This window comes from Equus caballus, chromosome 7 (genome assembly GCF_041296265.1).
Source record: "Equus caballus isolate H_3958 breed thoroughbred chromosome 7, TB-T2T, whole genome shotgun sequence".
Lineage (NCBI taxonomy): Eukaryota > Metazoa > Chordata > Mammalia > Perissodactyla > Equidae > Equus > Equus caballus.
Window position 1 is genome coordinate 52,544,447 of NC_091690.1, and position 131,467 is coordinate 52,675,913.

General features: G+C 40.5%; 3 protein-coding genes and 2 long non-coding RNA genes across 22 annotated transcripts; 3 read left to right on the forward strand and 2 right to left on the reverse strand.

Moving 5' to 3' along the window:
* The first annotated feature begins 2,607 nt into the window (after positions 1–2,607).
* On the forward strand, positions 2,608–59,766 carry LOC100059134 (zinc finger protein 426). Of its 8 annotated transcripts, XR_011440631.1 has the most exons (10): positions 3,348–3,512; positions 4,278–4,376; positions 9,639–9,721; positions 10,309–10,397; positions 11,229–11,313; positions 11,930–12,056; positions 24,414–24,496; positions 25,205–27,018; positions 57,371–57,419; positions 59,433–59,766. XR_011440631.1 is itself a non-coding variant. In XM_014741904.3 (8 exons), the coding sequence occupies exons 5-8, from the start codon at positions 11,284–11,286 to the stop codon at positions 26,558–26,560; spliced, it is 1,596 nt and encodes a 531-aa protein (XP_014597390.1). In that variant the 5' UTR covers positions 2,608–3,028; positions 4,278–4,376; positions 9,639–9,721; positions 10,309–10,397; positions 11,229–11,283; the 3' UTR covers positions 26,561–30,972. The 8 variants fall into 8 exon arrangements, 3 of the variants coding, with proteins under 3 accessions (XP_014597390.1, XP_070129234.1, XP_070129236.1); XR_011440627.1 differs by lacking the exons at positions 3,348–3,512; positions 59,433–59,766 and adding an exon at positions 2,608–3,028 and having other exon boundaries at positions 57,371–57,532; XR_011440629.1 differs by lacking the exons at positions 3,348–3,512; positions 57,371–57,419; positions 59,433–59,766 and adding exons at positions 2,608–3,028; positions 32,405–34,300 and having other exon boundaries at positions 9,624–9,721.
* Positions 59,767–60,210: 444 nt separating this feature from the next.
* Positions 60,211–70,668, reverse strand: LOC106783435 (uncharacterized). Of its 2 annotated transcripts, none has more exons than XR_011440637.1 (3): positions 69,244–70,668; positions 66,153–66,780; positions 60,211–60,689 (listed from the first exon to the last, which is right to left on the reverse strand). It is a non-coding gene; the product is annotated as an uncharacterized lncRNA (long non-coding RNA). The 2 variants fall into 2 exon arrangements; XR_002809230.2 differs by having other exon boundaries at positions 60,223–60,689; positions 66,630–66,780; positions 69,244–69,381.
* Positions 70,669–70,808: 140 nt separating this feature from the next.
* LOC100059326 (zinc finger protein 266) lies at positions 70,809–93,019 on the forward strand. Of its 4 annotated transcripts, none has more exons than XM_014741856.3 (6): positions 70,809–71,430; positions 86,287–86,360; positions 86,971–87,097; positions 87,690–87,770; positions 88,286–88,368; positions 88,861–93,019. In XM_014741856.3, exons 1-6 carry the CDS (start codon positions 70,809–70,811, stop codon positions 90,979–90,981), a joined length of 3,108 nt encoding a protein of 1,035 aa, XP_014597342.2. In that variant the 3' UTR covers positions 90,982–93,019. The 4 variants fall into 4 exon arrangements, with proteins under 4 accessions (XP_014597342.2, XP_014597343.2, XP_023501242.2 ...); XM_014741857.3 differs by having other exon boundaries at positions 70,811–71,430; positions 86,916–87,097; XM_023645474.2 differs by having other exon boundaries at positions 70,815–71,446.
* A 2,523-nt stretch (positions 93,020–95,542) lies between these two features.
* Positions 95,543–115,411, forward strand: LOC138925018 (uncharacterized). The gene is made up of 3 exons (XR_011440638.1): positions 95,543–95,639; positions 113,861–113,920; positions 114,509–115,411. It is a non-coding gene; the product is annotated as an uncharacterized lncRNA (long non-coding RNA).
* Positions 115,412–116,118: 707 nt separating this feature from the next.
* On the reverse strand, positions 116,119–121,369 carry LOC106783440 (zinc finger protein 266-like). 7 transcript variants are annotated; one of them, XR_011440635.1, is made up of 4 exons: positions 120,965–121,333; positions 119,802–119,884; positions 118,981–119,338; positions 116,119–117,765 (listed from the first exon to the last, which is right to left on the reverse strand). XR_011440635.1 is itself a non-coding variant. In XM_070273136.1 (4 exons), the coding sequence occupies exons 1-4, from the start codon at positions 120,850–120,852 to the stop codon at positions 117,686–117,688; spliced, it is 558 nt and encodes a 185-aa protein (XP_070129237.1). In that variant the 5' UTR covers positions 120,853–121,351; the 3' UTR covers positions 116,929–117,685. The 7 variants fall into 7 exon arrangements, 2 of the variants coding, with proteins under 2 accessions (XP_070129237.1, XP_070129238.1); XR_011440634.1 differs by having other exon boundaries at positions 120,839–121,328; XR_011440633.1 differs by having other exon boundaries at positions 116,135–117,765; positions 118,905–119,338; positions 120,965–121,369.
* Positions 121,370–131,467: the final 10,098 nt, after the last annotated feature.

A 131,467-nucleotide genomic window follows, 5' to 3' on the forward strand; every position in this document is an offset into this window, starting at 1 on the left:
CGTAAAGACAGACAATAACAAGTGTTAGCGAGGATGTGGGGAAATTGGAACCCTCATCCATTGATGGTGGGATTGTAGATGATGCAGCCACTTTGGAAAACAGTCTGGCAGTTCTTCTCAACGTTAAACATATAGTTGCTATAGGTCCCAGCAATTCCACTCCTAGTATATCCCTGTGATAGTTAATGTTAGGTGCCAGCTTGACTGCATCACAGAATGTCTAGGTATCTGGGAATACTTTCTTTTTGGGCGTGACCATCAGGGTGTTTGGAAGGAGAGTAGCATTTGAATCAATAGACTGAGTGAGGCATATTGTCCTCCCCAATGTGGGTGGGCATTATCCCATGCGATTTAGGGTCTGAATAAAACAAAAATGTGGAGGAAAGTTGAATTCTCTTTCTCTGCCTCACTCTTGAGCTGGGATAATGTTCCCATTCTTTTGGTGCCCCTGGTTCTCAGGCCATGAGACATGGTCTGGAGTCTATGCCATTGGCTGTCTGGCTTTCAGGCCTTTGAACTGCACCACTGGGTTTCCTGGTCTCCAGCTTGGGGACAGCAGATAATGGGACTTTTCAGCCTCCATAGTCACATGAGTCAGTTCCTTATAATAAAATTCATTATATATATACATTTATGAATTTCATTATATTATTTTTATGTGTATATATGATCTGTCTGATCTTACAATACGGTCCAGGGCCATATGTCTTTTTCTCTGGAGAACCCTGACTGATAGAATACCCAAAGGAAATGAAAATATGTCTGCACAGAAGGATACACAGGAATTTTCATGGCAGCGTTACTCATAGTATCCATAAAGTGGAAACAACCGAAATGCGCATCAACTGATGAAGAGATAAATAAAATGCGGTATATCCATACAATGGAATATCATTCAGCAACAGAAAGGAATGACATATGGTACAAGATATATGAACCTTGAAAAACATACTAAGCAAAAAGAAACTATTGACAAAAGATTGTATGACTTCATTTACATGAAATGTTTTGAAAACACAAATCTAGATATAGAGAAAGTAAATTCACGAGAGCTTAGATGTTAAGGAAGTAGGAAAATGGGGCATGACAGTCAAACAGTAATTCTGGAGTAATGAAAAGTTTGGAAAATTGTGATGGTTGCATAACTCTGAACATCCTGAAAGACATTGAATGCTATAGTTTTAAATGGGTAAATTGTATGGCATGTGAATTACTTTTCAATTTATTTGTTCCAAAACACAAAAGAGAAAATCATGATAGCAGCTACATCACCAGGAGCAGAAAATATTTGTCTCTGAAGCACATAGAGCAGTAGGATGCAAGAAACATTAGATACCATTATATTTTAACCACTACATATTAAAACTTAATGTAAAACTATTGTAACCAAAAGAATGTGCTATGGGCATAAGTAAATACTACTGGCACAGAAGAGTCTAGAAACTGACACGGTATATATAGGCATTTGTTTAATAAGTGTGGAATTTCAAATCAGTAGGTCAAGGATAGTTTATCAAAAATGATACTATAACAATTGACCATCTTACTGCAGGAAAAAAATAAGGGCATCCACTACCGTACCACACCACATGCCAAAATACACTCTGAAGATTAAAGATTAAAATGCCATTAAAAATAAAAACTTTTAGAAGAAAATTAGGAAATCTGTAATGTAGAATTTGAAGAGAATTTTTAAGGCAAGGCAGTAAACCCAGAAATTATTTTCTGAAAAACACTTTCATGGCTACATAAAAATTAAATGTTTTGTGCAGCAACAGTTGAAATATTGACGGAGCAAAATAGCTATCAATTCAATAGATATAAAAACACACTTAATAATGCACATGAACAATTCTCGGTAAAATGTGCTAGTAAATGAGGATTTTAAAAGACCTTTGTTAACGTCACAGAGGCCACCCACTGAAACCCACAGCAAACTTATGATTTACCCGAGAAATTTTAGAACCATTCCTGAGTTAAGGATGTCTAGTATCAGCGCTATTTCACAATTTAGTACGGGAGGCCCTGGATCGTGGTAAGGTAGGAAAAATAAACGATAGAAATACATATTTGAAGAAGAAAAAAGTAAAACTTACAGAAAAATGTCATTACACTGAAAACAAAGGAATGATTAGAGTTTAGTGCAGCGTGCAACATAAGTGAAAATAAATAAGGGGAAATAAAGTTCCAATACAAGATGGATCGAAGGGCGGAGACAGACTATCTCATGCATTCTCAGGTCTATCATTACTGGAGAATCCTTGTCAGGGGGATCCAGGAAGCTGGAGAGGCAGGAAGAAAACCTTTAGATGAGTACCCGGCGGCTTGAGTCCCCAACCACACCTAATCACTTCCGACATCAGAACTGAGCCCTGGGTCTGGTCCCACCTCCAACCCCGCCTACGGTTATGGACCCCGCCCCCAGCCCGTAGCCCCGCCCACAGGCCGGCCTCCGTCCTCCACCTGGGCTGCTGGGCCTGTTTCCGCCCCCAGCCCCGCGCGGAGCGACCCCAGGGCCCATCGGCGCCCACGCGGGGAGAACTACAATTGCTCTGCCGGAAATGGACCGACGTGATTGGCAGCCCGAGCCCTGGGGCCCCGCCCCCTACTTCCGAGGCAGGAAGCGGAAGTGGCGTCACTGGTTCGCGCGGTCTTTTTGTTTCGGGACTCCACGCCTCGTGCAGCAGTCACGTAGGTCCTCGTGCTGTGGCTCCGTCCTCGGTGCGGCCCGTGAAGGGAGGGCCCTGGGCGCACGGAGGGCGTTAAAGGACAGGTGCGGCCCGGGACCCGAGGGGCTCCGTAGAGAGGCCGGGCCTCCGCTCGTCCGCCCGGCCGCTGGGCCCCGCGCTGAGTCGGGGCGGGAAGGGCGCCGTGCGGGGCGTTGGCGTCCCCTCCGCTTCCCTGGTCAGAGCCTCCGCGTCACCTTCGAGACTTTTCCCCAGAAGGAGAAGCAGCTCCGCTGTGCGAGTTCCGTTGCTGAGGCCCCGCGCCCTCCGGTTCTCAGGACCTGCGCCCCCGCCGTGTGGCTGTGAGTCCGGGGGAAAGTGGTTCGGGGGCCTCTGCTGCTTTTCCTGGGCGAGAGAACATGTCACCGGGGAATTTGGCCTTGTCTTGGCGCGTTCTGTATTTCTGAATATTACGGAAAATAAGATAGTTTCTTAGGTCTCTTAACCTAAATATAAACCGCCAAAAGAGAATCAGAGAGGCATTTATTTGGGGATCGTAGAATTGCAATTCCGGGAGCACGGATTCAGGTAGAAACCCTAACAGTGTCCCCAGGGGAGTTAATGGGGCTTTTAAAGAGAGGAGGTTTGCATTACAAAGAATGCTAATTGCCTTGGCTAAAGGTAATTGATCGGTGAGGCCGGTTAGTGGGAGGCAAAGCCCCTCACTGGGAGGAGCTGCAGGTTTCTTCCGGTGACTCAGTTGGAAAGTTCCTGTTCTGCTCCATGAAGACTTGCGTAAGACCCATTTCCTTAATGGCTCCCAGCGCCGTTTTAAAGCCCTTAGACGTAAGTGACTTTGTTTTTTTTCACATTTCATGTTCCTCTGTAAATATATAAACGTATGTAGACCACAAGTCTTACTTTTAAAAAAAAGCAAGAATACCCAGCTGTCTCATCATCTGAAGTTCCTAGGCCGGTCCATTTGCACAGAACTTCAGAACGAGGGCCTGTAGGAGAAAAAGATGGAGGCTTTGTAACGCCAGTTTTATAATATTTGAGTTTACTATTAACAGGATTTTGGACCCAGTGTATTTTCCCCCATAGTTTTCTTTTGTGAAATCTTAAACCTACAGAATACTTGGACATCCAGTAGAGTGAATGTTCACTGTATTAGATTCACCCGTTTTTAGCATTTTGTATGTTTGATGCCTTTGTAGATAAATAAATACATTGTATGGTGAACTTTTTTAGAGTGTTAAAAGTAAATTGCATTCATGATACTTGTCCTTTAAGTACTTGGTAATGCATCTCCTAAAGGTAAGGACATTGTCCTCCTAGAACCACAATACTGTTATTGCACCCAAGAAAGTTAAAGATAATGATGTCATCTCATATCTACTCTGTGTAAAAACTAAACTTCTCCACGTTGTTCCCAAATATGTTTTTGGATCTAGGAACCTATCAAGATTTATATATGCCAATTGTTTGTATCTTAAAGTCTTTTTAGTATTAGATCAGTGATTGTTTGTCTCATTATATTGAGTTTTAGAAAAGTCACAAGTGTTCTTTGGAAAGTCACATATGTTGATGTTTCTGATTTTATTTTCACAGTGTGCTTGAATGTTTCCTCCATTTCCTGTATTTCCTGCCAGCTGGTAATTGGGTCCAGAGCAGAGATTGGCAAACTTTTTGTCTGAAAAGTTCCAGGTGGTAAGTACTTGATGTTTTGCAGGCCATAAGGTGTGAGAATTTCTCAGCTCTGCCTTTGTAGTGGGCAAGCAGCCATAGACCTAAGGAAGCAAATGGGCACAGCTGTGTTCCCACAAAGCTTTATTTACCCAAACAGGCCTGTGACCAAAGTGTGCCAACTCCTGGTGTAGAGGCTTCAGATCATTTCAAAATATTTTGTAGTTGATGTGTACATGAAATGGCATTCCACGGGGAAGACAGACGTGTATGCCAGCCCTCAGTGATGCCAGCTTTGATCACTTGCTTAAGGTGATCAGCAGAGCGCTCTGTTTTAAAGGTAGACTTTTCCTTGTGAATCAGAAAGTCATCTGTGGGTGGTATTGTGATACTCAGTATGTTTCCATCAAGCTTGCTAATAATTGTCTTAGCATCTGTTAATCATCTGCAGTGAGTAAGCTTCTGTATTTGTTGTCTCACCCTTGTGGAGATATATCTTCAGGTAAGCTTCTCAGCTTGGATTTCTAGGTCAAAGGGGAAATATACTTCTGTTGGATATTACCCTTTTCTTCTATAGGTCTTGTGCCATTTGGTTGTTTCTGAATCAACTTTTTAAAAACATCTAAAAATTATGGGGAAATATCAGAACAAATTTTGCTTTTAACGTCAAGGCACTTGTTTTCAAAAAGAATATCTTGTTTACTTTCATCCTAAGTAAAAATACTCAAATATTTTTTCAGAAGTGCAGTGTTTTGGTTAATATTATATTGTGCACAACCATTTTATGTGACTCTTATTTAATTTTTTGTCTTCTAATTCTATTTTTGTGTTCCTTTTATTTGTGCATACTATACTGTAACGTTCTTGTGAGGAAATGCACTTGTCTGAGAATCCACAAATGGTCATTGAATTCTTCCAATGAGCTGGTCACTGTTCCAGGGACAGAGAAACAAAGGCTGTCAAAGCATGGTACTGCCACCAGGGGGCTTCTAGTCTATCTGGGAATACAGATTTTCAATGAACACTGACAAGCTTGTGATATGGACATCAGAGTGGCTTAATATGAGGTAGTAATACATATTGGGAGGGATTGAGATTTAAGTTGTGAACCAAAGCCTGAGCAGGATTGATCTAGTCGGGTTGTTGAATGATTGTGAGGATTTGTAGAGTGGGTGAGAACTTTTCAGGTGAAGGGAACTTGATGAGCAAAATCCAGCATAGTTGCAATCTTGGTGTATTTCTTAAACTGAAGAAAGAGGGTTGGCAGAAGCAGAACAGAGTGGTTTAGATAGAGTGGAGAGCAGGGACAGGACCAGGGGCATGAGATTCTCTGGACAATATTCTAAGGGCATGGAACCTTCTGAGATGTTTTAGCAGGAGAGTGATTCGAATCCATTACAACTTAAATGGAACCCACTAACTCCTGCCTTGGGAATGGAGTTCAGGAAACATGAGAGTGAAGGTGTGGAGTCAGATAGAATCTTATTATGAATAAGTTTTAAAACACGATCATGGAACCTAGATGTAGGTGATTGTTATGGAAAAGAAAATAAATGAAATGATTTGGGAGTTTTGTAGAAGGTAAAAGGGGAAGAATCCAGGCATTTCCTTCATCTATTCTTTTACTAGAGGCTATACCCCCACTTAGTGAATGTTTGAATGCTTGATTAGTGCTTACGGAAAAATACAACCCAGTTCTTTGGAAATTTGTAAACTATTGGAAGAGGCAAACATCTCTCTAAGAAAATAAATGTATTACAAATTGCTTAGGGTTCTGGAGCTAAAGTAGAGGACAGTATTATTTTCTCTCTCCTTATATGGGGGTAGGTGAAGGTAAGAAAGAGAATTGATAAATATTTGTCATAAAAAGACAAGGCACAGGAGTTAGCCATGTTGGAAGGGACAGGAGTAGGAAATGGGAAAAAGTGTTCTGTATTTGGTCGATTACATTTCTAGGGTGAAAGACGGAAGAGGCTTGAGGGTTATGACAGCCAGATTTGACAGTAGAGACCTTTCATTTGGTTGGGAAAAATGCTGAGGGAGGATTCTAAGCTTCAATGTCTACCTGACAGGAAAAATAAGTGAAATGTATTCAAATGATGTCAGTCAAGAGAAAATAGGAGAAAGTATGGATGTGTTTTAATTTTATGAATAGCAGCTTCACTCAAGGAATTCATCTGAGTCAGTAATTCACTGTGTTATTATTCACTGTGTTATTAGCGAATGTTTATGTTAATAAACAGTGGTTTTGTAGTCCACCTGGAGGTTCCTTCTCCTACCCAGATCAGGCCTTTGATTCCCTGACTGAACATCCAGAGTAACCCCTCCTGTCTGACTTTTTATAGACACTGATGCATCTAGGGGGCTGGCATCACTCCACAGGTAAAGGACCAGAAGACTCCCCTGACAATGTGGGTATCCAGAAAGCACCGGAGGTTCCATGTGACTTAGTAATAGCCATGTTACCCTCTCCCTTTGCCACTTGGGTGTCCCAGTGAGCTAGCTGTGCCATAGTGAACAGTTGATGTGGGTTGTGAGGAGAAAGTTGGTGCAGATGTGCAGATACTGTGATTCTGTGATCATCTTTCCTTTTGGCAAGGTCAACTCTTTGCTCAAGTCCAAAGACTTGGCTGAATGTATCCCCAAATCTCCTCTTCACTTGTTTGTCCCCAGGGATCACTGTTCTTCTCAATTGTCTGAGTCTGCATGAAATCAGGAGACAGAAATCACACTTTGATTTAAACAAGAGAAGTGTAATACGAGGATGTAAGGAGAATTGTAGCAGATATCCTAGAGTTGATGGAAAGTCTCTAAGGAAACCTGAACTTGTAGGGGGGCCTTCTCCCCAAGCTGGTCTTCAGAACTTGTTGGAGAAGATATCGTGGCAGCCCATTGGATGGTGAAGAAGTTTGCCAGGTTGCCAGGACCAGCGATAGTCAGCACTCACTGGGCAGACAGTAAGCAACATCTGGATGCAAAGTCCTCTGAGTGGGGGGTAAATGGGGAGAGGGAATCGGGTGCCACTATCAGTGCAACACCTAGAGCGCTGAGGATCCAGATAAGGAGGCCATGGGGAACAACTGGCTGGTGTGCAGAGAAGCCGAGGCTGGTGGATGAGTGCTTGGAAGACAGGGTTCCTCCCACCATTACATCCTTAGAGTAATTAAATATATTTCTGAAAACTGAGATATATTCTGTGATGAACACTTATTTAGCTATAATCTGGGTACACATGAAGAGTGGTGTGAAGGATCTCTGTTGTCTGTTGATCACCAATCCCTGGGTGCCTTCATTGAGCCAGGCTCTGTGCCACTCTCTACTGGCAGACACTGGCATCCAAAACTGACATAGTGCTACCCATGACATGCTAAAAAACCCTCTCCCGAGCAAGCTGATCCTGATGTCATACAGCAGTGTCAAGAAGCAGTAGTACAGCTACAGAGATCATTATGATAAAAGATTCTGTTTCTCCAAAAATGTAAAAATTTAAATGTGTATCCATTCAGTAATATTGTTGTAAATATATAAGGGTTTGCTTGGCAGAAGTGGGAGGGAAAATAGACAAGTTCACAATTCTAGTGGGAGATTTTAATATGTTTTACTCATATTAAACAAGAGGAAAAATCAATTAGGATATACTTTGGAAATGCTGTGTGAACTGCTAAGGTACATTTACAGAATAGTGTGTCTAGTAACTGATGGAACTAGAAATTACTCCTCTGAGAGCAAGGAGGAAGGAATGGACTGGAAGGGGCTGGAAGTCTTTGTAGGGAGATAACTGTTTTGTATCTTGTTTAGGCTGGTAAATATATGAGTATATGTAACTGTCAAAACTCATCCACTGAATGCTTAAGATATGTGTATTTAATTGTACATTAATTATATCTCGGTTACAAAATAAGAAGAAAAGTAAAAGATTCTATGTAGGTACCACCTGACTAAACAGATTCCTGGGCCTGTTGAGCCCAAGGACCCCCAGTTTGAGACCCCTGCTAGTAAGGACAGTTATACTGTGAGTCTAGACACAAGGTTTTGTGACCATTTGTGTTTCTGGGTTTTAGTCTTCTGAACTGTAGAATAGGGACTGTGGGGTTGTGAGGGTGGTATTGATTTGTAGATAATGAAGTGTGGAACTTCAGTGGTTGCCACCATTTATAGATCAGCATTTGGCCTGTTGGTCTCTGTTTGATTTATTAAAAGTTATTATTTTTTAATAGAGTTCATATTGGTTTATAAGATATAAATTTCAAGCATACATTACTATATTTCGACTTCTGTAGAGTGCATTGTGTTCACCGTCAGAAGTCTTATTGCCATCCACCACAATACACATGTGCCCCCTTAGTCCTTTCACCCTCCCCCCACCCCTTCCCATCTGGCGACCACCAGTCCCTGCTGTGTGTATATTTGTTTATCTTCCACATAACTGAAGTTGTATGGTAATTGTCCGGCTGACTTCCTTCACTTAGCCTAATACACTCAGGGTCCGTACATGTAGTTACAAATGGCAAGGTTTCCTTTTTCTCCCCAAAGCCCCCCGGTACATAGTTGTATATTCTTCGTTGTGGGTCCTTCTAGTTGTGGCATGTGGGACGCTGCCATGTCTGCGCCCAGGATTCGAACCAACGAAACACTGGGCCGCCTGCAGCGGAGTGTGCGAACTTAACCACTTGGCACGGGGCCAGCCCTATTTTTTAATTTTTTGAGGGGTCTCCATACTGATGTCCCTAGTGGCTGCTCCACTTATATTCCCATCAGCAGTGTGCGCGGGTTCATTTCTCTCCACGTCCTCTCCAACACTGTTAGAGCTTGTCTTCTTAGTAATAGCTATTCTGAGGTGCATGAGGTGATACCTCATTGTAGTTTTGCTTTGCATTTCCTTAGTAATTAGTGATTTTGAATATTTTTTCATGTGTCTCTTGGCCATCTGTATATCTTCTTTGGAAAAATGTCTCTTCATGTCCTCTGCTCATTTTTTGATTGTCTTGGGTGGTTTGTTTTTTTGTTGTTTAGTTTTATCAGTTCTTTATATATTTTGGATAATACCTCATTATCGGATTTATGATTTGCAAATGCCTTCTCCCAGTTTTAGGTTGTCTTTTTGTTTTGTTATTTTTTTCCTGTATAGAAGGTTTTTAGTTTGATGGAGCCCCATTTGTTTATTTTTTCTTTTGTTCACCTTGCCTGAGGAGACATGATATTGAAAGAGATACTGCTAAGACCAGTGTCAAAGAGTGCTTATGTTTTCTTTTATGAGTTTTATGGTTTCAGGTCTTACCTCCTCAGGTGGGAACTTCTGATCTTGGAAGCTGCAGCCGCTTCGCCTCTGCTTTCCTGGCATCTTGGAAGTTGAGTCAGCCCACCTACAGGTATACAGATGCGTGGGTCTCTTGGGCATGCTGGTGTGCTGTGCAGAGTCCTTTGTTGGTCTTTGGATGTCCTACTGGTTGGAACTTAGAGGAGAGAGCCAAAGGGGACAGCTTACTCTGCCATGATGCTGACATTGCTCGAAAGGTTATTGATTTTTAACAAAAAGAAGTTAACCTTCAAATACAGAATTTTAAAAGACAACTAAAGAAACTTGGGGGCTTTTCAGTACTTTAATGTATTCTAAGTTGTTTTGTAAAAACGTCGATGTAGGCTTTCTAGTTTTTTAGGGTCAGATGTAGAAGTCGTAATGGTTATTTCCCTTTTCTGCCATTTTCTGGTTTAGGAACCAACAGAATGTGTGATCTTTCTGTATGTGTGTTTGTGGGTGGGGGACACCCGTTATTTTCTCACCTGGTTGGCTGTTTTCCCGTATCAGTTATGAGTTGGTATGTCAGTTATTACTTTATTGTCTATATTGTCCAGTAGGAATGTTGGACCTTTAATGCCTAGGACATTTTCTGTGTATGTTACTTCTCTTGACTCAGTGCTTAGTACAGGGACATAACCTCTGCATTATTTTCTGAAGGAATAAACCAACAATAAGAACTTAAAAGGAGGCCCAGAGCTTCAGACTTCTCCAGCATCCACCAAGGGAAGATCAAGAGTGTTGACCCAGTAAGAGATTTCCTTTTCTTCCCTTCATATGCCCAGGAACAATCTTGACCAGTGCTGTCCAGTAGAATGTGTAGATCATGTATGTAGTGAAAGTGGTTAACCATGTAGAGAATATTAAAAAATTGAGATAGTGTACATCATTTTCTAATTCGGAGTGTTCTAAATTGACTGGACACTAAATTCTTATCAGATATATTCGATTTCTGTTTAGATCGTGCAAAATTTAGAGTTGAAAGAGTAGATTCAGATACTCAACTTGTTCCCAGTATTTAAGTGAGCTGTCAGCTCCTAGTGAGACATCTGGTGCAGCTGGTCCTCAGTAACTGACAATTGATGTTACTGATTTTCATAGAGTGTAATGTTTTAGCAGCTTTTAGGTTCTCCCTGCACAGTAGAGTCCTTTGGTCTGGACCTGAGCACTCGTACTGCTGGTTTATCTAAGAGGAGCTTAGGTGGGTCAGAGAATGCTGTGCTCTAAGTCAGCTCCCTGGTACGTATGCCTCAGGTAGAGTGGCTGCATAATCTCATTCATGAAGTTTATTGCCTTGACGAGTGAAGAGTCACATTCCTCAGGGCTCAAGTTTCCCTCCCTGTAAAATGAATCCATTATCCTTTTCCTGATGGGCAGCATGGCTCACAATCCCCTTTTGTGGCTCCAGGTGAGACAAGACTCCTTTGACATTTGATGGCAGTGGTGTATATTTGTATGAGATTTCTTGAGTGTGAAGGGATATTTGGGAATTTGAAGCCAGAATGGAATGACTTCCAGGCAGGTGAATGTGGGAATTGTGGTCATCTCTGCGTCCTCATGCCTTCTTTCTTTTCTCCTAGGTTTCCTTCTAAGGACCATTTCTACCTTCCTGAGGAAAAGACAGAGGCAGAAAGGATGGTAACCGACTGTTTGGCTAGTTCTCAGGTAATTACATGGTGTGTCCTTCTACAAAGTGACATATTGCATCCACCAGATAGACACATTTCCTTCTAGGTAGACCTGTCTCTGGAGTTTCTTAAAGAAATGAAGCCACTGAAGAACTGAGTCCCTGTTGAATTCCCTCCCAAAGAGGAGCCTCTTGGATTGATTCCTGTGAATAATCTCAGTATTTTGATAATTACTTTCTAATATTGTCTCTTAGGATAGCAGTTGCATGTTTTTTATTTTGCTTCCTGTTCTGCTGTGGTACTGAAGATGAAACTGTGCATTTCTCAAAGAATTTATACATTCATCAGCTTTGACAAGTGTCTGCAATTTGCTTGGGACTGTCCCGCAAGAGGGAAATAAGATGAGAAGAGCTTTTAGTCCAGTTGTGGTGAGATAAGCTCATGTGTTAGAGGTTCCATTAAAGCCGTAACTGGAGGATATCAGCCATGAGTGAGTGTAGACAGAGGGAAGAGTACCTAGGACCATTGCACCCTGGGGGAGAGGATGAGAGACTTGAAAACTTCTCTTGCCGTCAGGGTCTGCCATGTTCATTCCCCGGGGAACACTGCTGGAGATGTTACTTTACTGACCCAGCTTGTGTGTGATTGTTTAGGACTTGGTTACCTTTGCTGATGTGGCTGTGAACTTCACCCGAGAGGAGTGGACTTTACTGGACCCAGCCCAGAAAAATCTATACGTAGATGTGATGCTGGAGACCTACAAGAACCTGACCACAGTAGGTAAGGCTGCCATCCTTCCTGTAGCCTCTTACGGGAAAGATATATATGATGTGTTTACTGTGTTCCACTACTGGTGGAGTGAAATCTGCACACAGTGGAAATAGTCACTAGTCTCTGCACTAAATGGGTTTTTATCCAGTGTGGTTTCTGTAAAAATGCAGTTCTAGTGCTAACACCATCCCCATCAGTCTGTTAGAAATGTGCATTCTCTGTCTCCATCTTTGACATAGTGAGTGAAGCTCTTGCATTGGGCCGAGACATCTATGTTTTAACAAAAGCGGTGGACAGGATTCTGATGGACAACAAAGTTTGACAACCACTGGTGTCATGGTTTCTTCTTTTTTTCTTTTTTTGATTTCTTTGTGGCATTTTTTTGGGCGCTTTTTTATTGAGTTCATAATGGTTTACATCATTGTGAAATTTCAGTTGTACATTATTTCTTGTCTGCCACCACATGAGTGCTCCCCTTCACCCCCTGTGCCCACCCACTCCCCTTCCCCTGGTAACCACTGAACGGTTTTCTTTGCCCATGTATTTGTGTATGTTCCACATATGAGTGAAATCATCTGGTGTTTGTCTTTCTTCAGTCTGGCTTATTTCACTAAGCATAATTCCCTCCAGGTCCTTCCATGTTATTGCAAATGGGGTGAATTTGCCCTTTTTTATGGCTGAGTAGTAGTCTGTTGTATATATACATACCACATCTTTATCCAATCATCAGTCGATGGGCACTTGGGTTGCTTCCATGTCTTGGCTATTGTGAATAGTGCTGCAATGAGCATAGGGGTGCATATGTTACTTTGGATTGTTGATTTCAAGTTGTTTGTGTAGATACCCAGTAGTGGGATAGCTGGATCGTATGGTAGTTCTATCTTCTTTTGGAAAATGTCTGTTCATATCCTCTACCCTTCTTTTGATCGGGCTATTTGGTTTTTTATACTTCAGTTGTGTGAGTTCCTTACATATTATGGAGATGAACCCCTTGTCAGATAAGTGATTTGCAAATATTTTCTCCCAATTAATGGGTTGTCTCTTTGTTTTTTGTTTTTTTTTTGAGGAAGATTAGCCCTGAGCTAACATCTGCTGCCAATCCTCCTCTTTTAGCCGAGGAAGACTGGCCCTGAGCTAACATCCGTGCCCATCTTCCTCTACTTTATATGTGGGACGCCTGCCACAGCATGGCTTGCCAAGCGGTGCCATGTCTGCGCCCAGGATCTGAACCGGTGAACCCCAGGCCACCAGAGTGGAATGTGCGAATTTAACTTCTGTGCCACCGGGCCAGCCCCTCTGATTTGATTCTAGTTTCTTTGGTCTTGCAGAAGTTCTTTAGTCTGATGAACTCCTACTTGTTTATTTTTTCTTTTATTTCCCTTGTCTGAGAAGATGTGGTTTTTGAGAAGATCTCAAAGAGTGTACTACCTATATTATCTTCCAAGAGTTTTATAGTTTCAGGATGTATCTTCAAGTCTTTGATCCATTTTGAGTTTACGTTTGTGTATGGCGTGAGATAGTGGTCTACCTTCATTCGTTTGCGTGTGGCTGTCCAGTTTTCCCAACACCATACATTGAAGAGACTATCATTTCTCCATTGTATGTTCTTGGCACGTTTTTCGAAGGTTAGCTGTCCATACGTGTGTGGTTTTATTTCTGGGCTTTCACTTCTGTTCCATCGATCTGTGTGCCTGTTTTTGTACCAGTACCATGCCGTTTTGATCTCTCTGGCTTTGTAGTACATTTTGAAGTTAGGGTTGTGATCCCCCCAGCTTTGTTCTTTTTTCTCAGGATTGCTTTAGCAATTTGGGGTCTTTGTTTGCCCCATATGAATTTTAGGATTCTTTGCTCTATTTCCATGAAGAATGTCATTGGGATTCTGATTGGGATTTCACTGAATCTGTAGATTGCTTTGGGTAGTATGGACATTTTAACTATGTTTATTATTCCAATCCATGAGCAAGGAATCTGTTTCCATCTCTTTAGGTCATTATCAATTTCTTTCAGTAATGTCTTAAGTTTTCATCATAGAAGTCCTTCACGTCCTTGGTTCATTTTATTCCTAGGTACTTTATTGTTTTAGTTGCGATTGCAAATGGAATTGTATTCTTGAGTTCTCTTTCTGTAAGTTCATTATTGGAGTATGGAAAAGCAACTGATTTTTGTAAGTTGATTCTGTACCCTGCAACTTTACTGTAGTTGTTGATTATTTCTATTAGTTTTCCAATGGATTCTTTAGGGTTTTCTATATATAAGATCATGTCGTCTGCAAACAGTGAGAGTTTCACTTCTTCACTCCCTATTTGGATTCCTTTTATTCCTTTGTTTTCCTAATTGCTCTGGCCAAAACCTCCAGTACCATGTTGAATAAGAATGGTGATAGAGGGCATCCTTGTCTTAATTCTGTTCTCAGGGGGATGGTGTTCAGTTTTTGCCCATTGAGTATGATGTTGGCTGTGGGTTTGTCGTATATGGCCTTTATTATGTTGAAGTAATTTCCTTCTATCATTTTATTAAGAGTTTTTATCATAAATGGCTGTTGGATCTTGTCAAATGCTTTCTCTGCATGTATTGAGATGATCCTGTGGTTTTTATTCCTCAGTTTGTTGATATGGTGTATCACGTTGATTGATTTGCAGATGTTGAACCATCCCTGTGTCCCTGGTGTGAATCCCACTTGATCTTGATGTATGATCCTTTTGATGAATTGCTGAATTTGAGTTGCCAAAATTTTGTTGAGGATTTTTGCATCTATGTTCATCAGCGATATTGGCCTGTAGTTCTCCTTTTTTGTGCTATCCTTGTCAGGCTTTGGTGTCAGAGTGTTGTTGGCCTCGTAGAATGTGTTAGGAAGTGTTCCATCCTCCCTAATTTTTCGGAATAGCTTGAGAAGAACAGGAATCAAATCCTCTCTGAAAGTTTGGTAGAATTCCCCAGGGAAGCTGTCTGGTCCTGGGCTTTTATTCTTTGGGATGCTTTTGATTACTGTTTGAATCTCTTTCCTTGTGATTGGTTTATTCGTATTGTCTGTTTTTCTTGATTCAGCTTTGGGAGGTTTTAAGAGTCTAAGAATTTATCCATTTCCTCTAGGTTATCCATTTTGTTGGCATATAGTTCTGCATAGTATTCTCTTATAATCCGTTGTATTTCTGTGGAGTCTGTTATTTCTCCTCTTTCATTTCTGATTTTGTTTATCTGAACTTTCTTTTTCTTTGTAAGTCTGGCTCGGGGTTTGTCAATTTTATTTATCTTCTCAAAGAACCAGCTCTTTGTTTCATTAATCCTTTCTACTGCCTTTGTTGTTTGAATAGCATTGATTTCTGCTGTGATTTTTATTATTTCTCTCCTGCTGACTTTGGGCTTTGTTCTTCTTTTTCTAATTTAGTTACGTGTAATTTGAGATTGTTTATTTGGGGTTTTTCTTGTTTGTTAAGGTGTACTCGTATTGTGATGAATTTCCCTCTTAATAGAACTTTAGCAGTATCCTATATGAGTTGGTATGGTATGTTACCATTTTCATTTGTCTCCAGATATTTTTTTGATTTCTCCTTTAATTACTTCAATGATCCATTGCTTGTTCAATAGCATGTTGTTTCGTCTTTACATCTTTGTCCTTTTCTCAGCTTTTTTCTGGTAATTAATTTCTAGCTTTATAGCATTATGATCAGAAAAGATGCTTGTTATTGTTTGAATTTTCTTACATTTATTGAGGCTTCCCTTGTTTCCCAGCATATGGTCTGTCCTTGAGGATGTTCCGTGCGCACTTGAGAAGAATGTGTATTCTGCTGTTTTTGGATGGAGTGTTCTGTATATGTCTATTAAGTCCAACTGGTGTAGCTTTTCACTTAATTCCAGTGTTTCCTTGTAGACTTTCTGTCTGGATGATCTATCCATTGATGTGAGTCGGGTGGTGAGGTCCCCTAGTATTATTGTGTTATTATTAACATCTTCTTTCAGCCTTGTTAATAGTTGCTTTATTAACTGTGGTGCTTCTGTATTGGGTGCATAGATATTTATAAGCGTTGTTTCTTCTTGATGTAGTGTCCCTTTGATCATTATATATCCCCCCCTTTGTCTCTCCCTATCTGTCTTATCTTGAAGGCTACTTTGTCTGATGTAAGCATTGTGACACCTGCTTTCTTTTGTTGGCCATTAGCTTGGAGTATCGTCTTCCATCCCTTCACTCTGAGCCTGTATTTGTCATTGGAGCTGAGATGTGTTTCCTGGAGACAGCAAATCGTTGGGTCTTGTTCTTTAATCCATCTCTCCACTCTGTGTCTTTTTATTGGACAATTCAATCCATTTATGTTTAGGGTAATTATTGATGTATGAGGGCTTAATGCTGTCATTATATCGCTCGTTTTCTGGTTTGCCTGCATTTCCTTTCTTTCTCGTCATGTGTATTTTGGGCTACCCATTGAATTATGTAGTTTTTTATGATGTGTTTCTTTGTTTTTTCCTTATTTTTTTTTTGTCTCTGTTCTGGTTTTTTTTAGTGGTTACCCTGAGGTTTGTGTTCAGGATCTCGTGTCTAAGATAGTCCGTTTTCTGATGGTCTCTTATTTCCTTAGTCTAAATAGATTCAGTCCCTTTCCTCCTCCTCTCCTAAATTGTTTTTCTCATATCTTATTCCAACTTGTGTTGTGAGTTTGTGGTTAAAGTGACAAGATTGTCCTTGTTTTTGGTGTTTTCCTGCCTAATGCTACAGTTGAATATCTGCTATCCTATTCTGATTGTCTACCTATTTATCTCCTTAGTCTGTTTTGTGACCCCTTTCTCCTTTTTTCTTCTTTTCAGGTATGAGGGCCTTCTTGAGGATTTCTTGTAGTGGGGGGTCTCATGGCTCCAAAGTTCCTTAACTTTTGTTTGTCTGGGAAAGATTTAATTTCTCCCTTGTACCTGAAGGATATTTTTGCTGGATAGAATTCTTGGCTGAAGATTCTTGTGTTTTAAGGTTTTGAATAGGTCGTTCCATTCTCTCCTAGCTTCTAAGGTTTCTGCAGAGAAATCTGCTGAAAGTCTGATAGGGGTTCCTTTGTAGGTTATTTTCTTCTGTCTTGCTGTCCTGAGTATTCTTTCTTTGTCATTCATTTTTGCCAGTTTTACTCCTATATGCCTTACAGTTGGTCTTTTTACAGTGTCAAATCTAGGAGATCTGGAAGCTTCCTCCACACGTATTTCCCTCGATTTGGAAAGATCTCTGCTATTTTTTTTTTTTTTTCCAGGAAGATTAGCCCTGAGCTAACTGCTGCCAATCCTCCTCTTTTTGCTGAGGAAGACTGGCCCTGAGCTAACATCCGTGCCCATTTTCCTCTACTTGGTATGTTGGACGCCTACCACAGCGTGGCCTGCCAAGCAGTGCCATGGCCACACCCGGGATCCAAACTGGCACACCCAATCACTGTGCCACTGGGCCAGCCCTCTGCTGCATGTTTCTGTGTCCTCAGGACTGAGTTATGAGTGCTTGTCATTTTCTCTCTGGTCTGGAGATTTGATGTACTGTCTGATGTTTGTAGAGGAGCTGGGTTGGGCTTTTGACTTTCTGATATTATTTGGTTGCAGTTACCGCCTTTTGCCACTGGGTGGGGGTCAAGAGCCACATATTCTGAGCCCTCTGACTTAACCCCATTTCCCAGGCAATGGAGTGCCTGGGTGGGGTTGGGTGGGGACAGGAGTGCTTTCTCCTGCATGTCCTCATGGTTTTCTCCCTCTGCTCTCTCTATCCGGTTTCCTGTAGTCTTGACTTGATGAGGTCACCCCATGCGTGAAAGCTTTAGGCTGGTTAGAGGCCTTCCCTCTAGGCTGCAAGGGCTGGTGGGAGTCCTGGGTGATCCCGAAAACGTGTGGCCCTTCCCTTGCTCCTTCTCTCTCAGATCCTCCCATGGCTCTGATCACAGTTTTTAGGGGAGGCAGCAAAGTTCTCTCTTACCCCGTTGCAGCCTCTCTCCCCTCTGTCTTGTGGCTGCGTGTCTCTCTGAGCTTTTTGTATTATGTTACAGTGTCTCCTGTTGGAGTGTGTATGCCCGGTTTTGTTGTATGTTGGAGGGGAGAGAGTCCCTAGCAAGGTCACTCTGCCATGATGCTGATGTCACTTCAATAGTGGTTTCTTCATGAGAATGAAGATATCTTCTTGCAATTACTTCATCTGCTATTCAATAAAAGTCTTAATGCTTTGTAGTTTGTTTATCATAAGCATCTGAACATGAGTTTCAGGGGCCAGAGATAGCCAATCTCTTTGATGCACAGAAAGAGGGGATATTTGTGTTATTATCTCTCTTTTTTTTTTTTGCTTGTGGAAGTCTGTGCTCTTAACCTAATTTTTTTTTTTATTAATGTTATGATAGATTACAACTTTGTGAGATTTCAGTTGTATATTTTTGTTAGTCATTGTTATTATCTCTTTTGAAGTAGTTTTTCTGCATTCATTAGAAGTGTAGGAGCTGATTCATGGAAAGTTTGTCATCCTTGGCAGGGGTTTTTTCTGTTCATACATCTTTTCCTGTGTACAGTGTATCAGTTGTTCAAACTCAATCCAATCTCTTGATTGGAAGAAGAGGCGTTGGGAACAGTGGAGAGAGGAGTCTTCCAAGGTGATTGTGAAGAACTCACCTGGTTAATGAAAATTTCACTGTGTTTGGAATGGCGATGAGGAAGCTTTATCATGTGATCTCTCTCTGAAGGCTGAAGTCATTGATCTCTCATGCTTTAGGGTATCATCAACTTCTCATATGTTCTTACTTTATGTTTTCTTCAAAATTTCCTATGATCTCACAAAATGACTAGTACTGTTTCAGAACTTTCCTACTTTCTTTCCCTGGTAATATTGTCTCTTTTCTCTGTCATGTTATATTTTCGTAGAATCGTTCTAGTCAACTATTAAATTTGTAAATTTTTTTTATTGAGGTCATAATAGTTTATGTGACCCTTTCCTCTTATGCCCACCCTCAAACCCTCTTCTCTGGTAACCACTAATCTGTCCTCTTTGTCCAGGAGTTTATCTTCCACAGATCAGTGAAATGATGTGTTTGTCTTTCTCTGTCTAGCTTATTTCACTTAATACCCTCAAGGTCCATCCATGTTGTTGTGAATGGGGCGATTTTGTCTCTTTTTATGGCTGAGTAGTATTCCAATACATACATACATTCCCCCCCCCCCCCGGATCTTCTTTATCCGTTAATCAGTTCATGATCACTTGGGTTGCTTCCACTTCTGGGCTATTGTGAATAATGCTGCAGTGAACATAGGGGTGCATAAGTCTCTTTGGATTGTTAATTTCAAGTTCTTTGCGTAAATACCCAGTAGTGGAATATAGCTGGGTCGTATGTCATTTCCATTCTTAATTTTTTGACAAATTTCCATACTGTTTTCCATAGTGACTATACCAGTTCAGATTCCCAACAGCAGTGTATGTGAGTTCCCTCTTCTCTACATCCTCTCCAACATTTCTTGTTTTTTATCTTGGTGCTTATAGCCATTCTAGTGAGTGTAAGCTGATATCTCCTTGTAGTTTTGATTTGCATTTCCCTAATGATTAGTGACGTTGAACATACTTTCATGTGCCTGTTGGTCATCTGTTTATATTCTTTGGAAAAATATCTGTTCATATCATCTGCCCAGGTTTTGATTTGGTTGTCTTTTTGTTTTTGCGTTGTATGAGTTTTTATATTTTGGAGATTAACCCCTTGTGGATATATGGTTTGCAAATATTTTCTTGCAGTTGGTGGGTTTTCTTTTGTTTTGTTCCTCATTTCCTTTGCCTTGCAGAAGCTGTTTAGTCTGATGTACTCACATTTGTTCATTTATTCTTTTGTTTCCCTTGCCTGAGTGGACACAGTATTTGAAAATGATGTCACAGTGTACTGCATATATTTTCTTCCAGGAGTTTTATGGTTTCATTTCTTAACTTGAAGTCTTTAATTTTGAGTAAATTTTTGTGTATGGAGAAAGATAATGGTCTACTTTCATTCTTTTGCATGTGGCTGTCCAGTTTTCCCAACACCATTTATTGAGGAGACTTTCTTTTGTCCATTGTACATTCTTGGCTCCTTTGTCAAAAATTAGCTGTCCACAGATGTCCAGTTTTTCTTTTCTTTTTTTTTTTTCCTTTTTCTCCCCAGAGCACCCCCCAGTACATAGTTCCATATTTTTAGTTGCATGTCCCTCCAGCTGTGGCACATGGGATGCTACCCCAGCATGGCCTGATGAGCGGCACCATGTCCACACCCAGGATCCGAACTGGTGACACCCTGGGTTGCTGAAGCAGTGTGTGTGAACTTAACCACTTGGGCACGGGGCCGGCCCTGATGTGCAGTTTTATTTCTGCTCTTTCAGTTCTGTTCCATTGATCTGTATATTTGTTTTTGTACCAGTACCATGCTGTTTTGATCTTTGTAGTATATTTTGAAGTCAGGGATTGCGATGCCTCCAGCTTTGCTCTTCTTCTCAGGATTATTTTAGCTATTTGTGGTCTTTTGTTGCCCCATGTGAATTTTAGCATTCTTCTATTTCTCTGAAGAATGTGATTGGGATTGCACTGAATCTGTAGATTGGAGTAATGTGAGCGTTTTAAATATGTTTATTCTTCTAATCCATTTTCATGGAATATCTTTCCATTTCTTTATGTCATCATCAATTTTTTTTTCTGTAATGTCCTACAGTTTTCATTGTGTGTGTCTTTCATCTCCATCGTTAAATTTATTCCTAGATAATTTCTTCTTTTTGTTGTGATTGTAAATGGGATTGTATTCTTGAGCTCTCTTTGTAAATTCATTATTACAGTATAGAAATGCAACTGATTCTTGTAAGGTGATTTTGTACCCTGAAACTTTGCTATGGTTGTTGATTATTTCTAATAGTTTTCTGATGGATTCTTTTGGGTTTTGTATATATAGAATCATGTGTGCAAACAGCAAGAGTTTCACTTCTTCACTCCCTATTTGAATTCCTTTTATTTCTTTTTCTTGCCTAATTGCTTTGGCTAAGATTTTCAATACTGTGTTGAATAAGAATGGTGAGAGTGGGCACCCTTGTCTTGTTCCTGTTCTCCAAGGGGTGGCTTTCAGTTTTTCCAATTGAGGATGATGTTGGCTGTGGGTTTGTCGCATATGGCCTTTATTATGTTGAGGTTCTTTCTTTGCATGCAGATTTTATTGAGAGTTTTTATCAGAAGTGGATGTTGGATCTTGTCAAATGCTTTCTCTGCATCCATTGAGATGATCATATGGTTTTTATTCCTCATTTTCTTAATCTGGTGTATCACAATGTGTGATTTCTGGATGTTGAAGCATTCTTGCATCCCTGGTATGAATCCCAGTTGATATGGTGTATGATCCTTTTAATGTATTGCTGTATTCTGTGTGGCAGTATTTTGCTGAGGAGTTTTGCATCTATGTTCATCAGCAATATTGGCCTGTAATTTTCCTTCTTTGTGTGGTCCTTGTCTGGTTTTGGGATCAGGGTGCTGTTGATCTCATAGAATGAGTTAGGAAGTCTTCCATCATCTTCAGTTACTTGTAGTAGTTTGAGAAGGATAGGTTTGGTTTTTTTTTTTTAAACATTGGCACCTGAGCTAATATCTGTTGCCCATCTTCTTTTCTTTTTTTTTGTTCTACTTCTCTCCGAAGCCCCCCAGTACATGGTTGTATATTCTAGCTGTAGGTCCTTCTGGTTGTGGTCTGTGGGACACCAACTCAGCATGGCCTATGAGTGGTGCCATGTCTGCACCCAGGATCTGAACCAGTGAACCCTGGTCTGTGAAAGAGGAGCGCGTGAGATTAACCACTCAGCCATGGGGCTGGCCACAGAAGGATTGGTATTAAATCTTTGAACGTTTCCTGAGAAGCCATCTGGCCCTCGACTTTTATTTTATGAGAGCTTTTGATTACTGTTTCAGTCTCGTTACTTGGTGATTTGCCTATTTAGATTCTGTTTCTTCTTGATACAGTTTTTGGAAGTTGTGTGAGTCTAAGGATTCATCAGTTTCTTATAGGTTATCCAGTTTGTTGGCATACAGTTTTTCATAGTATACTTTCCTAATCCTTTGTATCTCTGTGGTATCCAATGCAATCTCTCCTCTTTCATTTCTAATTTTATTTATTTGAGCCTTGTCTTTTTTTCTTTTTGAGTCTGGCTAAGGATTTGTGAATTTTGTTTATCTTCTCCAAGAGCCAGCTCTTTGTTTTGTTGACCTTTTTTAAATCTCTATTTCATTTATTTCTGCTCTCATTTTTATTATTTCCCTGCTTCTGCTGACTTTGGGTTTTGTTTGTTCTTCTTTTTTCTAGTTCTGTTACATGTTGTTTAACATTGCTTATCTCTTCCCCATCTAAGTTGTCACAACTTAGTCCATTTTATGTTGTGAGTTTGTGATTAAAATGAAGTGATTATAGTTATTTTGTATGCTTTCCTTCCCTTCATCTTTAATGTTAAAATTGTTTGGTAACTTGTGATAGCTGCAGTTTTCTGATTTTGTCTATGTGTTTCCTTGCTCAAGGCTTTGTAAACTCTTTATTTTTCTGGTATGGAGGCCTTCTTGATTGTTTTTTGTAGGGGACACGTCTTGTGGTGATGAACTCCCCCAGGTTTGTGTATCTGGGAAAGTTTTTATTACTCCATCATATCTGAATCATAGTTTTGTTGGCTAGAGAATTCTTGGCTGAAAGTTTTTTGTCTTGCAGTATTTTGAATATATCATTCCACTCTCTCCTAGCCTGTAAGTTTTCTGCTGAGAAATGCACTAAAAGCCCCATAGGGATTCCTTGTAGGTTATTTTCTTCTGCCTTGCTTTCCTTAATGTTTTTTCTTTGTCATCGACTTTTGGTAGTTTTGCTAATAGATGCCTTGGAGAAAGTCCTTTTACATTGATGTAATTAGGAGTTCTGTTATTCTCATTTACGTGTAATTCCAACTTCTTCCCCAGGTTTGGGAAGTTCTCAGCTATTATTTCTTCGAACACACTGTCTTGCTCCTTTCTCCTTCTCTTCTCCCTTTGGAATACCAGTAATCCTTATGTTACATTTCCTAATTGAGGCAGATACTTCTCAGGGTATTTCTTCATTTCTTTTTAGCCTCAGTTATCTCCTGTCCTCCAACTGAATCGTTTGTATATTTCTGTCCTCTAAATTACTAATTCTCTGCTCCATTGTATCAGCTCTGTTTTTTTTAAGGATTCCAGATTTCTTTTTATTTCATTCATTGTGTACTTCGTCTCAAACGTTTCTGATTGATTTTTTTTTAATAGTTTCAATGTTTTTTGTCAAGAATTCCCTGTGCTCATTAATCTTTCCCTGAGTTTATTGAAATGTCTTTCTGGATTTTCTTGTAACTCATTGAGTTTGTTTATAACTATTTTGAATTCTTTGTCATTTAGATTGTAAATTTCTGTGTTTTCAGGATTGGTTTCTGGATAGTTGTCATTTTCGTTTTGGTCTGGAGTGCTTTACATTTCTTCATGCTGTTTGATGAGTGGGACTTCGGCCATTGCATAGTGTTAATATCTGCTTGCAGATTCCACCTACCACCACTTAGGGGGGCAGGAGCTGTGTTTTGTAAGCCTGCATCGACCCTTGGCAGTTTGGCCATCTGTTGGCAGCTGTGCTGATGGAGCCCTCTGCATCTGGTTGCTGTTGCTTCACAGATGTGAGTGCTGGGGCTCTGGCCTCAATCCCATACCCTTGTCAACTGACCGAGCTTATGCTCTAGGCAGGATGAGGGGGAAGGGGACACCTTCTTTGCTGCGTGCACTCCTCCTCTGTACTCACTGGCTGCCTGTCTGGGCTGCTCAGCTTGGTGAGGGTGCTCCTCTGGTTGCTTAGCCGCCTTGGTGTGGAACCTTCCTGCACAACTAGGTGTGAGGCAACTCTGAGAAGAAAAGCATTCCTGTGGAGGGCTGCCTTTTTCCTGTCTCCTCTAGAATCGTGTGCAGGCCACTGCATGAGGTCCTGCACCCTAGATTGCTGCCACTGGGCAGGGAGAGGCGATCTGCTCACCTCCTTCCACTGCTGCCCAGGTCATCTAGCACCTCCACCTTCAGATGTCTGGATTTGTGGATCTCTCCGATGTCTGTTGTGTTTTGTGGATGTCCTCTGTTGTTTAATGGATGTCCTTTTTGTTGTATCTTAGGGGCAGATTCTAAGAAAAAAGCTCACTCTGCCATCATGCTGATGTCACCCAACTACTGAATTTTTTACTGTACAGCCTTATCGTTGCTAAGTTTTTTACATAGCCAAACTCCTCAAATCTTTCTTGTGGATTTTCTTTTACTATGTTTAATTTCCTAATAATACAAATGAGTCTTATTGTTTTTAGCTCCTGTAACTTATATTTCTTTCTGCAAACTCCTACATTTGTTATTCTCATTTATTTTAGAATGGGAATTACAATTTAAGACCAAAGACTCAGCAATTCAGCTGGATAGTTTTGGGGGAGAAACATCAAATAGGATAGAAACGGTAAGTACAGTTAAGTTCGAAAGGAGATATTTCTTATTTCCCACATTCAGGAAAGATTGGGGATTTTCATTAGATAGAACATGAGTAAAAGTAATTTGTATTTGACATAAGTGGTATTTGCCTAAGTGAGAGCACTGTCTCTAGAGAGATATTCTGAATACCTAATGAATTTGGGAATATCTTATACCTCACTTGAAACTTATTGCTCCAGAATTCCCAGAAGGAATCATTCCCACTTACATAACTGGACGTGAAGTTTTTAAAACCATTTCATGAAACTGTATGGGAATCTTTTTTTGGTTCTTAATTGTGGAAGAGGAAGATTGTCCCTGAGCTAACATCTGTGCCGGTCTTCCTCTATTTTGTATATGGGATGCCACCATAGGATGGCTTGATGAGTGGTGTGTGGGTCCCAACTCAGGATGCAAACTTGTGAACCATGGGCTCCTGTGGCAGAAAGTGCAAACTTAACCACTATGCCCCCTGTCTGGCCCCCAGGAATTGTTTAATAGTAGAGTAGATGCTATATCATTCTGGCAGAAGGAGTCCATCATTCAAGTTGAAAGAAATGAGCAGGGTAGAAAGTATAAATGTAGTGGAAGTGATTAAAATCGCCATCACCATTATGATGTTTGTAGTTTCAGATGGATAGGATCAGTGAGTTAGTCTGAGAAATCTTTGAATCGTCATTCTTCCATTCATTAACAGGAAATTAACCACAATGGGCCGGAACTCTGTGATTGTGGGCCATGTGGAAAAGTCTTCAGTGAACATTCATGCCTTAAGACGCACAGGAGGATTCAGATTGGAGGGAACACTAATGACGGTAATCAGTATGGACAAAATTTTTTAACTTTGCACAAGAAAACTTCTACTGGAGAGAAACTTTCCATGTTTAATCAGTTGGGAAAAGGCATCAGCCCAACTCCAGATGTTGTGTACCAAAAAACCATGCAAGAGAAAAACTTCGAATGTGGTGACAGTGGGAAGGCCTTTGTTAATCATTCTTATGTTCAGGCCCAAATGAAAACGCAGAATGGAGAAAATCTCTATGAATGGAAGGAATGTGGGAGATCTTTTATTCACTCCACAAGCCTTGGTGTGCATGTACAAAGTAACACTGGTAACAGTCATCACGAATGTAAGGAATGTGGAAAATCTTTTAAGCAGTCCTCATACCTTAATGCTCACGTTCAAATTCACACTGCAATAAAACCCTTTAAACTTAAGGAATGTGGGAAAGCCTTTATTCAGTGTTTTGAACTTACTGAGCCTATAAAAACTGACATTGGAGAGAAGCCTTTTATATGTGACACATCTGGAAAAGCCTTTGATTCTTCCTCAAATCTTTCTAACCATTCTAGAAGTCACACTAGAGAGAAGCGTTTTCAGTGTATTGTTTGTGGGAACAGATTTACCACTTCTTCGTACTTAGTTATTCACACGCGAATTCACACTGGGGAGACACCCTACAAATGTAAGGAATGTGGAAAAGGCTTTAAACGTTCATCGCACCTTAGCGTTCACATGCGAACTCACACTGGAGAGAAACCCTATCAGTGTAAAGACTGTGGGAAAACCTTCACTCATTATTCAAGCCTTATTTACCATGGAAAAACTCACACTGACGAGAAGTCTTTTAAATGTGATAAATGTGGAAAAGCCTTTGCTACTTCCTCATGTCTTAATAAACATTTTAGAATTCATAGACTGAAGTCTTTTGAGTGTAATGTGTGTGGGAAAAGATATTCCAGTTCTTCCTACTTTATCGTTCACAAGCGTATTCATACTGATGAGAAACCCTTCAAATGTAGGGAATGTGGAAAAGGCTTTAAACGTTCTTGGCACCTTAATGTTCACATGCGTATCCACAGTGGAGAGAAACCCTATGAATGTAAAGAATGTGGGAAAGCCTTCACTTACTGTCTAAGCCTTATTTACCATATAAAAACTCACACTGGAAAGAAGCCTTTTAAGTGTGACAAATGTGGAAAAGTGTTTGGTACTTCCTCATATCTTAACAAACATTTTAGAACTCATACAGGACCCAAGTCTTCTGAGTGAAATATAACTGGGAAAACATGTACCACTTGTTCATACTTTATCATTCACAAGCGTACTCACAATGGAGAGACACTGTATAAATGTAAAGAATATGGGCAAGTCTTTGCTCAATTCTCAGGCCTTACCATATGAAAACTCAGACTGCAGAGAAGCCTTTTCAGTGTGAGAAGTGTGAGAAAGTCTTTGTTCCTTCCTCAAAGCTTGTTAAACATTTAAGATCTCATGCTGGAGAGAAGCCATTTGACTGTAATATATGTAGGAAAAGATTTACCAATTCTTCATACATAGTTATTCACAAGAATATTCATACTGGAGAGAAACCCTGTGAATGTAAGGAATGTGGGAAAGCCCTTGGCAGTCGTCATTCACTTCAAAGACATGACAGGACCACACTGCAGACATGCCCTCCAATGTAAGGAATGAGGGGAAGCTGTCAGAATCTTCTCACAACCCAGCATGTAAGTACTCATAGTGAAGCCATCCTGTTAAGGAACTGGAAAGCCCTCTTTAATTGTTTCCTCAGTGAAATGTGTACTTTTTATATGTGAGAGAGCTTGTAGTAGAGAGAAATCTAACTGATGTAAGATATGTGGGAGAATTGTATTTCTACTGATGTTCACTTGTGATCTCGCCGTGGAGAGAAACTTCATGAGTGTAAGAAATGTTGTAGAGTCACAGTTATTTTCCATTAGATCGTTTCCTATCCTTAATAAACGTGATGTGGTTCAGTAAAAGAAACTGAATATAGGGGATATGGGAAGTGCTACCCTGAGTGTGAATCATAGGGTATTTTGAGATGCATAATGTGGTTCATTCTGTAGATCTAGTTAAAGCATTTGTGATTAGGCCCTGAGAATTCTTGTGCGTAGTGTGTCCTTCTTTCTGCTGATAGCTCAGTTTAGTGGCTACACCTTCCAGGTTGCAACCTAGTCAATAGAGAGTCTAGAGGATTCACATTCAATCCCCTTCTAACCACTTGGATTCTCTTGTTGGATTGATATGGTCTTACATTGTGATGACAGTGATTTCTTGATTGTTTGCAGTGCTCACTGAACTCATTTACAGCATGTCACTCTGCCCAAGGTGGTTGGTGAAATACATCTGTAAATTTTGTAAACTTACCTTGTCCCTCTCACAACGGATCTTTCAGATAAAAAGTCAGTGTCAAGCATGTGATGAAAGGTGAAAAAGTGACTTTACACCTACTAATGTTAGACATTCTGATTTCATGAGCTTTGTGGCTGAGCAACAACCTCACCCTCTAGGGAGGACTATTAACCCCTTGCCATACAGGAAGATAGTGAGAATAATGAATGTTCTCTTTTGCCCCTATACCTAGTACCACAGCCTTGGAAAACAATCATATCAGTTGTGTGAGTCAAGCAACAGTTGTCGCTGCTGGTATGACCTGCTACTTTCTTTGTCATTCTGTCTGTGAACTGTGAAAACAGAAAACCTTATGTGAATGTAGCTGGTCCTGAGCTGCTGTGCTTGCTGCCCTCTCTGGGACATCCTGAATGTGAACTTTGGGTGTAGACACATTGGCACAACATCATTTCAGCTTCAATGATACAAGTTCACGTAGTTTGGACCCTCAAGCAGCGTTGGGTTATGTCACATATGGCCATCAGGCATGCAACTGCTTGATGCCACTTTCTTGAGGCTTAGGCAAAACACTGTATGATAATCTAAATCAAGGGTAACCATAAATCTTGAAAAATTCTCTGTGCACCTTTGTGTTAACTGTTGTTGTGGAGTATATCATGTTGTCCCTCGCTTTTGGGCATATATGTTGTTATTTAGCCCATCTATTGTCTCTTCAATTATTGGCAACAACACCAAAGGTCAGCAGATCATTCTTAATCTTTTGTGTGTGCTGTGTCATAGATTGGCTTTAGATGACATCGTAATTGCCTGATATAAGACCTCAGGGTCCTACCAGAAATTGTCACAGTTGCTTGAATCTAGCACCTTGTGGGTAGTGTATGAGGTCCCTCCTGCAGATTGGTCTCATTCTGCTGTTTGCACTCCTAGTGACAGCATCCTCAATGAGTGTTGTGTGAGAGGAATGAGGAGATTTGGTGCTGGCTTTGGTTGGTCAGTGGATGACAAAGTGGCATATTTATGTGGGAAGACTCTGAAAGCCAAGATAATGTGAGCCATATACGCTCCAACACAGATGAGCCTTTAAAAACATTCTAAGTGCAAAGAAGCTGTTGATAAAAGATTGTATGGCTTCATTTATATGAAGTGTCTAGAAAATGTGAATCTCAGAGACAGAAAGGAATTTGTATTTGCCTGGATATTCAGAGACAATGGAAATGGGAGTCTGACAGCAAAGACTGCTTTTGAACTGATGAAGTGGTTCTAAAATTGTGATGGGTTAGGTAAGTTTGTGCATATAGTAAACATCATTGAGTTGTATAGATTTAAATGAATGAATTGTATGGTATGTGAATTATATCTCAGTAAAGCTGTTCCAAGAAATAGAAGATTGTTGTACTGCTTACACCATTGGAAATTATGAGCATATTAGATTTAATATCTGAGGCATCTGGAATTGTAGGATGCAGCCAACATTAGCTACCATTATACTTTTGCCACTAGATATTGAAAATATGAAACTTTTATAATCAAAGGGCGTGCTACAGGCATAAGTAAATATGTTACTGTAAAGGAGATTCTAGATATGAATACTGGTATGTATAGGAATTTTGTTGTTTAATAAATACGGAATTACAAAACAGTAGGTCAAGGATAGCTTAACAATAAGCACTAGTACCACAGTTGGCCTTTTGGAGGAAGAAAAATTGGATCCAGTACCCCCACCATATACAAGAATACACTGGATGAAGATTAAAGATTTAAATGTCTGTACAAGTAGTAAATTTAAGAAGCAAATTAGGAAATCTCCAAATACTGTAGGGTTTGAAGAGACGTTTTAAGGCAAGGCAGGAAATCCAGAAACTATTTTACAAAACAGACTTCCTTTGGGCACATAAACATTTAATATTTTGTACAGCAAGAGATGAAAGATTAACGTGGCAAAATAGTTATTACTTCAATAGTTGCATAAAATACATCTGACAGTGTCTATAAGCAATTCTTGATAAAATGCGTTAGTAAATCACGGTTTAAGAAGATCTTTATGAATTCCACTGTGCCCACCCACTGAAATCCACAGCAAAGATAGTTACTTGGGAAACTTTAAAACGCTTCCTAAGTGAACGATTTCTGGTATTGTTGCTGTTTCACAGCGTAGTATGGGAGGCCCTGGACCATATGGTAAAATCATAAAAAAGGAAACAGTTACTTTTAAAAGAAAAAATATTTATAGACAATTTTATATGAAAAGCACAAAGGAAGCAATGATTAGAGTATAGCATGGTGTCGAACAGAAATCAAACGAAATAAGGGGGAATAAAGACAAGGATGGGGTTAGTTGAATGGAGGAAATGGGCTTTCCGGGATTGGCAGGCACGTTACAGGAGAATCACCGTAAGCGCTCTAGGAGGGTGAGGTGAAGCAGGTGGAAAAGCTTTTTTTGATGCACATTCTCGCCTTCAACCACCACCCCCAGTGTAGGCCCCGTCTCGAGCCCTGGTTCTAGCCTCCATCTTGTCTCACGCTGTTTCTGCCTACAGCCCCGCACCGAGCAAACCGTGGTCCAACCCCACCCATGCAGTTGTTCAGTTGAATTTCTCAGTCTGAGGTGGTCTTTCTTGACTGGCAGCCTGAGCCGCAGAGCTCCGCCCCTTCCGTCCCCAGGCAGGAAGCGGAAGTTTGGTCGCTTGTTCATTGGGATTTTTGTCCTGCCTGCTCCTGGTATCTTGGAGACATATCTCTTGGTGGTGGTCCAGCCCAGCCCAACTTTGGGAAGGGCAGTGCGAAGTGGAGGATATGGGGGTTGAAGGAGGAGTGAAAGTGTGTTTGGTCCAGGTCGCCGAGGGCCTACTTAACAGAGTCCTGGAGTGTGACGCTCGCTCCCGCTGGGGCCCCGCGGCACATGTGGGCATTCATTGCTCACCAAGACCTGAGACACACTATATGGGCGCATGCCTGAGGTCTCTTCATCCACCGAGCTTCCCTCTTCAGAAGCCTCCAGAGCAACCTTTGTGACTTGTCTCCAGAAGGAAAGGAACCTACGCCATTGGAATGACGTTGACTCGGCCCCCGCATCCTCTGTCCTTGCGGATCTGGCAATTCTGGCCTATTCTGGGGAGCACTGGGGGAATGTTGGGGGAAGGGGGTCTGTGTTTCCTTTTGTATACAAAAGAATGTTTCATCTGGGAATTTGGTTGTCTTTGCATGTCCTTCCTTTATTTTTGACACATTATGTTCAGGTAGAAAGATACTTTCTTAGATGTGTATGATGTGCATATTTCTGTGAATAAATATAATTGGAGACAAAAGTCTTTTCTACTAAAACGAAACAAGAACACTTTCCTATGTCTGAACTTCCTAGGGTTATCCGTCTCCATAGGGCTTCAGAACAGCGGCCTCTAGGAGAAAAGGATGGAGACTTTATTACACTAGGTCTAGAATAATCGAAACTTGCCATCCACAGAATGTTTGGACTAAGTGCATTTTTTCCACATTCTTTTGAAAAATCTCAAACCTAAGAAAATTTGAACATGCAGTACAATATGCAGTCTGCTGTATACATTTAATATGAGCAATAAAACCCCAAGCACTTTGAGGTCCTTCTCTTTATGGGCAGGTATTTCTGATACGGTCTCTGCCAGAGGCACTGTCGGCCAACCTGCATGTGAACTTTGACCCCAGATCTCTGGTCTGAGAAGCTCCATTATTTAAAACTAATAATAACCCATTCACTTATTTTGCTGCGGTAAAATATAATGTGAAACTGGCTGTTTTAAGTGTGCCGTTCTGTGGCGTGTGCACTCACATTGTTGTGTGACCATCACCACCATCCAGCTCCAGAACTTTTTCATCTTCCCAAACTGCAACTCCACCCGTTAAACTCCAACTCCCCATTTCCTCATCTTCTCAGTCCCTGGGAATGTCTGTGCTCCCTGCTCTAAGCTCCTCATTTAAGCCGAGCATACTGTATTTGACTTTTTGTGTCTGGCTTATTTCATTCAGCATCGCGTCTTCAAAGTTCATCCATGTTGCAGCATGTGTCAGAATTTCCTGCCTTTTCAAGGTGGAATAACACTCCATTGTACATATGTACCACATTCATGTGTCAGTGGACACTCGGGTTCCCACGTTTTGGCTCTTGTGACTAATGCTGCTCTGAACCTGGCTGTGCAAACGTGTATTCAAGGCCCTGCGTTCAATTCTGTTGGGTGTACACGCACAGAAGTGAATGCTTGATCGTATGGCAATTCTGTGTGTATCTTATTGATTTATTAGTCCTGTCATTTCTTGGCAGGTATTGTATTCCTAGATATATTTGAACATTCACAAAAAACGGTTTTACTTTAAATTGTGGTAAAGAACACTTAAGAGTTACCATTTTAACTATTTTAAGTGTACAGTTCAGTAGTGTTAAGTATATGCACTTTGTTGTGCAACAGATCTCCAGAACTTTCTCAGCTTTCAAAAGTATAACTATGTATCCGATCAACAATCTCCATTCTCCTCTCCTCCAGGCCCTGGTAACCTCCATTCTACTTTTTGTCCCTATGAATCTGGTTAATCTAGGGACCTCACAGAAATTAAATGATGCAGCTTTTTTTTTTTTTTTTTTTTTTTTGTTAAAGGGTTTTTTTGAGATGCACCGAAAGTCCCAGGTTTGGGTATTTAAATGTAGTGATAGCAATCATAGCACCAACGCATTTTTAACTCCTTTAATTTTTTACCCCCCTTTGCTCCTAGATTGATACTTAAAAGGGAAGCATCCTCTGGAGGACGCTGCAAGGTGTCAAGCGACCTAGGATATAGTTCCAGTGACCCCTTTATTTAATCTGCTGGGCAAACAAGGCACGTCCTTGTTCGGCCTGTGCCTACCTCCTCATCCATAAAGTGCGAAGAATAAATGTCTTTTCCTCGGTGGGAGGAGGAGGCCTTTCTCAGCACTTTCACAGCAGGAACCCAGCCTGGGACCGCCATCAGCCCTGGCTCCACCCCGCCCCTGGGACTTGTCCCCGCCCCTCCATCGCAGTTCCAGCCGCGGACGCGCGCGGGGTTTTCTGGCTGAGGAGGATCACGGTTCCCTTCCCTCCTTCCTCGGTCGCTCCTCCCCGCCCTGTGTTCTTGGAGCCCCTCCCCTCGCTCCCCCACCTTCCGACCAGAAACGGAAGTGTCGGCACTGTGCTGGCTGCCTTCCCTTGGCTACTCCTTCTCTGTCTGTTCCGGAGGTCCCGGGCTCGGCTGAGCCTCGTGGACCGGGAGGACGGGCGGGGTCAAAGGCCGGCCACCAGTGGTCCGCGTGGACACCAGGCAGCTGCACAGCCGCCGACCATCTTCATGTCTGGCCGGGCTCCGCGCCTCCCTCTGTGGCCTCTGTCCTGGCGGCTCCCCGCCCGGGGCCTCCTCCCGCCGCTGCGTCTGCTCTGCGATCCCGGCCCGCCCTCTGCTCGGGGCCGCGGCCGCTCCCGAAGCGGCAGGGACTGGGGGGGGGGGGGGGGGTGGGGGGTGGCGGGGAGCCCTGGAGCTCTGTCCCGGTGAGGAGGATGGGGAGGTGCGGTCGGGGAGCCTTTTCTTCCGCTGCGCCCCGCTTTGCAGAAAGCCTCGTAAGCAGCCTTTGTTGTCCCGTCTCCAGAGGACAGCGTCTCAGTCCCTCGTGGGCCTGGGCATCCCGGCGGTGTGGGCGAGCTCAGGTGAATATGGGCCGGTTGTGGGCGTCACTTCTTTCTTTGGTTCATCATATTCAGATGGGAAGATAAGAAGCATTCACACGAGTACTGAGGAGGACAGGTATCTGATACCCTTGCATGCGAGAGTGAGGGAATACCCACAAATACGAAACTTCCTACCGCGAAAAGCCGGGGTGCCTGGCTGCACCTGACCCCGCCTGAGCTCCAGAGCCGGGTCAGCCTCCCGGAGCTTCAACATACAGGAACGTTTGGGGAAAAAGATGTAAGCTGCTTTCTGTTCGTTCCAGCGCTTGGAATTGAATTTACTCTTATTTAGGAAGAGTAATTAGTAAGCAGGGGGCTGAGGCTTGACACTATGGGAATATCCTGTATCCTGACATTTTTGATATTTTCCTGGATGACATATTATATTGAGTGTTGCCAAATGGTGATTTTCTGGTTCATTCATCCTTTAGCTGGCAGTTCCTTCTCTTTTACTTTCTGTTCTACCTTGCATGAGGCTCTTCCATTAATGTATCTTTCCCTGTGGACAGGGCATCCCCTGTTCAAAGCGTGTCTAATCTCATGGTTGGAACAAGAAGAATTGAGGACGGTAGAGACAGGTGTTCTCCACGGTGAAAGTTTGCAAAATAAAACCACAGTCAGTGAGAAGTTCAGTATGGTTGGAAGTAAAATCAGGAAAAATTTTAAGATGCACTCTTTTCTCAGAAGGCTGAGGCCATTGGTCTCTGATGTTGCGGGGTATCTTCAACTTCCCTTACTCTTATTTTAAATTTCCTCACACTTTCCAATGATCACAAATTGTCCTAGGTTTTTTTCTGTTTTAAATTTATCATTTTGATGTTAGTGCATTGTTGAGATCTTTCATATTTATTTCCCTGATATTTTCTCTTTCTGTTCATCACTTTTAATTTTTGTATAATCATTTTCTAATAAAAACTACTTAAAATTTTGACCCCTTGTCCTTATCATTGCTAAATTTTTGATATAACCATAATGTTTAAATCAATCTTTCCTTTTTTTCCTATATCTAATTTGTAAAGTAATACAGATGAGCCTGATATTTTTGGACTTCTTTAACCTAACATTTCTTTCTAAACTCTCAAATTTGTTTATTTGTTTTATCACAGAATGAGATTTGGGACTTAAAATGAAAGAATGAGCACTTCAGGAGGATATCATAGCAGGGGAGAACAGCCTCCCAAATAGGATACAAATAGGAAGATGGATCAATGATATCTCTTGTTTTACACATTCAGAAAAGATTGAGAATTAGATAGAAGATAAGTGGAAACCAGAGATATTTGGAACAGGTGGCATAGCCCAAGACAGTGATGCTTCTGGGGAGATAGATGGAATATGATGAATTTGGGGATATCCTAGACCTAGCTTGAAACTTGGTGCTTCAAGTTTCCCACAAGTATACAATCACATATATCTGAAGATGTTGAGTTTAAAAACAGTTTTATAGAACACTACAGGAACCATTTTAAAATCATAGTAGATGGGATAGCATTCTCCCAGAAGGGTTTCGTCATTCAATTTGAGGAAATCAACAGGGCAGTTTTGTATGCTTGTAACGAAAATGGTAAAAATCATAAATATTGTAATAATGTTTCTGTTTTGAGATCTGTATAATCTATTAAGGAGTCTGAAGATTCCTTTAGTCGTCATTCATCCCTTCCTCAACAGGAAACAATCCAAAATGGAGGGAAACTCTATGAGTGTAAATAATGTGAAAAGTCTTCAGTGAGCACTCATGTCTTAAGACACACAAGAGTATTCAAAATAGAGGGAACACTTGTGATGAGAATCATTATGGAAAGGCTTTCTGACTCTGCCCAAGAAAACCTATACCAGTGAGAAACATTCCAATCTTAAGCAGTCCAGAAAAGCCATCAGTCTGACTCCGAATACTGTGTGCCAGGTGATGTGCATACAAGAGAAAACTTTGATGCGGTGACTGTGGGAATGCCTTTGTTAATCACTCATACCTTAAATCTCATGTGAGAATTGACAATGGAGAAAACCCTATGAATGGAAGGAATATGGGAGACTCTCTATTCACTTCACAAGCTTCAATGTGCATATACAAACGCACACCACAAAAAAGTTCCTATGAGAACAGAGAATGTGGAAAAGCTTTAGGTATTCTGCCTAGCTGAATATTTATATATGATCCCACACGGGAGAGAAGTCCTTTGTTTGTAAGGTATGTGGGGAAGCATGTACATGCTCCTCATGCCTTAATGTGCGCTTGTAGACTCACAGAGCCAAAAAACCGTATTAGGGTAAGGAATGCAACAAGACCTTTTACTTTTCCACAAAACTTAATGTGCCCGTGTGAAGCCACACTGATGAGAAACCCTATGAATGTAAGCAATGTGGGAAAAATTTCACTGTTTCCTCACACCTAACTCAACACGTAAGAATTTGTAGTGGAGAGAAACTCAATAAAGGTAAAGAATGTGGCAAAGTTTTCACTAGTTCTCAACTTTCAGAATGTATAAAAAAACAGTGGAGAGAAGGCTTTTGAGTGTAAGCAATGTGGAAAAACCTTCCCTCAATCCTCAAAGCTTTCTGGACATTAGAGAACTCATACTGGCGAGATGCCCGTTGATTGTAAGCCATTTAGGAAAGCAGTTATGTATTCCTCATGTCTGAATACTTAGTTGAGGGCTCACAGTGCTGAAAAGCCATACACATAGAGGGAATCTTACCAGACAATCACATGTTCCATAAACCTTAATATCCTCATGCAAACTCACACTGGAGAAAAGCCCTATGAATGTTTCAGTGTGGAAAAGCCTTCAGTTATTTCAGTTCATTTCAAATACACAAAGCAATTAAAACTGGAGAGAAATCCTATGAATGAACACTGTAGTAAAGTTTTCAATTCCTCCACTTACTTTTGAAGTTATGAAAGAAGTCACACTGAGGAGGATCTTGATCAATGTAAGGAATGTGGGAAAGCCTTCAGTTGTCTCTGTTCAGTTTGAATATATGAGAGAAATCACACTGGAGAGAATCTATCAATGTAAGGAATGTGGGAAATCCCTTAATTGTGCTGATTATTTCAAAGTCATGAACAAACTCACACTGGAGAGAAACCTTATAATTGTGGAGACATCATCATAAATATCAATCTTAGTTTTATTATCGTGTAAGACTTTCCAGTGGAGAGAAGGTTCATGTCTGTAGAGAATGTGGGAAAGCCTTCATTGATACTCAGGACTTGGCTCACACATCAGAATTCACACTGGGGAGAAAGCAGGTAAATGTATGCCATGTGGGAAAGGCTTCACTCCTTCCTGAAACCTAAAGGAACATGTAAGAGTACACAGTGGAGAGAAGCTATGTGGATGTTAGGAATGTGGAAAAGCCTATAGTTGATTCTTGCTCCTTATTAATAATTTAAGAATGTATGCTATAGAGAAAATTTATGTATTAAAGGATACAAAAATCTTTTCTCATTCCACAAGCCTTCATGGCACATGTGAACTAACAGGATTGGAAACTAAGACTATATGGTATGGCCTGAATTCTGCCCCTCTGGAAAACATGTGTTAAAGTCCTTTCCCATAATACCTCAGAATATATCCATATTTGGAGATAAGCTTAAAGTGGTGATTAGGATAAAATGAGGTCTTTGTTTGGAGCTCTAATTCAGTATCAATGATGTCCAAACAAGAAGTGAAAGTGACACTGGGGATGCATGCACACAGAGAGAGAACCACGCGAAGACAGCAGAAGATGACCCATGTGCAAGCCAAAGAAAGGCCTGGAACAGATGCTTCTCTTAGATCTTCTAGGGAAGTGAACCTTGTTGGTGCCATGATTTTGGACTTCTGGCCTCCAGAATTGAGAAAAAATAAGTTCCTGCTGCTGAAGCCATCTAGTCTATGGTGTTTTTTATGGAAGTCCTGCAAAATGAACACCTTAAAGAATGTGAGAAAGCCTTAAGAGAATCCTATATGCTCAATATTCACAAGCAAAACCCCACTGGAGAGAAACACTATGAATGTGAAGAATGTGGGATAGCCTTCATTCAGTCTTCATCCCTTTCTAAACATGTAAGAAAGCATGCTGGAGAGAAGTCCTGTCAATGGAAGTCATGTGTAAAAGTCTTTAAATGTTCACAAGCCCTTGATAGTCACATCCAAATCACCTAGTGAAAAACTCTATGAAAATAAAGGGAAAGAATAAAAGAAAGAAATCAAAGCTTCTTTTATTATGAGGGTAAAGAATGTGACCTTATAGAACATGTAGGAACTTAGAGTGGACTCACTATAGGGTATGTAGATGAGCTTTCAGTAATATTTCATGCCTTACAGAAGATGTAAAAACTGACAATGGAGAGAAACCTTTTGAGTGTAAGCCATGTGGGAAAACTTTCTTTCCTTCCACAAGTCTTATTTTAAACACATATAGTTGCTGTAAAATCCCTGGGAGAAGAAGGAATGTGGCACAACCCTTAAATATTTCACATCACAATGATCTCATGAAGTTTCATATTGGAGAAAGTCCCTAGGCCTGGAAAGAAGATGGTCCACATCTGCATATTGCTCAAGGCTTAATATCCAGATGAGAATTCACACTCTGTAAAGACTCTGTGAATGTAAAGAGTACAGGAAAAGTTTCACTTGGTCCTCATATCTTATCATTTAGGAACTCACAGTTGAGAGATGCTGTAAAAATTTAAGAAGTATGAGAAAGCCATCAGACTATCCTCATAGCTCAGCATATAAGAACTCATACTGAAGCCGTGTCATGTAAGAAATGTGGAAAACCCTTCATTATTTGATCAGTTTTTAATAAATAAGGGAGATCTTTAATTGGAGATCAACCCTAATAAGATGTCAAAAGTTGTAGTTCTGTTAGTTACTTTAATATTCAATTGTAATTTCACATTGGAGAAAAACCTCCATGTTAAAAATGCTTGAAAGTCATCAATTTTCCTTTAGATTGTCCCTCTCACTTTAATAAACATGGTGTGATTCACAGTCTAATCATAGGATGACTCACGCCCAAAAGACATTGTGAATATGGGAAGTGTTTCCCTCAGTCCAGAAATCTTCTGGTATGCTGAGTGAAACTGCTTTCTGGGTGGCTCTTTAGATCTATGTTGAACATTTGTGATTCTATCCTAACCATTTTGGGCACAATGTCTCTTTCTTTCCCTCGATAGCCAGACAAGGCCAGTCTAGTTGTTATACCTTCCTGGTTTGAAACTGTCTAAAAGTGGGCTGACAGGATTCACACTTAATCCTCTTCTAGCCACCTGCAATCTGTAGTTGGATTAATATGGTTTTACATTGTGAAGACAGTGACTGCTTGACTGAATTCACTGCTCATGGAATATGTCTACAGTGGCTCACACTGGGAAAGGTGGAGATATAATACAACTGTATCTTTTCTAAAAAAGCCCTTCTCTCACACCTTATCCATTCAGATAAAAGGTCAGTATGCAAGCAGAAGGTTATTGAGGGAAAGGTGAGATTATACACCCAGATTTCATGGCCATGATGGAGAGCAGCAAGTCCAGCTCTTGAGGAAAGAATACTTTGAACCACAGGCAGTGTAGGAAGGGAGTCAAAAACATCCAGCACCACAGCCTGGAAAAACAACCACATTGTCTGCCTGAGTCATGGAACAGCTGCAGCTTGAAATATGACTGGCTGCTGGATTTATCATTCTGTCCATGTGGTATGAAAAAAGAGTATCTTGTTAACAGGACTTGTCTTGATAATCTGCTGTGCTTGATGCCATCAATGGCATTTCATGATTGTTCCCCCTGAGTAGAGACACACAGACCAGTATATCCTCATTTCAGTCTGTATGATACAAATTCATGTACTTCTGAGGTTCAGGCAGCTTTGAATTTTGTCATGACTGGCCCTCGAGGATGCTGCTGCTTGGTGACACTTTGCATGGGGCTTAATCAAACCTGTGTAATGGTAATGCATATCAAGTTTAAAAATCGAACATGAAAAAGAATGACCTGTGCCCTTTTGTGTTTATGTTTGTGGAGGAGAGTGGGTTGTGGAGAAGTTCACTCTGGGTATGAGTGTTGCTGTTTAGACTGTGTCACAGCCTGTAGTTATTAGGAACAACACCAAATATAGCAGCTTAGTCTTTACTCTGTTGTGTAGGTTATATGGGAGAGTGGACTGGCTTTACACGACATCTTCATTCCTCCATGGATCTTGTTCACAGTTGACTGAATCCGAGATTTTGGGGTCATGGGTACGATTAATCCTACAGGTTGGCCTCATCCTTCTGTCTGGACTCCTAATGATAGTGGCATTAATAAATGCTGTATGAGTTAAACTGAGCAGATTTGGTCCCAACCTTTACTGGTCAGTGTCTGGCAGAGTGGCATATTCATGTGAAAAATCAGCAGAGGACACCGTGGATTGATGGAAAATACTCCTCCATGGATCTTTGCTCCCACTTATCTTGCTGAGCATGCCAAGAATGCAAGGCCCTGACTACTGAGGGAGGAGGCAACAGTGGCACTTGGGCAGAGATCCTGTGCCACCTTCACCTTGCCTCACAGCTACCCATCCCGTCACCCTACACTGCTCCTGCTCCCTGTGAAGGACGGTATCATCTCCTGGGAGCTGCACTTTTTGTTGTTACTAGTCTGACACATGCATTTCAGTCTCCTTGGTTCATATTTCTGTAAGAGTTTGGGCAAATTTGGCAGTAGGAAAAGAAAGCTAAAGTAACCTTGTGGGTAGTGTCCTATGGGCCCAGTCACTGTGTTCTTGTGGTTTCTGCTGAATGTGCAAGTGGTATGGATGTTTCACATGCTTGAGCTTCCCTGTCCTGTAGGTGTCAGAGGGTTCTCAGATTGCCACAGATTTCCAGGTGGTCTGACAGAAACAATATAGAATCCCAGGGGGAGAAAGCATTGTTTTAGAATATGCAGAGAGGCCGTTTCCCCATATATCAGCAGCATGTGGCTGATGTGGTCACCAAGCACACTCCTTTTTAAAAAAGACAGCTGTGAACATGGTACTACTTTCTGGCTGAAACTGAATGCTTGACTCATGGAGCCCTGTGACTCTGGCCTGGAAGCCCCATAGAATTGAGTGATCAATAAGGGAAAATTCAAACAGGTTCTGCTAGTCAAATGGAAATGGTATCTTGTAGAATACGGCAGCCTGACCACAAGCATTTTGATTTTACCTTTAGGCAGCTACCGACTTTGTAGAAACTTCATTCTCCATTCCACCACCTGAAGGGAAGCCACTGCCTGGGTTAGGTTCACTGATGGTGGGGCTAAGCTGAGAGCTGATGGTTTCCTGTAGGTGAGTGTGAATACCTTCACTATAAAAGGAAGATCTCAGGGGTCGGCCCGGTGGTGCAGCGGTTAAGTGCACGTGTTCTGCTTTGGTGGCCTGGGGTTCACCGGTTCGGATCCTGGGTGTGGACATGGCACCACTTGGCACGCCATGCTGTGGTAGGCGTCCCACATATAAAGTAGAGGAAGATGGGCACAATGTTAGCTCAGGGCTAGGCTTCCTCAGCAAAAAGAGGAGGACTGGCAGTAGTTAGCTCAGGGCTAATCTTCCTCAAAAGAAAAAAAAAGAAAAGAAAGATCTCAAATCAACAACTTAACTCTGTACTTTGAGGAAGTAGAAAAGAAGAACACTGTAAACACATCTAAAAGAAGGACAGAAATACTAAAAATTGGAAGGGAAATATATAAAATAGCCAACAGAGAAACAATAGCAAGAGCAATGAAACCAAATGTTTCTTTAAAAAGTTCAACAAAATTGACAACCTTTAGCTAGTGTGACAAAGAAAAGTGGAGATGAAAGTAAGTAAAATCATTACTACTGACCACTCAGAAATGAAAAGGACTGTAATAGAATACTATGAACAATTGTACACCAACAAATTAGATAACCTAGATGAAATACACAAACTCCTGGTAACATATATTAACTAAACCGCATCAGGAAGAAATGAAAAATCTCAACAGACTTATGACAATTAAAGGGAGTGAATCAGTAATTCAGCTTCTCCCAAGGAAGAAAGATGGAGGACCAGATGGCCTCTGTGATGAATTGTACCAAACATTTACAGAAGAATCAACAGCAATCTTTCTCAAACTCTTGCAAAAATAGAATACAAAAGAGAACACTTCCTAATTTATTCTGTGTGATCAGCATTACAGTGACACCAAATCAAGATAAAACCATCACAAGAAAAGAATATTACAGACTCATGTATTTCACGAATATAGATACAAACATTCTTAACAAAATACTTACAAACCAAAACCAACAGCACATTAAAAGGATTAAGCATCATGACCCAAGTGAGATTTATCCTCCGAGTACACGGGGGGGTGGGCGGGGTTTCAACAAAAGTGAGTAAAAAAGTGTGATACATCATGTTAATAGAACAAATGGGAAAAAAACACTATAGCATTCTGATGCACTAAAGGTAATTGTCAAAATCTGTCATCTTTTCTGTATAGAAACTCAGAAAACTAGGAACAGAAGGGATGTTATTCAATATGATAATGGGCATTTGTGAAAAATCCACAGCTAACATCAAAATCAATGGTGAAAGATGGAAAGGTTTTCCCCCCTGAGATCAAGATGCCCAGTTTCAGTACTGCTATTCTACACTGTACTGGAAATTGTAACTGGAGCAATCAGGCAAGAAAAAGAAATGAAAGTCTTCCAAGTTGGAAGGAAAGAAAAAACTATTTTTATTTGGAGATGACATGATCCTATATACAGGAAATCCAAAAGAATCTACAAAAGTTATTACAGCTTATATTGGGGCCAGTCTGGTGGTGTGGTGGTTACGTTCACGTGCTCTGCTGCAGCAGCCTGAGTTTTGCAGGTTCAGATCCTGGGCACGGACCTAGTGCCACCCAGCAAGCCATGCTGTGGTGGCATACCACATAAAATAGAGGAAGATTGGCACAGATGTTAGCTCAGGGCCAATCTTCCTCACAAAAAATAGTTACTACTGCTTATAATGAATTGAGCGATGTTGCAGGATACAAGATCAACACCCCTAAATCAATTGTGTTTCTGGACAGCAGCAATGAAGAACCAGAAAAGAATATTAAGATGGCCATTCCATTTACAATAGCATCTAAAAAAATAAACTACCATGTTATAAATTTAGCCAAAGAGGTGAAAGCTTTGGGGACTGAAAATTACAGAATGTAGCTGGAGGGATGTAAAGAAGGTCTAAACAATGGAAACGATATCCTGTGCTCATGGATAGTAAGATAATATGATCGTGTCAGTACTACCCAAAGCAGTCTGCAGATTCAACCCAATCAAAATTCCCACAGCTGTTTTTGTAGAAACAGAAAATCCAACTTTCTCCAATTCCCAATTTCAAACTATGGTAATCTAGGGGCCAGGCCTGTGGCCAAGCGGTTCAAGTTCAGCATGATCCTCTTCGGCAACCTGGCGTTCATGGGTTCGGATCCTGGGCATGGACCTATTTGACTCATCAGCCATGCTATGGAGGCATCCCACACACAAAGTAGAGGGAGAGTCACACAGCTGTTAGCTCAGGGCTAGCCTTCCTCAAGCAAAAAGATAGAATGATTGGAAAGGGATGTTACCTCATGGCAACTCTTCCTCAAAGAAAAAAATACCATGGTAATTGAAATGGTGTGGTACTCTCTTTCAATCATGTTACCTTGGGTAATGTATGGTTAGATCTGTTGTAGATGAAGAGAAAGAGATTAAAAAGAGTTTTATGGTTTTGTTATACTCACAGTTCCCTGGAGAGAACACAGCACATGTTACCCAAGCCACTCAGGGAAGCACCAGGGTGCCCATGAGGCAGGGAGAGGGAGCAGAACTGTGGACATGCACTTTTATTGTGGTTTCCACAGGAAGAAATGGGCAAGGCAGGGTAAGCAGGCTTGGGATGGGCTAACTACGTTTGAAAGTGTTGCCCCTGAGAAATTCATGTTCACTTTGACTTTTAGAGCATTTGTTTTGGGGTGATCTAAAGTCTGTAGACGTTAAAGCATCAATATACAGAAATTAAAAGTATGCTCAAGACAACTAGACTGTGATGTTTTATCATCACTATTTGCGTTATGTGTATTTGGGGTACTGGCCGAGATCCCATAGTCTTAGGTAGTTGAGACCTGTATCTTGGAAGACGCTTGTATAAGGTGAGATCAAGCTAGGCATAAATCCACAACATTTAAGTAAAGCAGAGCATAGGCTATTTCTAGAAGAGTATTATGACCCCGTGACACAAAGCACATAGCCAAACTCCACATTCAATGGTTAGGAACCATGAAAATATGTCCATGATAAATTGAGAGATGTCCGGGTCATGGAGTCATGTGATAGTACAACTGTAAAGTGTAATTATGTGAAACTTCTTTGATAATTGTCATAGAATTGTTCATATCTTTGATAAGCTGGACCACTTGGCTCATGTTATTAATGGCCATACACCAGGAAGTTAGCACAATTTTGCAAACACGTCTATGGTCAGCCAGCAGTAAATCAAGGACTAAACAGCTAAGAATCGTTGTAGCTAGTGCGCTTTGACCTTAATTTATGAGACCAAGGGCTGATTGTATTTGTGTCATTTGAGAGATAAAAGCTTGTAGCATTGCTTGTTGGCCTCTCTATGTTCGTACTGCTGTGCCAGTCCCACCTTGGAATGGGCACTGCCTTACATGTGAAGGATTATACCTTAAATGTGATGAATAGGTCTTGCTGGTTTTTAGGTATAGATGGCCTATTCATCCCATGGGTCTCTTCAATGAGAATGGACAATCGACAGTAATGCTGAAGCAGTTGATTAAGAACTGGCCTGTGGGAAAAGAGATTACAAAATAGATAGAGTATAGAAATGCAACGAAGTTTTATAAGTTGATTTTGTACCCCACGACTTTACTGTAGTTGTTAATTATTTCTAATAGTTTTCTGATGGATTCCTCAGGGTTTTCTATATATAAGTTCATGTCGTCTGTGGACAGCGAGAGTTTCACTTCTTCACTCCCTATCTGGATTCCTTTTATTCCTTTCTCTTGCCTAATTGCTCTGGCCAAAACCTCCAGGACTATGTTGAATAAGAGTGGTGATAGAGAGCATCCTTGTCTTGCTCCTGTTCTCAGAGGGATGGCTTTCAGTTTTTCCCTAAGGAGTATGATGCTGGCTGTGTGTTTGTCATATACGACCTTTATTATGTTGAGGTAATTTCATTCTATCCCCATTTTGTTAAGAGTTTTTATCATAAATGGCTGTTGGATCTTGTCAAATGCTTTCTCTACATCTATTGAGATGATCACGTGGTTTATTCCTCATTTTGTTAATGTGTGTATCACATTGATTGATTTGCAGATGTTGAACCATCCCTGTGTCCCTGGTATAAATCCCACTTGATCATGTTGTATGATCTTTTTGATGTCTTGCTGTGTTCGGGTTGCCAATATTTCATTGAGTATTTTTGCATTTATATTCATCAGCGATAATGGCCTGTAGTTCTCCTTTTTTGTGCTGTCCTTGTCAGGCTTTGGTATCAGAGTGATGTTGGCCTTGTAGAATGTGTTAGGAAGTGTCCCATCTTTCCTAATTTTTTGGAATAGCTTGAAAAGGATAGGTATTAAATCCTCTCTGAAAGTTTGGTAGAATTCCCCAGGAAAGCCGTCTGGTCCTGGGCTTTTATTCGTTGGGATGCTTTTGATTGCTGTTTCAATCTCTTCCCTTGTGATTGGTCTATTCAGATTCTCTATTTCTTCTTGATTCAGCTTTGGGAGGTTGTAAAAGTCTGAGAGTTTACCCATTTCCCGTAGACTGTCCATTTTGTTGGCATATAGTTTTTCGTAGTATTCTCTAATAATCTGCTATATTTCTATGGTATCTGTTGTTATTTTTCCTCTTTCATTTCTAATTTTATTTATCTGAGCGTTCTCTCTTTTTTCTTTGTAAGTCTGGCTAGGATTTGTCAATTTTGTTTATCTTCTCAAACCACCAGCTCTTTGTTTCATTCATCTTTTCTACTCCCTTTTTTGTTTCAATAGCATTTATTTCTGCTCTGATTTTCAATATTTCTCTCCTTCTGCTGACTTTGTGCTTTGTTTCTTCTTCTTTTTCTAATTCAGTTAGGTGTAATTTGAAATTACTTATTTAGGATTTTTCTTGTTTGTTAAGGTGTGCCTGTATTGCAATGAATTTCCATCTTAATATGGCTTTTGCTGAATCCCATATTAGTTGGTGTGGTATGTTTTCATTTTCATTTATCCCCAGATATTTTTTGATTTCTCCTTTAATTTCTTCAATGATCCATTGCTTGTTCAACAGCATGTTGTTTAGTCTCCAAATCTTTGTCCCTTTCTCAGTTTTTTCCTTGTAGTTAATTTCTAGCTTTATAGCATTGTGATTGGAAAAGATGCTTGCTATTATTTCAATCTTCTTGAATTTATTGAGGCTTGCCTTGTTTCCCAGCATATGGTCTATCCTTGAGAATGTATGCACACTTGAGAAGAATGTATATTCTGCTGTTTTTGGATGCAGTCTTCTATATATGTCTGTTAAGTCCAACTGGTCTAGCTTTTGATTTAATTCCACTGTTTCCTTGTTGATTTTCTGTCTGGATGATCTATCCATTGATGTGACTGGAGAGTTGAGGTCCCCTATTATTATTGTGTTATTATTAATATCTTCTTTTAGGATTGTTAATAGTTGCTTTATGTACTTCGGTGCTCCTGTGTTGGGTGCATAAATATTTATGTGTTATTTCTTCTTGATGGAATGTCCCTTTGATCATTATATACTGCCCCTCTTTGTCTCTCTTTACTTATCTTATCTTGAAGTCTACTTTGTCTAAGTATTGCAACACCTGCTTTCTTTTGTTGGCAATTTGCTTGGAATAACGTCTTCCATCCCTTCACTCTGAGTCTGTGTTTGTCATTGGAGCTGAGATGTGTTTCCTGGAGGCAGCATCTTGTTGGGTCTTGTTCTTTAATCCATCTCACTGCTCTGTGTCTCTTCATTGCAGAATTCAATCTATTTATGTTTAGGCTGATTATTGATATATGATGGCTTAATGCTGCCATTTTATCACTCATTTTCTCATTCTCCTGCATTTCCTTGCTTTCTTGTTCTATGTATTTTGGTCTACCAATCGTGTTATGTAGTTTTTTATGTTGTGTTTCTTTGTTTTCTCCTTATTTATTCTTTGTGTCTTTGTTCTGCTTTTTTGTGTAGTGGTTATCACAAGGTTTGTATTCAAAATCTCATGGAAAAGATAGTCCATTTTCTGATGGCCTCTTATTTCCTTAGACTAAACCAATTCAGTCCCTTTCCTCTTCCCCTCCTAAGTTCTTTTTCTCACACCTTGCTCCATCTTGTGTTATGAGTTTGTGGTTAAAATGACAAGATTATCTTTGTTTTTGTGTTTTCATTCCCTTTGTCCTTAATGCTATACTTGAGTATTTGCTATCCTGCTCTGATTCTATCTACCTATTTATCTCTTACTCCGTGCCTTGTAACCCCTTTCTCCCTCCCCCTTTTTTTTTTTTCAGGTGTGAGGCCTTCTTCAGGACTTCTTGTGTGTGTGTGTGGGGGGGGGGGGGGTGTCTCATGGCTATGAACTCCATCAGCTTATGTTTGTCTGGGAAAGTTTCTATTTCTCCATCATATCTGAAGGATATTTTCATTGGATAGAGTATTCTTCACTGAAATATTTTCTCCTTCAAAGATTTGAATACGTCATTCCAGTCTCTCCTAGCCTGTAAGATTTCTGCAGAGAAATCCACTGAAAGCCTGATGGGGGTTCCTTTGTAGGTTATTTTCTTCCACCATGGTGCCTTTGTATTCTTTCTTTGTCATTCACTTTTGCCAGTTTCACTACTGTATGCCTTGCAGTAGGTCTTTTTATGTTGACATATTTAGAAGATCTGGTAGCCTCTTCCACATGGATTTCCATCTCCTTCCCTAGGTTTGGGAAGTTCTCTGCTATTATTTCTTTGAACAAGCTTTCTGCTCCATTCTCCTCTTCTCCTTCTTGAATACCTATAATTCTTATGTTGCATTTCCTAATTGAGCCGGATACTTATCAGAGACTTTTCTTCATTTCTTTTTAGTCTTAGTTCTCTCTCCTCATCTATCTGGATCATTTCCACATGTCTATCTTCGATTATGCTGATACACTCCTCTATGATTTCCACTTGAGCATTGCATTGAGGGAATCCGTATTTTGTTTTATTTCTTCCATTGTGTCTTTCATCTCTAATATTTCTGTTTGATTCTTCTCTATAATTTCAATCTCTTTTGTGGAGTAACTCCTGAACTAGCTGAATTGTTTCTATACATTCTCTTTTAACTTGTTGAGTTTTTTTATGACAGCTGTTTTGAATTCTTTGTCATTTAGATGACATATTCCTGTGTCCTGGGGACTGATTTCTGGGTACTTATCATTTTCTCTCTGTTCTGGAGATCTAATATAATCTTTCATATTGATAGAGGGTTTGGTCTGTTTTGTCATCTTGTTGTTATTTGGTTGCAGTTACTGCCTATCGCCACTGGGTGGGGGTCAAGAGCCACATACTCTGAGCCCTCCGCCTTCACCTGAGATCTCAGGCGCTGGAGCAGGCCGTGGGTGGGTGGGGGGAGGGGGCACTTGCTCCTGCCTGCTCTTGGGGTTTTCTCCCTTTGCTGTCACTATGTGTTGTCCTGGGGTGTTGGCTTGATAAGGTCACCCCCTGGGAAAGCTTTTGCCCCAGTAGAAGGCTTCCCTCTAGGCTACCAGGGCTCTTGGGGATCTTTGACATTCCTGTGAACGAATGTCCCCTCCCATAGTCCTTCCATCTTGGAGGCAGCCCATGGTCCCGGATTGAAGTCTTCAGGGGAGGGAGAAATGTTTTCTCTTACCCCATTCTGCCTCCTCCGAGGGGTGCTCCAGCCTCTCTGCCCTTGGTCGTATGGCTGCGTGGTTCTCTCAGACGTTTTTTTTGTTGTGTTTGGATGTTCTCTCTTGGAGTATGAAGGTATTTTTTGTTGTATGTTGGAGGGGAGAGACTACCAGGAGAACTCACTCTGCTATGATCCTGACATCCTTCTTTTCATTTTTATAGCCTCTCTCCCAGAGAACTGTTGCATTACCAGGGAACGTGGGGTGATGGTGACTATAGATGACTTTTATCTCTATATCCAGAGGAGTGTGGCCAGGCTCATGTGTGTAGTTTGGGGGCTCTGCAGAATGGAAAAGAATTTCTTCTCTGGTCATTTTCGGATGTAGCTGGCAATCACCAAGTGGAGTGTGTTGTCTCCTCTTGTAGTGGTCCACACCATTCCTGGTGTTGTTCCTGAGCTATTATTTCTATTTCCTGCAAGGGATCATAGGGGGCATTAGGATGTATTAAGCAGCCTTTATATCCTGAGAAGTCTGGCAAAGCTTTTGGAGCAGGGAAGTCAGATGTACGCTCTGCCCGATGGTCCCAAAACAGGACTTTCAGGGGTCCCTCAGGGCATCCTATTGTTGCTGGATCCTAGGATATCATCTTCCCCTTATCAGGTTCTGACCATTGTGGGAAAGCAGAATGTTTGAAAAATGTAAATGGAAGGGGGACCTAGGTGAGTACAGGTAAATATGGAAATAGTTTCCGTGAACATGGATTCATTTTAAGTCTCCCTTAACAATAATGGGAGACATGGCAGCTTGTGAAAATTGATATGGGGTCTTTTAAAACCCCTTCAGTATAGAATTTTCAGGATCAAGGCCTGAGACAGGAGAGACAGCCATTTAAAAGGGAACTGTCTATGGGTGTTAACTAGACCTCTTGTAGTGACCATTTTGCAATATATTCAAATATTGACTCATTACATTGTGCACCTGAAACTAGTATAGTATTATGTCAATTATATGTCAATAAAAATATAAATCTGAAAAAAATAGAGACAGTGTCATCTGTCTATTTCTCTTTAATTATTGCCCTTCATCCTTCTCCCTTTTTTTCATATAAATTAGAAACCTCTCCTGGAATGTGGATGCTAACTTTTGTACTATGAAGACAAAAGCCACAGAAAAATATGGTTTGGCTAAAAAACACAGGAACATCTTCCTCCCATGATATCATTGTACTTGCCATTGGACTGCTTGTCTGAAGAATTCTTGGTACAGGAGAAATTCACTTCCTTATCAGGCTGAGTGCTTACATTAGGTGTCATCAGTGTAGAAATGGCACTTAATGCCATTAGGTCAGATGATGTCACCAAGGATTGACAAGCCCTAGACACGTCTGTATTCAGCAGTTAGGGTCATGAGAGAAGGTATAAAATGTATCAGGAAGTAGAGGTCCATGAAATAGGAATACAATTAAGATTGGTGTCTGTGAATCCAAGGCAAGGAGCAGTGCCTGACTGACTGTACCAAATGCTGATTGGGTGAGGGAAATGTGGATGGGACTTGAGCATGACAGTCATCAGGGACCTTTTCAAAAGCTGGCTTTGCGAAGCAGGGTGTGCCAAGGTCTCCTTGCAAGAGATTCCTGAGAAGAGAGGATGGATTGGCATTGCAGACAATAAAGACAGCTGCTCCTTTCTGACCTTACAGTCTATACCGTAATGTTTCAGATTTCCATTTTGCATTAGTTTTCTATTGCTGATGTAACAAATTGCCACAGAGTTAGTGCCATAAATAAAAAATTTGCTATCAAATGGTTTTAGCAATCAGAACTCCTAAGAGGATATCACTGAGCTAAAATCAAAATATCAGTAACACTGTGTTTGGGCAGGGGTGACTCTGTTTACTTGCTTTTTCCAGCTTCTAGATGCCTTTTGTCTCATTTTTCTTCCATCTTCAAAGCAGGAAACATCAGTTGACCTCTTTCTCGTGATACCATATCTTTGGTTCTCCTAGTCTGCTTTCCTCTTCTACTTTGAAGGGCACTTGAGATTCCATTAGGCCAGGTGCAGACTCTAGAATAATCTCCCTATTTTAAGGTCAGCTATTGTATAACCTTGATTTCCCTTTGCCATGTGACCTCACATATTGTTTAAAGGGTCTCTGGGATTTGTCCTAATCTGATATAGTAAGACACACAGACATGGAAATGAATGTCCTGAAGGAAGAAGCTCATCCTTCCTGAACTGTCCTCTAGAAACAGGAAGCTCAGCAGGCCATGTGTGGGTTCTAACCAGGGAAGAACTGGGGCTCGTTAGGATACTGTTTGAACAAGGGGGAATGAGGCAATGAGCCTTAATTGTGGTTTCCATGGGGAAGAAATATGTGAGGGAGAGTCAGCAGGTTTAGGATTTGCTAGTTCGAATAATATCAGCAGGCTCTTGGGCACAGGGGATCTCCCAGGATTGTACCTGGCCCTGGGTGATTAATGCAGGTTGATAGTTGCCCAGAGTTTGAGAGTCTAATAAGGGAGGCGGTTGGGGATGGAGGCCCCAGAACTAGTTGGTTTACATGTGAAAGTTGTTCTTGGATGAGTTTTCTTTATCTCTAGGAGTTGGTTAACCCTGGGAGGGGCAGTCCCTCCAGGGTCAGGAAGGCCTTCTAGAAGTCAAACCATAAGAATACAGAAAATTAAAGACGTGGTTAATACACACATTCACATGTTCCAGGAATAAGAACACGGATATCTCTTGGAGACCATTATTCTACCTACAACACATCATTCGTGTTTGTTATGTTATTTATAAATATTTTATTTTCTACCTTTCTGGTTTTAGTTATTCTGTGATTCTGAACAACATTTTAACACGATTTTAAAGTCCAATCTGAAATGTCAGCTACAAGATAAATTATTTTATATTCTGATTACTAATGCAGTGTTTTTATTTCTCTGGCCTTATTTTTATGCTGCTGCTGTGTGATTTTTCCTATTCTAATATTTTATAATTATAGCATACGTACAGAAAACTGTGTGAGGGGCCGGCTCCGTGGCCGAGTGGTTAAGTTTGCACGTTCCGCTGCGGCAGCCCAGGGTTCGGATCCTGGGTGCGGACATGGCACCACTCATTAGGCCACGTTGAGGCGGCGTCCCACATCCCACAACTAGAAGGACCTGCAACTAAGATATACAACTATGTACAGGGGGGTTTGGGGAGATAAAGCAGAAAAAAAAAAAAAACAAGATTGGCAACAATTGTTAGCTCAGGTGCCAATCTTTAAAAAAAAAAAAAAAGAAAACTGTGTGAGAGTGTATATATACTGATAATAAACAACAGAATGCTGAGATCCAGGTACACACTTTCCAGACCAAGAAATGGAAGATTACCTTACCCACGAGTGTGTCCTTCATATTGCATCACAATCTTCCATCCAAGAGGAAACCTTGGTGTCTGAATTTTGTGTTCACCATTGTATTGATCATGCTTTAAATTCTCTGTATATTATGATTTTTAGGCATTTTAGAGTCTTTGTGGCTGGAGAGAGACTGCCCCTCCAGGGCTGGCTGCCTCCTACCGAGAGAGAACCATTCACTTGATAGTTCACCTTTCTGGCACAAACCAACCAATCCAGAGCCCATGCTCCATCAGCCTCATTCATCTAACTCTCACACACCAATATTTCCCCTGGGCTAAATCAACTCGGAGCCAGGTAGCAGATGACTGGGGAGGGCCATTATGCCCCAGAGCCCGCTGGAATTCTTCAAACAGGCCAATACGAAGCTGTACCCTCCTCTGGCTTGCTTTCCCTAGCAGAAACCCCAATAAAGCTCCCCCTTCATTCCTACTTTTCCCTCCTAATGACCTGCTGCTTCCCCATGTAGCCCTGTGTTTCATGGTCTCCCATTTTCTTAGGATTGTGTAACTAATAAACTTTCCAAGGCATTGACCTGTCTGTGTCACCATTATAAATTAAGACTCAGGCACTAATCATTTGATGCAAACAAGTAGAGTGACACATTAATCAACAGAGGGCCCTGCGTCTCAACTTCTCTTGGCTCACGAACTGCCTCTACTGAACAGCGAGCTCTGCCTGGGAGGGAACTGCTGGCTGTGGCTGTGGGAGCCCTTGTGCTTTGGCCCTCGCTGCTTGCTGCTGTGTCAGCCTTGTCCTGGGAGGTTTTCCAAACTAAACTGTGATGAGAGTGACCCAGATTCTTTTTTTTTTTTTTTAAAGATTGGCACCTGAGCTAACAACTTGCCAATCTCTCTCTCTTTTTTTTTTTTTGCTTTTTCTCCCAAAATCCCCCCAGTAGATAGTTGTATACTTTTAGTTGTGCGTCCTTCTAGTTGGGCACTTGGGACGCTGTCTCAACATGGCCTGATGAGCAGTGCCATGTCCCCGCCCAGGATCCGAACCAGTGAAACCCTGGGCCTCTGAAGCAGAGCGTTGGAACTTAACCACTCGGCCACGGGGCTGGCCCCAGATTCTTGATTAGTAATGGTAGTAAGACTAGGGTATGAGCAGTCCCCAATGACACCTTATTGGTGACAGTGTGTCCTACCAGGTGAGAAATCATGGGGCATCTAGGGCTAATCGGCATAGGCTGAAAGAGGCACAGTGAAGGCTTCTTGGAAAGGGAAGCAAGGAGTGTTCCCTCAGAGTGCATTGAGGGCACTGAGACTGATCCACTGGCCTGGGAACCCGGAAAGACCCCCCACCAGGAGCCATCATGGAGGGCTGAGGAGCTTGGCAGAGAGCCCCAGGCAGTGCTCCTTAAAGGGACAATACTTCTTTTACTCTGGTGGACAAACAAGTCTGAGGTAAATAAGGTGCCACATTGATAGGCCATCACAAATGTCATTGACTCTCTGTCCCCTGAGCATTGCAACCCTCGGGAGATACCCATTTAATTCCAAGTTTGTATAGGCTCTTCTCACTGGTCAGTAGCTAGGTGTAGATCACTCCAGAAAACAATGGGTTCCAAAAACTTTAAATGCTGTTTTAAAGGCACATCTCTCTGTCACTTTTAGTGTCACAATTCACTCCCAGACATAGTAGGAGATAGCGGATCCCATCCATGGTGTGCATGGCTCAATGTTTAATGAAAAATGAAAAAGAGAAGGAACATTTTGTTCTTTCTTCCCTTAAGACACATGAGGAGGTTCTCAGCTCACGTGAGGTTGTAGATCTCGTGGTCAGCGCTCTCGGGCACTCTTGAGTGCTGCTGTCTATCAACACGCTAAAACCATCCTCCTGAAAACCAAATCTTCATAGATTCAGGATTCCATTACTACTGTTCTCTTTGATGTAACCCCTTGCTACTCCATTGTTGACAGGGACACCCTAGAAAGGGAGGCCACTGCTCATAGTAGGGGCACTCAGGGCCACCAGGAGCTTATCAGCTTAACACCAAAAAAGGGGAAAAAACTGGTCATCTCAGGATCAGACAGGAGACCAAAGGAAAGAAACCAGCAAAGAAAGCTCTGTATTTGGGTGACTACAAGCACCCCTCCTTCCCCAAAAGGAAACTTGAAATTTTATGTGTGGAAAAAATGCCAGGAATAGCAAACATAACGCTGGACTTACATTACTTACTGATTTAAAAACAACAATGACAAATAAACCCCTAGATACTGGGGAGTAAAATAGAAGTTAACTACAGGGGCCGGCCCAGTGCCATAGTGGTTAGGTTCGCACATTCTGCTTCGGTGGCCCGGGGCTCACCAGTTTGGATCCCAGGTGTGGACATGGCACCGCTTGGCACGCCATGCTGTGGTAGGTGTCACATATAAAGTAGAGGAAGATGGGCACAGGTGTTAGCTCAGGGCCAATCTTCCTCAGGAAAAAGAGGAAGATTGGAGGCAGATATTAGCTCAGGGCTAATCTTCCTCCAAAAAAAAAAAGGTTAACTACATAAATTATATATGTGTGTGTGTGTGTGCACGTGTGTGTTTATATAATTCATGTAAGCATATGTATAATATTTTAACATAGGTGCATAATAAATAAATGATTAAATTGCATACAAATCATATATTAAGGGATCCAGGGTTTGACAAACTTTAAATCCAAACTTTATATATTAAATATGCACTTTATTTTAAAATATATAAAATGCATATTCTAATAACTTATATGATAAGTTCTATACAATTCTGGTATGTGTAAGAAATATGTGACTAAATTTATATAGTAAATAATACATACAACAGACAAAAAGTGCACTGATTGGCTCTTGTGCCTCTATATGACTTCTAAATTAACTTAACATTTGCTAAAACACACTATTTGAAAACCTTCATAGACTCAATCAATATTGCCCCTAAAATTACACTTATACCTTGGGATTCCACTACATTCAAACACTATACTCCCCTATAATTTTTAAAAGTGACTAAAAATAGAGGAAAAAGGTGTGCTTCACTTTAATTGCAGCTGTGCTTAAATTTCCCATAGTCATAGTTCCCATTTCCTTAAATTATGCCATTGTGGACATTGATGCACTGATACAATAATAAATTTAAGTTAAGTCTTTGACACTAATTGTCCTCAAAGACAGGACCCCCAGGGACCCCTCACTAAAGTAGTTGCTGTGTCTCAATGTGACTTGAAACAGGGTCTTCAAGGTTTAAAACTTATCATACAAACCTAATTAATAAAGAGGTGATTATCTCCACTCTTCCCTTGAATAACCCAACATTACATGTTCTTTAACTGAACTAAGCAATAAGTAAATAAATAATCCATCTCTTGGCTGCCTGAGGAGCCCTTGGGATGAACTGAATAAACAGCAGTGAGAGTTGTGGACTATGTGGATGGCACTGCTGACCGTCATACATGATGGAGCACAGTGGAAAGTTACTGCTTTCCATCTCTCAACCAGGACGTCCCTAATACAAAACAAGACTCCAAAAACAATACACTTGGCCAAACTTCAGGCAGTCATCTTGGCTCTCGATGCCCTGGCCAATAATGGCCCCATCTTCACATTTGTTATGAATTGTTGGGCCATCGCCTAAAAATTGTCCAGTCAGGGCCAAGAACTCTGGAATCTCTTGTCTCACAGATACTCAAATTATAAATCAAAATTACACGTCTCTACATATACTAAGGCCACAGTACAAAGCCTTGTCAGGACACTCCTTATTCCCTTTGGAATTATAGGCATTACCAATAGTAAGCAAGACACACATTTCACTCTTCAGAATACACAATACTAGGCTTTTGGAAACGGCATTCAATAAAACTTTCACATTCCTGATGGATCCCAGACAGCCAGTTTACCTGGAAGACACAGGGATCTCCTCAAACAGTCCTCTAAATTTCAGTCCCACCAATGGGCCTGTAAGCAGGTCTCTATCTTGCCCTGAGCCTTAAGCTATCTTTATACATTGTCAATCCCATAAGAGCTGGAGGTCAGATCGAGGGTGCATACTCTCCAGGGACCCATTAACAAACATTGTCCCACGGGCCAGGCAGATGCTCATCTGATACGGGACCCATTTCAGGCTAAAGTTCCACAAAAGTCTCAAGCTAAAATACTATCGAACAGAGCTTCACACCATCTTGTTACCTGTTGGTCTTATGACTACTGGTCTGGGTGCTCTCATTGAGTTCATAGGCCCAAACCTTCTAAGAATGTCAGTGTTTCGATCAAACATAGCAAATGACGAGACTCACAGCAACCTGAGTGGAGTATCATCTGGGAAATAATGCCCCAGGCCCACATCCTAGATAACATCACCCTGGCCCAGGTGCTCACTGAGGGCAATGATATTGCTTCAGATGACATTACCCCAGCCGAAGACCTTACCATTGGAGAAGACTTCACCCAGTTCACAACACTCTTGGTCCCTCAATTAAGGCACCATTTGACACATGACGTTATTGCTTTTACTGCTGATATTAGATATTCTATTATGTTTCTGAGCCTGCTGCTTAGCCTGTGATCCTGGTGTGCGCCCTGCTCTCCACCAGAACCTACATCCCTGCCCTGCCACACCTGTGGGGAAATCTGATAGAGGTTCCCCCTGTCTGTGTGATTCTAACAATTAATGAAAATTACTGCTTTCCTCAGGAGATCCCTGACTCGTATCAGTCAACCCCTTGAGCTCCTGGGGAGAGGACGACTCTCTTCCCAGTGCCTCTCCTACTGCACCCCTCCGGCTTTCCACCATGACCTCCTGTCCTGCATCTCCAACCACAGATACTCCTTCCTCTTGGTTACACACAAAACCACTAATCTTTTCATACTCTTCATTAACTTAGTTCATACCCTCCAACAAGATATCTACCAGACCAGCCACTATGCTCGTTGTCAGAGTCATACTTTTAACACACTTTATGACTCCACCAAGATATCGTTATCTCCTTCAAAAAATTTTTTAGGTCTTTTTCCTTGATTAATGCCATACATAATGAAAAAGATGAACATGGGCTAGCCTACAATGACTCCTTATTCTCCTACAAAGGTTCCTTCTCCTTACTTTCATAATAAAATGTTTTATATGGTGTTTAGGGCAATTATGCCCTCCCCTAAAAATCTCTGCTTTCATCACCCCACACTTTCCTTAGTATAATGTCAAATGATCAGGGGACCAGTTTGATTAATCATGATTTTAATTTGCTGTATAGTATGATACTTTCACATTTTGGGCGTCAGGTTGGCTGGTGAGAGACTCCCCCTCCCAGGGCTAGCCAATTCCTAAAGATAGTAAACAATATGCTTCGGCATCTGTCTTTCATGTGTAAACTCAGCTAACCAAAGCTGCATACACAACCACCTCCTTTATCTAACTCTTACACACCAAGCCAATATTTCCTCTGCTGTAAGTCAACCCGGAGCCAGGTACCAGACCACCATGGGCCTCCCTTTGTGTCAAAGACTGCCAGAAGTATTCAAACTAGCCAGTCTTAAACTGTTTACTCTGCCTTGCCTTGCCTTTCTTGAGGACACCCCAATAAAGTCTTTGACCTCTGCTTTCCCCTCATTTCTGCCTCTCACTGACTCTTGTGCTCCCCCATTGAGCCCTGCATGGCTTCCCATGACCCTTCTCTTGGGATTGATTGTTAGTAATAAACTTTTCTTCTAATGGCATTAATCTAGTCACATCTTCACTCAGTCGCTTTTATAAACACACCATGTTTTCGTTTTTCTTCCTAGGTTTTAGCACTTCTGGACATACCCCATAACAAGGAATGAGCTACCTTCTGTGAGTTTTGAACTGTTCATAAAAGCTGTCATTATTGATTTATGCCTTTTTGATTTGATTCATTCCCCTTGTACATGTTCACCCTTATTATTTAATTACAATGTTTTCCCAGAGATGTTGTGAAATGATGTCTCATTGTAGTTTTAATTTGCCTTTACGTGATTACTGATGGCATGAACATGTTTACAATTACTTTGGCCATTTGGAGAAATACGTGGTCATGTATTTTGCTGATTTTTCTAATAATTTGCCTTTAAAAAAAGAATTTGGAAGGGTTTTGTTAGACAACGTGAAACTCACCATTTGTGAGTTACATGAATGCAGTAGTTTCCACTTAACATATGTTCAGTTTTCTTAAGGAAAAGATTTCTTAATTTGAGGATAGCCAGATTTAGTCAACCTTTCCTTTTCCTTGTCTTAGATTTTTTTTTTTACTCTGACATTATAAATATACTCTACTACCTTGCCTTACCACATTTCTATAGTTTTTGTTACAAATGTATGTCCTTAATACATCAGGATTGTTCATTGTGTGTGGTATCAATATACGTCTGATTTTATTTTTCCTCCAATGAACATAGCATTTTCACAAGATCATGTAGTTGAGAAGCTCAACTTTCCCTGCTGATCTCCAGTGTCGGATCAGCCATTGAAAAAATTCCATATTTATTTGGGTGTGTTTCAGGGCTTGATGTTGTTCCTTTGGTCAGTTGGTCTAATCTCTGCACCAATGTCACTTGTATTCATTATATTAACTCTACCATGTGTCTTCATGCCTCATAGAGCTACTTCCTGTGCCACTGTTCTTTAGGAGTGTCTTTACTGTTCTCAGCTTCTTTTTAAAGTTTTGAAATTTATCCAGACATAGAGAAAGAGTTGGTAGACTAGTAAAAGGGAGTCCAGTATAGCTCTACCCAGATTCCCTAATTTTTATCATTTTGCTCCTTTTTCTTTCTCATTCTCTCTCTCTCTCTCTCTGTGTCTGTGATTTTTGTTCCTGAATCATTTAAGGGTAAGTTGCATACATCATGCCCCTTTGCCCCTTAGTATTTTCTGTATGTGTTTCCCAAGAAGAAGAATATTATCTAATGTATAGTCCATATTCCTATTTTATCAGCTGTCCCATGTCCTTTATTGCAAAATGTCCCCTTTAGTCCAGGGTTTGGTGTCATGTTTTTAGTGGTAATGTTTCTTTAATCAATTATAGGCATTTCCTTAACCTTTCTTTGTCTTTTATGTTATGAGGCATTTAAAAAATACAGCCATTTCTTTTAGACAGCATTGGTCACTTAGATCTCTTTGAAGTGTCGTCACAATTACATTCAGGTTTTCAATTTTGGATTGAATATTAAAAAAGAGATGGATATTTCAAGGTTATCACTAGAGAGAGGCCTGTGATTTCATTTTTCCCGTCATTGGTGATGTTACTTTTCATCACCTGGTGTAAAGTGGAGCCCATGTCCCATGTTTGCATTGGGAAGTTTCTATTTTTCTTTCAGTGATCAGTAAGTTGTGGGGAGATCTCTATCTATTTTGTATCAGCTTGTGAGGTTCCTCCAAAAATAGTAGGTCTACTTTTTATTAGACATTTGCTGAAACTCTACATAAATCATTTGAAGGGGAATGGAGTGTTTTCTGTATTGGACTTTCCACTCCAAGAACAAAGTGTTTCTCCCCCTTTATTTAATTTTCCTCAAGGGAGATCAACATCTTACAATTGTCTCCAAAAAAGACTCTGCATATTTTGATTAGATTATTGTTTAGCATTTTAAAGTTTTCTTAATTCTGTATGTTTTATTTTTAAATTTAATTTCTGATTGCTGATATATAAAATGTAGTTGATATTTCTGTACTGAATTTTATGTAGCAGCCTTGTTAAACTTTCTTAGAAATATTAATTTTTGAAATATCCTTTTCAATTTTCTGCATAGACTATCATATCTTCTGTAATTAATGGTAATTTTATTTTTCCATTTCAATCCTTAACTCATTTATATGGTTTTCTTGCTTTAGTGACCAAACAAGACCTCCCAAGCAATCACGGCTAGAGCTGGTAAAAGCAGTGTCCTTGTCTTCTTCCTAACACTAACGGGCTGTGCTTTCTCTTTTACCATTCATGGTGTTGGTTGTTGTAGATTTTACAAGGTTAAGCCTTCACCCTACTTTTCCTAGTTTGAGAATCTCCTTTCTCATAAATGCCTTGAATGTATTAAATGCTTTCTCTTGATTCCTATGAGATAATCACATTTATTTGCTGATCTCATTCAAGTTTCTAGAACTGTATCAGCCTATGATAGATGCCTAATACTTGAGTAGAAATATAAATAAAAGGGACCAAAAACATAAATATGGTGAGTTAATTGATATCCAATGGTATAGGAACCTTCTAATTCTGGAAAACTGAACTTGGACATAATGGATTATCTTTTTGTTTACACCTGAATGTATTCTATGTGCTGATATGTTACAGAAGCTTTTTACAAGTATTTTTTTTTTTACTACCCAAAGTTTATTGTTTCAGACAAGTTTAAAAGGACTCCCAGAAAGCCTGTGCATATGTACATTGGATTCTTCCACCTTCAAACAAAATCAAGGTTTCTAAATTTCGTTATGTATTTGAAGACTTTGGTGTATCCAGAGAAGTCTAGAAAGTGTCATTGGGAGGAAATATTTTCCTCTAGCAACTTAGGATCAAGCGTTTGAGGGCCACTATATTAATATTAATTATTAATTAATATTATATTAATTAATATAATATTATTATTATTAATAGGAGAAAAATTACATAAAATTTACATAAACATATTAATAGGAGAAAAGTTTATTATGTATGGATGCAGGAGCACGCTCTAAGGGGTAGCTCTCCTAACGGCCAGAGATAAGGTTTTATACACCAGCTTAATGGGATGGGGAGGGGGTGTTAAGGATTCAGTGGGAAAGGATGGAAGGTTCTGATAGGACTTGTTTACACAGTTCCCCTGACTTGATGGCAAGTCAGGCTCCTGCCTTACAGAGGATCCCTTGGAGCGGGTTATGGCATCTGAATCCTCAGAAAGGCCTGCTTTACTCATCACAGGGAATGTAGGAAGGCTTTTCTCTGCAGCTGCTGTTTGTTCAGATGTTCTCAGTTTAAAATAGTCTTTATGCCATTCTGGTGGGGTTAGTCCCTCCAGGTCCCTGTTTGAAACTTGACATGAAGTTTCACAGGCAAGAAGCTGGGTCGATTACTTTGGAGAGAAGATTTGGGTTAGAAGTTGGGAGGTAAGAGATCTGCCAAAGGAAACAACAACACAGGTTAGAACAAGGAAGAGAAAGCAGAAAAGAACAAATCCAAACACACAGCCCCGTATCCCGATGGATCAGTCTCCCACTCCCGAGAAGAGATCCGTCCAATTGAAACGATTGTGTTTCATTCATTTGATGTAGAATGTTGACTTGTTCTTTTATGTGGTTCACATGAGACATTACTTCTCCTGCCTTTTTACATAGAAGCAGCATTGTTTGCCAACGTGTGCACACATTCCTCCTTGGGCAGCTGGGGTATCCAGGAGATGGTGGCTTTGGAGTACAGTGGCTAATGTGCTAAATCCTCATTGGTGTCCTTCCAAGGTCTGCACAGTGGCAGTGCATCCTTGTTCCATTACTTTGGAGATGTTTCAAATTGCTTCTTCTAGATCAGAAGTTCCCCAACTTGGAAAAAGGGTCCTTATTGAATTGGTGTTGAGACACATGAGTCGATGGTCTCTGATGTCTCGTTGGCTGTGTGTTTGTGGTGCTACCTTATGTATGAAGGAGGCCAGGCTTGGAAATTTGCTAGCATTTAAAGTGGGACACCTGGTGAGGGAAGGGGCCAGGCATCCAAGTCCATGTCACCCTGACCATTTATGTGGGAACCCTTTATATACTTCATTGCCACATAAAATAAAGAGACCAGAATTATTCACAGACAAGGTCAGAGTTGAACCTGTGATCCACCAGGATGGGGTCCAGTGTCTGTTGTGATCGCTGCAATGAACATAGATCCACAAATATGACCACAAGTCCCTGCTTTCAATTCTTTGGGGCATATGCCCAGAAATCAAGTTGTTGGCTCATATGATAATTCTGTGTATATCCCCATTCGCTTATAAAATCCCTTCAGTTCTTGGCAGATACGTTTTCCTAGATATGTTTGAAAATTCACAAAAAGGTTTTATTTTAAGTTGTGGTAAACAACACATAAGATACACCATCTTAACTGTTTGAAGTGTGCAGTCGGTCTTGTTAAGTATATGAACTTTGTTGCGCGGTAGACCTCAGGAACTTTTTCAAGTTTCAGTAGTGAAACGCTGTATCTCTAATATCTACTATATCCCTCTTCTCCTCTCTTTACAGGCCCTGGCAACCTCCATTCTACTTTTTGTCGCTATGACTTTGATTAATGTGGGGATCTCATAGAAGTGAAATGATGCAATATTTGTGTTTTTGTTAAAGGGATTTCTTGAGATGTAGAAAGTCCCAGCATTTGCATCTGAATGAAGTAAGGACAATCATAGCACCAGTGCACTGTGAACTTTTACTTTCTCCCTCCTTTGCCCCTAGATTGGTATTTATGTAGAGGCATCCTTTGGAGGTCATTGCAAAGTGTCAAGCAACTTAGGATTTACTTCCGGTGGCGCTTATTTTTATTGACTTGGTGAACATGGGCATGTACTTAATTGGTCTGTGTGTATTTCCTCAACCATAAAGGAGAAAAATAAAAGTAGCCTTCCCTTCCTGGGAGGAGGTGCCCTTGCCAATACTTCTACAGCAGGAACCCTTGCCTGGTTCTGCCCTTGGTCCTGGCTCTGCCTTGCCCCTGGGACGTGTCTCCAGCCCTCTGCTGCATTTCCAGCTGCAGGTGCTTGGAGTTTTTTTCTAGCTTAGCAAGGTCACGGTTCCCATTTCTTCTCTACTTCAGCTCTCTCTCCATGCCCTGTGTCCCTGGAGCCCCTCCCCTCATCAGAAAAGAAGAGCACACCTCCAGCTGGCTCAACTCTCTTGGCTGCTCCTTCTGTGTCTGTTCTGGAGATCCCGGGCTTGGGTGAACCTATCTGGACCAGGAGGGTGAGAAGGGGCAAAAGGAGACCACCTGTGCTCTGCGTGGACACCAGGCAGCTGCTGCTCTTCCTGCTGGGGGGCGGGGCGCTCTTCACCTCCCACCATGTTCTACTCTCCCAGCTCCCCACCGGGCACCTCATCTCACTGCCCTGTTTGCTCTGGGTCCCTGACCTGCTCTCCCTGCTTGGCCCACATCATCTCTCTGATGCAGTAAGGGATGGGGACCACTCAGAATGTCTGTCCGAGGGAGAAGGTGGATCAGGAAGTGGGGTCAGGTAGTGTCTGTCCGTGGGTGCTTTTCATCCACTGTGCTCCACCTTTCAAAATGCCTCCTAAGCAACTTCTGTTGCACCATCTCCAGGAGGACAAGCATCTCAGTCCCTCACAGGCCTGAGAATTCCAGCAGTGTGGGTGAGCTCTGGATGAATCTGTTCTGGTTGTGGGCGTCAGTTATTGACGTTATTGTCAGTTATATACATCTGGTTTGTTCTATTCAGGTGGGAAGATAAGCATTCGTAGGAGGGCCTGAGATCATTAAATGTTTGAGTGAAAGAATGCCTGTAAATACGAAATTTACTACCATGGAAAAGCTGGGCAACTCACTTCCACCTCACCTCACCTGCCCCCCAGAGCCCTGTCAGTCTCCCAGGACTTCATAATCCGGGAATCTTTATAAAGAGGTGATGTGAGCCTCTTGTTGTTAGTAGCAACAACTGAAATTGAATTTATCAGAATGTAGGAAGAGTAATTAGAAAACAGGAGGGTAAGGCTTGGCTCTATGGGAATATGCTGTTTCCTGACATTTTTTGTATTTTCCTGGATCACATATTATATTGAATGCTACCAAATACTGATTTTCTGGTTCATTCTTTCTTTAGCAGTTTTTTCTCCTCTTATCTTTTTTCTACCTTTTGATTATTATATCCTCATGGATTCTCTGTCAATGTACTACAATCAATATATTATGTCTTTTTGATAGTTCAAGTTAATCTAGGGGGAGCTCCTTTCAGCTCCCTCCATTTGACACAACCCGATTGAGGTTTGAGTATTTATTGTTTTCTGACTCAACAAGGTGTTGGAGGTTTATTTTGTACTTTCCTGCCCTACATGTGGAGTCAGACATTTCTCTCAAAGAGCTTGGTCCTTTTTAAAAGTCAACATTTGCACAGGTTTGCTCCCTGTGCTAAATTTTACTTCAAGGGCTTCACGACTCTTCCAGAACTAGAATAAAAAATTTTTAAATGGTAAGTTTGTATTCATATTACCAATGCATAGTTGATATTTTGTTTTTTCTCTTACCTCCTCAGATTTTAATTTTGTGTTTTTTCTAAGTCTTGGTTCCTAGTAACATTAGTTTATTTCTTATTTCCTTTATCCTACGTGACACACACAGAAAATGCAGTATTGCAATACTAATGTTATCAAAGTTTCATGTTTCTTAGGTGTTTTTGTATTTAATCTATATTCTTTTTATTCTTGTTTCCACTTTTATAGTCTTTTCACCTCTTGAGCATGTAAAAACATTTACATGGTCCAAAAGTCAAAACAATATGAGAAAATATACTCAAAAGTTTTCCATTTCATTAATATCTTAATAGTGTTTTTTTGTTTTGTTTTGTTTTTTTTACTTTCAGAGACAAGAAATGCATGGGTGTCTATGTGTTCCAATGCACCTTTCGGCATATTCTTATTTCCTTACATTCTTACTCAAATATACAATGTTCTGCACTTTCTATTTTCGCTTAAATATAGATGCTGGAAATCACTTCACAGATGTATTTCTTTTTTTCTATTAGTTTCCCAGTCATAGCTATATCATATTATTTAATGAGTTACACATGGATAGACCTTGACTTGTTTCCTATTTTTGGTTATTAGAAATCTTGCTAAATACCCTCCACTTGATTTGTATCACCTTGCAATTTCAGAGCGCATTTTTTAAAGCAAAGTTAAAAGTAATTTTGCAGAAAAATAAGCAACATTTTTGTTTTAATTTCAAAACACTGGTTTTCCCTCCATCCTCCCTTGAAATCATGCCTACATTAGAGTAATTAAGTATATTCCTGAAAACTCAGATTTATATTGTGTCATGAACAATGAGTTATAATCTAGGTATGTTTTAACAACCTTGAGAAGGATGTTTGTTGTCCGTCAGTCCACAGTGTCTGGGTGCCTTCAGTGAGTGCCCTGCAGTGATCTTGACATCAAGGAGAGGAGCGTCAGGCGAAGTTTACCATCAGCCTCACAGGATGGTGGGTAGTGATTTGTCGTATAGTGAGTTCTAGGTGATTCTCTTTTTCAGACTCCCCTTCAGGTCAGCCCTGCACAGTATGGCGTCAAATGGTCTAGGACTGAGCAGTAATGCTCTGGTGCATTTAGGAGGAACCCAAGTCAGCCTGAGAAGGCTGTGTGATAAACCAGCTGTTCCTGTATGCCCTTTGGGAAAAGGTCCTGCATAATCTTCTTCATGAGTGTTATCATCGGGGCAGAGAAGGGTCACGGTTCTCAGGCCCGAATTTTCCTTACCTCTAAAGTAAGACTATACCTTTGTCCTCTGGGCAGCATGGCTCACAATCCCTTTTCTGCCTCTAGTGAGCGACGGCTCTAGCATTTGTTGGCAGTGTGTGTATTTGTGTGAGTTTTCTTGATGGTACAGGGACAGACAAGAATTTCAAATGGGGATGGAACGATTTTCAAGGAGGTAAATGTGGGAATTGCTGTTAACTCTGGAGCCTCATTCGTTTGTTCTTTTCCTAAAGTTCTTACTAGGGACCCTTTTACCCTTCCTGAGGAAAAGCTAGAGGATGAAAGAATGGTGGCTGGCTAGCTGACAAATTATTAGGTAAATACAAAGCTTATTCTTCTTAGGACTGGCATACTTGCATCTACCAGTAGATAAAGTTTCTTCTGTGTAGATCTGTCTCGAGAGCTTCTCAAAGCAAATAAGACCCCATTCAATTAAGTTGAATTTCCCCATGTAGTCAAGTCTGTCATATTGGTCAGAGGTTATCCTGAAAATCATCCCAGTAGTTCAGTAATTCTTAATGAGTCTTGATCCTCATGGTGTCAACTGCCTGCTTCTAACTTTGCTTAGTGCTGTGACAGCAGGTAAGGAACACGAAAGTGTCTTTTTCTCAAAGAATTTGTTCATTCATTAACATTTATCACTAGCGTGCAGTGTGCTGGAAAGTATCCTACAATTGAGGGAAATAAAATGAGAGGATCTCCTAGTCTGGTTGTAGTGAGATAAGTTCATGTGTAAGAGGTGCAATTAAAGCCTTGTGGCTGGAGGAGATAAACAGTGGGAGAGTGGAGATGGAGCAAAATGTACCTAGGACCACTGAACACTGGGGGAGATAATGGGAGGCCTGAGAACCCTGTTTTGGCTTTGGGTCTCCCGTCCTCATTCTCCAGTGAGCATTGGTGGAGCTGTTACTTGCATAGGTCAGCCTGTGTGTGTTGGTTTATGTTTCAGTGACCTTTGATGATAAGGCTGGGGACTTTACCTAGGAGGAGTGGACTCCGCTGCACCTCAGTCAGACAAACCTATACACAGATGTGACGCTGGAGAACTACAAGAACCTGGCCACAACAGGTAAATCTGGCATCGTTCCTTGTACCCTATTATGGGTCAGAAATATATTACATACTTACTGTGTTCCAAAATTGAAGATTTGAATCTGAATACAATGAGAAAGAACACACACGTACAGCCTGCACCCATGGGTTTGAATCTACTGTTGTTTCAGCACTTGGCTGTGAGACCCACAGCATCATCGTCACTCTGTTAGAAATGTACGTTTTTAGTCTCCACCTTTGACATAGTGAATCAGAAAGCTGTGGTTGTTGCCTCATCTGTGTTTTATGAAGCCCTCCAGATGACTGTGATGAGCTATAATGTTTGAGCACCACTCCTCTAGTGGTTTCCTCATCAGAACAATGATCTCTTGGTTGCACTTTCTTTGTTTCTTGGAATCACAGCCTTAGGGCTTTGTAAATGTGTACATAATCCTGAATGTGGGTTTCAGGGGTCCAAGAGAACAAGTTTGGGGGGTACAGAAAGGTGGGATGTTTGCCTTTGCAGCCCTTTTGAAATAAATTTAATGCTTCATTAGAAATAGAGTTCCTTACTGGTGGGAAGATTTGTCATCTCTTTCATGAGCCTCTTCCATTGATGTATGTTTCCCTGTGGACAGGGTATCACCTGTTGAAATCACGTCTGATCTCATGGTTGGAACAAGAATTGAGGACAGCAGACACAGGTGTTCTCCAAGATGAATGTCTGCAAAATAAAACCACAGTCAGTGAAAAGCTCAGTATGTTTGGAAGCATAATGAGGAAAGTTTTTAAGATGCACTCTTTCCTCAGAAGGCTGAGGCCATTGGTCTCTGATGTTGTGGGGTATCTTCAACTTCCCTTACTCTTGTTTCACATTTCCTCACACTTTCCAATGATCACAAATTGTCCTAGGTTTATTTCTTTTGTAAATTTATCATTTTGATGTCAGTGCACTGTTCAGATCTTTCATATTAACTTCCCTGCTATTTTCTCTTTCTATTCGTCATCTCTTCTAATTTTTGTGTAATTATTTTTTAATCAAAACTACTTAAAATTTTGACCCCTTGTCCTTATAATTGCAAAATATTTGATATAACCATAGTCCTTAAATCTATCTTAACTCTTTTTCTTTATCTAATTTGAATAGTAATACAAACGAGCCTAACCTTTTTGGACTTCTTTAACCTAACATTTCTTTCTGAGTTCTCAAATTTGTTTGTTTTACCACAGAATGTGATTTGGGACTTGAAGTGAATGAGCACTTCAGGAGCGTATTGTAGGAGGGGGAACAGTCTCCCAAATAGGATACAAATGTCAAGATGGATATGATACCTCTTATTTTACACATTCAGAAAAGCTTGAGGATTAGATAGAAAATAAGTGCAAATTAGAGGTATTTGGACCAGGTGGCCCTAGCCCAAGACAGTGACGCCTCTAGGGAGATACTTGGAATGTGATGAATTTGGGGACATCCTAGACCTAGCTTGAAACTTGGTGCTGCGAATTTCCCTCAAGTATACACTCACATATATATAAAACCGGTGAGTATAAAAACAATTTTATAAAACACTACAGGAATCGTTTTAAATTTAGAGTAGATGGGACAGCATTCTGCCAGAAGGGTCCCATCATTCAATTGGAAAGAAATCAACAGGGCAGTTTTGTATGCTTGTAATGAAAATGGTAAAAATCATAAACATTGTGATAATGTTTCTGTTTTCAGATATATATAATCTATTAAGGAGTCTGAAGATTCCTTTAGTCATCATTCATCCCTTCCTCAACAGGAAAGAACCCAAAATGGAGGGAAACTCTATGAGTGCAAATAATGTGGAAAGTCTTCAGGGAACACTCACGTCTTAAGACACACAGGAGTGTTCAAAATAGAGGGAATACTTGTGATGAGAATCATTATGGAAAAGGCTTTCTGACTCTGCCCAAGAAAACCTAGACCAGTGAGGACCATTCCGAGCTGAATCCCTTTTAATTAAGGGAGACCTTGCATTGGAGATGAACCCCAATAAAAGAAGATGTGGAAAATTGTAGTTCTGCTAAATAATTTACTATTCACTGGTAATCTCACAGTGGAGAAAAACTTGATGAATGTCAAAAATGCTTGAAAGTCATCATGTTTCCATTAGATTCTCCCTCTTTCTTTAATAAACGTGGCATGATTCACAGTCTAAAAATGGGATGACTCACACTCAAAAGACATTGTGAATGTAGGGAATATAGGAAGTGCTTCCCTTGGTTCAAAAATCTTCTAATATGCTGATGAGACATTGCTTTCTCAGTGGTTCGTTAGATGTATTTTGAACATCTGTGATTCTGTCCTCACCGTTTTTGTGCACAATGTGTTTTTCTTTCCCCTGACAGCCATTCAAGGCCAGTCTAGGTGCTACAATTTCCAGGTTGCAAACTGGCCAAAAGTGGGCTGAAAGGCTTCACACTTAATCCCATTATAGCCACCTGTATTCTCTTGTTGGATTAATATGGTTTTAAATTGTGAAGGTAATGACTGCTTGCCTGAATTTAAGGCTCATGGAGTGCGTCTACCTTGGCTCACACTGGACAACTTGGGGTTTTAGTATATCTCTGTAAATTTTCTAAAAAGCCCTTCTCTCTTGCCTTATCCATTCAGATAAAAGGTGAGTGCGCAAGCAGAAGGTGAATGGTGAAAAGCTGAGGTTACACACCCAGATTTCATGGCTGTGATGGAGAGCAACAACCCCAGCACGTGAGGAGAGAATACTTTGGACCTCAGGCAGTGTAGAGATGGAGTAAAAAATCCCAGCACCACAGCCTGGAAAAACCACCATATTGTCTGCCTGGATCATGGAACAGCTGCAGCTTGAAATATAAGTGGCTAGTGGATTTGCCATTCCATCCATGTTGCATGAAAAAAGAGAAACTTGTTAACAGGACTGGTCCTGATAACCTGCTGTGCCTGATCCATTAATGGCATTTCATGATTACTGCCCCTGAGAAGAGGTACAGAGACCAGCACATCCTCATTTCAGTCTGCATGATACAAATTCACATAGTTCTGAAGTTCAAGCAGCCTCGAGTTTGTCATGACTGGCCATCGAGGATGCTGCTGGTTGATGACACTTGGCATGGGGCTTGATCACACCTGTGTAATGGTAATGCATATCAAGTTTAAAAACCAAACATGAAAAAGACTGACCTGTGCCCTTTTGTGTTATACGTTTGTGGAGGAGAGTGGGTTGTGGAGAAGTTCACTCTGGGTATGAGTGTTGCTGTTAAGCCTGTCTGTCATAGCTGATAGCCTTCTGGGTTTTCCTTTGTCTGTCACTTGTTGCCTTTCTCTTGCAGCTTTCAGGATTCTCTCTTAACCTTTAATTCTTGATATTTTAATAATGTGTCTTGGTGTGCATCTCTTTGGGTTTATCTTGTTTGGTGCTCTCTGTTCTTCCTGTACCTATATGTCTGTTTCCTTCCTTAGGATAGGAAAGTGTTCGGCTGTTATTTCTTCAAAGAGATTCTCTGCCCTTTTGTCTCTCTCTTCTCTTTCTTGGACATCTATAATATGGATGTTAGCGCACTTGGTGTTATTTCAGAGGTCCCTTACTGTCCTCGTTCGTTTTCTTTTTTCTTTCATCTGTTCAGCTTGGTTGATTTCCTCTAGTTTTTCATCCAGCTCATTGATCCGTTCTTTGGTATCATCTACTCTGCTATTGAGTCTCTCTAGTGAATTTTTCATTTCCAATATTGTATTCTTCATTTCTGATTGGTTCTTTTTTATGTTTTCTAATTCTTTGTTGAAGTTCTCACTGAGTTCATCCATTCTTCTCCCAAGATCAGTGAGCATCCTTATGAATTTTAATTTGAACTGTTTGTCAGGTAGATTGTTTATTTCTGTTTCATTTAGGTCTTTTCTGGGGTTTTGTCCTGTTCCCTTACTTGGATTATCTTCCGTTGTCTCCTCATTTTGCCTCTTTCTCTGTGCTTACATCTCTGTATTAGGTAGGTCAGCTATGTCTCCTGATCTTGGATAGGTAGCCATATGTACGAGATGCCTTATGAGGCCCAGCAGTGTGCTTTCCTCTCATCACCAGTCCCAAATGTTCAAGGAGTGTCCCCCCCATGTGAGTCCTTCTCTCATAGCAGGGTTTCTCTTGCCGCAGGTGCCCAGGTCGGCGGCTAGGCTGGTTGTAATGCTCAGCTGCGTGTAGCTGCTATGGTCCTTTCAGTCACTTTATCGTACACGGGGACCCCAGCAGAGGATTTAAAAAGACATTTACTAACTCCACAAAGGCCACCCACTGAAACCCCCAGCAGACTTGATTACAGGAGGCATTTTAGAACCATTCCTAGGTTAAGAATGCCTGGTATCAGTGCTATTTAACAATTTACTATGGGAGGCCCTGGACCATATGCTAAATCGGAAAAATTAAAAAAGAGAAATATGTATTGGAAGAAGAAAAATAAAGTTACAGAAAATGTCACACTGAAAACGCAAAGGAATCAATGACGAGTTTAGCATGGCGTCCAACATAAAGGAAACAGGGAGAAATAAAGGTTAAATACGGGATTGACTGAACGGAGGAGACAGACCATCTCATGGATCGGCAGGCATATAGTGATGTATGGAGAATCACCGTAAAGGCTCCAGGAACCTGGACAGTGAGGAAGACAAGCTATTGATGACACCTGGCAGCTTTAGTCCCCATCGCCAGCCTTTCCTTTGTGACGGCTAAAGTCCGCGCTTGGCCTCCTCCGGCCCCGCGTATGGCCACCGCCCCTCCGCCCGTGGCCCCGCCCACAGGCCGGCCTCCGTCCTCCACGTGGGCCGGGGGCCTGTTTCCGCCCCCAGCCCCGCGCCGAGCGACCCCAGGGCCCATAGGGACCCACGCGGGAAGAACTAAGAGTTCGCTGCCGGAAATGGACGGACGTGATCGACAGCCCGAGCTCTGGAGACCCGCCCCTTACGGCCCGAGGCAGGAAGCGGAAGTGGCGTCACCAGTTCCCTTAGTCCCTTTGTCCCGTGATTCCACGTCTCTTAGATCCATTCACGTCGGTATTTTTGCGGTGTCGCCGTCCTCGCTGAGGCCAGTGAAGGGAGGGCCCTGGGCGCACGGAGGGCGTTACAGGACAGGTGCGGCCCGGGACCCGAGGGGCTCCGTAGAGAGGCCGGGCCTCCGCTCGTCCGCCCGGCCGCTGGGCCCCGCGCTGAGCCGGAGCGGGAAGGGCGCCTCGCGGGGCGTTGGCGTCCCCTGCGCTTCCCTGGTCAGAGCCTCCGAATCACCTTCGAGACTTTTCCCCAGAAGGAGAAGCAGCTCCGCTGTGCGAGTCCCGTTGCTCAGGCCCCGCGCCCTCCGGTCCTCAGGACCTGCGACCCCGCCGTGTGCCTGTGAGTCCGGGGGAAGGTGGGTCGGGGGCCTCTGCTGCTTTTCCTGGGCGACAGAACGTGTCACCGGAGAATTTGGCCTTGTCTTGGCGCGTTGTTTTCTTTTGAACATTACATACAAGTAGGAATATGAGATGCTCTTTTAGATGTCAAGGATTTGCACGTGTCTCTACGTAAGTATAAACGTACGTAGACCACGAGTCTACGTACTCATCTAAAGGAAGGCAAGAATACCCAGCTAGCTCTCCATCTGAGCTTCCCAGGCCCGTAGAGCCCACAGAACTTCAGAACAGGGGCCTCCAGGAGAAAACGATGGAGGCTTTGTGACACTAGTTGTAAAATTGAGTTTGCCATTAACAGGACTTTAGACTGTGTTTTTTCCATCATATTTTTCTTTCGTAAAATCTTAAACCTACGGAAGATTTGAACATCCCGTACAGGGAGTGTTCCCTGTAGTACATTGATCTATTTTTAGCATTTTGCATGTTTGCTTTCTCTGTAGATAAATAAATACATTTTATGGTGAACTATTTGAGAGTAGTAAAAATAAATTGCATTTATGATACTTGACCTTTGACAAATAAAAATGGCAAGTAATAGGATATATTGGAGAACATGAGGAAGCTATTTGGTGTAAACCTAATTCAGCCTGACCTTGTCTTTCCAAACGGGCCTGACCGTGGCTGTTGAGCACACATTGTATATCTGCTTTAGACATTCCCTATGGCAAGAGCAAAGGCTCTTGAGATAAAGGTGCAACTTCCCTCCCCCTCCCAACCTTGGCATTCCCTTGAGGATTAAGCATCTTTCCTTAGGCTGGGAACTGATTGCTGCACTCACCTGTGACCACCCAGCTCAAGACAATAGGCTTGCCTCCTGCTGCGCTTCTGAGATAGCAGACCCACTACCTGCTGTGTCCATCAAGCGCTGTGCTGACAGGGCAATCTTGTGACTGTTGTGGGAGGGACATTTCAATCATATGTGAAAAGTCCTGTTTGGGGGTGTATAACCACTCTGCATACCTCACTTCCTTGGTGCCCTTTGAAAGGCCCTGGGACATGGTCCTCAGATTTCAGCTCAGAATAAACTCACCCAAATTTTCATTTATAGATTGGTTATGGATTATTTTCGTCGGCACCTTTAATTATATGATACTCCATCTCTTAAAGATAAGAACATTATCCTACTAAAACCACAATACTATTATTGCACCCAAGAAAGTTAAAGATAATGAAGTCGTCTCGTATCTACTCTGTGTAAAAACTAAACTTCTCTTCCATTCTTCCAAAATATGTATTTGGATCTAGGACCATATCAGTGTTTATATATGGCAGTTGTTTACATCTTTCAGTCATTTTAGTAATGGGTCGGTGGATATTATTTGTCCATCGTATTGACGTTTTGAACAGTCACACATTTTGATATTTCTGGTTTTATTTTCGTAGAAAATATATTCTTTTAGAAAGTCACACATTTTGATATTTCTGGTTTTATTTTCATAGTGTGCTTAAATCTTTCCTCCATTTCTTCAGTTTCCTCTCAGCTAGTAAATGGGTCCAGAGCAGAGGTTGGCAAACTTTTTGTCTGAAAAGGTCCAGATAGTAAGTACTTGATGCTTTGGAAGCCTTAAGGTGTGAGAATTACTCAGCTCTGCCTTTGTAGTGGGCAAGCAGCCATAGACCTAAGGAAACAAATGGGCACAGCTGTGTTCCCACAAAGCTTTATTTACACCAACAGGCCTGTGACCAAACTGTGCCAGCTCCTCGTGTAGAGGCTTCAAAAGATCATTTCAGAATATTTTGTGAGTGATGTGTACATCAAATTGCATTCCACAGGGAAGGCAGAAATTTCTGCCATCCCTTGGTTAGTGATGCCCACTTTGATCACTTGCTTAAGGTGGTGATCAGCAGAGTGCTCTGGTTTAAAGATAGACTTTTCCTTGTGAATAGGAAAGTCACGTGTGGGTGATACTGTGAAACTCAGAATATCTTGTTCCCCAGCAACCTTTCTAACAGTTGTCTTAACATCTCTTAATCACCTGCAGTGAATAAACTTCTGTATATGTTGTTTCACATTTGTGGGGGTGTATTTTCAGGGTCAGCTGCTCAGGTTGGATTTCTAGGTCAAAAGACAAATATACATTTTCTTTTGCTTGTTGGTATAAATTTCCTTCCATAGGTCTTAGGCCATTTGTACTTTCTGAATCAACATTTTAAAAACATGTCAGAAAATTATGGAGAAATATAAGGAACAAATTTTAGTGTTAACTTCAAGGCACTTGTTTTCAGAAAGAATATCCTGCCCACTCATTCTGAGTAAAAATATTCAAATACCTTTTCAGATGTCCTGTCTTTTTGTTTCTATTACATTGTGCACAGCCATTTTATGTGAGTCTTATTTAAGTTTTATGTTGTAATTCTATTTTGTGTTCCTTTTTTTGTGCATTCTATATTATAATATGATGGTGGGTAATGGCATTTGTCTAACAATCTACAAATGGTCATTGAATTCCTTTAATGAGCTGGCACTGTGCAGGGACGGGAAAAAAGGCCATCCGAATGGACATAGTACTGCCAGCATGGGGCTTCCAGTCTGTCTGGGAATACAGATCTTAAGTGAATACTGGCAAGTTGTGGTATGGACATCAGAATGGCTTGATAGGAGGTGGTAGTACATAGTGAGAGGGATTGATATTTATGTTGTGAGTCAAAGCATCAGTAGGATTGACCTGGTCAGGTCCTTGAGCTGTTGTGAGGATTTACAGAGTGGGTGAGGACATCTCAGAAGAAGGGAACTTGATGAGCAAAATACAACATAGTTGAGACCTTGGTGCGTTTCTTAAACTGAGGAGAGAGGCTTGGCAGAAGCAGAACAGACAAAGTGGTGGGAGACAGAGTGGAGAGCAGGAACAGGACCAGGGGAATGAGGTGCTCTAGACAATATTCTAAGGCCATGGGGGCTGACCCCGTGGCCGAGGGGTTAAGTTTGTGCGCTCCGCTGCAAGGGGCCCAGTGTTTCGTTGGTTCGAATCCTGGGTGCGGACATGGCACTGCTCATCAAACCATGCTGAGGCGGTGGCCCATATACCACAACTAGAAGGACCCACAACGAAGAATATACAACTATGCACCGGGGGGCTTTGGGGAGAAAAAGGAAAAAAATAAAATCTTAAAAAAAAAAATTCTAAGGCCGTGGAAATTTCTGAGATGTTTTAGCAGGAGAGTGATTTGAATCCATTACAACTTAAATAGAACCCACTAACTCCTGCTTTGAGAAGGAACTTCGGGAAAGATGAGGATGAAGGCATGGAGTCAAGATAGAATCTTAAGATGAATAAGTTTTCAGATACCCTTATGGAACCTAGATGTGGATGATTGTTATGGAAAAGAAACTAAAAGATTTGAGAGTTTTGTAGAAGGCAAAAGTGAAAGAATCTAGATATTTCCTTCATCTGTTCTTTTACTAGAGGTGATACCACCACTTAATGAATGTTTGAATGCTTGATAGTGCTCAGTGAAAAAGTACAACTCAGGCTGTTATTAGGAAACTTGTGAACTATTGGAGGAGGCAAACATCTCTCCAAGGAAATAAATGTATTATTACAAATTGATTAGAGTTCTGGAGCTAAAATAGAGGAGAGTATTATTTTCTGTATCTTTATATGGGAGCAGGTGAAGGTAAGAGAGTTGATAAATATTTTAAGTCCTAAAAAGACAAGGCACACAAGTTAGCCATGTTGGAAGGGATGGGAGTAGATGGGAAAGCGTTCTGTATTTGGTTGATTCCATTTCTAGGGTGAGAGAGGGGAGAGCATCAAGGCTTGCTCCCAGATTTGACAGTGGAGACATTTTATTTGGTTGGCATAAATTCTGAGGGAGGATTCTACTCTTCACTGTATACGTGACTTGAAAAATAAGTGATATCTGTTCAAATGCTGTGAATCAAGAGAAAAAATATGAATGTATTTTAATTTTATGAGTAGTAAGTTCAAAGAATTAGTTGGAATCAGTATCTACTGTGTTATTATCAATGTTTAAATGTTTATGTTAATAAACACGCAGTGGTCTTGTAGTCCACCTGGAGATTCCGTCTCCTGCCCAGATCAGGCCTTTGATTCCCTGGCTGAACATCCAGAGTAACCCCTCCTGTTTGACTTTTTATAGACACTGATGCATCTAGGGGGCTAGAGTCACTCCACAGGTAAAGGACCAGAAGACTGGCCTGACAGTGCAAGTTGCCCAAAAACCACTGAAGGCTCCATGTGGCTTGATAATATCCATGTTACCCTCTCTCTTTGCCACTTGGGTGTCCCAATGAGCCAGCTGTGCCATAGTGTAACAATTGATGAGGGTTCTGAAGATAAAGTTGGTGAGAATGTGCAGATACTGTGATTCTGTGAATGTCTTTCCTATTGGCAAGGAGCTCAGCTCTTTCCTCAAGTCCAGTGGCTTGACTAAATGTATCCCCAAATCTCCTCTTGACTCATTTGTCCCCAGCAATCACTGTTCTTGTCGATCATCTATGAGTCTCTGTACAATCAGGAGACAGAAATCACACTCTCACTAAAACAAGACAAGTGTAATGTAAGGATACAAACAGAATTCCAACAGATATCCTGGAGTTGGTGGAGAGTCCCTCAGGAAAGCCAAGCCAGTAGGAGGGCCCTCTCCCCAAGGCTGGACTTCAGACCTTGTCAGAGAAGGTATCATGGCAGCCCATTGGATGGTGAAGACGTTCACAAGGTTGCCAGAACCAGAGGTGGTCAACAGTCAGTGGGCAGGCAGTAAGCAACCTGTGGATGCACACAAGTCCTGAGTGGTGGGTAGATGGAGAGAGGGAGTCCGGCGCCGCTATCAGTGCAAGACCTAGAGCGCTGAGGATCCAGATAAGGAGGCCGTGGGGAGCAACTGACTGGTGTGCAGAGAAGCTGAGGCTGGCGGATGAGTGCTGAGAAGACAGGGTTCCTCCCACCATTACATCCTTAGAGTAATTATGTTTCTGAAAACTGAGATATATTGTGTTATGAAAATTATTTAGCTATAATCTAGGTATACTTCCAAAGTGGTGTGAAGGATCTCTGTTACCTGTTGATCACCAGTCACTGGGCGCCTTCACTGAGCCAGGCTCTGTGCCACCCTTGGTAGTGGCAAACATTCGCATCCAAAACTGACATGATGCTACCTGTGAGATGCAAAAAAAAAAAATCTCCAAAAGAATCCGATCCTGATTTCAGACAGCATTAGTACAGCTAATGTCAAAAAGCATTAGGCCAGCTGCAGAGGTCGTTATGGTAACAGATTCTGTTTCTCCAAGTATATAAAAATTTAAAAGTATATCGGCTCAATGAAATTGTTGCAGATATATAAAGCTTTGCTTGACAGAATTAGAAGAAGAAGTAGACATGTCTTTTGGGAGATCTTTTAATATATTTTGCTCATAGTGTCAAACTAAACAGTAGAGTAAAATTCAGTGGGGATATACTTTGGAAGTACTGTGTGAGCTGCCTAATGTACAGATACAGAATGGTGTGTCTCGTGACATGGAATTCAGAAGTTGCTCGTCTGAGAGAAAGGGGGAAGGAATGGCCTGGAAAGAGCAGGAAGGCTTCGTAGAGAGGTGCCTTTGTTGTGTATCTTGTTTAGGCTGGGGATTACATGAGAATGTGCAATTGTCACAACTTGTCCACTAAAGGCTTAAGATGTGTATTTAGTTGTAAATAGTTATATCTCCATTACAAAATAAACAGAAAACGTCAGTGAGCCCATTCAGCCCAAGGACCCCCAGATTGAGGCCCCTTGAAATAAGTACAATGATAATGTGACAGTTGACAGGAGATTTTTGTGACCATATGTTTTAGTCTTCTGAACTGTAGAGTAAGGACTGTAGAGTTGTGGGGGTGATGATATTGATTCATAGAGAAAGAACTTGGGAATTTTCAGTGGATGTGATCGTTCAAATACCATTTTTATATCGGCATTTGGCCTCTTAGTTTGTGTTTGATTTATTAAAGATTTTTTTTTTAAATTGAGGTCACCTTGGTTTATAACATAAATTTCAAGTGTACGTCATTATGTATTGACTATTGTATAGACTGCGTTGTGTTCCCCACCAAAAGTGTAGTTGCCATCCGTCACCATACACGTGTGCCTCTTAATTCCTCTCACCCTCCCCACACCCTTTTCCCTTCTGGTAAAGACCAGGCTGTTCTCTGTATGTATACGTTTATTTGTTTATCTTCCACATGTAAGTGAAGCGATATGGTAATTATCTTTCTCCCTGTGAGTTACTTGACTTAGCATAATCCCCTCGAGTTTCATTCACCTAGTTGCAAATGGTAAGATTTTGTCTTGCACACACACACACACACACAGACACACCACCACCTCTTTATCCATCATCTGTGGATGGGCACTTAGGTTGCTTCCAAGTCTTAGCTATTGTGTATGATGCTGCGGTGAATATAGGGGTGTGTGTATCTTTTTGAATTACTGTATTTCTGTTCTTTGGATAAATATCCATACGTGGAATCGCTGGATCATACGATATTTGGATTTTAATTTTTTCAGGAATCTCCGTAGTATTTTCCCCTGTGGCTGCTCCAATTCACATTCCCACCAGCAGTGTACAAGGATTCCTTTTTTTCCACATCCTCTCCAACACTTCTTATATTTTGTCTTTTAATAGCCATTCTGATGGGCATGAGGTCTTATGTCGTTGTAGTTTTGACTTGCATTTCCCTAGCAATTATGATGTTAAATATCTTTCCATGTGCCTCTTGGCTGTCTGTGTATCTTCTTTGGAAAATGTACATATCCTCTGCCCATTTTTAAAAAATTATTTTGTTAAGGTCATATTGATTTATAATGTGTAAATTTCAGGTGTGTGTTATTGTATTTCAGCTTCTGTATAGATTTCATTGTATTCACTGCCAATAGTCTAGTTATTACCCATTACCACACATATGTGCCCCTTTTCCCCTTTTGCCTTCTCCCCACACCCTTCCCCTCTGGTAACCACTAATCCCTATGCCTTATTCATGTGTTTGTTTCTTTTCTGCATATGAGTGAAGTCATATAGTATTTGTCTTTTTGTGGCTTATTATGCTTAGCATAATAGCCGCAAGGTCCGTCCTGGTTGTCAGAAATGGCATGATTTTGTAGTTTTTGATGATTGAGTAGTATTCCACTGTGTCATTGTAATTGTGCTTTGCATTCTCCCAATAATTAGTGATGTTAAACTTCTTTTCATGTACCTGTTGGCTGTCTGTATATCTTTGGGAAAATGTCTGTTCATACTCTCTGCCCATTTGTTGATTGGGTTGTTCATTCTTTTCTTTTGAGTTGTATGAGTTCTTTATATAGTTTGGAAGTTAACCCCTTGCTGGATATATGATTTGCAAATATTTTCTCCGAGTTAGTGGGTTGTTTTTCGTTTTGTTGATGGTTTCTCTTGGCTTGCAGAAGCTTTTACTCTGATGTAGTCTCATTGGTTTACTTTTCCTTTTGTTTCCCTTACCTGAGTAGACATGATATTCGAAAAGATATTACTAAGACCAATGTCGAAGAACATAGTCTTTTTTTCTTCTGGGAATTTTATGGTTTTAGGTCTTAACATTCAAATCTTTAATCCATTTTCAGTTAATTATTGTGTATGGTGAATTATAATGATCTACTTTCATTCTTTTGCATGTGGCTCTCCAGTCTTCCCAATGTCATTTATTGAAGAGAGTTTCTTTTCTCCATTGTATGTTTTTGGCTCCTTTGTCAAAGATCACCTATCCGTAGACGTGTGGTTTTATTTCTGGGCTTTCAATTCTGTTCCATTGATCTGTGTGTGTGTTTTTCTGCCAGTACCATGCCGTTTTGATTTGTATAGCTTTGTAGTATATATTGAAATCAGGGAGTGTGATATCTCCTGCTTTGCTGTTTTTTTCTCAGGATTGCTTTGACTATTTGGGTTCTTATGCTTTTCTGTATAAATTTTAGGATTCTTTATATTTCCGTGGAGAATGTAATTGGGATTCTGATTGGGATTGCATTGAATCTGTAGGTTGCTTTAGGTAATATGGACATTTTAGCTATGTTAATTTTTCCAATCCATGAGCATGGAATATCTTTCTATTTCTTTATGTCTTCTTCAGCTTCTTTCAAGAATGTCTTACAGTTTTCAATGGACAGGTTTTCCACATCCTTGATTAAATTTATCCCTAGATATTTTTTTTAGTGATTGTAGATGGGATTGTACTCTTGATTTCTCTTTTTGCTGCTTGGTTGTGTATTCCAATGCAACTGATTTTTTATGTTGATTTTGTGGCCTGTAAATTTCCTATATTCATTATTTCTAGTAGCTTTTTCATGGATTCTTTAGGGTTTTCTATATATGAAATCATATCTGCAAATAATGTCACTTTTACTTTTTCCTTTCCAGTTTGCATCCCATCTTTTTCTTGTTCTTGCTTAATTGCTGTGGCTAGGACTTTCAAATACTATGTTGAATAAGAGTGGTAAGAGTGGGCATCTTTCTCTTGTTCCCGTTCATCAAGGAATAGCTTTGTTTTTCAGTGGTAAGTATGACGATGGCTGTGGGTTTGTTGTATATAACCTTTATTATGTTGAGATACTTTCCTTCTATACCCAATTTATGGAGAGTTTTTATCATAAATGGCTGTTGAATCTTGTCAAATGCTTTCTCTGCATCTGTCGAGATGCTCACATGAGTTTTAGTCTCCATTTTGTTAATTTGGTGTATCACATTGATTTGTCCGTGTTGAACCTTCCTTGCATCCCTGACATAAATCCCATTTGATTGTGGTGTATGATCCTTTTAATGTGTGGTTCTATTCAGTTTACTACTATCTTGTTGAAGATTTTTGCATAAATATTCGTCAGCAATAGTGGCCTGTAATTTTCCTTTTTTGTTTTGTCCTTGTCTGGTTTTGGTATCAGGATAATATTGGCCTAGTAAAATGAGTTAGAAGCATCCCGTCTTCTTCACTTTTTTGGAAGGATTTGAGAAGGATAGGTGTTAAATCTTAGAATGTTTGCTAGAATTCACCAAAAAAGCCATCTGGTCTTGCACTTTTGTTTTTGGGGAGGTTTTTGATTATTGCTTCACTTTCTTTGTTGTGATAGGTCTACTCAGATTCTCTATTTCTTCTTGATTCAGTTTTGGGAGATTGTGTGATTCTAAGAATTTTTCTCTTCTAGTTTATGCAATTTGTTGTGGTGTAGGTTTTCATAGTATTCTCTTGTAATCCTTTTTATTTCTGTGGTATCTGTTATAATTTCTCTTATTTCATTTCTGATGTTATTTTTTTTAGTCTTCCTTTTTTTTTCCATGGTGAGTGTAGCTAAGGGTTTGTCAATTTTGTTTATCTTTTTAAAGAACCAGCTCTAAGTTTCATTGACCTTTTCTGTTGTTTGTTTTAATCTCTGTTTCACTCACTTCTACTCATTTTTGTTGTTTCCTTCCTTCTGCTGTCTTGTTCTTTCTTTTCTAGTTGTTTTTAGGTGCAGTGTTAGATTGTTTTGTTTCTTGATGTAGGTCTGTATTCTTATAAACTTCCTTATGAGTACTTTTTTTGCTTCATTTCATAGGTTTTGCTGTTATGTTTACATTTTCTTTTGTCACTAGGTGGGTTTGGTTTCTCCTTCTGTTCTTTTTTTTCATTGAACCAAAAGTTGTTCAGCCCTTTGTTTAGTCTCTGTCTATTTGTGACTTTCCCAACTTGCCTCTTGTTAATTTCTAGTTTCATACCATGCAGTTAGAAAAGATGCTTGATATGATTTCAATCTTCTTAAATTTAATGAGACTTCTTTTGTTTCCCAGCATACAGCCTATCTTTGAGAATGTTCCATGTGCACTCAAAAAGAATGTGTATTTTGCTGCTTTTGAATTGAATATTCTATATCCTTCTATCAAGTCCTTCTGGTCTAGTGTTTCACGTAAGGGCAGTGTTTCCTTGTTGACTCTCTGGTTGAAAGTTCCGTTGATTTTATTGGTGTAAAGTCACTACTATTATTGTGTTGCTGTCATTTTCTCTCTTTAGTCTGTTAATGGTTGTTTTAGGTATTTTGGTTCTCTCTGTGTTAGCTGTATATATATTAATAAAAGTTCTGTCTTCTTTGTGGAATGGCCCCTTTATCATTATATAATTTCTATCTTTGTCTCTTGCTATCTTTTTTTAGCTTTAAGTCTGTTTTGGCTGATGTAAGTGTGGCTACACCCACTTTCTTTCGGTTGTTATTTGCTTGGAGTATCATCATCCATTCCTCCACTCTCAGCCTATGGTTGTATTTAGAGTTGAAATGTGTCTCCAGGAGGCAGCTTATTGTTAGGTTTTGTTTTGTAATCCATCCAACCACTGTGTGTATTTCAATTGGTGAATTCATTTTTACATTTCACTGTTAACTTTATAGTGGTTATTGATATGTGAGGGCTTAGCACTGCCATTTTATCATTTACTCTCTGGTTTTTCTGTATTTGTATTGTTTCTGTTTCCTTGTGTTTGTGTCTGCAATTTCAATTTGGTGGTTTTCTGTGATGTGTTTCTCAGTTTCCTTTTTTATATATATATATATGTTTTGTGACTCTGCTCTGAATTTTTGTTTGTGATTCATGTGGTTACCATGAGGTTTCTATAAAAGATTCACAGTCCTTTTTCTGCTGATAGCATCTTATCTCCATTTGTCTGTGCAAGTTCCATCCTTTTCCTCTTCCCATTCTGTGTTTTTGTTGTCACAAGTTATCCCTTTGTATATTGTGAGTCTGTGGCTGAACTTAAGTGTTTGTAGTTATTTTTAATACTTCCTTTGAGCCTTTATGTTCTTATTGTTTACTATCCTATTCTGATACCGAGTTGCAGCTTTCAGATTCTTTTTATCACCTTGTGCAAACTTTGTATACTTTTGCCTTTCTGTTTCAGGAGGGGGGTTCCTTTCAGCATTTCTTGTAAGGAAGATCTAGTGGTGATGAACTCCCTCACCTTTTGTTTTTCTGGGATAGCGTTTATTTTTGCTTCATATGTGAAGGATGACTTTGCTGGATAAAGTATTCCTAGCTGACACTGTTTATCTTTCAATATTTTGAATATATCATTTCATTCTTTTCTAGTCTAAAGTTTTTGCTGAGAAACCCACTGATAGCCTAATGGGGCTTCCTTTGTAAGTTATTTTTTCTCCCTGAATGCCCTTAATATTTTTTCTTTGTCATTGACTTGTGACAGTTTTAGTATAATGTGTAATGAGAACATCTTTTTGGGTTGAGATAATTAGGTGTTTCTTTTAGTTTCAGGTCCTTTTACATCCAGTTACTTCCTTGAGTTTGGCAAGATCTCAGCTATTTCTTTATATAAGTTCTGTGTTCATTTCTCCTTCTCTTCTCCTTTTGGGATACCCATTATCTTTTTGTTGGTTTTCTTAATATAAGAGTTGGATGTTTCTCATAGAATTTCTTCATTTAAAAAAAAATCTTAGCTCTCTCTCCTTTTCCACCTGAATCATTTCTAGATTTGTGTCTTTGATCTTGCTAATTCTCTCTTCCATATGGTCTCCTATATTCCCAGTGCTTTCTACTTTATGCTTAATCTCATTTATTGTGCTCTTCAGCTCCAGAATTTTTTCAGTTTCTGTCTCTAGTGAAGTGTTCTTTCTGTTCATTAATTTTATTCCTAAGTTCATTGAACTGCCTGTCTGATTGTTCTTGTATGCTGTTGTGTTTGTTCATGACAGCTGTTTGAATTCTCTGTCAGATCGCAGTCTTCTGTGACTTCAGGTTTGGTTTCTAGAGACATGTCGTGTTCTTTTTATGCTACCTGGTTACTGTTGTTCTTCATGGTGCTTAATGAGTTGTTCCTCTGTCAGTGCATTTGTGGTAGGAAACATTTTTCTTGTTTAGGTAGGCTTTGTTTATTTTCATTTTAGGCAGCTTCTGGTTGTATTTCAGAGCCTGTGCTTTCCACCCTCCACTGTCTCTGCCAGAGGAGTCATCAGTGCCCTCATTGTGCTGCTTCTGTCTCCAAGATTGCTGGTACCTTTCTGCCTACAATCTTGCTGCAGTTGTGGGTCTTGCCCCCAGGGTCACCAGGGTGCAAGCACCTCTGCTGCCTCTGGGGGTTCACCTGAGTCACAGGTTCCCTCAGTGCAGCAGGGGAACAGGGAGAGTGAGGCAGGAGCTGGCATCACAGGCATTTTTGCCCCATCTGAGTTTTTGGATCTGCATGTGGTGCTGCTGTCGGGGGTGGGGGTGGGAGATAGAAATTTCATGTGCCTCTGCAGCTGGGGAGGACCTGGATCTCTGGCCTCATCATTGCTCTTGTCTGACTCTCCATGGGCTCTCCACATTCTTGGGTGCTCCTCCCACGTTTGCTCCTTTTACTGCTGCTCCTGGGTTATCTGGGGGTTTAACAATCCAGCTGCTGGGGATGCTGGGTGTGCAGGTGTTATCATTCCTGCTGTATTGGCCAGGTTCATGGAAGACACTGCCACCATCAGAAGGGGAGCAGTACCTGGGTCACAAGTGCCACTTAGGTTCCCTAAGTTCTGGTTTCTGGTGCCTGTGTGATTCCTGGAACTTCAGGGCACAGGCGCTCCTTCCACCACCAGGGACCTGATGTATTGTATGCAGCATCTGCTTCTGGCAGGACCAGTGTCAGGGGCAATGCCACCAGGGGATGAGTTATGGGCACCACTGTGGCTCTGAAACCTCAGGTCTCAGGTGCCACCTGGCACTGCTTGCTGAGGGAGAGGAACTGAGCCATGAGTGCCCCTGTGGCTGTTACAGCCTCTGGTCTTGGGCACCAAGATGCATTATTCCTGGAATATCAGGTCACAGACACTGCTGCCACTACCTGGGGTTTCTGGGTCTTGGATGCAGCCTCTGCTGCTGGAAGAGCTGGTCTCCAGTGCTGCCACCAGGGTAGGTGGAAGGGACTGGGGTACAGTCATCTCAGTTCCTGGTGCCTCCATCAGCATGGGCTAGCTGAATTCCTGGGGCGTCCATTTATGTGCATTATCTCAGTTCTTGAAGCCTCTGCTTACCGATGTGGCTGCAGATCCTGGAATTCTGGTCTCAGGAGCTGCTGATGCTGCTCCACTGCTTCCACGCTGTACGGGAAGTCCAGTCAGCCCACCTGCAGATGAGAGATGTTTGGAGCTCTCGGGTGTCCAGGAGCGTGTGCAGAGTCCTTTGTTGGCTTGTGGAATGTCCTACTGGTTGTAACTTAGAGAGGAGAGACAAAGGCAACAACTCACTCCACCTGGACCCAGACATCACAGCAAAGGTTATTGGTTTTTAACAAAAAGAAGTTAGCCTTAAAATACAGAACATTAAAAGACAATTTAAGAAACATGAAGGAAGTCTACGGAAGAAATTGATAAATATAACAGCCAGTTGAGTGGAGAAGTGGAAGTGATAACTGAAATGAAAGGGTAGTTGTCTGAAAAAACTCATAAAGTAGACAGCTGTTGGGGAAAGTTTCATATGGCCTTGCCCCTTTCCCGAGCTCAGGGTAGAGTGCAAATGTGTTTGATTAGACTTTCTAACTAAGACCTGTGGCCACTTCCCAGTACTTCAGTGTTTTCTGAGTTCTTTTGTATAAGCATTGACATAGTTTCTCTAATCTTTTAGGGTCAGATGTGGAGGACCTCATGACTATTTTACTTTTCTTCTGTTTTCTTGTGCAGGAGCCAATAGAATATATGTGCTGTGTGTGTGTGTGTGTGTGTGTGTGTGTGTGTGTGTGTGTGTGTGTGTAGGACACTTGTTATTTTCTCACCTGCTTGATTGTTTTCCCATATTAGTTTTGAATTGATGTATCAATTCTTAGTCTATTGTCTATGTTCTCCAATAGGAATGTTGGATCTTTAATATCTAGGACATGCTTTGTATGCGTCACTGCTCTTAACTAACTGTCTAAACTCAGGGACACAGTTTCTTCATTGCTTAGTGAAAGAATAAAGGAATAATTCAGCATTAAGAACTTAAAGGGAGGCCTAAAGCTTCAGACTTCTGCAGCATCCATCAAGGGAAGCTCAGGAGTGTTTCTTCCCGTCATATGCCCAGGAACAGCCTCACACAGTGCTGTCCGGTAGAATGTGTAGATTAGGTGTCTAATGACAATATTTTCTTAAGCATGTAAGCAGTATAAAAAAGTTGTGATATTTTACATTATTTTGTTTTCTACATTCGAAGTTTTCTATGTTCCCTGGACACTAAGTTTTTATCGGATAGACTTGATTTGTGTTTACGTCCTATGGTATTTATAGTTGACAGAGTAGATTCAAATATTTAAGTTGTTCCAAATACATAAGTAAGTTCGACATCTGGTATAGATGGTCCTCAGTAAATGACAGTGATGTTACTGATACTTTTGTTACAAAGCATACGGTTTTAATAGCTTTGCACAATACAGAGTCCTTTGTTTTAGACCTGAGCAGTCAAGCTGCTGGTTTATTCAAGAGGCGCTTAGGTGGGCCAGAGAATGCTGTGCTCTAAGTCACCTTCCTGGTACATATGCCTTAGAGAGAATGGCTGCATAATCTCATTCATCAAGTTTATTGCCTTGACAACTGAAGAGACACATTCCTCAGGACTTAAGTTTCCTTCTCTGTAAAATGAACCCACTGTGCTTTTCCTGATGGGCAGCATGGCTCGCAATCCCCTTTTGTGGCTCCAGATGAGACAGGGCTCCTCTGACATTTGATGGCAGTGGTGTGTGTATGTGTGTGTGTGTGTGAGAGATTTCTCAAGTGTGCAGGGATATTTGGGAGTTTCAATCCAGAATGGAATGACTTCCAGGCAGGTGAAGGTGGGAATTATGATCATCTGTGGCATCCTCATGCCTTCTTTCTTTTCTCCTAGGTCATGTTTCTGCCTTCCTGAGGAAGACAGAAGCAGAAAGGATGGTGACTGACTGTTTGACTAGTTGTTCTCAGGTAATTAGGAAGTCTGTCCTTCTACAAAGTGACATATTACATCCACCAGTTAAACACATTTCCTTCTAGATAGAGCTGTCTCCAGAGTTTCTTAAAGAAATCAAGCCATAGCAGGACTGAGTCCCTGTTGAATTCCCTCCCAAAATGGAACGTCTCCTGTTGGTTCCTGTGAATAATCTCAGTGTTTTGATAATTACCTTCTGCTATTGTCTCTTATCATGGCAACTGCATATTTTTTTGCTTTGCCGTGTGCTCTGACAGCTAACGAAGATGAACGTGTGCATTTCTCAAAGAATTTATTCATTCATCAACTTTTAGGAGTCTGCAGCTTGCTCAGTGCTGTCCTGCAAGAGGGAAATAAGACATGAAGAGCCTTTAGTCTAGTTGTGGTGAGATAAGTTCATGTGTTAGAGCTTCCATTAAAGCCATGACTGCAGGATATCAGCCGTGAGTGAGCTTAGATAGAAGAGTATCTAGGAGAATTGCTCCTTGGGGCAATGATAAGACACTTTGAAACCCTCTGTTGCCATTGGGTCTTCCGTTTTCATTTCCTAGTGAACGGTGGTGGCAATGTTTCTTTATTGAATCCAGCGTGTGTGTGATGGTTTAGGACTCACTCACCTTCGCTGATGTGGCTGTGGACTTCACCCAAGAGGAGTGGACTTTACTAGAGCCAACTCAAAAAAATCTCTACAGAGACGTGATGCTGGAGACCTACAAGAACCTGAGCACAGTAGGTAAGCCTGCCATCCTTCCTGTAGCCTCTTACAAAACAGGTATCTATGATATGTTTACTGTGTGCCAGTGCTGGTGATGAGAAACCTGCACATGAATGGAGAGAGTCTCTAGTCTCTACACTAACGGGTTTAATCTAGTCTGCTTTCTGTAAAAGTGTGGTCATAGCACTTAGATCATCCCCATCACTCTCTTAGAAATGTGCATTCTCAGACTCTGCCTTTGACATAGTGAATGAAACTCTGGCATTGGGTGAGACGTGCATTTTAATGAAAACACTGGACATGATTCTAATGGACAATAAAATGTGACAACCACTCGTGTAGTGGTTTCTCCATGAGAATGAACATGACTTTTTTCACTTAACTATTTCAATAAAAGTCTTAATGCCTTGTAATTTGTATATATACATCTGAACATGGGTTTCAGGGGCCAGAGATAATCTTCTGATGCACAGAAAGGGGAGGTATTTGCATTTTTATCTCTTTGAAATAATTTTACTGCTTTCATTAGAAATATGGGAAGTGATTCATGGGAAAGTTTGTCATCTTTTGCAGGTGACTTTTCCATTAATACTTCTTTCCCTGTGAACAGAGTATCAGTTGTTCAAACCCAGTTTGATCTCTTGGTTGGAAGAAGAAGAGTTGAGGGCAGTGGAGGGAGGAGTTTTCCAAGGTGAGTGAGTATGAAGAACTCCCCTGGTAATGAAAATGGTGACTGTGTTTGGAATCACAATAAGGAAACTTTAAGACATGCTTTCTCTAGGAAGCTGTCGTTGGTCTCTGAAGCTTTGGGATATTGTCAGCTTCTCATATGTTCTTACTTTACATTTACTCACAATTTCCTATGATCTCAGAGAGTGACTTACCCTGTGTCTTTTTTAACTATCATTTTGATACATTCCCTCTGTCTAGAACGCTCCTGCTTTCTATCCCTGATGGTATTCTGTTTCTTTTTCCCATTGTATTTAATTTTCATTGAATCATTTTAATCAACTACTGAATTTTGACTACATCTCCTTTTCATTGCTAAATTTTTTGCATAGCCAAACTCCTCAAATCTAATTTGCCCTTTTGTTTTCCTAGTGTGTTTAATTTGGAAATAATACAAATGAGCCTTATTATTTTTAACTCTTTAACTTACATTTCATTCTGCAAATTCCTACATTTGTTTATTCTGTTTTATTTTAGAATGGGAAATGCAGCCTAAAAGCAAAGACTCAGCAATTCCACAGCATATTTTGGGGGAAAATACATCCAATAGGATAGAAATGGTAAGATAAGTATGCTTTAAAGGAGATGTTTCTTATTTTCTACTTTTAGAAAAGATAGAGATTTTCATTAGGCAGGACATGAGCACAAGTGATAAGTATTTGAGATAAGTGGCATTCACCCAAGACAGCAGTGTCTCTTTAGACATATTCTGAATATGATGAATTTCACAGTGTTTTAAATCCAGCTTGAAGCTAGTGTCTTGAAATTCCTAGAAGGACTCTTTCCCTCTTATCTAACTAAACATTGAATTTTTAAAGCAATTCAATGAAATTGTATACGAAACTTTTAGCATTAGAGTAGATGACCTCATTCTTGCAGAAGGTTTCCATCATTCAGCTTGAAATTACTCAACAGGGTAGGAAGCATGTGAATGTAATGGAAATGACAAAAGCCATCATCGCCATCATAATGATGTTTCTGTTATGTGATGGGTAGTATCAGTTAATGAGGCTGAGAAGTCTTTGAATCATCATTCTTCCATTCATCAACAGGAAAGAATCCACAATGGGTGGGAACTCTGTGATTGTGAGCAATGTGGGAAAGTCTTCAGTGAACATTCATGTCTTAAGACACACAGGAGAACTCCAAATGGAGGCAACACTCGTGAGGATAATCAGTTTGGAAAAAGCTTCCTTACTCTACACAAGAAAACCTCACCTGGAGAGAAAATTTCCGTGTTTAATCTGTGGGGTAAAGCCATCAGCCCGACTCCAGATGTTGTGTACTATAAAACTAACATGGAAGAGAAAGCCTCCAAATGCAGTGACAGTGGGAAAGCCTTTGTTAATCAGTCTTGTTTTCAGGCACCAATGAGAACTCACAATGGAGAAAATCTTTCTGAATGGAAGGAAAATGGGAGAGCTTTTATTCAGTCCACAAGCCTTGGTGTGCATGTACAAACTCACACTACTGTTAACAATTGTTATAAATATAAGGAATGTGGAAAATCCTTTATACAGTCCACATATCTTAACACTAGTGATAAAATTCACTCTAGAATAAAACCATTTAAATGTAAGGAATGTGGGAAAGACTTTTTTCAGTCTTTTCATCTTACTGACCATGTGAAATCACACACTGAAGTGAAGCCCTTTCTTGATGAGGTATATGGAAATGCCTTTAGAAGTTACTCGTATCTTTATGTTCCCAATCAAATTTATGCTGGAGTGGAACCGTATAAATGTAAGAAGTGTAGAAAAGTCTTTAAACATTCTTTGTACGTTAATGTTCACATGGAAAGTCACACTGAAGAAGAACCTTATGAATGTGAAGAATATGGGAAAACCTTTGCTCAGTTCTCAGGCCTTACTGAACATATAAAAACTGAGGCTGGAGAGAAGACTTTTCAATGTGACAAATGTGGGAAAGCCTTTGCTACCTCCTCAAATCTTACTAAACATTTAGGATCTCACGCTGTAGAAAAGCTGTTTGAGTGTAACATATGTGGGAAACGATTTACCAGTTCTTCGTACTTAATTATTCATAAGCGTACTCACCCTGGAGAGAAACCCTATAAATGTAAGGAATGTGGGAAAAGCTTTAACCGCTCTTTCCACCTTAAAGTTCATATGCGAACTCACACTGGAGAGAAACCCTATGCATGTAAGGAATGTGGAAAAGCCTTCACTGATTCCTCAGGCCTTTTTTACCATATAAAAACTCATACTGGAGAGTTGCCCTTTAAATGTGACGCATGTGGGAAAGCCTTTGCTTTTTCCTCACATCATAGCAGACATTTTAGAACTCACACTGGACAGAAGTCTTTTGAGTGTAATATATGTGGGAAAACATTTGCTAGTTCTTCATATGTTATTGTTCACAAGCGTATTCACACTGGAGAGAAACCATTTAAATGTGAGAAATGTGGAAAAGCCTTCACTCAGTCCTCAGGCCTTACTGTTCATATAAAAACCCACACAGGAGAGAAGCCTTTTAAGTGTGACACATGTGGGAAAGCCTTTCCTACTGCTTCACACCTTACTACCCATTTTAGAACTCACACTGGTGAGAAGCCTTTTGAATGTAATGTATGTGGGAAAACATTTAACATTTCTTCGTCCTTTATCAATCACAAGCGTACTCATAATGGAGAGAAACCATTTAAATGTGAGGAATGTGGAAAAGGCTTTAAACGTTTTGTGCACCTTAACATTCACATGCGAACCCACACTGGAGAGAAACCCTATGAATGTAAGGAGTGTGGCAAAGCCTTCACTCAGTCCTCAGGCCTTACTGAACATATAAAAACTCACACTAAAGAGAAGCCTTTCAAATGTGACACATGTGGAAAAACTTTTGCTCTTTCCTCACACCGTAACAGACATCTTAGAACTCATACAGGGCAGAAGTCTTTTCAGTGTAATATGTGTGGGAAGACATTTACCAGTTCTTCATATATTTTCATTCACAAGCGTATTCATACTGGAGAGAAACCTTATAAGTGTAAGGAATGTGGGAAAGCCTTTAGTTTTTATAATTCTTTTCAGCGTCATGAAAGAACTCACCTGGAGAGAAATCTTGTCAATGTAAGGAATGTGGGAAAGCCGTCAGTAGTCCCAGTTCACTTCAAAGACATGATAGGACCATACTACAGAGATGCTCTACAAATGTAAGGAATGGGTGAAAGCCATCAGAACCTCATCACAACTCAGCATGTGAGGACTCACAGTGAAGCCATCCTGTTAAGAATCATGGGAAGCCCTTTCCTGTTTCCTCATTGAAATCTATTTGTCACATATGAGAGATCTTGTAGTGGAGAGAAATCCAACTGATGTAAGATATTTTGGAAAATTGTTCTGCAAATGTTCACTTGTGTCTCACTTTGGAGAAAAACTTTATGAATCTCAGAAGTGTCGAGTCATCATCATTTTCCATGAGATTGTTTCTCATACTTAATAAACATGGGGGTGGTTCATGGTCAAGAGAAACTGAAATAGGAAGTATGGGAAATGCTACCCTGTGTGTGAATCTTAGCATCTTCTTAGGTACGTAGTATTCTGGGTACGTTCTATGGATAGACTCTTAGCATTTTTACTTAGGCCTTGGCCATTCCTACGTGTGATGTGTGTTTTTTGCCACTGATAGGCCAGTCTAGTTGCTATACCTTCCAGGTTGCAACCTGGTCAAAAGTAGTTTGACAGGATTTATACTTAATCCTCTTCTAACCACCTGGATTCTCCTGTTGGATTGACGTGGTCTGAGTATTTGAAGATAGTGACTGCTTGACTGTGTCCAGTGCTCTCTGTACTCATTTACAGCAAGCCACTGTGCCCAAGGCAGTGGTTGAAATACGTCTGTAAATTTTGTAAAATTACCTTGTCCCTCTTACACCCGATCCTTTCAGATAAAAAGTCAGTGTCAAGCATGGAGTGAGTGTGAAAAAAGTGAGATTACACCTACTGATGTGAGCACTCCGATTTCATGACCTTTTTGGATGAACAACAACCTTACCACCTGGGGAGGGCCTTTAACCTCAAGCCATACAGGATGATGGTGAGAATAGTGAATGTTTTCTTTCACACCATACCCAACACCACATCCTAGCAAAACAATGGTACCATTTGTCTGTGTCAAGCAACAGCTGTCACTGGTGATAAGACCTGCTTCTGTGTTTGTCATCCCATCCATGGACAGTGGAAACAGAAACATTCCTGTGGATATGGCTGATCCTAATAATCTGCTCTCTTTGATGCCCTCTGTGGCAGTTCCTGAAGGTGAACCTTGGGTTTAGCAAGACCAGCACAACCTTGTTTCATCTTCAGTGATACAAATTCACATAGTCCAGATGCTCAGCAGCCTTGGATTACATCAAGTGTGGCCATCAGGCATTCAGCTGCTTGATGACACTTTCTAAACACTGCATGTTAGTCCAAAAGAAGCTTAAAAATAAATCCCAAACAAGAATTCTCTGCACATTTCTGTGACATGTTTGTATGTGGAGTATGTTATGTCGTTGTTCACTCTTGGGTGTGTATATCACTATTTAGCTGTTCTTTTGCCCCCTTTAATTATTCGCAACAACACCAAAGATCAGTAGGTTAGTTTTAACGTTTTGTGTGTGCTGAGTCAAAGCTTGGCTTTAGATGAGATATGAATTGTCTGAAAGAAGACCTATCAGTCCCACCAGATGTTGGCACTGTTGCCGGAGTCCTTGTAGGCAGTGTTTGAGGTCACTCCTGCAGATTGGCCTCGTTCTGCTACTGGCGCTCCTAGTCCCAGCATCGTCATTACATGCTGTACAAGAGAAACCAGGCAGACTTGGTCCCAGCTTTTGTTGGTCAGTGGCTAACAAGTGGTATATTCAGGTGAAAAAACTCCAAAAGCCAAAGTTATGTTAACCATATATGCTGTGATGCAGTGAGCCTTTAAAAACATTCTAAGTGGAAAGAAGTCATTGATAAGAGACTGTATGATTTCGTTTATATGGAGTGTTTAGAACATGTGAATCTATAGAGACAGGAAGAAGATTGTGTTCACCTGTATATTAAGAGAGAAGGGAAGTGGGGTATTTGAAGTGATGAAAAGGTTCTAAACTTAGAATTGTACACAAGTCTGTGCATTTACTAAACCACGTTGAATTGTATAGATTTAAATCAATGAATTGTATGATATGTCCATTATATCTCAATAAAGCTGTTTGAAGAAACAAAAGAGATTATGGTAGTACCTACACCACTGGGAAGTTCTGAGCATAATTTAATGTCTCTGAAGCGTGTAGCATGGTAAGGTGTAACAAACATTAGCTACCATTATATTTTTATCACTAAATATTAAAACATAAAACTTACAACCAAAGGTTATGGTATCAGCATAGTTACATATATGACTGTACAGAAGAGTCTAGACACTAATACACGTATATATAGCAATTTAGTGTTTAAGAAAGGTGGAATTTCAATTCAGTAGGTCAAGGATATTTTATCAATAAGTACTACTGCAACAATTGACTTTCATGTGGAGAAAAAAAAAATGGATCCCCTACCCCACACCACAGGCCAAAAACATTGGATTATGATTAAAGATTTAAATGTCTTTAGAAGTAGATTTAAGAAGAAAATATCAAATCTGCCTCTAACCTAGATTTAAAGAGACATTTTAAGGCAAGGTGGGAAATCCAGGAATTTTTTAAAAATCAGACTTCTTTGGCTACATAAACATTTAATATTTCATACAGCAACAGACGAAACATTAACATAGCAATATAGTTTTCAACTTAATGTATGCATAAAAGATTTGATGACATCCATAAACAATGTTGGAGACTTTCATGTTGGTAGTGGTCCAGGCCAGCCCAGCTTTGGTGAGGCCAGGACAAAGGGGAGGATATGAGTGTTGAAGGAGAAGTCAAAGGGCATGCTTGGTCCAGGCTGCTGAGGGGCCCGCATAAAGAGTCCTGGTGTATGCCACTCACTTCCACCAGGGACCGCAGGGCCTTCCCGCACTGCTAGGTCCCACAGTCTGTTATAGATGTCATTTCCCGCAAAGATTTGAGTTAGGAAATGCTGTAAGGATGCGTGTGCAGTATCTTTTCACCAGCAAACCCTGCAAACAACCTTTATGACTTTTCTTCAGAAGGAAAACAATTTCCACCATTGGAGTGGTGTTAACTCAGCACACATGTCCTCAGGTCCTCACAGATTTGGCAATTCTGGCTATCTGTGAGCACTGGGTGAATGTTTGTTCAAGAGGGCCTCTATTTTATATGCAAAAGAATGTTTCATCTGGGCATTTGGTTTTGTATTTGGTACATCATTTATTTTTGACACATTACATTCAGATACAAGGATACTTTCTAAGGTGTCTTTGATGTGCATATTTCTGTATATAAATATAATTGTATGTAGACATTCTTCTAAAGAAAAACAAGAATACTTATCTATCTCTTTATCCAAACTTCCTGCACTTGTACATCCCCATAGAGCTTCAAAATGGGCCTCCAGGAGAAAAGGATGGAGATTTTATTACACGACTTCTGGCATAATTGAATTTACCATTCATGGGATGTTTGGACTAAGTGTATTTTTTCATACAATACACAGAATGATGTATAAATTTAATATCAGCAATAGAACCCCAAGCACTTTGTCTTTCTATTTACAGGCAAGTATTTCTGATAGGGTCTCTTCCAGAGGAACTATCAGCCAAACTGAATGTGAACTTCTTTTACCCCAGATGTCTGTCCTGAGAGGCTCTGTTAATTAAAACTAATAATAACCACTCGTTTCCTTTTTTTATTGTGGTAAAATATACATAACTTAAAATTAGCCATTTTAAGTGTGCCGTTCTGTGGCATGTGCACTCACATTGTTGTGCCACCATCACCACCCTCCAGCTCCAGGACTTTTTCACCTTCCCAAACTGGAACTGCACCCATTCAGCTCTAGTTACCCATTTCTCTCTGCTGTGAGTCCCAGGGAATCTGTATTAATCTCACTTCTCTAGGTTCCTCACATAAGCAGAGCACACAGTGTTAATCCTTTTGTGTCTGGCTCATTTCATTCAGCGTCATGTCTTCGAAGTTCATATTGTAACGTGTCAGAATTTCCTACCTTTTTTAGCCTGAATAATACTCCATTGTATGTATATACCACATTGATTTGTCAATAGACACCTGTTATTGAACACAAATACAGGTTCGTTACTCGATGCGAAAGAAGGCCCAATCACTAAATTGACAGGCTTGTGGCAAGGAAAGAGGTTTATTATCAAAAGGCAGCCAGACCAGGAGACGGGAGTTAAAACTCAAATCCACTTCCTCAAAGTGAAAAAGGTAAGGGTTTTTATTTGGGGTTTTGGATAGGGGAGGGGGAGCATATGCTGGGATTTTAGGTAAGGGAGGGGGAGCATGTGGTCTTGATGATTGGTGCCTTCCCACCAGTTTCCATTTTGCCTTCAAGACTGAATCTCTTTTTGCTTGACTGTCTGGATTTTTCTGGTTGGTTTGAATCCTCAGCCTGCATTTGTCCTTGTGAGGGTGAATCTCTCTTCTTGGCTATTTGAACTTCCTGGGAAAAACAGCTCACTCATGTACTAAAGAGGGGCAGAAAGATTTGGTTAGTTTTAAATAATAGTTGATTCTACTGAGTATGCACAGCTACAGATAGCAAAGCTTGTCTCAATTTTTTTTTTTCTTCTATCCCAGGGAAGATTTTAGCTCCTTCATTCTTGGTTTCAATCCCCACTAGGTTATGATCATTCCTCAATCTTGGGGAATGGGGTTGAAGACTGCTCTAGCTACTTCCTGCTGTGAAAGGGCAAAGATCAGAGTCAGGTATGAAACTGTTCCACCTTTATTTTTAAATATTTTTGGGTACTAAGTTGGGGAGAGTGAGGTATGCTTTACATGACTAGAATTTTAGTACTCTGATGGTTTTGAAACAACACAAGTCCACATTTTATAATTACATAGACAACCACACATATTAGCAAAATAGGAAGCTAAAATTTTAATATCCCCTCCATAATGGACCTCAATCTTTGGGAAATCCAGGAGAAGAGGCCTGTAAACCAATCAAGTTTGGGGCCTGGGACCTCAGGTGAAATCTGAAGTAGCCAAGCAACCTGTTGTCTGATAGTCCAAGTAAGGTCAGGACCTGAAAGTCACTCATTACTTGTTAGGAGACTGTGTTCTGCACAGTAACTTGTGGTCTGTCGGGTTCATTTGTCCATTCAGAGAAGTCAGTGTCTAGAGTATGAAGTCAGCCAAGGTTTAGGCGATCCTGGTTGTGATGTTTCTCTACAGTATGGTTCCTGTTCCCTGTGGCATTTCTCACATGGTCCTATCCAGTGGAGATGAAGTTGAGGATTTCAATAGGACCCAGTCTCCATGACAAAGATGGTGCAGAGGAACATGTGACTGTGTGTTGTTACTTAATTTTAATTCCATCTGGGTCTTTTGGATCATCTCTAGAACATAGGAAGTGTCTCCCAAAGTTAGGCTTATACTGTGTAAGCTAGTGACCAGGTATTTAATAAGTATTTCTAGAGGAACAAGAAGAAAAGCAAGGTTAATAGTTGGAGCAAATTATAAACAAATTCCTAAGCCCAGAGGGTGGCCAGTCCCCTCTAGAAATCTAGAAAGAAGATTTCTAGGTAGAGTGGCGTCAGCAGCATAGCAGAGTGAGTTTTCCCGGGACTCTCTCCTCTCCAACATACAACAGAAAGGGGCAACCATACTCCAATGGAAGATATCCTAACAGCACAAAAAACCTTGGAGAGACATGCAGCCACATGACAGAGGGTGGAGAGGCTGGAGCTCCCCTCAGAGGAGCTGGAATTGGGGAAGAGAGAACTGTGCTCCCTCCCCAAAAGACTGTGGTTGCTGCCATAGGAGGATCCGTGAGGGAAGGAGCACGGGAGGGGTCACAGATCCTCTGGATCACCCAGTACTCCCACAGCCCTTATAGCCTAGAGAGAAGCCCTCTAATGGAGTGAAAGCTTTGCACGGGGTGACCTCATCAAGCTAACACCCCAGGAGACCAGATAGCAAGAGCTGATTGAGAAATCCCAGATTGCACATGGGAGAAAGTGCCCCTCCCCTGACTCGACCTGTCCTATCTTGGCTGAAGGTGGATGGCTCAGAATATGTGGCTCTCAACCCCGCCTCCCCGGTGGCAATAGGCTGTAACTGCAACTGAATAATATCAAAATGAAAAACACCCGACCTTCCATCAGACACTACATCAAATCTCCAGACCAGAGAGAAAACAAGCACCCGGAACTCAGTCCTGAGGACACAGAAAGATGTAAGCTAAACGATGATGAATTCAAATTGGCTATCATCAAAAACTCTTAAGGAAATGAGGATAGAGGGAAATTACCTCAACATAATAAAGGCATATATGACAAACCCACATGAAGTCACGAAAGAATTCTCACTGGTGAGAAACTCTTTCAATGTAAGGAATGTGGGAAAGCCTTCAGTTGTCTCTGTTCAGTTCAAGGACATGAAAGACCTCACGTGGAGAGAAGCTATCAATATAACGAGTGTGGGAAATCCCTTCATTGTCCTTATTTACTTTGAAGTGAACAAACTCACGCCAGAGAGAAAAACCTATGAATGTGGAAATATTGGCACTAATACCTCAATTTTTAATTAACATGTAAGAATTTACAGTGAAGAGAAGCCTTATGTCTGTAGAGAATGTGGGAAAGGCTTCCTAAATCCTCAGGACTTAGCTCACACACCAGAATTCACACTGGGGAGATACCATATGAATGTGTGCAGTGTGGGAAGGGCTTCACTCCTTCCTCAAGCCTTAATGAACATATACGAATACACAGTGGAGAGAAGCCATGTTGATGGTAGGAATGTTACCAGACACAAAAACAGGCTTGTTTACCCACATGCAGGAGGGCCAGTTACCCAAAACATCAGGCTTGTGGCAAGGAAAGTGGCTTATTATAGAAAGGCAGTCAGACGAGGAGACAAGAGTTAAAACTCAAATCCACCTACCTGAAGGTAAAAAGGTAGGGTTTTTATCTGAGGTTTTACGTAGGGGAGGGGGAGCACATGACCTTGCTGGTTGGTGCCTTCCCACCAGCCTGTGTTTGGCCTTGAAGACTGAATCTCTTTCCCTTGACTGTCTGAACTTTTCTGGTTAGTTTTCATCTTCAGCCTGCATTTGGCCTTGTGAAGCTGAATTGTGTCTGAACTGTAACTTCCTGGGAAAAGCAGCTCACTCATATACTAGGGAGGCACAGAGAGACCTGGCTAGTTTTAAACAACAGTTGATTATGCTGAGTATGCACAGCTGCAGTTAGCAAAGCTCATCTCAGTTTTCTTCTAGCCCAGGGAAGACTTTTCAACTCCTTTGTTTTCAAGTGCAGGAATGTGGGAAAGCCTGGAGCTTATATTTGTCCTTTCTTAGTCATTTAGGAACTCATGCTATAGAGATAATTTATGAGTTAAAGCAAAAAACTTTTCTAATTCTACAAGATTTCATGTGCACATGCAAACTAACACAGGATTGAAACCTAAGACTGTATGGCATGCCCTGAATTTTGCATCTCCAGAATTCATATGTTAAAGCCCTAACCCACAATACCTCAGAATGAATTCACATTTAGACATAAGGTTGTTAAAGAGGTGATTGACTTAAAATTAGCTCTTTCATGTGGGGCTTTAAGTCATTATCATCGGTATCCTAAGAAGTGAAAGAGATACCAGGGATGCACGCACGTAGAGAGAGAACCATGTGAAGACCCCAGAAGATGGCCATCTGCAAGCCAAGGAAAGAGGCCTGGAACAGACGCTTCAATTAAACCCTCCACTGAAACCCAACCCTGTTGGCACCTTCATTTTGGACTTCTGGCCTCCAGAATTGTAGGAAAATAAATTACTTCTGTTTAAGGCATCCAGTCTGTGGTATTTTTTATGGCAATCGTACAAAACTAATGCAGTAAAGCATGTGAGGAAGACTTTTTATAGTCTTCTATGCTCCATAGTCAATCTGTAGCCACACTGGAGAGAAACCCTGTGAGTGTACAGAATGTGGGAAAGCCTTCATTCAGTCTTCAGCCCTTTCTAAACATGTAAGAGTTGATACTGGAGAGAAAGTCTGTCATTGGAAGTCATGTGTAAAAGCCTTTAAGTGTTCACCAGCCCTTGATAGTCACATCCACATCACCTGGTGAAAGATCCCATGAAAATAAAAGGAAAAAAGAAAGAAAAGAATGATTCTTTTACTATGAAGATAAAGTTATGACTTTATAGAACATGTAGGACCTTAGATTGGACTCACTGTAAGGCATGTAGAAGAACTTTCAGTAATATTCCATACCTTATAGAAAGTGTAAAGACTGGCACTGGAGAGAAGCCTTTTGCTTGTAAGCCCTGTGGGAAAGCTTTCATTCATTCCACGAGTCTTCTTTTACACATCTATAATTGCTGTAAAAGCCCTGGGAACATAAAGAATGTGCTACAACCCTTCAATATTTCATGTCATGTTCAAATGAAATTTCACATTGGAAAAAGACCCCATGTCTGTATGCAGCACAGTCAACATCTGCTTACTGCTCATGCCTTAATATCCACATGAGAATTCACACTGTGTAAAAATCCTGTGACTGTAAAGGGCACAGGAAGACTTTCACTTGCTCCTCCCATCTTACCATTTGGGAACTCACAGTTGTGAGATGGTGTGAAAATTTAAGGAGTGTGGGAAAGCCATCCAAATATCCTCACAAACTAGCATAGAAGTCACACTGAAGCCATACCATGTGGGAAATGTGGAAAACCCTTCACTGTCTGTTCATTTTTTACTGAAGAGGGGAGATATTGTAGTGGAGAAAAACCCTAATAATATAAGATATGGAAAGTTGGAATTCTGCTAATACTTTAATATCCACTTGTATTATCACAGTGGAGAAAAACTTGATGAATGTCAGAAATGCTTGAAATTCATTTTTTCCTTATATTATCCCTTATCCTTTAATAAACATGGTGTGATTGACACTCTAAACATGGGGTGACTCACCGGAGAAATTGTGAATGCAGGGAATATGGGAGATGTTTACCTTAATCCTGAAATCTTATAGGATGCTGAGAGAAACATTGCTTTCTGGATGGTTCTATAGATCTATTTTGAACATAGTGATTCTGTCCTAACCATTTTTGGGCCCAATCTGTCTTTCCCCTGATAGGCATGCCAAGACAGTCTAGTTGCTATACTTTCCAGATTGAAAACTGGCCAAAAGTGGGCCAACAGGATTCACAATCCTGTTTTAGCCACCTGAATTCTCTGGTTGGATTGACATGGTCTTACATTGTGAAGAGAGTGCTTGACTGAATTCACTGCTCATGGAGTGTATCTACAGTGGCTCACACTGGTCAAGGTAGGGACATAATACATCTCTACAAGTTTTCTAAGAAAAGTGGTTCTCCTTCTCTAACACCTTATCCATTCAGATAAAAGGTCAGTGTGCAAGCAGAAGGTTAGTGGATAAAAGGCGAGGTCATACACCTGGATTTCATGGTCTTGAGGGAGAGCAGCAACCCCAGCACCTGAGGACAGAATAGTTTTGAATTCAGGCAATGTAGCCAGTTGGTCAAAAAAAAAAAAAACAAAAAAAACAAAACAAAACAATCCAGCACCACAGTCTAGAAAAACAACTATATTGTCTGCATGAGTCAAGCCACAGCTGAAGATGGAAATATGACTGGCTGTTGAGTTTGTCATTCCTTCCATGTGGAATAAAAAAAGAAAAACTTAAAATGACTGGTCTTGATAATTTACTGGGCTTGATGCCATCACTGTCAGTTCCTGATTGTGGTCCTTGACTAGAGACTCAGAGACCAGCACATCCTTATTTAAGCTTGTATGATACAAATTCATATACTTATGATGCTCCAGCAGCCTTGTCTACATCATGAATAGGCCACCAAGGATGCAGCTGCTTGATGACACTTTGCATGGGGCTTAAGCAAACCTATATGTAATGCTAGTCTACGTCAGTCTTAAAAATAAACTCTGAGAAGGAATGACCTGTGCCTTTTTTGTGTTATCTGTTTGTGGAGGAGAGTGGGTTGTGGAGCGATTACCTATGGGTATGAGTGTTGCTGTTTAGCCTGTTTCACAGACTTTAGTTATTAGGAACAACACCAAATATAGGAGATTAGTCTTTATTCCCTTGTGTGGGTTGTAAGAGATAATGGAATGGCTGTAGATGACATCCTAATTGTCTGAAATAAGACCTACCAGTCGTCCTGGGAACTTATTTCACAGTTGACTGACTCTGACATCTTCGGGGGGTCATGGGTGAGGCTAATGCTACAGGTTGGCCTCATCCTGCTGGCTGGACTCCTAGTGATAGTAATATAATAAATGCTAATGGGATAAACCGAGCAGACTTGGTCCCAGTCTGTTGGTCAGTGTCTAACAGAGTGGCATATTCATGTGAAAAATCACCAGAGGCAATGAAGGATTGTTGAAAAATACTCCTCCACGGATCATTGCTCCTACTCACCTTCTTGAGCTTGCCAAGAATGCAAGGCCCTGCCCATTCTTTATCCAGACCATATCTCAGGGTTATGTTTGCAGTGAGCACCCGTGAAGGAAGAGATCCTCTCTCCTATTGGGACAAAGAGGGTGATGTCAGCCTCATGGCAGAGTGAGTTTTCCCAGTAATCTCTCCCCTCCAACATACAACGAAAAGGACATTCATACTCCAACAGAGGACATCTAAATACAACACAAAAAACATCAGAGAGACCCACACAGCCATATGACAGAGGGCAGAGACTGGAGCTCCCCTCAGAGGAGGTGGAATGGAGTAAGAAAAAACTTTGCTATCCCCACAAAAGACTGTGATCCAGGACCGTGGGAGGCCCCTGAGAGGGAGGGAATGTGGGAGGGGACTTTCGTTCGTGGGAGCTTCAAGGACCCCCCCCCCAAGGGCTCTTACAGCCTAGAGGGAAGCCCTCTACTGGGGCGAAAGCTTTCATGGAGGGTGACTTTATCAAGCGAATACCCCAGGAGAGCAGATAGAGCAGGCAGAGAAAACCCCGAGAGCACGCAGGAGAAAGCACCCCTCCCCTCACCTGCTTAGCATGGCTCCAGCCCCTGGGATCTTGGCTGAAGACAGAGGGCTCATACTACATGGCTCTTAACCCCCCACCCCAGTGGCGATAGGTGGTGACTGCGATCAAATAACACCAGGATGCAAAAAACAGAGCCACTCCCTCCAGCTATGGGGACAAAGAGGAGGATTGCTTACTAACTTCCTATAAAAGAATGGGTTTCCCAAAACTCATCATCATGCCTCTCCTGTAGCACAACCCAGTGTATGTGCAGACATCCATGTGGGCCCTTTGTGTCACTCTCGAGAGACTTGGGGACAAAGAGAACAAATGCAACATGCTGATGCTAATACTGCTGCTGCCCCATGAGTAAGCATCTCATATCTGACTCCAAAGTCTCAGGTCTTCTGCCAGCATCTATGAAATAGTAACAGGCTAACTTATTAGTTTGCAAGTAGGGTGTAATCACTTCTGGGCTTCACAGTTTTGGCAATGAGAATGGCATGCTAACAGAGATTGCTTTGTGACAAAGAACAAGGTTCCCCAGGCTTGGTTTGGAGATGTTAAGACTCCTTGGAATGCAGTAATGAAATCCCTTCTTCAAGGGACCAGCCCAGTGGCATAGTGGTTTAGTTCACGTGCTCTGCTTTAGCAGCCCAAGGTTTGCAGGTTTGGATCCCAGGCGCAGAGCTAGCACCACTCATCAAACCACACTGTGGTGGTGTCCCACATAAAATAGAGTAAGATTGACACAGATGTTAGCTCAGTGACAATCTTCCTCAAGCAAAAAGAGGAAGATTGGCAACAGATGTTAGCTCAGGATGAATCTTCCTCTCACACACACAAATCCCTTCTTCAAGAAGTTTTCCTGAGTTGTAGGCAAGTAGAAAGGAATAAGCACCCCCTTACTGTCTTACCTATTTATGAAGCTGAGTGGCAAGATGGGGAAAAGCCACCCAAATGGTGCCTTGGTGGTTCTCTCTCCTCTGGGCAGGTGTAGGAGGGGATGGTATAATTATGGGTCAGGAAGACCTGCTGTTCCAGCTGAAGGACAGTATGGCTGTGGCTGCTGAGTCAGTAGGTCAAAGATTAAACAAATGATGTCAGTAATTAGGACTTTCTATTTGATTTTGTAATATGAGTGAAAAAACAGAATTTTCCTTGGTTAAGCTGTGAGTGAGAAGCCACTTGGAATGTGAATTCAAAACAGGCTACAAGAGAGTGGAATGATATATTCAAAATTCTGAGAGGTGAAATCTTTCAGCCAAGAATAACCATGAAAATATCCTTCAGATATGATGGAGAAATAAAAGCTTTCCCAGGCAGGGGGCTGGCCCCATGGCCAAGTGGTTAAGTTCACACACTCCGCTTTGGTGGCCCAGGATTTTGCCAGTTCGGATGCTGGGCATGGACATGGCACCACTCACCAAGCCATGCTGAGGCAGCATCCCACATGCCACTAGAAGCACCCACAACTAAAAATATACAACTATGTACTGGGGGGATTTGGGGAGAAAAAGGAAAAATAAAATCTTAAAAAAAAACGCTTTCCCAGGTAAACAAAAGCTAAGGGAGTTCATCACAAGACACCACCTACAATAAATGCTCATAAAGGCTCTAATACCTGAAAAAAAAAAAAAAAGTAGGAAAGGTGCTACAAAGCCCTGAGCAAGGAGATAAATAGATGGGCAAAATCAGAAAATTGCAGCTATTAGAACAGGTTAGTAAACACTTAATAATAACATTAAAGGTAAAGGGAAGGAAAACACCAAAATAATCTCATCATTTTAACCACAAACTGACAATATAAGATGGAATAAAATAAGACCATAATAACTTAAAAGGGGAAGAGGAACGGGAGGATGGAATTGGCTTAGACTAAAGAAATACATGGCTATCAGAAAATGGACTATCTCATCTACACGATATTTTATACAAACCTAATGGTAATCACTAAATGAATAATTAAACAAACAAATGATAAATAAGGAGAAAACTAAGAAAACCATGATAGAACCTACCTAACTGAATTGATAGTCCAAAATACATGGGACAAGAAACAGGAAATGCAGAAGAATCTGAAAACAAGTTATAAGATGGTAGCATTAAGCCCTCATATATCAATAATCACTCTAAATGTAAATGGATTGAATTCTCCAATCAAAAGACACAGAGTGGTGAGACGGATTAAAAAACAAGACCCCAAAATATGCTGCCTCCAGGAAACACATCTCAGCTCCAAAGACAAACATAGGCTTAGAGTGAAGGGATGGAAGACGATACTCCAAGCTAATAGCTTATATCAGACATATCATACTTATATCAGACAAAACAGACTTCACAATAAAACAGCTAAAGAGAGACAAAGAGGAGCAGTATATAATAATAAAAGGGACACTCCACCAAGAAGACATACTACATAAATATTGATGCAGCCAACACAGGAGCATCAAAGTACACACAGCAACTATTAACAAACCTAAAAGGAAATATTAACAACAACACAATAATAGTAGAGGACCTCAATACCCCAATTACATCAACTGATAGATCATCCAAAAAAAAGTCAGAAAGGAAATATTGGAATTAAATGACAAACTAGACCAGATGGACTTTACATATATAGAACACTCCATCCAAAAACAGCAGAATACACATTCTTCTCAAGTGTATGTGGAACATTCTCAAGGATAGGGCATATGTTGGGAAACAAGGCAAGCCTCAATACATTTAAGAAGACTGAAATCACATCAAGCATCTTTTCTTACCATAATGCTATGAAACTAGAAAATCAACTACAAGAAAAAAGCTGGGAAAGGGACAAAGATGTGGAGACTGAACAACCAATGGCTCATTGAAGAAATTAAAGGAGAAACAAGAAAACATCTGGAGACAAATGAACATGAAAACACACCATACCAACTCTTATGGGATGCAGCAAAAGTGGTCCTAAGAGGGAAATTCATAGCAATACAGGCCCATCTTAACAAACAGGAAAAATCTTAAATAAGCAATCTTAATCTACACCTAACAGACTGAGAAAAAGAACAAACAAAGCCCAAGTTAGCAGAAAGAGGGAAATAAGAAAAATTAGAGCAGAAGTAAATTAATTTAAAACAAAAAAGATGGTAGAAAGGATCAGTGAAACAAACAGCTGGTTCTTTGAGAAGATAAAATTGACAAACTCTTAGCCAGACTCACTAAGAAAAAAAGAGAGAAGCCTCAAATAAATAAAATCAGAAACAAAAGAGGAGAAATTACAACGGATACCACAGAAATACAAAAGATTGTAAGAGAATACCATGAAAAACTATATGCCAACAAACTGGACTCTTACAACCTCCCACAACTGAATCAAAAAGAAATAGAGAATCTGAATAGACCAACCACAAGAGATTGAAACAGTAATCAAAAACCTCCCCAAAAATAAAAGTCCAGGACTAGACAGCTTACCTGGAGAATTCTACCAAACATTCAAAGAAGATTTATTACCCCTATCCTTCTCAAACTATTCCAAAATATTGAGGAAGATGGAACACTTCCTAACACATTCTATGAGGCCAACATCACCCTGATACCACAGCCAGAGAAGGACAACACAAAGAAGGAAAATTACTTGCCAATATCACTTATGAACATAGATGTAAAAATTCTCAACAAAATACTGGCAAAAAACATACTGAAATACATTAAAAAGATCATACAACATGATCAATTGGGATCTATATCAGGGATACGGGATGGGTCAACATCCACAAAGCAATCAATGTGATACAGCACGTTAACAAAATAAGGAATAAAAAACATATGATGATTACAGTATATGCAGAGAAAGCATTTGATAAATCCAACATAGATTTATGATTTAAAAATCTTTCAACAAAGTGGGTATAGAAGAAAAGTACCTCAACATAATAAAGGCCATATATGACAAACCCACAGCCAACATCATACTCAATGGGGAAAAACTGAAAGCCATCCCTCTGAGAACAGGAACAAGACAAGGGGTCCACTCTCACCACTCTTATTCAACATACTACTGGAGGTTTTGGCCAGAGTGATTAGGCAAGAAAAAGAAATAAAAGTAATCCAAATAGAAAATGAAGAAATGAAACTCACTGTTTGCAGATGACATGGTTTTATATATAGAAAATCCTAAAGAATCCATTGGAAAACTATTAGAAATAATCAACAACTACAGCAAAGTTGAAGGCTACAAAGTCAACTTACAAAAATCAGTAGCATTCCTATACTCTAATAACTAACAGAACAAGAACTCAGGAACACAATCCCATTTAAATTGCAACAAAAAGAATAAAATATCTAGGAATAAATTTAACCAAGGAGATGAAAGACCTATACAATGAAAACTATAAGACATTACTGAAAGAAATCGATCATGACTTAAGAAAATGGAAAGGCATTCCATGCATATGGATTGGAAGAATAAATATAGTTAAAATGTCCAGACTACCTAAACAATCTACAGATTCAATGCAATCCCAATCAGAATCCCAATGACGTTCTTCACAGTAATAGAACAAAGAATCCTAAAATTCATATGGGGCAACAAAAGACCCCAAATAGCTAAAGCAATCCTGAGAAAAAAGAACAAAGCTGGAGGGATCATAATCCCTGACTTCAAAATACTACAAAGCCATTGTAATCAAAACAGCATGGCACTAGGACAAAAACAGGCACAAAGAACAATAGAAAAGAACTGAAAACCTGTAAATAAAACCACACATCTGTGGACAGCTAATCTTTGACAAAGGAGCTAAGAAGATACAATGGAGAAAGGAAAGTCTCTTCAATAAATGGTGTTGGGAAAACTGGACCCCCACACGTAAAAGAATGAAAGTAGACCATTATCTCTCATCATACACAAAAGTAAACTCAAGGGGCCGGCCCCATGGCCGAGTGGTTAAGTTCGCGTGCTCTGCTGCAGGCGGCCCAGTGTTTTGTTGGTTTGAATCCTGGGCGCGGACATGACACTGCTCATCAAACCACACTGAGGCAGCGTCCCACATGCCACAACTAGAAGGACGCACAACGAAGAATATACAACTATGTACCTGGGGGCTTTGGGGAGAAAAAGGAAAAAGAAATAAAAATCCAAAAAAAACACACAAAAAACCTCAAAATGAATCAAAGACTTGAAGGTAAGACCTGAAATCATAAAACTTCTAGAAGAAAATATAGGCAGTAGACTCTTTGACATCGGACTTAAAAGGATCTTTTTGAATACCATGTGTACTTGGACAAGGGAAACAGAAGAAAAAATAAACAAGTGGTACTTCATCAGACTAAGGAGTTTCTGCAAGACAAAGGAAACCAGGATCAAAATGAAAAGACAACTCCTCAACTGGGAGAAAATATCTGCAAATCATATATCTGACAAGAGGTTAATCTCCATACTATTTAAAGAACTCACTCAACTGAACAACAAAATGACAAATGACCTGATCAAAAAGTGGGCAGGTGATATGAGCAGACATTTTTCCAAAGAAGATATACAGATGGCCAACAGGCACATGAAAAAATGTTCAACATCACTAACCATCAGGGAAATGCAAATCAAAACTACACTTAGAAAACACCTTGCATCTGTTAAATTGGCTATAATTAGCAAGACATGGGGCTAGCCCCATGGTTAAGTGGTTAAGTTTGCGTGCTCCGCTTTGGCAGCCCACAGTTTCCCCAGTTTGGATCCTGGGCACGGACACAGCACCGCTCATCAAGCCATGCTGAGGTGGCATCCCACATGCCACAACTAGAAAGACCCACAACTAAAATATACAACTATTACTGGGGGGATTTGGGGAGAAAAAGCAAAAAAAAAAAAAAAAAAAAAGGAAGATTGGCCACAGTTGTTAGGTCAGGTGCCAATCTTTAAAACAAAAATGTAAACTGACTTCAAAAATGGAAACAAGAATAAGAAGAATATATACTAAGTACAAAAAGAACTAGTAAGAAACATGAAACTTTGGTAACAGCATTGTAATACTGTATTATTTGGGTGTGTCATGTAAGATAAGTCAAATAAGAAATAAACTAATCATATTAGGAAACAAGACTTAGAAAAACACACATTTAAAATCTGAGGAGTTAAGAGAAAAAACCAAAATATTAATTTTGCATTCGTAATATGAATACAAATGTGATTTAATTTTTTTCGAGGAAGATTAGCCCTGAGCAAACATCTGCCCCCAATCCTCCTCTTTTTGCTGAGGAAGACCAACCCTGAGCTAACATCTGTGCCCATCTTCCTCTATTTTATGTGGGACAACTGCCATAGGTGGGATGCATGTCACAGCATGGCTTAACAAGTGGCGCATAGGTCCCCACCCAGGATCCAGGCCAGTGAACTCCAGGCTGCCCAAGTGGAACGTGTGGACTTAACCACTGCACCACTGAAACAGCCCTAAACTTATGATTTAAAAAATTGTTTTCTAGTTCTGGAAGGGCCTTGAAGCAATGATATTTAAGTAGAATTTAGCACAGGGAGAAACTGATGTTGATTTCTAAAAAGACTCAGGCTCTTTGGGAGAAATGTCTGACTCCAGATGTGGAGCAGGAATGTACAAAATGAACCTGCAACACCTTGTTGAGTCAGAAAATAAAGAACTCAGACCTCAGTGGGGTTGTGTCCAATGGAAGGAGCTTAAAGGTGCTCCCCCTAGATTAACTTGAACTTTCAAAAAGAATGATAATATAGTGATTGTAGTACCTTGAGACAGAATCCATGAGGATATAATAATCACAAGGTAGAAAAAAGATAAAAAAAGGAGAAAAAACTGCTAAAGAATGAATGAACCAGATAATCACCATTTGTTAATACTATAATACATGATCCAGGAAAGTATCAAAATGTCAGGAAATGAGATAGTACTGTAGCACCAAGCCTTCCCCCTCTGCGTACTAATTACTCTGCCTAAACTATAGTAAATTCAATTCCAATTGCTGCTACTAACAAAAAGCAGCTTACGTGTTCTTTTTTTCTAAACACTCCAATATTTTGAAGTTCTGGGAGACTGACAGGGCTCTGGGTGGAGGTGAGATGAGGTGGAGGTGCTTTTCTGTGGTGGTAAATTTTGTATTTATGGGTATTCATTCACTCATGCATTTAATGATCTCAGGTTCTCCTACGAATGCTTCTTATCTTCCTACTTGAATATAATGAACCAAACGTAAATAACTGACGCCCACAACCGGCACAGATTCACTCAGAGCTCGCCCAAACTGCTGGAATGCCCAGGCCGGGGAGGGACTAAGACGCTTGTCCTTCTGGAGATGGGGCAACAAAGGCTGCTTAGGAGGCATTTTGAAAAGGGGAGCACAGTGGATGGAAAGGCCCCGCAGACACTCCCTGACTGCACATCCCGATCCACCTTCTCCCTGGGACAGAGGCTCTGGACAGTTCCATTCCTTGCCGCTTCAGAGAGAGCCTGCGGGTCAAGCGGGGAGAGCAGGCCAGAGCAAGTGCAGTAGCAGAAGGAGGTCCCAAGTTGGGAGGGGTTAGAATAGACGCCACTGTGGGAGGTGTGGAGCCTGGTCCTGCAGGAAGAGGAGCGGTAGCTCAGGAACTGCCTGGTGTCCACGCAGATCATGTGTGGCTGTCCTTTGACCCCACCCATCCTCCTGGTCCTGCTAGGTTCGCCCTAGCCTGGGACCTCCAGACGGAGAAAGACCAGCCAAGAGAAGTGAGCCAGCTGGGGGCCTGCACGTCTGTTTCGGGTCTCTGGGTGATGAGGGGAGGGGCAGATGGAGTAGGGAGGAAATGGGAACAGTGCTCTTCTTAAGCCAGAACAAAACTCCAAGTACCCACAGGCAGAACTCGGCAGATGGGCAAGGACAAGTCCAAGGAGCAAGGCAGAGCCAGGACCAAGGGCAGGACCAGGCGGGGGTTCCTGATGTGAAAGTGTTGGCAAGGGCTCCTCCCCCCAGCAGAGGTAAGGACACTTTTATTTCCCCCCCTTTATGGATAAGTAAACAGAAACAGACCGATCAAGTACATGCCCATGTTTACCAAGTGAATTTTAAAAATGAGGCCACTGGAACTAAATCCTAGGTCACTTGGCACCTTGCAGCGTCCTCCAGAGGATGCTTCTATATAAATATCAATCTAGGGGCAAAGGAGGGGAAAATAAAAGAAGTTTAAAGTGCTTTGGTGCTGATTGCTATTACTCCATTTAGACCCCCAAAGGCGGGGCATTTTACATTAAAAAAAAAAAAACCTTTAACAAAAACACAAATACTGCATCATTTCACTTATAGAAGTCCCTGCAATAATCAAATTAATAGAGAGAAAGTAGAATGGTGGTTACCAGGGCCTGTAAGGAGAGAACAGGGATGTATTGTTTATTGGATGTATAGACTTTCACATTTGAAAGTTGAAAAAGTCCTGCAGAGGTACTGCACAACAAAGTGCGTATACTTAACACGACTGAACTGTACACTTAAAACAGTTCAGATGGTGTATCTTTTGTGTTCTTTACCCCAATTTAAAGTAAAAGCCTTACTGTGAATTTTAAAATATATCTAGGAATTAAACACCTGCCAGGATATGATAGGATTTTTTTTTTTTTTTTTGAGGAAGATTAGCCCTGAGCTAACATCTGCTGCCAATCCTCCTCTTTTTGCTGAGGAAAGCTGGCCCTGAGCTAACATCCATGCCCACCTTCCTCTACTTTATATGTGGGACGCCTGCCACAGCATGGCTTGCCAAGTGGTGCCATGTCCTGGGATCCAAACTGGCAAACCCCGGGCCGCCGAAGTGGAACGTGTGCACTTAACCGCTATGCCACTGGGCCAGCCCCTGGATATGATAGGATTTATATGTGAATGGGGTATACACACAGAATTGCCATAGGAGCCAGCAGTTTCACTACTGGGCATCTACCCAAAGGAATTGAAAGCAGGGACTTGAATACAGATTTGTACACCCATGTTCATTGCAGCATTAGTCACAGTAGCCCCGAAGTGGAAACAACCCAGGTATCCATTGACCTATGAATGTGGTAAATACGTATAATGGAGTATTACTAAGCTTTAAAAAGGGAGGAAATTCTGACATATGCTGTAACATGGATGAGCTTTGAAGACACAATGCCGAATGAAATAAGCCAGACGCAAAAAGACAAATATGATGTGCTCTGCTTATATGAGGAACCTCGAGAACTGAGATTAATAGAGATTCCCTGGGGTTGAGAGGAGGGGGAAATGGGCAGTTAGAATTTAATGGGTATAGTTCCAGTTTGGGAAGATGAAAAAGTTCTGAAGCTGGATGGTGGTGATGGTCACACAACAATGTGAGTGCACATGTCACTGAATAGTACACTTAAAATGGCCAATTTTAGCTTATGAATATTTTATCACAAGAAAAAAGTGAACAGGGGATTATTATTTTTAATTAACGGAGCTTCTCAAAGGCCATATATGACAAACCCACAGCCAGCATCATACTTAATGGTGAAAAACTGAAAGCCATTCCTCTGAGAACAGGAACAAGACAAGAGTGCTCACTCTCATCACTCTTACTCAACATAGTACTGGCAGTTTTGGAAAGAGCAATTAGGCAAGAAAAAGAAATAAGAGGGATTCACATTAGAAAAGAAGAAGTAAAACTCTGACTCTTTGCAGATTATATGATTTCATATATATAGAAAACCCTAAAGAATCTACCAGAAAAATATTAGAAATCATCAACAACTACAGCAAAGTCGCAGGGTACAAAATCAACTTATAAAAATCAGCTGCATTTCTAGACACGGATAATGAACTACTAGAAAGAGAAGACAAGAATAAAATCCCATTTAGAATCACAATGAAAAGAATAAAATATCCAGGAATAAATTTAACCAAGGAGGTGAAAGACATGTATACTGAAAACTATAAGACAGTATTGAAAAATCGAAGATGACATAAAGAAATGGAAAGAGATTCCCTGCTCATGGACTGGAAGAATAAACATAGTTAAAATGTCCACATTACCTAAAGCAATCTACAGATTCAATGCAATCCCAATCAGAACCCCAATCACATTCTTTACAAAAAGAGAACAAAGAACCCTAAAATTTATATCAAACAACAAAAGAATCCGAATAGCCAAAGCATCCTGACAAAAACAAAGAACAAAGGTGGGAGTATCATAATCCCTGATGTTAAAATATACTACAAAACACTAGTAACCAGAACAGCATGGTGCTGACAGCAAAACAGATACACAGATCAAGGGAACAGAATTGAAAGCCCAGAAATAAACCAACACATCTATGGACAGCTGATTTTTGACAAAGGAGCCAAGAACATACAATGGAGAAAGGAAAGCCTCTTCAATAAATGGCGTTGGGAAAACTGGACAGCCACGTGCAAAAGAATGAAGGTAGACATTATCTTCCACCATTCACAAAAATTTACTCAAAATGGATTAAAGACTTGAATGTAAGACGTGAAATCATAAAATTCCTACAAGAAAATATAGGCAGTACTCTCTGACATCAGTCTTAGCAGTACCTTTTCAAATCTCATGTCTCCTCAGACAAGGGAAACAAAAGAAAAAATAAACAAATGGGACTACAAAAGATTAAAAAGCTTCTGCCAGGCAAAAACCATGAAGAAAATGAAAAGACAACCCACCAACTGGGAGAAAATATTTGCAAATCATGTATCCAACAAGGGGTTAATTTCCAAACTACATAAAGAATTCATACAACTCAACAACAACAAAACAACCTGATCAAAAAATGGGCAGAGGACAAGAACAAATGCTTTTCCAAAGAGGATATACAGATGGACAAGAGGCACTTGAAAAGATGTTCGACATCACTATTAGGGAAGTGCAAATCAAAACTACAATGATAAAACAGCTTATATCCAACAGAATGGCTATGATTAACAAGACAAGAAATAACAAATGTTGGAGAGGATGTGGAGAAAAGACAACCCTCATCCACTGCTGGTCTGGATGCAAACTGACGCAGCCACTATGGAAAACAGTATGGAGATTTCTCAAAAAATTAAAAATAGAAATACTATATGATCCATCTATCCCACTAACTAGTATTTACCCAAAGAACATGAAATCAACAATTCAAAGAGATTTATACATCCCTATGTTCACTGCAGCATTATTCAGCATAGCCAAGACTTGGAAGTAACCCAAGTGTCCATCAAGGATGAATGGATAAAGATATAAGATATCATATATATATAATGAACTACTACTCAGCTACAAAAAAGACAAAAATTGTGCTATTTGCAACAACGTGGGTGGGCCTTGAGAATATTACGCTAAGCATAATACGCCAGACAAAGACAAACACTGTATGATTTCACTCATATGTGTAAGATAAACACATGTGTAAGGAGAACACATTGGTGGTTACCAGAGAAGAAATGGGTGGGCTGAGGGCTAAAGGGGCACATATGTATGGTGACAGATAAAGAACAGACAATTGGCGGTGAACATGATACAGTCTATACAGGAACTGATATATAATAATGTACTCCTGAAATTTACACAATGTTATAAACCAATATGACTTCAATAAAATAATTTTTTTTTTAAAGATTTTATTTTTTTCCTTTTTCTCCCCAAAGCCCCCCGGTACATAGTTGTATATTCTTCGTTGTGGGTCCTTCTAGTTGTGGCATGTGGGACGCTGCCTCAGCGTGGTTTGATGAGCAGTGCCATGTCCGCGCCCGGGATTCGAACCAACGAAACACTGGGCCGCCTGCAGCGGAGCGCGCGAACTTAACCACCCGGCCACAGGGCCAGCCCCCAATAAAATAATTTTTAAAAATATTTATACATCAGACTATGTGTTGTAGAGGCTGTTCAAATTTTCCTAGATTTCAGATTTATCAAAAGACGAATGTGGAAACAAGTACGCCTAGTCCAAACACCCCGTGCCTGGTCCATTCAATTATGCTGGAACTAGTGCAATTTAGTCTCCATCCTTTTCTCCTAGAGGCCCGTTTTGAAGCTCTACGGAGATATACAGTCACAGGAAGTTCAGATGAAGAGATAGGTGAGTATTCTTGCTTTTTTTTTTTAGTAGAAAGATGCTGTCTAAACACGATTATATTTATATACAGAAATATGCACATCATAGACATCTAAGAAAGTATCTTTCTACCTGAATACAATGTGTCAAAAATAAATGGACCCACAAAGACAAAACCAAATTCCCAGATAAAGTATTCCTTTGCATATATATGTGAACACAGGCCCTCTTGAACCAACATTCCCCCAGCGCTCCCCAGAATTGCCAGATTGGTGAGGATGGGAGGATGTGGGGGTTGAGTCATCGTCACTCCAACAATGTAAATTCTTTTCTGAAGACAAGTCACAAAGGTTACTAAGAAGGCTTTTGAAAAGGGAAGCTCAGTGGATGAAAAGACTCTGTGCACGTGCCCTCACAGCATCTCCCAGCTCAAATCTTTGTGGGAAATGAACACATGAACAGGCTGCGGGACCTGGCTGTGCTGGGCGGCCCCAGGGCTCCAGGGGAGGCCAGCAGTGCACGCCAGGACTCTGTAAGTGGGTCCCTCAGTGCCCTGGACCAAACACACGCTTTGACTCCCCCTTCAACCCCCACATTCTCCCCTTCCTGCAGGCGTCACCAAAGCCGGGCTGGACTGGACCACCACCACCATGAAAGTCTCCAAGATACGGGGAACAGGCGGGAGAAAAGCCCCAATGAACAAGGGACCACACTTCCGCTTCCTGCCTGGGGTCAGAAAGGGCGGAGCTCTGAGGCTCAGGCTGTCAGTCAAGATGGACCGCTTCAGAGTGAGAAATTCTACGAACAACCGCATGGTTGAAGATTGGCTGAGGTTGACTCATTGCAGGGCTGGAGGCAGAAACAGCTCTCGACAATGTTGAGTCTAGAACCAGAGCTCTAGGCAGGGCTACGGGTGGAGGGCAGGGCCCTCAACCAGGGTGGTTGGACCTGGGAGTATTCATCAGTTTTTCTACCTGCTTTCCCCTCGCCTTCCTAGAGCCCTTAGAAAGGTTCTCCCATGATATGCCAGCCAACCCATGAAATGGTCTATTTCCTCCGTTCAATCAATCCCATCCTTAAAGTCTTTATTTCCCTTCTCTTTTTATGAATGTTGGACACCATGCTAAACTCTACTGATTCCTTTGCATTTTTAATGTAACATTTTCTATAAACTTTTAGTTTTTCTCTTTTTCAAATAACTGTTTTCACTTTTCTGATTTTACCATATGGTCCAAGGCCTCCATACTAGGGAATGAAATAGCACCCAGACCAGAAATTCTTCACTTAGGATGGGTTCTAAAGTTTCTCTGGTAACCATGTTTGCCGTGGACTTCAGTGGGTGGCCAGAGCAGTTAATAAAGATCTAAATCCTGATTTACTAAAACATTTTATCAAGAATTGTTTATGGACATTATCATATGTATTTTATGAATCTATTGAATTGATAACTATTTTGCTAGGTTAATGTTTAATCTGTTGTGGTACAAAATATTAAATGTCTACGTAACCAAAGGAGTCTGTTTTTTAAAAATAATTTCTGGATTTTCTCTCTTGCTCTCTCTTGGAACCCTATATTATATGCAGATTTCATCATTTTCTTCTGGGATTTACTTTTTTTTTTTTTTTTAAGATTTTTATTTCCTCCTTCTCCCCAAAGCCCCCCAGTACATAGTTTTATCTTCTAGTTGTGGGTCCTTCTAGTTGTGGCACGTGGGACGCCGCCTCAGCATGACATGAGGAGTGGTGCTAGGTCTGCGCCCTGGATCCAAACCAGTGAAACCCTGGGTCCCTGAAGTGGAGTGTGTGAACTTAACCACTCGGCCACGGGGCTGGCCCCTGGAATTTACTACTTCTAAAGACATTAAAATCTTCAATCCTCATACAATGTAACTTGGCCTCTTTTATGAGGTACTGGATCCAACTTTTTCTTCTCTAAAGGCCAACTGCAGCGGTAGTACTTGACCTACTGATTTGAAATCCCACATTTATTAAACACTGTATTCCTGTATGTACCTATATTAGTCTCCAGACTCTTCTCTGTAGTACTATATTTACTTTTGCCCGTATCGTACCCTTTGATTATAATAGTTTTATATTCTTTTAATATTTAGTGGTAAAAAATTACGGAAGCTACTGTTTGCTGCATCTTACCATGCTAGATGCCTAACAGCCATTACATTTATTATGCTCATAACTTCCCAATGAAGTAGGTACTATCATAATTTTCTCTTGTTTCTTGAAACAGATTTATTGATACAACTCACATAGCATACAGTTCATCCATTTATAGCTATATAACTCAATGTTGTTTAGTAAATGCACACACTTGTGGAAAATTTTAATTTTAGAACCACCACTTCATGACTTCAAAAGCAGCCTTTGTGTGTCAAAACCCTGATTGCCCTTCTCTCTTAAAGTACAGGTGAACAAAAATCTCCTGTCTCAACAGACTTGTATTTTCTAGACATTTCATATAAATGAAGTCCTACAATCTTTTATCACTAGCTTCTTTTCACTTAGAATATGTTAAAAGACTCACTGTGTTGTAGCAAATATGGCTCACATCATCTTGGCTTTTGGAGTTTGTTCACATGAATATGCCACTTTGCCAGCCACCGACTAACAAAGGCTGGGACCAAATCTGCTCCATTTCTCTTGTACAGCACTTACTGAGGATGCTGTCACTACAAGTGCCAGCAGCAGAATGAGGCTAATCCGCAGGAGTGACCTCAAGCACTACCCACAAGCTCTTAAGACTCAGGTTACACTGACAAATTCTGATAGGACCCATAGGTCTTCTTTCAGATGATTAGGATCTCATCCAAGGGCAATCGTGACCTTACACTACACACAAAATGTTCAGATTAACCTGCTGATCTTCAGTGTTGTTGCCAATAATTAAAGAGGCAACACATGGGCCAGATAACTACATATATATATAGTTATATATATATACACACATATATATATACCCAAAAGTGAACCACAACATGACATACTCCTCCACACATATAAACATGTAACACAAACGTGCAACGAATTCTTGTTCTGTATTTATTGTTAAGCTTGACTTAGATTATCATACAGTGTTTTGATTAGGCCTCAAGAGTATGACAGGAAGCAGCTGCACACCTGGTGGCCATACATGACATAACCCAAGGCTGCCTGAGCATCCGAACTATGTGAATTTGTATCACTGAAGCTGAAATGAGGTGGCACTGGCCTGTGTCTACACACAAGGGTCACATTCAGGAACTGGCGGTGAGGGCATCAAGCACAGCAGATTATCCAGACCAGGTATATTCACATGAGTTTTTCTATTTCCACATCCATGGATAGAATGGAAAACACAGAAGCAGGTCATATCACCAGCAACAGCTGTTGTCTGATGCAGACAAATGATATGATTTTCCCAGGCTGTGGCATGGGGTATGCTGTGAAAGAGAACATCATTCTTACCATCATCCTATATGGCTTGAGGTTAACGGTCCTCCCCAGCTGGTATGGCTTAAGTTCATCCACAAAGGTCACGAAATCAGGGTGTCACACAGTGTAGGTATAATCTCACCTTTCTCCCACTCATCCCAGGCTTGACACTGACTTTTTATCTGAAAAGATCAGGTGTAAGAGGGAAAAGGTAATTTTACAAAATTTACAAAGATGTGTTTTACCAACCGCCGTGGCTGATGTGACTCACTGTACATGAGTTCTCTGAGCACAGTACACAGTCAAGCAGTCACTGTCTTCACAATGCAAGACCATGCCAATCCAACAAGAGGATCGATGTAGTTAGAGCAGGATTATGTAAGCATTCTGTAGGTCCACTTTTAACCAGGCTGCAACATGCAAGGTGGAGGAACCAGACTGGCCTATCAGCAGAAAGAAAAATACATGAGGCACAGGAAGGTTGCGAGCCTAATCACAAAGGCTTAAAATAGATCTGTGGAGCCACCCAGAATGCTATGCATCTCAGAAGAGCCTAAGAATCACACGCAGGGTAGCACTTCCTGAAAAACATTCGGTTTTTCTTGACTGTGAATCACGCCACGTTTATTAAGGACGAGAAACAGTCCAATGGAAAACAATTATGATTCTACAACATTTCTTACGTTCATAAAGCTTTTCTCCAAAGTGAAATGACAAGTGGACATTAGCAGAAAAACAATTTTTGCACAACTATTAATATCAGTTGGATTTCTCTCCACTGTAAGATCTCTCACATATAAGAAATACGTATTTCACTGAGGAAATAGGGAAGGGCTTTCCATGTTTCTTAATACTATGGCTTCACTCTGAGTCCTTACATGCTGGGCTATGAGGAGAACCTGATGGCTTTTTCATTTCTTACACTGGAGAGCAGCTCTCCAGCGCAGTCCTTTCATTTCTTTGGAGTGAATCCGGACTGCTAGGGCTTTGCCACATTCCTTACGTTGATACCATTTCTCTCCAGGGGAGTTCTTTCATGATTCCAAAAGGAAGTGGGAAATGGAAGGATTTCCCATCTTCCTTACATTTCTAAGCTTTCCCTCCAACAAGAGTACACTTGTGAGTGATAAAGCATGAAGAACTGGTATTTTCCCACATATATTACACTCAAAAGGGCTTCTGTCTACAATGGTTCTAAAAGGTTTAAGATTTGAGGAACTATCACAGACATTCCCATAAGTATCACATTTAAAAGGCTTCTCTCCACTGTGAGTTCTAAAATGTCTACTCCGATTTGAGGAAGGCGCAAAGGCTTTCCCACATTTGTCACACTGAAAAGGCTTCTCTCCAGTGTGAGCTCTTCTATGGTCAATAAGGCATGCATATCGAGCAAAGGCTTTTCCACATTCCTTACACTCATAAGGTTTCTCTCCAGTGTGAGTCTGCATGTGAACGTTAAGATGCACAGAAAGGTTAAAGCCTTTCCCACATTCCTTACACTTAAAGGGTTTTATTCCATTGTGAATCTGAACATGAGAGTTCAGGTATGAGAAGCCTTTAAAGGATTTTCCACATTCCTTACATTTGTAATGACTGTTACCAGCACAAGTTTCTACATGCACACCAAAAGCTCGTGATGTGAATAAAAGATCTCCTACATTCCATCCATTCATTGAGTTTTTCTCCATTGTGAGTTGTAATTTGGGTCTGAAGGTAAGAGTGATCAGCAAAGGCTTTCCCACCATCACTGGATTCAAGGTCTTTCTCTTGCATGCTAGTTTTCCAGTACACAATATCTGGAGTTGGGCTCATGGCTCTTCCCAACTGATTCAACCTAGAAAGTTTCTCTCCAGTAGAGGTTTTCCTGTGCAGAGTAAGGACGCTTTTCCCATACTGATTATCCTCATGAGCGTTCTCTCCATTCTGAGTTCTGTGTGTCTTAAGACATGAATGTTCACTGAAGACTTTTCCACATTGCTCACAATCATAGTGTTCCCACTCATTGTGGATTCTTTCCTGTTGAGGGACAGAAGTATGATGATTCAAAGATTTCTCAAACTAATTAATCCTATCCACCTCAAAACAGAAACATCACTACAATGATGATTTCTATCATTTCCATTAAATTCATACACTTCCTACCATGATTTCCTTCAGCTTGAATGATGGAATCTTTCTACCAAAATGATATACCAGCTAGACTAATCTTAAAAGATTCCTGTACAGTTTCATGGAATTGTTTAACTCAATGTTACATATGTGGGAGAGAGTCCTTGAGGAAATTCTGAAGCAACAACTTTCAAGCTAGGTTTAAAATATTCTCAAAGCCATCATATTCAGGATAACTCTCTCGAGACACTGCTCTCTCTTGGGTGAATGCCACTCATCTCAAATATCCATCACTTGTGCTCATGTTTGACCTAATGAAAATCCCAATCTTTCCTAAATGTGGAAAAGAAGTTTCTCCTTTCAAACTTACTCTTTTTATCCTTTTGGATCTTTTTTCCCCAAAAACATCCTGCTGAACTGCCAAGTCTTTGGTTTTAAGTTGAATTTCCCATTCTAAAATAAAAAAGAATAACAAACTGCAGGAATTTACAGAAAGAAATGTACATTAACAGAGTTAAAAACAGTAAGGCTCATTTGAGTTATTTCTCAAGTAAAGATACTAAACAAAAGGCAAGACAGATTTAAGTAATTTAGCTATGTCAAAAAGTTTACAAAGGGGCTGGCCTGGTGGCACAGCTGTTAAGTTCACAGATTCCCCTTTAGCAGCCCGGGGTTCACCAGGTCGGATCCCAGGTGCAGACACGGCACTGCTTGGCAAGCCATGCTGTGGTAGGTGTCACAATCAGTGACTGAGGTAAAGATTAAAAGAAATAATTGCCACATATAACCTTGACTGAATCCTACAGACAAAAAAAAAAAAATTGAAACAACGTGGAGAATTTCAATTTTTACATAGAGTAAATATTTGATGATATTATTATTCTTAATCTTCTTGGGTTGAAAAATACTACTGTAGTTTTAGTAGATAATGTCTTTCAGAGAGATGGATTACCAAGTATTTAAAGGTCAAGTATCACGTCTGCAAATTTATTTTCAACTTACTTTCAAATGCTGACCATGAAATTTATTTATCCATGGAGAGAGCAAACATACAAAATGCTAAAAACGAGTGAATCTACTACAACGAACACTCACTGTACTGGATGTTCAAATTTCCTGTAGGTTTAAGATTTTACAAAAGAAAAATGTGGGGGAAAACCACACTTAGTCCAAATATTCTGTTAACGGCAAACTGAATTATTCTAGAACTGGTGTCATAAAGTCTCCATCTTTTTCTCCTGGAGGCCCCCGTTTAAAAGCTCTGTGGGGATGGAGGGGCCTAGAAGTTCAGATGAAGAGACACCTGAGTATCTTTCTTTTCTTTAGATGAAAGACTTGTGGTCAACATCTGCTTATAATCATATGACACAAATATGCTCACCCCTGACACCTAGGAAACTATCTTACCTTTCTATCCTCATGTAATGTTAAAAACTAAAGAACGCACCAAGACAAGGCCAAATTCTCCGGCGACACGTTCTGTCACCCAGGAAAAGCAGCAGAGGCCCCTGACCCACTTTCCCCTGGACTCACAGCCACACGGCGGGGTCGCAGGTCCTAAGAACCGGAGGGCGCGGGGCCCGAGAAACGGGACTCGCACAGCGGAGCTGCTTCTCCTTCTGGGGAAAAGTCTCGAAGGTGACGCGGAGGCTCTGACCAGGGAAGCGCAGGGGACGCCAACGCCCCGGGCGGCGCCCTTCCCGTCCCGGCTCAGCGCGGGGCCCAGTGGCCGGGCGGACGAGCGGAGGCCCGGCCTCTCTACGGAGCCCCTCGGGTCCCGGGCCGCACCTGTCCTTTAACGCCCTCCGTGCGCCCAAGGCACTCCCTCCACGGGCCGCACCGAGGACGGGGCCACCGCACGAGGACCGACGTGACCGCTCCACGAGGCTTGAGTCCCGGGACAAAAATACCGCGCGAAGTGGTGTCGCCACGTCCGCTTCCTGCCTCGGGCCGTAAGGGGCGGGTCTCCAGGGCCCGGGCTGCCAATCACGTCCGTCCACTTCCGGCAGAGAACTCGTAGTTCTCCCAGCCTGGGCGCCGACGGGCCCTGGGGTCGCTCGGCGCCGGGCTGGGGCGGAAACAAGCCCCGCGGCCCAGGTGGAGGACAGAGGCCGGCCTGTGGGCGGGGCTACGGCCTGGGGCGGGGCCTATACCCGGGGGCGGGGTTGGAGGTGGGACGTTGCCCAGCGCGCGGTTTAGATACTGGCAGGGACAGTTGGGGGTGGGGATTCATGCCGCCCAGTGTTCGTGAAAAGCTTTTCTCCCCGCCTCTCCAGGTTCCTAGAGTCCTTCCAGTGATTCTCCAGTAATGATATGCCCGCCAATGCATGAGACGGTCTATCTCCTCCATTCTATCCATCCCGTGTTTAACCTTGATTTCCCCTTATTTCTTTTTGTTTACTTTGGACACCACGCTAAACTCTAAATCATTGATGCCTTTGCATTTTCAGTGTAATGACATTTTTCTGTAGCTTTCATGTTTTTTTCTTCTTCGAATATGTATTTCTTTTTTAAAAAATTTTTCCTATCTTACTATACAGTCCCATTTCATACTACAGTGTTAAAGAGCATGATACCAGGCATTCCTAATCTAGGAATGGTCCTACAGTTTCTCCGGTAATCAGCTTTGCTGTGGGTTTCAGTGAGTGCCCTTTAAGGAGTTAGTAAAGGTCTTTTTAAATCCTGATTTACCAGTACATTTTACCAAGGAATGCTTATGTACATTATTAAATGTTTCATCCATCTATTGATAACTATTTTGCTACGTCAATGTTTCATCTATTGATATACAAAATATTTGATTTTTATGTAGCCAAGAAAGTCTATTTAATAAGATAATTTCTGGGTTTCCTGATTTGCCTTAAAAATGCTCTTCAAACTCTAGATTACAGTCAAATCTCCCAATTTCCTTTAAATTTTTTATTTTTAATGACACTTTAATCTTGAATCCTCAAAGAGTCTATTTTGGCATGTGGTGTGGTCAGTGGATGCAATTACTTTTTTCCTCCAAAAAGATGGTCAATTGTTACAGTATCATTTATTGATAAACTACACGACCTACTGATTTGAAATTCCACCTTTATTAAACAACAAATTCTTATAAGTACTGTATCAGTTTCTAGACTTTTCTGTGCCAGTAATATTTACTGATACCCATAGCATACTCTTTTGGTTGCAATAGTTTTATGTTATGTTTTAAGATTTAGTGGTAAAAATATAGTGGTACCTAATGTTTGTTGCATCTTAACGCTCCAGGTGCTTCAGAATCTCTAAGTTTTTTATCCTCCTAATGATATAGCTACTCTTATGATTTTCTCTTTTCTTTGTGTTTTGGAACAGCTATGTTGAAAAGTAATTCACATGCCACACAATTTACCCATTTAAAACTATACCATTGAGTGTTTTTTATTATATTCAAACAGTTATGCAACCATCACAATTTTACAACATTTTCATTACTCCAAAAGTACTCTTTGACTGTCATAACCCCATTTTCCTACTCCATTAACATCTAAGCTACCATGAATTTCCTTTCTCTCTCTATAGATTTGTGTTTTCAATGCATTTCACGTAAATGAAATCATACAATCTTTTGTCAGTGGTTTATTTTCACTTAGTATGTTTTTCAAGGTTCATATGTATTGCAGCATATATCATTACTTTTTATTCCTCAAGGATATTCCACTGTATGAGTGTAATGCATTTTATTTGTCTATTATATGTTGATGGACATTTGGGTTGTTTCCACTTTGTGGATTCTATGAGTAATGCTGCAATGAAAATTCCTGTGTATCTTTTTGTGCAGACATATTTTCATTTCCCTTGGGTGTTGTGTTAGCCAAGGTTCTCTAGAGAAATAGAACTTATGGCCCTGGACCATATTGTAAGATCAGAAAGATCATTTATACATATAAAAATAATATAATGAAATTTATATAAATATATATCCAATGAAATTTATAAGGAACTGACTCTTGTGACTATAGAGGCTGAAGGTCTCGCAATCTCTTGTCCCCAAGCTGGAGACCCAGAAAGCCTGTGGTGCAGTTCAAAGGCCTGGAAACCAGACAGACAATGGCATAGGTTCCAGTCCATGTCTCACAGCCTGAGAACCAGGAGCACCAAGGGCAGGGGAACGTTATCCCAGCTCAACAGTGAGGCAGAGAAAGAGAATTCAACTCTCCTCCACCTTCTCATTCTATTCAGGCCCAGAATCAGATTGGATAATGCCCACTCACATTGGGGAGGGCAATCTGCTGTACTGAGTCTGACACAAATGTTACTCTCCTTCCAAAACACCCTCACAGTCACACCCAAAAAGAATGTGTTCCCAAATATTGAGACATTCTGTGATGCAGTCAAGTGACACATAAAATGAATGATCGCGGTGTCTATCAAGAAGTAGAATTGCTGGGACATATAGCAACTATATGTTTACCGTTTAGAAGAACTACCAGACTGTTTTCCAAAGTGGCTGCGTCATTTACAATCCCACCACCTATGTATGAGGGTTCTAGTTTCTCCACATCCTTGCTAACACTTATTATTGTCTGTCTTTTACATTTTAACCATTCATTGATGTGAACCAATATCTCATTGTGAACATGATTTCCATTTCGCTAATGATTAGTGATGTTAAGCATCTTTTCATGGGCTTGTGACCATTTCTATGTCTTCTATGAAGAACTGTCTGTTCAAATCATTTGTTCATTTTAAAATTGGATTATTTACCTTTTTGTTGTTGAGTTGTAAGAGTTATTTATGTATTTTGTGTATGGTCCTTATCACATACATGAATTGCAAAGATTTTCTTGCATTCCATGGTTGTCTCCACTTTCTTGAGTGTGTCCTTTGTATTAAAACATGTTTAATAAGTATCCTTTGGAATACAAAACTTCCTAATTTAGATGAAGTCTAATTTATCTATTTTTTCTTTGGTTGCAAGGTGCTTTAGGTATCAATTCTAATAAGCCATTGCCAAATGCAATATCATGAAGATTTTCACTTATTTTTTATTTAGCAATTTTATAGTTTTTGGACTTACATTTAGGTCTTTGATGCATTTTGAATTAATTTTTGTATATGGTGTAAGGTAAGGACCCAACTGTGTTCTTTTGCAGATGGATATCCAATTTTCCCACTACCATTTGATAAAAAGATTATTTTCTTTCCCCATTGTATTCTCCCAGCACCCTTCTCATAAATCAATTAAGTATATATGTGAGGGCTTATTTTTGGACTCTCAATTTTATTCTATTAATCTATGTCTAGTCCTTAAGCCTGTAACACACTGTTTTGATTACTGTAAATTTGTAGTAATTTTAAATCATCTGATAAGTTTGATTCAAAGAAAGAAAAAATAGGACAAATGGGAAGCATAAAATAAGATGACTAAATGAAATCCAAACTTATTACAGTTACATTACTTATAAGTGCACTAAATGCTTCCATAAATGGCAAGGATTGTTAGTGTGGATTTTATAAATATCAAGATTAATGCCATGTAAGAATTTGAATTGAATCCTAACCCACAAGCATGAGAAAAATGTGAAATTTGAATGAGCTCTGTTAGTTAATAAATTTATCATATAATAATATTTTATCAATGATAAGTTCTGGGCTTCAATAATGATGGTTAACAAGATGTTAACCCTAGGGGTAGCCCAGAGAAGGATACATAGGAACACACTGTCCTATATTTACAAACTCTCTGGATGCATAATTGTAATTCAACATCACAAAGTTTATTACAAATCCAGATTTTAAAAGTTTCACTTCTATTGTAATTTTTAAAGAGACATCTAAAAACTGATACAGTAATATTGAGAAATAAAAGGAAAACAATATGCTATAGCTACATAAAAATCCATCAAAATAGATTTTAGTGGAATGCACATTCTTTTTTTTTTTAAGATTTTATTTTTCCTTTTTCTCCTCAAAGCCCCCTGGTGCATAGTTGTATATTTTTAGTTGTGGGGCCTTCCAGTTGTGGCATGTGGGACGCCACCTCAGCATGGCTTGATGAGCGGTGCTATGTCCGCGCCCAGGATCCAAACCGGTGAAACCCTGTGCCACTGAAGCGGAGTACACGAACTTAACCACTTGGCCATGGGGCTGGCCCCAAGAGTGCACATTCTTATGCATTAAAAGTTACAGATAATTTTGGAAAGGTTCAATTTACCAAAAAACTATAACAATTCTAAAATGGTATGCACCTAATAACATGACCTTCCAAATACAGCAAACAAAAATAGAATAAATGAAAGGAGAATTAGAGAGCCAAGATTAAAGTGGAATATTTTAATACAGCACTCTCTGGACTAGATAGTGCAGAGGAACAAACATTCAACAGCCATCAAAGACTGGAGCAAAACAAGGAACAAGCTGGACCCATAGACTCATATAGCACTACTGATTCTAAGGATAAAATACACATTCATTTCAAGCTCACATGGGACACTTATGAAAACTGAGCACAAACAGGCCCAGAAAGCATTTCTCAAGCATTTCCAAAGATTAATACAATTGTCTAAGTACAATGCAATTCAGTTAGGAATCAATAACAACAACATAATAAATACATGATATGTTGGAAATATAGAAACACATTTTGAAAGAAACTACCTGTCAAAGCACAAACTGTAATAGAAAATAGATATTTATAACTGAAAAGTCCAAAAAAAAAAAAACTTTGTAACCAAACTGTGTTGGAGATTCAGCTACAGCAATATAAAGATAGTCAAAGCCTAAAATGATTACATAGTAGGAAAGAAAAAAGTCTGAAAAATAATGGGCTGTGCATTTCATTTTAGAGGTAGAAAAAGAACAACAAAATATAGTCATGCATTTCTTAATGATAGGGATACATTCTGAGAAATGCATCATTTTGTCATTTTGTCCTTGTGCGAACATCACAGAGTGTACTCACACAACACTAGATGGTACAGCCTACTACACACCTAGGCTATATGATATTAATCCTATGGGACCACCTCTACATATGTGTGACCACATATGTCATATATGTGGTTCATCATTAACTAAAATGTTGTTATGCAGTGCATGACTATAAACACAACAAAACTAGAATGAAAGTAAAAATAAAGATAACAAAAATCCACAAAATAAAACGTTCAATGGATTGAAATGTGTCCCCTCAAGATTCACCTCTTGAAGCCCTAATCCACGAGGTCATGGTAGTTGGAAATGGGGGCTTGAGAGGTAACTAGGTTTAGATGAGGTCATGAGGGTGGGACTCCCAAGATGGTATTAGTGCCCTGATAAGAACTTGGCTACAAATTCAATGGGTTTGTCTCTTGGTCAGTGCAGAGCCAAAAAGCACAGCCAAGGCAGAAGTAGGTGAAGAAAAGTCTTACTGCTGCGCAAGCAATGGAGAACAATGGGGAGAGCTCCCAAAGCAGTGTCTCTCTGAGGTCAGTGCTGGTGGAGACGTTATACACAAGGGAGCAGAAGATACAAGGTTTATTTGTAACAATTGTGTAACAACTGTGTTCATTTAAGGCGCATGTGTAGCACGCATACATGTTGTTACATACATCGCATGATCTAAAACTGGCTGTTTGGACCCTCCCAGAGGAGGAGAATTTAGGATGCAAATGAGTTAAGGTAAGTTTAGGATAACTGGTGCTGGACCAATTGCCAGAGGTCCTCCTGCAAATGTGTGAGTTTCTCTGCAAGATAGCCACATCTGAAAAATGGGGACAGCAACTTCTGAAATAGAACTCATAGTTTCTTCTTGTCTGAAAAACATATGAGCTGTTAGTCGTTGGTTGTTGATCAGATCCTCAGTAATCCTTCTTTTGCCTGGTTCCCTGGTTGCAACACCAGGGAGCTTGCTGGCTTTCTCTGCCATGTGAGGACAGAGAGAAGGCATTATCTACAAGCCAGGAAGAGAGGTATTGCTAGGAACTTACCTTGCTGGCATTAGATCTTGGAATTCAGCCTTTAGAAAGTGAATTTTTGTTGTTTAAGCCATTGTTTCTATGGTATTTTGTTATGGCACCTGAGGCTACTAATATAGAACACAAACCAGATATACAGTAGATTAATCAAAGCAATTTTCTTTGAAATAAATTAACAAAACCAGATAAATTCTGGCAGGATTAATATAAGAAAAATGAAGAGTCATGAGAAAATGATAGTAAGAATGAAAAAGGGGATACAAAAGGTATATACTTACAAAAGCCACAAATACTATAAAGATAAGAAACTATAAATTTTAAAATAGGAAACTTCTTGTAAAACATAACTTGCCCAACTGACTTAAGATATATTAAAAAACTTAGCAGTCCTACAAATGTAAAGAAATTTTAATCCTTGCTTTTTTTTTTTCTGCTTTTTCTTCCAAATCCCCCCCCCCCCAGCACATAGTTGTATATTTTAGTTGTGAGTACTTCTAGTTGTGGCATGTGGGATGCTGTGTCAGCATGGCCTGGTGAGTGGTGCCATGTCCACTCCCAGGATTCAAACCAGTGAAACCCTGGGCTTCCCAAGCAGAGTGCGTGAATTTAACCACTCGGCCATGGGGCTGGCCCCTAATCCTTGCTTTTAAATTATTCCAAAACATGAAAACAAAACTAATAACAACGGCAAGAACTAATCCAGATTCAGATGATTTTGCCAGGAAATTTTGACCTATATAAGAGAAACAACTCTTCTAGTACAGAAATTAAGAGTTTAGAAATGGAGGAGATACTCCTATCTTTATATAAAAACCAGGGAAGAATAGAGTAAGAAAAGAATACGACATGCCAATCTTACTCAAAAAGACTTGTAAAAACTTCTGTAACATATCAGTGCATAGAATACATTTAGGTATAAAAAAAGATAATCAAGGCTGGCCTCGGTGGCCTAGTGTTTAAGTTCAGCATGCTCCACTTCAGTAGCTTGGGTTTGGTTCCCAGGCACGGACCTACACTGTTGGTCAGTGGCCACACTGTGGCGGTGGCCCACATACAAAATAGAGGAAGATTTGCTACAGATGTTAGCTCAGAGTGAAATTTCCTCAGCAAAAAAAAAAAAAAAAAAAGGAAAAAGAAAAGATACTTCATTATGTTGTTCAGTTTTTCTAGAATTATAAGGTTGCTATAACATTTGATATCAATTAACTCACTATATTATTTATTTATTGATTTACTCAAATTTAGATGTCTATCATAGGCAGATACAGTTCTAGAAACTTGAATGAGATCAGCGAACAAATATGATCATCTCAGAGGAATCAGGGGAAAGCATTTAATAAATTCAGAAGGCAATTGTGAGAAAGCAAATTCTCAAACTATGAAAAGTAGGATAAAGCCTAAATCTTATAAAATCTACAACAACAAATACAGTGAATAGTAAAGATGGAAGGCATATCCCATCAGCATTAGGCAGAAAACAAGGATGCTGCTTTTACTAACTCTAGTCATTAAACGGGAGGTCAGTAAAGCAAGGAAAACATAAATTTTTTAAGTGTCGAAATGGAAAAATTAAATAACCATTAATTACAGAAGATATTATTGCCTCTGCCGAAAATTCTCAAGAATATTTTAAGACAGTTAACAAGGCTGCTAGATAAAATTCAGTATACAAAGATCAACTGCATTTTATATATTGACAATCAGAGCAACTTAATTTAAAAAGTGTACCATTTACAAGTAAGAAAATTACAAAATGCTTAAGAATAATCTAATCAAAATATGCCGAGTGTTTTTTGGAGAAAATTGTAAGATATTGAACTCCTTTGAGGAGAATTTTTAAAAATGGGGAGAAATACTTTGTACATGGATTGAAACTCCAATACAGAAAACACTCCAATTCTCCTTAAAATGATTTGTTTAGAGTTTCAGCAAATGTCTAATAAAAAATGGACCTAGTATTTTTGGAGGAACCTCAGAAGCTGATGCAAAATATATACAGATCTGCCCACAACTTACTAATCACAAAAGAAAAATAGGAACTGCACAATGCAAACATGAGACATGTGCACCACTTTACAACAGTTGATCAAAACTAACATCACCAATGATGGGAAAAGTGAAACCACAGGCCTTTCTGTAGTGATACCCTTGAAATATACATCTCTTTTGTGGTATTCAACCCAAAATTCAAAACCTGAGTCTAACTGTGAGCAAACTTCAGAGAAACCCTAATTGACAAATGCTCTCTAAAGGAAATGGCTGTGTTCTTAAAAATGGTCCATATCATAAAAGACAAAGAGAGAATAAAGAAATGTTTGAAATTGATTAAAGAAACATGACCAGTAAAAACAATACATCACTCTGCACTAAAGGGGACATTTTGCAATAAAGGACATGGGACAGCTGATAAAATAGGAATATGGACTATAGATCAGATAATATCCTTGGTCTTGGGAAACATACTGAAAACATTAAGGGGTAAAGAGGCATGATGCATGCAACTTACCCTCAAATGATTCAGGAAAAAAATCTCAAATATGGGAAGAGGGAGAGAGAGAATGAATGAGAAAGGAAAAATAGCAAAATGTTAAAAATTACAGAATCTGGGTAGAGCTATACTGGAATCTCTTATAGTAGTCTACCAAATTTTTCTCTATGTCTGAATTAAGCTCAAAATTTTAAAAAGGAGACAAGAACAGACAGGACACTCATCAAGAAGAACAACTACACAGGTGAATAGCCCTATCGGGCATTAAGAAATATAGTCGAGAGCCAGCCCTGATGGTCAAGTGGTTAAGTTCGGTGCTCTCACTGCTTCGGCAGCCCGAGTTCATTTCCCAGTGGTGGAACCACAGCGCTCATCTGTCAGTTGCCATGCTTGGTGGTGGCTCACATAGAAGAACTAGAAGGACTTACAACGAGGACCTACAACCATGCGCTGGAGGGCTTTAGGAGGAAAAAAGGGAAGATTAGCAACAGATGTTAGCTCAGGGCAGATCCTACCCTGAAAAAAAAAGAAAGAAAAGGAAAAATAAATATAGTAGAGTTAATATAATAAATACACATGGTATTGATGCATAGATTAGACCAACTGACCAAAGAAACACAGCATTAAGCCCTGAAACACCTGGATAAATACAGAATTATTTCAGTGGCTGATCTGGCCCTGCAGTTCAGCAGGGAAAGTTGAGCTTCTCAATACATGGTCCTCTGAAAATGTTACGTCTATTGGAGGAAAAGTTAAATTAGACACATATTGATGCTATACACAAAAATCAATCCCAGATGGATTAAGGACATGCGTTTGCAACAAAAGCTATAAAAATTTTGACAGACAAGGTAGTAGAACACACTAATAACATCAGAGTAAAAGAAAATTTCTAAGATAAAGGAAAGGTTGCATAAATTTCGCTATGCCCAAATTAAGAAATCCTCTTCCGGAATTTAAAATTATGGACTAAGAACAGTTTAGTGGATACCAGGGGAAAGGTGGGGTGGGGGGTGGGCACAAAGGGTGAAGTGGTGCACCTACAACACGACTGACAAACATTAATGTACAACTGAAATTTCACAAGATTGTAACCTATCATTAACTCAATAAAAACAAAAAAGAAATCCTCTTCCTTAAGGAAACATAAAACTGAAAACACATAAGGTAGAAACTACTGCAGCCATGTAACTCACAAATGATGTGTTCCACTTTGTCTAATAAAAGCCTGAAAATTCTTTTTAAAAAGACGAATGATTAGAAAAATCAGCAAAAGACATGACCAGCTATTTCTCCAAATAGCCAAAGTATTTGTAAACATGTTCATGCCATCAGCAATCAGGAAAAGTCAAATTAAAACCACAATGAGGAATCATTTCAAAACCACTTTGGGAAAACATTGCAATTAATGAATAAGTTTGAACATGCACAAAGGGAATGAATCCAATTACAAAGTCAAAAATCCATAATGATAGCTTACATAAATAGTTCACGAATTACCCAAGGTAGGTAATATCTTGTCATGGGATATGTACCTAGGTAGTAAAACCTGTAAAGAAAAACAAAGCAATGGTGTATTTGTGCCTGGATCTTAATTTGTAAAGGTAACAGAGTGAAGATACAAAC

What these genes read in the sequence shown, in the direction of transcription:
- LOC106783440 (XM_070273136.1), bottom strand. An exon ending in GATCCAAAAGGATAAAAAGA is followed by an intron (nt 119,339 to 119,801) that starts GTAAGTTTGAAA and finishes GTCCCTCAACAG; the next exon opens with GAAAGAATCCACAATGAGTG. An exon ending in ACTCAATGAATGGATGGAAT is followed by an intron (nt 117,766 to 118,980) that starts GTAGGAGATCTT and finishes TTCTGCTGATAG; the next exon opens with GCCAGTCTGGTTCCTCCACC.
- LOC100059326 (XM_014741856.3), top strand. Translation starts at nt 70,809, where the DNA reads ATGGCCACCGCCCCTCCGCCCGTGGCCCCGCCCACAGGCCGGCCTCCG. An exon ending in CAAGAACCTGAGCACAGTAG is followed by an intron (nt 87,098 to 87,689) that starts GTAAGCCTGCCA and finishes CCCTGTGAACAG; the next exon opens with AGTATCAGTTGTTCAAACCC. An exon ending in CATCCAATAGGATAGAAATG is followed by an intron (nt 88,369 to 88,860) that starts GTAAGATAAGTA and finishes ATTCATCAACAG; the next exon opens with GAAAGAATCCACAATGGGTG.
- LOC100059134 (XM_014741904.3), top strand. Translation starts at nt 11,284, where the DNA reads ATGGTAACCGACTGTTTGGCTAGTTCTCAG. An exon ending in CAAGAACCTGACCACAGTAG is followed by an intron (nt 12,057 to 24,413) that starts GTAAGGCTGCCA and finishes CATTTATTTTAG; the next exon opens with AATGGGAATTACAATTTAAG. An exon ending in CATCAAATAGGATAGAAACG is followed by an intron (nt 24,497 to 25,204) that starts GTAAGTACAGTT and finishes ATTCATTAACAG; the next exon opens with GAAATTAACCACAATGGGCC.